This window comes from Microtus pennsylvanicus, chromosome 1, assembly GCF_037038515.1.
Source record: "Microtus pennsylvanicus isolate mMicPen1 chromosome 1, mMicPen1.hap1, whole genome shotgun sequence".
In the NCBI taxonomy this organism is placed as follows: Eukaryota; Metazoa; Chordata; class Mammalia; order Rodentia; family Cricetidae; genus Microtus; species Microtus pennsylvanicus.
Genome location: NC_134579.1, coordinates 200,455,277 through 200,599,455, shown reverse-complemented (window position 1 = coordinate 200,599,455; position 144,179 = coordinate 200,455,277). Strand labels below are relative to the sequence as shown.

Here is a 144,179-nt window from a genome sequence, read left to right as displayed (position 1 = left end):
TTTACTGGTGAACATGAAGTTTTTAAATTTGTAAAACTTAAGTTTTTTCAACTTCTTCAACATCTTCAAAGTGCTTTCATCCATCTTGTGTTAGGGGAAAGCTAGTTTCTGCCATGACTGTCTTAAGATATGTAATGGGAACCTCTTAAGCATGAAAAAGAAATGGTTGTGATATTGGCCTAGTAGGTTGTTGATTTCTGTCTTTGGTAGTTACCAAGATAAGGTCAAGTCTAGGAATGGAGGCCAATATCAAAGCTCACTTTTAGTCTCAGCCTCCTTCACCAGAGATTATACTCTTTGTCAGTTTTAGGCTGTTTCTGAGACCTCACAGTTTTCTTGGGGGTCAGAAGCAATAATCTGTGTTCGGGTATCCAGGTGATCCTGATACACATTAAGAGGCAATTTAATTTTTTTAACTTTTAAAATTAATGTCTTTTTCCCCTTTCCTTTTCCTCCCTCCAGCACCTTCCATGTACCCCTCTTGCTCAAATTCATGGGCTCTTTAAATGTGTGTTTGTGTGCATTCCTAAGTACATAAAGACAACATGCTAGTCCGTGAGTGTTATTTCAGGGCTGACCACTTGGTATTGGATAGCCAGCTGGGGCATTTTTCCCTCAGGAAGACTTCACCCCACTCTCAGTATTCTGTAGTTGACTAGCTTTTTATCTATGGTTGAGACCTCATAATCTTGGGCTTATCAGCTGTTTCTCCTCTGTAATCCAGGTGAGTGTGTAGGTGGGTATATATTTGAAATACTAAATGAAGAGCCATAATTTATTAAAACTGTTTAAATATGTGTGTATATGTTAATTTTCTAGTCATGTGATAAAAATACATTGGGTACTATGACTTGGATTTTTGTTAAAAAAACAAAGCAGTTTTTAAAAATTTTCCTAGTATCTTAAATGGTGTTGACTTTCTTTAAGGTAAATTACACTGCAAATTTTAGTTCATTATCAGTAACCTTTAGTCAAGCAGTCTTGTTCTCTTTAGTGACTGCAAAATCTGGTAAATGTCTAAGATTTTTAAAATAAGAAAAGTGTAGAAATAAAGAAATACTGGATTAAGTCCAATGAAGATATTTAATGGGAATCCCAGCAACATAACAGTGAGAAATACTAAGTGTAAATTTCTGATTTATCATGTATAGAATCTGTTTTTAGGTCTTTACACTATTTGCACACTTTAGTATTGTATTCTTACCTGTGTTTTCACATTGAATAGGAGAACCTTAGTAATATTGATAAGAATGGTGTTTTTAGCAAAGCTGTACACATTGAAGGTGTGGGAGTTTATGTTACTATATTGATAAGAGATTTTATTTGTAGAGATTTGACTATTGGATTTTGGTGTAAAACAGATTTTGTGTGTATGTTTCCATCCCCAACTAAAAGACATTGGGTTTATGTTTTAAATGTTGTGAGGAAAGGCTATTTAAACACTTTAAAGTTTTTTTCATAAGTAACATACTACATTGGAAGTAGATGTGATTGTTACCTGAAGAATTGTTTTAGTGAAAGCCAGGTGGTAGCGGTGGCATGCCTGTAATCCCAGCACTGGGTGGGGGGTGGGGGTTGGGAGGTGGGGGTAGGGGTCCAGCTGGGTAGAGGGGGGTAGAGAGTTCAAAGCGAGCTAGTTTCAGGACAGACACCAAAGCCACACAGAGAAACCCTGTCTCAAAAACAAAACAAAAAGAAATGAATAAGAGCAGTTAGGTCAAATCTCTGAACAAAACTTTTTGCATAGAAAGAATTTTTCCGACACTGTGCTTTTCTGGTTATCTAATGTTGGTGTAAATGGCTTTGCTTTCTTGATAACTATGAAGCAGAGTTTTGATTATGCCTTTAAAACAAACTCAGGACTAGCTCATCCCATTGTGCTTAAAATAATATGCCAGTAGGTTTTGTTAGTATTAATCTAAACTTGGTTTTCAGAAGGAAAAAAATGTTTTGTTACAGTGAAGCCTAAGTCTAGTGAAATCTAGAAAAAGAAGGCTGGTTCTTTTGAAGACACCTTTTTATGTAACTATTTCTTGTTATTTAGAAGATTGTTTGAAAGATAATAGTTGAGAATATTGAGGCATTCTGTCTAATAGAAATATGTCCTCACAAGGATCCCTCCTTCACTTCACAGATGCAGAAAGAGAAGGAACATTTAAATAAAGGAAAGTTATTGCCTGAATATTCACTTTTTATTGTTAGGGAGAAATTTTGTGTAATGTCAAAGGGAAATACACAAATGAATTGTGGTATGTTAATTTGGAAATTCCTGCCCAACTGAGACATTTTCCTAAAGGTGTGTGGGATTTTGTTACATCTGAAAAAATACATACATTTACCGCATATATGTAAATATCTGACATCTAATTTTGTAATTGATCATCTTGAAGTTTGTTACCTTAGAACATTTCAAAATTTCCTGGTTGTATTGATGTTACATTTATTAGGTGTAGGGTGACTTGACTTTAGTAAACTGCAGAGAAGTAAATTTGGGTTACAAACATGATTTGCTAACACATTATATAAATACAGTAAAAATTTGTTGTTACAGATATTTAATTTTCCAGCCCTTTGACATGCTGGATTAAAGTTTCCATTCTTAAATGAAAAAACATTTCACAACTGATTGACAAGGGAAATAAATTATTTCTTTTTCATTAATACTAATATAGTTTTTAGCATCTCCAAAATCATTTTATTTACATGTTTGCATGATTATATTAGATAATGGCTTTTCTATTGCTATTTCTAGTGATGGTAATATTTCATGTATGGAAAGTAGTAAGATTACATTTCAGTGAATTCTTGATATCAGATTCTTAGGTCCAATTACCCTTTGCCATTAGAGATAAAAGTCATTGGTTTTTGCCTTTTTAGCATAAATTATTTAAATTTTTCTGACAAAGGATATTAAGTAAATAAATTGGTATTTAATATTTGTCAAGAAAACTGATAAAAGTCAGACAGTTTTCTTCTGTTTCTAGTCAAAAGCAGACATTAATTGTTAGTTTGTTAATGTGACAGGATCAGTGAAAAGAGGAAATTCAAAGATTGAAAAGAGGGGGCCTGGGGTAATTGTTCAGTTGGGGTAAAGCACTTCCCGTGAGTTTAATTCCCAGAACACGTAAAGATGCCAGGCATGCTGGCACACACTTGTAACCCCAGAGCTGAGGAGGTAGAGACGAGTGGACACATTGGCCAGCCAGGTTAGCCCAATTGGTTAATTGGCCAAGAAGAGAAAAGAGATGTTCTTTAAAGAGGTGGGCAATACTTCCTAAGAGAGGGTGTCCTCGGGCTTCTACATGTGTAGAAGCCTCCACCTGTGCTTCAACAGAACACCCTGCTTTTTGATATCCCAGAATATTTTTTTCTGTTGAAAACTTTTTGTAAGTTTTTGTTTTGATGCTTATTTATTCTGTGGCTTAAATTCTAATAGGTGATCAAAATGCCTCGATTAATTATATGGAATTTTAAAAAGCCTGGTGTGCTAATCAAATTTATTGGATTTCGTCAACAGCTTTATTTAAATAATGTACTCAGCTCTTAAAAAAGTCTCTCCAGGTTCAACAGTAAACAGACTTGTAGTTTTGAAACATTTTAATTATGGCATTCAGGTTTAGCCATATTATTTTACCAAAATGGGCTATAGAAATCAAAATTAAACCACTATATGTTCAAGGATAAAAATACAGAAAGAGTAATTGTTAGTTGAATGTCTTTTGCTAATTACTTAAACTAATCACTTTTACCTATTTTACATAAGCAGAGGCAACAGTACTGATTTCTCACACCATTCCAGTAAACCCCCCCCCCCCCCATACCAAATTGCTTTGAGTGGCTAGTCTCAGTGAACATGACTTCTAAAAAGGTTAAAGCTGTATTGTTTGCCTCAATGAATTTACATTCAGAAAAGAAACTGCTCACTTATCTCACATGCTGTGTAACTTTCACTGTAACCTTTATTTTTTTATAAGTTACACTCATCACTGTCTTTTAAGTTCAAAATGATATGGTATTAACTGATTAAAAAAATGTATGATGCTAGGCACATGTAACTACATTTATATGTACTAGAATAAGTCAATCCAGAAAAACAAATCAAATTAGTGGTTACCAAGGGAAAAAGAGGATGTCTACTTAATGAGTACAGGGTTTTATTTTGGAGTAATGGCAGTCCTTTAGAACATGATAGTGGTGATGTTTGCAGTCTTGGGGATGTACTAATTGCCTCAAATAATATATTCTAAGATGATAAATTTATGTTCTTTGTGCTTTGCTACACTTGATTTCTGAGAAGGATGTGATATTTGAGGTCATTATTAAGTCTCCACAAAATAAGTTTTCCCAAGGCTTATGAAATGTTCAAGCTGGAGTTTGGAATTTAAAATAATGCAGCAAATGTATTAGGTTAAATTCTCAGGAAAATCAGTGAGTCCCATCTTAAACTTATACTGATGACAGCAGTATAAATGAAGCTAATTCCTCATAATTTCCTTATATTGAAGACAACTGTGACCTAGTAGTTTTCATCTGTTGATGTTTTTTACTTTTTGCATTTTGTTATGATCCCTGACTTAAAAATGCTTTGAAAAAAATGTATTTTCATTTTTTAAAATTTTATACTTTATGTTCCTTTTAAAGAACAAATACAATTTAATAAATTGAACTCTGCATTTTTTGAAAAATCCTTTTGTATTGTCTTGTGGAAAAGAAATAACTTGAATCTTGAGCTTTGTAAGCCTTTAATGACTATGTATTATTTGGTGATTGAAGTTGTTATTGTGTCCATTGCGCACTTACTGAACACACAGTCCAGTTCCCATGTAGGCTTGACTCCGGGAGACTTTTCACCTCTCAGGTTTACAGGTCATTTATTACTTTTCTATCCTTTACTATCCATTAATGATGCACAAATGGACAAATTCCAGTAAAGCAAAGGATTAAGGTTAAGATTCACTTAAAATGCTTATCCACATAATTCTCTAAATTCTTCCAAGAGGTGTTCTTTGGCATATTTATGTATACATGATTATCATAAGAAATCCATTTATTTCTCATGATTCTGGGAGGAGTTGACTTAAGTCATTTAAAGCTAACAACTGCACAGAGTGCAAAGATACCAACTTTGCAAAATCGCAGACTCAATGATTAAAAGTTAAATTGTTTTGCAAATAGCTGTACTTGTCGTCTAACTGGGAGTATTTATGCCAATTAAAGGGTATGTTCTCCGAGTGGAATGACAATAAGTATAATTAAATGAGATTAACAGAATGAGGATGCTGTGAACTAGATCATCAGGATAAAAAGACAAGAAGAGACTTGTACTACAGTAGCTCTACTGACGCAGGGCTAAACACCAGAGCTCAGCAAATAGCTACTTCGTGCTCTGACAGTTGATTGCTCCTTGTTACTCAATTGATTTCTTATTAATGGAAATTGTGTAGTGGAGGGACTAGGTCATTTAGCCCATATTTCATTTCCTGTTCAATTTTGCAGTCTACCTTTCCGATTCATTGTACTTTTTTCTCCAAAACTTTGTATCTTTTTATGTCACTGAACCTTTTCATCTATTTCCTTTGATAAAATGTTCTCCTTCAACTTGCCTTGTTCATTGGTGAAGATATAATTCTGATCACACTGTTTTTAGACTTTCTCATCGCCTTTTATTTTGATTTCTTTTTTTCTAATTATTTTCTAGTACTAATCCCACTGCAATGCCGTTTCTGTTTCCTAGTGTCTATAGCAAGGTTACCCGTGTCTGTGCCTGGGTGAGACCCTTACATAAGAAGACATTTATTAGATGTTTATTGGTGTGATTAGTGAATAATGATTAATTTTAGTGCCATTTAGTTAGTTTTTGCTGTGTAATATGCAACCCCAAATTGCTGGTGTTTAAGCAGCAGCCTAGCAAACTCATGCTACGTTAGCTAGACTGTTTCTGTTTGGCCTGACTTACCTGCTGCCTGGTTGGCTCACATGTCCACAGTCAGCTGACTGATGATTGAAGATCTTCTTACATGTCTGCCTGTTGGCAGGCCAGAGTAATGAGATGATTAGGTCACGTGTCTCTCATCATCCATTAGGCCATCCCAGACTTATTTATACAGCAATAACAAGAACAGCAAGCAAGTAGGTCCCAGTTGACAAATCATTTTCTTGCCACTGCTTGTTACATTTATTAATGTTCTGTTTTCCAAAGCAGCCCCATGGTCAATGAAATAGATTACCCATTGATTGGGAGAGCAACACAATCATGATAAAAATGTGTAACATACAGGAATGGGGAGAATTATCCAAGTAAGCCTTAAAAGTATAATATCACTAATTTCCATCATCCTCAAACCCTCCTCAACATTGTAACAAAGATCCTAAAAAGATACAAAAAAGTAAGACAAATTGAAACCTTAGAATCTATCCCAGAAGTTATCTTCAATTGACAACAGCTCATGAAGGAAAAAAATAGTTGAGTTCAATGGATCACACTAAGCGTGCACAACAGGAGGCCTGCTGCCCAGTGGCAGATGGCCCACAAAACAAACACAATGGTGTTACTGGAGATCTTTTGCCTCATCATGCTTTCTTGGAGCATTTTTTGCCTTGCCTTTTGCTTACCTGTTATGGTTTCCAATTTTGTGTTTTATGGTGTGTGTGCCTGTGTGTGTATCTGTTTATTGTGCTTTGTTCCCTTTGTCTGCTCTGTTTTATCCTGGCTTGTTTATTGGCCTGTTTTTTGTTTTTGTTTTTTTCTAAAGAAAGCAGGAAAGGTAGAAGGTTTGGAGTTGGGGGAAGGGGAGGATCTGGGAGGGGCAACTATGATCAGAATATACTGCATGAAAATTATTTTCAAGAAATAAATTTAAAGAAGTTATATATTGAACATTAAAAGAATTTAATGTCAAAGAAAACAGAAGCTTCTTGGCTAGTATTTCAAACCAAATTTTATATATCTCTTTATATGTATATATAGATACCATCTCATTATATGTGATATTTTGAACTTTGTAATGATACTTTACCAATTATTAGAATTATATAATACATTTTATGGCTTCTGCTTTCTGAGACTTCAGGAGTCACCATCATTAGTGATTTATGAAATAATTTTAACCAAATATTCAAATCTTAAGTTACTACTTCATGGAGCCATTTTATGAAAAAAATATCGGAATCTTTCAACAGCTTTTCTTGCAAAGATAATTAGCTTCATCATTGCTTCTTTTGGTTCAGTAAGGTCTGATTTGGGAAAGTACCTCTGCCGTGAACTAATGAGCATCTGGAGACTGATCATTAATTATCTCTACTGCTCTTATACTTTACATCCTGGGAACAATTCATGACAATACATTTGCATCTAATGGTAAAACAAATTCCACGGGAACAGAATATGTGGAAATGCATTCTATAGCTCCTGTATGCATAAAGGGGGAGGATTTTAGGAGAAGTTGTTTGCTTGTTTAAGAGGCTGATAAGTCTCACCATGGGCCACCTGTACACTGGAGGTCAAGAACGCCCATAGCATGGCTTAGTCCAATCCAAAGATCTTAGAACCAAGGAATACCTTCATTTTCATCATTTAGGGAAGAGGTATTTTAAAGTGCTTATAAAACTTCTTTTTCTGTGTTCTAAGGAGACAGCTTTACAAAGTTATTAATACACATCAGTGTTTAAAGTAGCTATTCCTGCCATCTAATTGAGTGTGTCTGTGACAAGGGATATGTATACTCCAAGTTTACAAGTATAATTCAGGAAACTTAGTAGAATGAAACTCTCTGGACAAGCAAGGGGTAGACAAGGAGCAATTTGCAATACAGTCATAGCTTTATTTGCTCAGTACAGGAGTGTCCAAAGTCACAGAAAATGTGAGGAAGATAAGTAATTGCAATAATTCATGCTCTAATTCTCTACTCTGATTTTTACTTTAATGGTTCTGAAAAGCCCATGGTATGTTCCTCTCTTCCTAAGGTTAGGAACCCAAGAACCAAGGGGATGACTTGTGGGTATTCTAACACCCCAAAACCAGAAAACCTGCTCTGATATCCAAGGGTAGAGGAAAGGCATCCCAGCTCCTAAATCTGCCTTGCTGGATCTAAGCCCTCGCTGATCTAATGGTGCAGGCCCACGTTAATTGTAGCTTCTTCCTGTGATAGATGGATCTAAGACAGCCCAGGCATTCTAATGAAATTAGTTTCCATCTGGTTTCCTTTTCAGTAGACAAGCTCTGGGCCTACTGAAGTACCTTTCTAGCTAACTGGGTAACTCTTAGTGTAGTTAAATTTGACACCAAAATCATTTATTACAGCTCTGCTCCTTGACAATATGACACCCGTATGCGTGTCTTTAAACCACACTTAATCTTTAAGACAATAAAAAGGTTACAGTTCTACCTGTAGTTCAACAACTATCTTGTACACACCTGAAAATTTACCAATCTCTTCCGAGTAGACAAAGTTCTTGAGCAATGTTTTCTCCTCTCCTAAGAGCCTATAACTTACTATGATGCAAATTTAACAGCACTTAAATACTGATGTAAATTTAACACCCATGGTGAATCAGAGGAGACATACAAATGTATCTAAATACACATACACATACAAATGTATCTAAATAAAAAGAAAGTAAGGCAGTTACAGTCAGTGTTGTGTAACTCGTCACATTGTGATTTTTTCCACCGCTCATTCTGCATTACCTTTGCTGGCATCAAGTGTCTCACCTGGTTATCATTCTTTACATGACAGTGACTCAAACCTTCCTTTCTGAAGACTCTCAGACATTCTTACTACTCCCTGGACTGGATTGTTGTACTTTTTCATGCACAGTAAGTATAGGTATGATTGCAGGAAGGATTGTTGTATTCCAGATATTTCCTGTCTGCCTTGTGATGCCCAGTTCAAGTTCCCCTGGTTGCTCTGGGTCAGTCATCCTAGCTACTTTTACTGCCCTCAGACTACTGACTCATGAGGAGTCCAGAGTGGTCAGGTAGCAGCCTTAACCTCTACTTCGATGAAATTGTGTCTCCAGGTAGAATCATTGCTCCTTCAGACTCTATGGCCTTCAAAGCAGCAGAGCTTAGTGTTTGGCATGAGGAGGTGAAATTTTGCCTGTGGGATACCAGTGTTAAGGGTAACTTACGCCACTCTTGTTGCTGTTCCTTCGTTTCTGGCTCATGAGCCCAGTCTGTGAAGGAAATAGCATATGTTGGGTGCTGATACATGTACAGCCTGCATGGACAACCTTCTAGAAAGCCTTGCCTCAGCTTTGCAGCGTTGTCCCTTAGCTAACACTGCATGGTTATTCCATCATCTGTCAAGTGAGCTGCTTTTGGATGATGGGAACATCGCCAGACCAGGGAACTCCAGGATTGTCAATGCATGGCTGCACTTCCTTCACTGTCAGATGTAGTTCTGTGGAAATGCTGTGTTAGTGTAAAAGGTTCTGTAAGTATACAGAGGGTAGTTTTGGTTGAATTATTACATACAGGAACATCAAATCCATACCCAGAAGAGCTGTCTGTCCTAGTAAGGACAAAAGACTACCCTTCCCCTGATGGAATCAAGCTGCCACCAGTAGTTGGCTGATCCTCCCAGGGAATGGTATCATTGGGATTCAGTACTGGCCTTTACCATATTTCTTTGCTAGTTTTCTATTCATGTTCCAAGTTTCTGACCAGACAAGGCTCTGGCTACTGTCCATGAATTAGTATACTACCACACATCTGGTATACTATGCAAAGCATAAGTCTTGGTATGCTGCCTGAAACTTGACTGGCTGGGAAGATTCTCTGTTGCTGTCCTTCAGAGATACCCCAATGCTGTGCTGCTTCAGCTGTCCACCTTGTAGTCATCATGCTCATACATTGGGTAGGAACACTGTAAGCCATGCCCAGGTCTTCTTATGTCAATTGGAGGAACTCCCCAGACTTAGCTAGTGCAACGATGGGAACCATGGCATTTGGACCACTTTTCCATGTAACTTAACTGTATCTTCAACCTGCTCATGCTTATCACATACACACCACTTCTGTTGGGTGACCAAGTGCCTAACTTTATCCTGCTTGACCAGATAACATCCAGTTCATAATAGGCCGTTCAGGTCACAAGAGTAGCTTGGCAGCCTGTGATGAAGCTTCCAGTTTCTCCTAAAGCCAAGCAGCAGGCCAAAAACCTGTCTCTCAAAAGAGAGTAGTTATCTTCAGAGAATGGCAGGGCCATGCTCCAACTTTCAAAAGGTCTACACTGCAGTCTTCCTATTAGGGTCTGCCAAAGGCTCCAGAGAGCTTCCTTATCTGAGGTGTACAAGGTAATCATGCAGAGTAGGGAAAGGCTTTGGAAAGGTTAGGCCTCAGAATGGAAGGAAAGAACTGGCAAGGAGAGAAAGGACTCTGAAAACTATTGGCATAGCTTTATGAAAGCTTTCTGTGTTCCCTGGGAGATAGAGTTTGGAATTCTTGCCTGCTTTTTAAAATGCAGCTCCTGGTAGGGACCAAGCCACACAGAAGAGTTACAGTCTGTTTACAAGACTGGGAAAATAGCCTTGTTTTAGTTACAGTTTACATAGCTTATTGTTAGAAAGCTTCAGAAACAGGTAACGAAACAGAATTTCATAGCTAAAATTCATGCGTGGAGCTAAATCTCAATGTGGTGCAGGCAATGGGAATTTTATTGCAAGGGGCTACTTATGTAGTTGCCAAAAAAAAAAAAAATCGGGTACATTCTGCATATAAAGTACAGCAGGGAAGGAGAGAGGACCTTCCCAGTCAAAGGATGGAAGAGATGTAATGGGTTGGCAGGAGATGAGATGAGGATAAGAAAGGCAGTTACCTGTATGGGGCAGAGTAAGGGGAAATGCCTCCTTTGTCTTTTAAGTAAGCTGTACACACGAAAATATCTGACAATTCTTTTTCAAATAAAAGAAACAGTGCACTTTTGGCTTATGCTCAGACTTTTTCTTTGAACGTGACAGTACAAATCCAACACAAAGCTGTCCACACAGGCACACCATATTCATGAAGAAATTACTTTGTAATTGGGTTACCAGGTTGTGTAGCATACTGTTCTGGTTAGAGACCCTTCAGTGAAAATGGATTAGTAGAGAAAGCTTGAGTGTCCACTATTGGAGCAAAAGAAGCCAGGCACACAGAGTATACACACCTTGTTCACTTACATGAAATTAGAACAGGAGGAAACTTCAGGAACAAGAAGTCAGCAGGTGGCTTTGGGGGGGAGGGGGTCCGCAGGGAGTGACCGAGCTGCCTGAGGAGCCAGCCCCCAGCTTTGCTAGCTTCCTGTTAGCGCTTGCTCTGCCCTTGTTTGCGCCTCTTTGACCTCCACCTTCTAGTCTTGTGTCTTACCTTGTCAGAAGGACACATTCCTAAAGGATTAGACCAGTCACACCTAGTTAAGGGTAATTAAATCTTAACAGCTGTGTCAATGGAAATCTTACTTCTAAATAAGGACCACATTTTGGTTGGAAAGTACCATATTTCAACTAGTAAAAAGTGATAGATCCTGGCAAACAAAAACTAGTAAACCACACAGACTTTTTGGTGTGACATGTGCTTGTCAGTAGAGAGGAAATAAAGTCCACAAAATTAAGTGGTTCTGTCACCTTAGTGAAATTTCTATGCTCCAATTGTCTGGGACATGTCCATATTCCCCATCCAAGGTGAAGTTGCTTTATAGTGCCTCCCAAACACCAAGAGAGATCCACAACACTTACTGGGCACCTTTGGATTTTGGAGGTAGCATGTACCTTATCTATTGCACCTTTTTTTTTCTACTGCATCTTTCAAGTGGTATCAATTTTTGTTGTCGCCAGAGCAGGAACACATTCTATAACACCTAGGATGCCATGCACACTACAGTGTCATTTGGACCACACAGCCCAGTGATGTTTAAAGGGCCAGAGGTGGGCAGGGATGGTGCACAGAGCTGCAGCTAATAGCTAACCACAGTGCTTGGCTACGCATTATACTACATCTTTTCGTTCTTTGCATTTTCTTGCTTTCTTAAATTGTGTCTACTTCCATCCACCTTAAATGGAAAATATTCATCTTATCGTTAAATTTGGTGTTAGCAGTAGGCTTCACTTACTGTTTGAATGAGAATGGCCTCCACATGTTTGAGTTGTGGAACTGCTTGGGAGGATTAGGAGATCGGGCCTTGTTGGAGAAAGTGTGTCATTGGGGTGGGCTCTTGAGGGTTCAAAGTACACACAAGGGCCAGTCTCACTCACTCTCCAATTTAGGGATCAGGATGTAAACTCTTAACCACCGCTTCAGTACCATGCCTGCCTGTTTGCTGCCGTACGCCCCATCATGATGATCATGGACTACTAACTCTGAAACGGTAGGCTAGCCCCCAGTTAAATGCTTTTCTAAAAGAAGTTTCCATGGTCCTGGTGTCCTCACAGCAGTAGAAAAGTAACTAACCTTTTGTTAAACTCGGGAAGTTCTTTTCTAATTTTCTGGAAGATTTCAATATTTTAAATCATGAATGGGTGCTGAGTTGTATCAAATGCCTTTTCTATATCTGGCAAGATGATGCTTCAGTGTTTCTACTTTGTCATCATTACAATAAATTGCATTGAATTCTTAAAGACTTCCAGAAAACCTTGCCTTTCTGAGATAAACCCTGCTCCATCATTGTGTATTGCTATTGTTATATCTATTGATTGATTTCATTGGTGAAGAACTTTTCAAGGTATATTATGAAAGATTGTGTCTTTTGTGTTTTTGTCAAAATTTGGCCTAGGGATTGTGTTGATTTGTAAAAAGAAATCTTTCTTCTACAGTTTTAAAGTTTGTCTGGATGAGTATTGTTTATTTATAGTATGCTTGATATAATTTACCAGTGCCTATTTGGGTTTAGCATTTTCTGTATATAAAACTTTGTTTTCTAGTTGGGAATTAAATTACTTAGTAAATATAGGAATTCATTGGGTTTGATTTATTCAGTGAGTTTTAATAAATTGAACATCTCATTTATCTACTTTAAAATGTCCATTATTATGTTGTTCACAACTTCCTAATACTTTGTTCCTACTTTTCTTGCATACATATGTGTGGTGTGTGTGCATATATGTAAGCATGTTCGCATATGTGTGTGTATATGTGTGTGAAGGCCTGAAACTGTTGTTAGGAATCTTTCTCTATTGCTCTTCTGCTTTGTTGTTTAGAAGCAGGGTTTCTAGATCAAACCCAGAGCCTCCCGATAAGGCTAGTCAAGCCAGGCAGCTTGCTCCGGGGATTCCATTTATCCACCTTCTGAGGCTGTAATTACAGGCAGGACTCCTTGCCCATCCAGCATTTACATGGATGCTAGTATGGCAAATGCTGTAACTTCTTAGCCATCTTCTCAGAAAGCCTAATACTTTTAATATATACAAGATCTGCTTCATAGCCATCTCTCATTGCCACTACTAGAAATTTCTGGTTTTGTTTTGCTCATTCAATCCAATATGGGGCATTTAGACATAAGTCATTTTTAAAAGGAATCAAGATGGTTTTGTTAATGTTCTTCCAGCCATTCTCATTCACCTTATGTTCAATTTGATCTTTGTTCACTGTTTTCTTTTAGTGGAAACAAACAGTTAATTTTAAGTGTTTCTTCTTTTCATGTAGACATTTTAACATATAAAATTTTCTCTTAACTGCTGTCTCAGCATCATCTTCAAATCTTTCATATATGTATTCTATTATAAAGTATTCAAATATTTCTTTTATGCTTGTCTTTATATATTTATTTGGAAGTATTTTTATTACATTTCCAATTTGAGGGTTTTATCAGTAATAGTTGTTATAGGTTTCTAATTCTATTTTGCAAAGACAATATCATCTGTATGGTTGCTAACTTTTTTTCTGATTTAATATGATATTTATGTTATGGCCAATGTTAATAAAAGCCAGTATTCACTTGGACAGAATGTGTATCTATAGTACAGGCTGTAACATTTAGTAATTGCCATTTAAACATAAAACCTTGATGAGGGCCGGGCACTGGTGGCGCATGCCTTTAATCCCAGCACTCTGGAGGCAGAGGCAGGCGGATCTCTGGAAGTTCAAGACCAGCCTGGTCTACAGAGCTAGTTCCAGGACAGGCTCCAAAGCCACAGAGAAACCCTGTCTCGAAAAACCAAAAACAACAACAACAAAAAAAATCTTGATGATTCCTCTTGCACTCACACTACCAATGATTTAGAAAAGATGCCTTGGACTGCAGAGATGGCTCAGCCATTAAAGGTTAGGCTCACAACCAAAAATAGAAAAGAAGCATTATTTCCTTATTATGATTGTAAATGTTTAGGAATGCAACTCAGCGGTAGAGTGTTTGATTAACATGTACAAGGCCCTGGATTCAGTGTCCAACATCATATATACACACACAAACACACACACTCACACACACACACAAAGAAAAAAGATCAATTATGATTTGGGATTTTTTTTTCTTCTGTCAGTATTTACTTGAGAAACTTTGAAACTTGCATTAGTTGTAGACTCCTTTAGAATTATTATCTTCTTAATTGCTGAAACCATGGGTTCAATTCCCAGCACTGTACAAACCAGATGTGGAGGCGTGTGTGTGTGTGTGTGTGTGTGTGTGTGTGTATTTTCATCACTTGGGAAGTGGAGGCAGGAGAATCGGAAGTTCAAGGTCATCTTGACTATGCAGCAATTTTGAGGCCAGCCAGGGATATGTGAACACTTGTCTATGTTATACAAATAGTCTAAGTTGTGCCTCAGTTTTCAAAGATGCTATCTGTGACGTTTAGCGTTAGGTTCAGGTAATGTTATTAGCTTAGTTTTTGTGTTTTCGCCTGTGCTTTATTTTACGAGCTCCTTATTTGATTTTCAACAGCATGTGCTACACTCAAACAAGAACACTTAGATTAGTATCATTCGTATATTGCAAATAAGATCTACTTCTCAAAATGTCTTCATTTATCATTTCTTCCTTTTGCATCAATAATTCAAAATAAAAGGAAAATTATTATGACTTCACAGTTCTTAAGCACTTTAAATAATGCAACAGTAAATGGTGCCACTGTGATAATTATTAATATGTTTGTCTCAGAAAAAAATGGGTGTTTGATTATTTATCATTCTCTTCATATTGACTTTCACTTCTTTTTGTTCTTGTTCTACCAGATATTTCTGGAAATGCTAATAGCAAATTGATTATGTGACACCAGAATGAGAGCTTGAAGATGATCTAGTCTTAAATTACTGAAATATTAACTTCTTCTAATAGTTCACAACATCCTTACTGCATTACTTCATTTATAGTGTCTCTTCCTGTCATTTTATCAGCTCTGATCCTGTTGTAGTGAGTGATTTCTTGGAGCAGTTTTCTCCTTGCGAGCTATCCTGGGTACCCCAAGTATTCATGATGTCAGGGCTACGCAGGGACTTTTTTCCTTATGTTTTCCTTGAGTGCCAGCTATGTGCCAAACAAGTATCTTCTAGACAAAACAGTGAAGAAAATGTACAATTCCTCAGTTGGTCTCCAAAACAAGTGCGCCTCTAAAAGGACAGAAAGCAGAGGTGCCTCTGAAACACGCATCATTGTCCAGCCAGTGAATTCATCTCCACTTCCCTTTCCTGCTTTCTCCTTTAGATAGTTACTCCTCCTCAGTTCCAAATGCAATCCTTTTGCCAGCACTTGCATTCTCTCTCTCTCTCTCTCTCTCTCTCTCTCTCTCTCTCTCTCTCTCTCTCTCTCTCTCTCTCCCCCCCCCCCTACATTCAGGAGACCTTCTCCACGAAGTAGCATTTCTTGCTCTGTGCATACAAGTCCTATATGTGCATCTCTGCCTGAACTTTTCCTGCTGTATAAATTAACTTTGCTTTCATCACAGAAATGGAGATGCCGTGGCCATCCTCGGTTCATCCCATCCCATCCCATCTCCTACTTCTTCTTTTCAAGTTTTTCGGAAGAGTGGTTTATGCTCTTTTTTTCAAAGGTTATTAGTTATTTATTTTTAAATTAGCATACAAAGTATGATATAGGACTTTTCCATATGGGACTTGGATTCTTCTTACTTTTTATGAGTTTGAGTCTTATTCACCAACCACCTTGAACAATCTGATTTCCTTTACAAGACCCCCAAAGAAAACATTTAAAAAGCCTTCCGTGTCCATGGGATATTTTTTTGTCCTTATCCTACTCAAAATCTCTGACTGAAGACTTTCGATTGCCAAACTTCCCTCTACGTTATCCCCTCTTACTTTACTATTTACTTATCTATTTGTGCCGCTTCCCAGCTGGACTTCTTAAGGGTGTGGCCTCAGCTCTTCTTATTCAAAGTAATTTCTCACTCTTATTACTAAGGTCAGTGCATCACATAGACGCACAAATTATTGCTCTTTCTCAGTCCTGGAAGTGTTTTAATGTGTTCACCAGGGCCGGAAATTGAACTCAGGACCTTTGGAAGATCAGCCAGTGCTCTTAACCACTGAGCTATCTCTCCAACCCCTTGAATAATACTTTTAAAAGTATGAAGCAATGGCTTCTGTTCACTGTACTGAGTCCCCAAACCCTAGCTCATTTTAATTGATGTTTTTGTAATGTCACATCCTTGTTTTGATACTATCTTTGCCGTCCAGACAAATTTAATGTCATTTGAACTGTAGCATCTTTTATATTAGCAAATGAAATTACAGATTCTAAATACTTTTTTAAAAATGACCTTTCAGGAATTAGTCTGAAGTTTCCAATGTCAATTTAGCTACTTAATTACCAGGAAAAGAGAACAAACTTAGGTAGCCATTTGAGCTTGTTTTTCTCAATCAAGTTTGACCTTCATTTTCTAGTTCACATAATTGTTAAGGAGATTTTATTTGGTAGCATAGGCAAAGGATGAGGCTCAGTAATGGCCACAAGGTAGTTCTCAGTTAATGCTCCAACTGTTATTGCCAAACTGCTTGAGAAAAATCAAGCTTCTCCAAGGCTAGACTTTTCCCCAAACTTCTTTTTATTCAGATGTTTTGCTTATCTAAGTGATGGTGTACGTGATAGACTGCTCCATAAAAACAAATGCCCTGCAAAACTTCTGTGTGCCTAAAATAGCTTTGTTTTTGCATATTTCTGCTTGTAGAAAAATGTCACACTTACAATTTCCCAAGTACAAATTGTTAAACAAGTCTTACGTAAATGTGAAGTTTTCTGAAGTCAGTAAATATGAGAAAGAAATGAACATTTCTCCCTATTTCACCTTGGTTTTCCACAGTTACTTGGCAACCAACTGATGTTTTACAAAAACTTCCTGTGAATATTAAATTACCATTGGGACTTAATGTTTGTTTAATTGAGGATCAAATACACAGTCACAAGGTCCTTGAAGGACACAGTTTAAACCTAACTAACATTATCTCATTGTCACAAATGGCCTATGTTTTGCCCTTTTTGTTCAGTAATATTATCATGTGTTGTTCCTTGTGCATGATAAATTCATAGTAAAATCTCTGGACCCGGCATTAAAAGTAAGGGCATGTCGTGTGTTAGCCACCCTTCTCAATGTCTCCTGTGAGCCGGTCCTCCATGAGCTTTCTTTACCTGCTTTGCAAGCATACATACATGTCCTGTGGGTAAGATGACCGTGCATCTGGGTATGCTTGGGATGGATCTAGTTTCTATCCACCACTCTCCATTGCTTTGGCAGTTCTCTTCCCTGGAGCCTGTTTTCAGCAATAGCTAGCAAGGCCATGCTAGATTTGAAAAAATCAGAGTCACACAGAATACAATGGGAGTGACTAGAGCACCGGAGCCAGCCATCACAAAAGTTTACTTGCGAAAGAAAAGAGAGGAGTTAGAGGTTATACTCTTTGAGGAACACATAGAGGAAGAGGGTGCTATAAAAAAAGAACCACACCTCTGTCATCCCTCCTGCTGCAGGGGAATGTCTGATGCATAGTACCAGGTTTCATCCACGGGAAGTATGCTATGCAAAATCTAAAGATTAGGAGGACTTGGGACACAGTGCAGAGTAATCCTCGGAAGGATGACTTTTCACCATTTGAATATTCTTTCAGGAACAGACAGAAGAGAATACATGCTATGACGTAGCAGTTCTATGCTAAAGAATATACTGTAAAGAATAGTTCGCTCAAATGCGCAAGATGAACCCAGCAGGGTTTGTTAGCTCCATCGCTCCATGCTGAATGTAACTCATCTACCCAATAATAGAACGATTTATAAAATATGGATCATTCAAACAATGGACTATGCCACACATCAAATCAAGTAATTTAATCATATCTATATGTTTTATAATATGTGAACTTCAGAAACATACGTTGAGCCCCAAACAAGAATTATAATAGGATACAAAGCAGAATAATTTCATCTATAAAAAAGAGTTGATGAAAATTTTTAGTATGAGTGTTCCCTGAAGCAGACCCTCCAAAAAGATTTCAGGCTCACGTGTTAAGGTAAAACTTGAAATTAAAGATCTGTACCCATTTTTGACCTATGAAAAATGTCAAATATGGTTTAATCAAGTAGTTTATTTAGTAAGGGAAGAAAAATAGCACAGTGATGTAGTAAGGAGGGAAAGAGAAAACCAGTGTTTGCTTGCAAGCCAGCTCTCGCAGTATCTCGATTTTAATCTCATCGGAGGAGCACTGGGAGTCCATGGAAAATATGGAGAACAAATCTATTTTAGGGGTAAAGAAGTGGATATATTTCAACATTGTTTTGTCTGTTTTTGTTGGAAGGCTGCTCTGGAGTTTACCAAGTCTCACACAGCCTCCCAGTCTCACGCTAACATCTCAAGCATGAGGGAATTAGCTTAGGAACACGTTCTGGAAGATGTCATGAGTCCACAGGCTGAGATGCCACTTAACCATTTCTCTTTCTGGGCACAGCAGCAACTGGCAGTCTTCTAGTTTATCCAGTGATAAATACTTTCAGATGTGGTACATGTTTCTCCAAATATAAAGAGGTTGGCCTACGGTTTTGCTCCAATCTCAGTTGAAATGTGAAATACTTGTTCTTCACTTCCACAGAGATGTATTGGTTGCTGCTGTGACATTGAAAATTCCTTGTTGAGGAACCAGAACTTCCCTTCAATAAACAATGTGGCACTAGGCAGAGGCACTTTCTTCCTCAAAACCTTATCATTCCTATTTGATAACAGGAACTCAGTTCCACAGTGGTCTTTCCTGAGCTCTGACTGGAAAGAAGAGTTGTCACAGTGGCTTACCTGACAGTTGCGTTCCCCTCAGTAGTGCATGTCTGTTGCTGGTCTAGCAAAATGAGAGCCCTTCCCTGCGTCAGTGTTCAGCTTCTCTGGTTCTGAGTACACTCTCTTGTGCTCACCCCCATAAGACTTTCCTTTCCTTCATACTCTGAAGTAGTCATAGCTTCCTTCACAACCTGTCATAAAACAATTTCCACATCTTATCATCTCTCCCCTGCCACTATATTTTAGGGAACCATTCCAGTAATGTAGTAGAGACTGGCTTCGGTAGTCCTTGCTAAAACATTATTCACTGAGTCTCAGGAAAGTGCCCTAAAGTTAAAAAGCATATATTTTTCCATTTTATATTCTAGGTCCTGTTTCAGACAAGTCTTCCAGTTCCTGTCTGTATATAATAGCCAGGTCCTATGACACATTAGATAATTTGTTTCCTATTGGGGGTGAACTGTTCTCCATTAGGCCCAAATTGGGCATAATTCTCATAATGTCTGTATAAACCATGACAAATAGGGATAAAGTCTTAAAGATTTAGATAGACATGCTCCTTTCCTTCTATATAGAATTACTGGAGTAAATGAACACACATTCCCCTTAGGTGAAAAATCATGAAAAAACTTCTAGTCCTTGGCTTCCCCTTCAGTTGCTGGGGAGTAGTTATGAGAACTGACGTAGGTTTGGAAATTGGGTGAGGAATCAATGTTTTTCCATTGTGACAGATGTTTGTCCTCTGCTCTGGTCTTGAAGTTATGATTTTGTTGTTGATGTTTTTGCTGTTTTGGGGAAGAATCTGTCTGTTGTCCTAGAACTCACTATGTAGACCAGGCTGGCCTTGAACTCACAGAAATCCACCTGTCTCTATTGACAGCATTCCAGTTAGAACAAGTTGGTAATATACAAGTCTGAAAACAAGCCTCGTGCTCCCCATTCTGACTTACTGTCTTCCATCTTCAAGCAGGACCAGGCATCTGTACTTCAGCTGGAGGAGTTGAGCTTTTACACAATTCAGGGCGCCCAGATCACCTGCTTCACAATCTGTAGGCCCAGGAGCTGGAGAATGGCTCAGTGGCTGAGTTATCAAATAGGAATGATAATAATAATATCTCCTCTGGTTGCTCTTCCGGAGGACCTGGATTGGTTTCCCAGCACCCACATGGCCGATCACAACTGTCTGTAACTTCCATTCTAGAAATTCTGGCATGACTTTCCGGCCATTGTGAGCACCAGGCACTCAGGTGGCACAAAGACATATATGCAGACGAAGCACTCATACACACAGAGAAAATTAAAGTAAAAACTTTAAGCCAATTTCTGTAGGGCCAGAAATTGGGTTATTCCTGTCCTAGGTCTCGGGGTCCCACTCCTTTATCAGGACTTTGGTTTAACCTAGGATATTTGCTGGTACTTCTAATTCAGCATTGGAACTCACAATTAGAACCTGTGTTTGCTTTCTTAATAGTCTATTCTATAGCCAAAGATAAAGAAGCAGAGCGTCCCCTTTTAGAATAACCACTGTCTTTCACATCCTGTAGTGAGTTGAACTGTGTCCCTAAAAATATATGTTGACATTCCAATCCTTAGTGTTGGTAACTGTGGCCTTATTTGGAATTTGGCAGTTTTGGAGTTTTTGCAGATCTAATCAAGTTAAGATGCAGTCATGCTAGATTAGAGCTGGCTGCACATCAGAGCCTACCACTTTTATGAGAAAGGAAAAGGAGATTTTGAGATAAAGAGACAAACATGCAGAAGGAAGAATGCCATGTGGTGATGGGGGCAGAGACTAGACTGACTCACACGGAAAGGCCAGGACCTTGGAGGATTGCTGGCCCCACCCAAAGTTAGGAAGCACCAACGGAGGACTTTCCCTGGAGCTTTCCTGGGATCATGACTCTGCCTGCAGCACTGACTTCTGGCCTCTGGAACTATGAGAGAATGTGTTTCCAGTCTGTATTGGTTATGGAAGCCCTAGGAAACCAATATAATTAGTGTTATCAAACACATATCTACCGATCTTGTGAACATGCTCCAAATTTAGCATTGCTATGAAGCCTTGGGATGAGCTTCTTTATGTTTTTTTTAATTCTTTTTATTTGATAAAATTTTCACACATATAAATTTCATTCATTAAATTAAAAAATAATCATTTTAATACGGTCTTAGGGATTGGATCCAGGACTCTGCTCAAGCTAGGTAAGTGCTCTACCACTGAGATTTGTCCCCAGCCTTGAAAATGCATTTATTTTGAGACAGGCCAGGTTAAATTGTTCAGGCTAGCTTTGAACTCCCTCTGTATTTTAGAAATGGCCTTGAATCAGTGATTCTCCTGCCTCAGTCCCTGGCATCCACCCCAGCACCCCTGGCCTGGAGTTGCATTAGAAAAAAATCCTAAAACGGGCGGTTCCACCAGCACAAAGAAATTCAGTTAGGTCAGATCAAACCGAGTTAAAATGCTCGCTCTTGGGTGGCCAAGCGCAGGCGCATGGCGGGGAGACAGGAAAGCGGGCAGCCCAGGCAAACCCGGAACCACATGTTTCTCCTCTGGGAGCCCACTTAAATACCCTGTGGGAGCGGTCCTGACTGTGGCATGCTGGAATTTGGAGTCCAAACTAATGCAACACCCAGGCTAGGGGGAGGAAGGGTGGGATGGATACCAGGGTCTGGGGCTGTGCTCCAGACTTAACAGGCACTGGGCAAATTACTGTCATCAACCACCTTCAGTGACTTCCTTTGTTTATTTGTTGGCCTGTGTGTGCGTGCGCGCATGTGTGCACATGCTCTTTTTGTGTTGGGAATCTAAGCTCAGTCCTTAAGCTTGCAGAGACAGCACTCTACCCGCCGAGCCGTCTCCCCAGTCCAATCCTTTTACATCTTTGTTAGATCTCTGCTTCTGCCTTCAGTGAGGTTTCTTTGGGCATGTGTCTTAGTTATTTTTCTATTGCTATAAAGAGACACTGTGACCAAGGCAACTTATAAAATAACGAATTTAATTTGAGGGCTTGTTTACAGTTTCAGAGGGTCAATCTATGACCATCATGGTGGCGAGTGTGGCGGCAGACAGGAAGGATTGGCACTGGAGCAGTATCTGAGTGCTTACATCTGATCTGGAAGTTGGAGGCAAGGAGGCAGGGTGGGCAATGGTATGGACTTTTGAAACCTGAAAGCCCCCACTCCCCTTAACACAGTTCCTAAAAGGTCACGCCTCCTAGTTCTTCCCAACAGTTCGACAAGTGGAAACCAAATATTCAACTATATTAGCCTATGGGGGTCATTCTTATTCAAAGCACCACAATATGAGACCTCTTAGGCCATACACGCTCTCCATCTGTCTGTCTGTCTGTCTGTCTGTCTCTTTCTCCCTCCATTCCACAGTACTATGTGAAGTGTAATGTATGAGTTAATTTTAGTGATTAAGATTGCTAATAGCCACACTATCAAGAAAAATAGGATTACTGGTAAATTGTAGTCAATGAAACTACTGTTGCTTGTGAACTTAATTTTAGCCCAATAAATTTTAATATTGTGGAGAGATACAAGCATATTAATTCTTGTTTCTGACAGCACATTCATGATACCCAGCAATCATGAACAATGCATATTGGATATATAACCCTCACCTTCCTTCTAATTTTCTCTCACTTTACCTATGTGTTAATTATATTTATATTGAATGAATATCTGCCTATGTTTATGGACATAGTAGGTATAATTTATAAACATAAACATATGATTATGATAGTTTATGAAACATGTGATCTGTTAATGTCATGTTCATGTTAAATATTAAGTTAATATTATATACACATGTTTATGATTTTAAAGTAATCTAAGAAGAGTTATTCTAAATTTTTTAGTGATAGTTTCCCAATAGGAAAAGGCTATGTGAATATTGTATAATCATTAAATTAAGAAACGTAACATAAATACAGTTATCGGTGTAGTCCTTTTACACTTTTGCTGGTAGGTCTAGTAATGTCCTTTGTGCATCTTTTTTCCAGGCTCAGGGTCCAATTTAGGATCATGAATTTCATATTTGCCAGACTTTTGTCACCTTCAAGCTGGAGGACTCATCTGGCTTTTGTCTGTCACGGTACTGCGCTTCTGAACAGTGTAGATCAATTTATTATAAAATAAGTCTCAGTTTGCCTCTGTGCATGCTAATGAAAACGCCAGCTCAATTTAGGTAGAAACAGTACATAGAAATAGTATATAAAGTTTTATCGCATTACGCTGCAGTCCCTCTCTAGCCCCAGGTCTGTGTAGTAGTTACTGTTCTTTGAGGAAGTGTGACTTGGCCTATTAGAGAGTGTGGTTGAGGGCTCTGTGAGGGTAATTAGACTGATTATAGCAGAGAAACCAACCAGATACATATTTTCCATGCCTCTGAATGAGTGACAGTCGAGAGAAAGTTGGGCACAGGAAGAGCAAAGGGAGGCACAGGAGAGAATTGCTGAGTCATGCTCAGTGGCAGAGCACCAGAGATCAAAGGTGGCCAGCTTTCAGCATGCAGCTCTTAGAGTTGCTGGGACACCAGCACCACACTTATCTCCAGTAGACCATGCTTTGGCTGTGTGCAAGTCTGGCTGTGTGGCTGTCTGTCTGTTTTATATGGAACTCTAATTAACCAAGGAAACCTAGTTGGGCTTCTCTTCCTTCTACACCGAGACTCAAGATGAGCTAAATGATGCAGGGTATGGCTTGTAGTGAAAAAAACCAAAGTTCCTCCATTTTTACCTCTGCCTCCATTTTGTGTCTTGTGTAAACTATTCCCCATAAAACATTCCAGTCCTCAGAAATGGTTAGGGGCAAAAGTAATAGGGTAGCCATCTGCAAAGTACAGATTTAACAGTAGAACATCCCCACCCGAAGGTCAGTCGATAAGAAAAGTTGATAAGCAACAGGCAAGGTTTGAAAATAAAATTTGTGAAATATACGAGACAATCAGGATTGAACCCATCACCCCACACTCTGCTAATGTAACGTTTCTGGGTTTTGCCTTTAAATAATGCTCTCTAGAAGGGCAGGGTACCTCCTCCCCCTGCTGCACTAACGAGATCCCTGCCGGCTTTGTAATCAGGACTTAATGAGTCTTGCTTTCGGAGTTCGGTGAGTCGGTCTCCCTGGTGGTCTTTTGGGGTCTCACAGACTGGGCATAACAGTAGGATGCTATAAACAAGCAGAACAATACCTGCTGACTACTAGGGCTAAAGGAGACAGTGTCCCTAAAAGAGAAAGTAATGCACAAGCAAGGAAACTCACTGCTGAGCATATGGATTTGTGCTTCAGCTAAATGTGCCAGCGCGGCTCTTCCCGTCTTAGACGGATGTAAATGGGAAGACAGTAGTCTCAAGACTTACAGTAACATCCCAGCACAAATACTGCTTCCTGGAATGTCCTTTAAAACAGAGTGGGGCTTAAAATGCTGTTTAAATACAAAACTGTTGCCTTCAAAGAGAAGTAGAAAATAATACAGGCAAAGCACTCTATGGCTATGTTGTTGGTGAAAACAAAATGCCCTTTTTCCTTCTTTCCTTTCTTTTTTCCTTCCTTCCTTCCTTCCTTCCTTCCTTCCTTCCTTCCTTCCTTCCTTCCTTCCCTTGTTTCTTTCCTTCCCACTTCCTACTTTTGATACAGACTCTTGTGTAACTCAGGCGTGCCTTGAACACAGTATGCATTGCCATGGATAGCCTGAATTTTCTCTAGTACCAGATTACAGGAATTCCCAATCATACTCAGTTCCCATGGTGCCGGGGCAGGAATCCAGAGCTTCATGCATGTTAGGTAAGCGCTCTTCCAGCTGAGCTCCATCCTCAGCAGACTCTATTTTCTTGAGTCTTCTCAGTCACCAACTGTAAATGTTACTACCTTAGCTGTTTCAGGAATGCTTGATGTTGACATGTAGTACTTCAGTTAAGGAGAAAAATCATTCATGTTGAAGAGGCTGTATAGTATGAATTTTAATTGTTCATAATAATAAAAACCCTGAGTCAGATATTAGGGGGTGAAAGCTGAGCGATCAGAGAAGCAGTGCAGCCAGCCACTGGAAAGACCTTTTACCTCTGCCAATGCTCAGACCAAAGGGGCAATCGTGTCCTTAGACTGCATCCTTGGACTGCAACTGTCTCACCAAGCCTCAGACTGCATCAGAGCTCCTGTCTCCTCCCACCTTATATTCCTCTCTCCACCTAGCCTTATCATTTCCTGTCTTCACCTCCCTAGTGCTGTGATTAAAGGAATGTGATCCCAAGTGCTGGGATTATATGTGTGAGTCACCACTGCCTGGCTTCTAATGGCTTAGGTCTGCACTCTGATCTTCAGGCAAGCTTTATTTGTTAAAACACAAACAAAATATCACTACAGGGCTGTATGTCTGTTAATCAGTTTCAGGAATCTTAGTTTATAGACGAAAACAAATAAATAATAAGCTTCCATATGAGTCTATTTTCTAATATCAGGCAATGTAGCCGAAATGTATACCTCTTATAGCCTGTAGTTCAAAGCATAACACATCTGTCTTTGACTGTTCACTCATAAAACTAAGTAGATTAATTGACTATTAAAGGGATTGATATGTTGGAGTGAAATTGTGTTTTTATTTATCGTGTGAAAATATTTCTAGGCACAATTATAGAACCAATTACCACCCCACCTGGAACATGTAAAGTCAATCTGTGGGCTGTTTTATTCAAGTGCTTTTAGTGGCTCCGAAGTGACTGTTTCAGAACTGGACATTTAACTGAAAGTTAAAAATTTTTGAAATGAATCAATCAACTCTTCAGAGTGAGAGTAAATTATATTTTGTAAAAAGAAAATATGCTTGAATTACAAAGATACTTCCTTGCAAAAAGCAATTTTATGTACTTAACACTAAACAAGTTTGGTAACTTAAAGGAGATGGTTAACCGTGTATTAGTCTTTCCATGACTGATAATATTTGCATGAACACATATTCACTTCTGAAGATAATGAGCAAGTAGATGGTCAGAGCCAACACTGTGCACATCTCTGCCACCAGGAGGAATGAGACCACACCGACTCAGGTCTCTTATTAAACAGGGGATGTGGAATGGCTTATCACTTGATTTTAACAAGACTCATGTTCCCTCTGTTCACATTCAAAGATTCAAAATACTGTATTTTCTCTTACCTGTTTTCCTCTTTATAGAACTTCTATGCCTCTCTCCTCATCTATTGTCTATATTACAAATTTTGAAATGGGAAACATATAAGCTAAAGTGTATAATTAGTCTAAACAGTGATTGAGAAAGGCAAAATATGTTTGCCATATAATTATCTTAACATACAATTTATGAGATTCTGAATTCATTACTCTGAAATTACATGCTTGAAATGTTCTGCCCCTCTGCTTTTGTCGATACTGGTCCCTGGCTTAGCAAGCAGCTTCCTTCTCCGCAGGGAGAGCCCCCTTTTTTTCTTTCCTGATGCTCCAGGCTTTAGAGGCAAGTGCTCTGTGATGACATCTCAGAGCTGCCCAGGCCCATCCAGCTGCAGCCTTATCTGGCCCACAACAGACTAAGGGCTGGATTAGACATTCCTCCATCACAAGCAATTTAGTGTCATTAAAATGTAAAGACTGTGCTTTTATAGTCCACAGCTACGCTGAGCTCGGTCAGAGCAAGGGACACATCTTGGGTATATTTGTATGCTCCATGTAATCTAACTAAATGACAAATTTCTCAAAAGAATTTGTCATGGAGTGTTTTATAAATAGATATGAATAAATTAAAAAAATTATTGTTATCACCTCCTACTACAAAGTGCAAATCAGTACCCTGTTGTAGGCTAGAGCAAGCACATCTGCTTTTCTAAATTCTGAGTAATGAGGTTTTGGGGCACTATCCACTGAAAGTTGGTAGACTAGGCAATCTGAATGCTTGAGATGTTGAAGCAGGAGGACCAATGTGAGTCTCAGGCTAGCCTGGGCTACATACCAGACTCTGTCTCAAAAATTAGGGATTCAAAACTCAAATAACTTGAAAAGACCAGACAGAATAATTTAGTAAAATAAATAAATGTTATCTATTTTAAAAATAATTATATTATTACCTATTTTATATGTATGGGTGTTTTGTCTGCATATATGTATGTGTATCATGCAGTGAGTGACCATGGAGGCCAGAAGTAGGTGTCAGATCCCCTGGGATGGGAGTTACAAACAATTGTGAATCTCCATGTGGGTGTTGGGAATTAAATCCAGTCCTCTGGAAAAGCAGCCAGTGCTTTCTATCGACTGAGCCATCTCTCTACCCTCCCAAGTTATCTATTTAAATATCTATTATTGTTGTAAGGAGGTCACTTGTTGGTTCCCAGCTGCCCGGCTAGATTAGACCCGAAAAATCACACAGAAACTGTACTAATTAAATCACTGCTAGGCCTAATAGCTCTAGCTTCTTATTGGCTAGCTCTTATATCTGAATTTAACCCATTTCTATTAATTTATGTATGGCCATGTGGCTGTGACTTACCAGCTAAAGTTCCCAGTGTCTATCTCCGGCGGCTCCATGGCTTCCCTCTATTCCGCCTTCCTTCTCCCAGCATTCAGTTTAGTTTTCCCTGCCTGCCTAAGTTCTGCCCTATCAATAGGCTAAGGCAGTATATTTATTCATCGATGGTATTCACAGTATACAGAGGGAAATCCTACATCACATTATCTATTCATAGTGCTCGGTAACTGTCACTAAAATTAATGTGAAGTCATTTTTTATCAACTCTCCAAAGAACCCTAAATTCTTTAGTAGTTGTTTCCTATTTTCTTTACTCTCATGTCCAATCCTTGGCAACACAAAACTTACTTCCTACCTCTGCAGATGTGCTTGGTCTGCTCCTTTCACATACATGGAACCATACTATCCACGGTGCTTTGTGGTTTGTAAGTAGCATCATGTTTTCAGGCTCATCTGTGTTGTGACAAGCATCAGTAGCTCATTGCTTTCATTCCAACCCATCACATGACTTCACAGTTGTTGATCTACTTAGTTGGTAAATGTTTGGGTTGTCTCTGGTTAGGATTAGTCTGAGTGATGTTCCCAACAGAATTCACGCAAACACTTGAGTGATGTGTGGAAAGGAAGTGTTGTATAGCAACTGTATGCTTAACTTTTTGAGGAATTGTCAAAATGATTTCACTATTTTACAATCTAATGAACATTAGATGAAGTCCCAAAAACTCAGTATTCATGCTATATTAAAAAATGCTATCGGCTGAAGATGGTGACAGAGTGGACCCTTCAAGTAGAAGAATAAATAACAGCTTGGATTTAGCTTGTGGAAAACAGTTTGAGTAGTAGATACTGGAATGTCGGGCAGTCAAGCCCACCTGACCCAGACTGGCCTTGAATTTGCTCCCCTCTTACCTCAGCCACCTCACTAGTGGGATTTGCCACTAGTTGTTTGCTACAAATTTGCTACAAATTATTTCATTATTCATAAGATTTCAATGCCTTGATTTATTTCATTATTTATTATTAAGGCCAAATAGCAATGTCTATTATGTTAAATATTGTACATATTCATCTATTAACAGTGCGGGCATGTTCTCTCTAATATATAGATCAACTGAAAATGCAGCTTAATAGCCCAGTAGAAAGTTAATCTGCTTTTGTACTGTAACTTAGTCACCTTTCTCAAGGTTTCTTTCAGTGTTTTTTGAATTCTCTTGTTGGTTCACCAGCCTGTCCATTCTCTCATTTTATTTACAGAAGAGTTACTTTGGAAAAGTATACTTAGCCTGTCTCGTGATTACATGCTCAGATAAATATTTATCATGGAATATATGGTTGGTTCCACTAATTAAATATGAGTACATTACCTCTAGCTATTACACAGGTTCTTTAGAGGAACAAAAGCAATAGTGCCTGCATGTGTCTGCACACACATGTGCACTCCTGTACACATGATAAATGGGGATCGATTAGATCATTTACATGATAGGTCTCAGTTCAACAGTGGAATATACATGCTGGAGAGGTTTGAGAAGCTGTTCAGACCACGAAGCTGGGTACTTTAGCAGTCCCAATCCAGCACAGGAGGCCTGGAAGATCCCTTGAGAGACTCTGGTGTTCAGTCCACACTGGGAAGCTGAAGCTGGAGTCCCATGGCAACAGAGGATAGAGCTGACAAGGTAGGGGCACTGGCTCAGGAAGAAACAGAAGCAGACAGGTAACACTGCCTTTTCCTTAGACCTCTTCATAGCTGAGCCATCTTTCTGGAGGTGGCTTTCACTTTGATGGTGAAACTCCCCAACAAGTTCCCAATACCCTCTTCTGGCTTCCACAGTACACCTGCAGTCACATGGATATATACACATAAACACACATGATAAAAATTCCTAAAAACAATGGCTTCAAACTTACCTTCTTCTTGAACCCAATCTGCATCTTGTCTAAAACATCTTTTCCCCTCTATTGGATGTGAGATTTATTGGTAAGTGTGACTGACAGAGTGTGGTATTCAGCATGTAGGAGGGCAAGGCCCATTGTGTGCCAGAGGACTGTGATTAGGGACATTTGTCATCAGGGATGAGCAACTTCTTGATGTGGGATTCCTCTCTGTATGCTGTGAATACCATTGGTTAATAAAGAAGCTGTCTTGGGCCTATTGCAGGGCAGAATAGAGCTAAGCAGAGAAAACTAAGCTGAATGCTGGGAGAAAGTAGGCAGAGTCAGAGAGAAGCCATGTAGCTGCTGGAGGAGACAGACACACCCTGGAACCTTGCCAGTAGACCACAACCTTGTGGTGATGCATAGATTAATAGAGATGGGTTAATTTAGGATAAAAGAGCTAGCTAGCAATATGCCTAAGTGATTGGTCAAGCAGTGTTTTAATTAATATAGTTTCTGTGATTATTTCAGATCTGGGTGGCTGGAAAATGAACAAGCAGCCTCCGACTACAACTTTTCAGCTACCACATCTTCAAATTCGCCTGCTTTAAACTTAGTGGAGCTCCCCACCCACTTCTCTGAGATGTGGCTCTTTTGGTTTCCAGGGAACTTGGTCATGTCTCTTTACAGGACCTCCAGCACATGTTCCTTGTTCTACAGCTTGGTATGAAAGGACATGATGGCCTTACCAGTGTGAATCTCGGCCACTGTGCCCTGGAACCTCTGAATAGCACACTGTGTAATGGTCTGAAGCATTGACATGGGACAGTATGTCTGACTATCCACCAGATATGTCTCCACAGATCCTCACGGAAACCCATGCAAGTATTAGGCACCATACACTACTCCCTGAGACTTGTGTGCAGCCAGTACTCAGCAGACCCCCATGAGGAAAGGAACCTTGTCCACTTAACTTGAAATACTTTTATCCAGTGAATGTAGTGGTGCATGCCTTTAATCCCAGCACTCGGGAGGGTGTGAGCGAGTTTGAGACCAGCCTTGTCTATACAGGGAGTTGAGACCATGTTTCAAAGAATAGAACAAAAATTTATGTTTATGCTTATTATAACACACACAATGATTAGACAAAAAATAAGCAAACAGTGAATTACAGAAAGCTCAGATTGTTAAAAACGTCTTTTTGCCAGCTTTGTCCCACTCATGGTTCCTTTCACCAACCTTCGTTCTTGTTTCTCTAATCTTTCTAATTGCCCGTAAGAATATCCTTTCTAGCGACCACTCAGCGTTTTAAAGAAAAGAAAGGCATTAGTCAGCTGTCAATACAACAGAGTTGGGATCTTTTTTATACCCAAGGGAGGCCTTCAACCGGAGTCTCTAACCTCGAAGTCTATAACTGCCTTGGTCCTCACTCTGTCCTGGCAGAATCCGTTTAGGTCACAGCCTGCAGGGGTTCTCAGTTGAGGGAGGAGGTGTGGCTTCACAATAATGAGGGCAGATGGGATGGGCAGGGAGGTGCATGCTGCACTGTAATTGCACACTGGGGATCTTTCTGTTTGTAATTATGCATATGCATGTGTGTCTGTGTGGAGGTATGCAGGTGAGCAGCTATCTGGACAGGCAGGAAGAGAACACGGAATCTTCTAGCGCTGGAGTTATAGGCAGTTGTGGGTGCTGGGTACTGAACTCCAATCTCATGCACAGGCGGGATATGCTCTTAACCAATGAACCATCTCTCCAGCCCCTTGGGGATAGCTTGTTTTAAAAAAAAAATTTTATTGAAAAAAAAATTTCCGCCTCCTCCCAGCCTCCCATTTCCCTCCCCCTGCTCCCGCATCTCTCCCTCCCCCCACTCCTCTCCCCCTCCCTCTCCAGTCCTAAGAGCAGTACGGATTCCCTGTCCTATGGAAAGTCCAAGGTCCTCCCCACTCCATCCAGGTCTAGGAAGGTGAATATCCAAACTGGCTAGGCTCCCACAAAGCCAGAACATGAAGTAGGATCAAAACCCTGTGCCATTGTCCTTGGCTTCTCATCAGCCCTCATTGTCCACCATGTTCAGAGAGTTCGGTTTAATCCCCTGCTTTTTCAGTCACAGTCAAGCTGGCCTTGGTGAGCTCCCAATAGATCAGCCCCACTGTCTCAGTGGGTGGGTGCACCTCTCGTGGTCTTCCTTGCTCATGTTCTCCCTCCTTCTGCTCCTCATTGGGACCTTGGGAGCTCAGTCAGGTGCGCCAGTGTGGGTCTCTATCTCCATCCATCGCCAGATGAAGGTTCTATGGTAATATGCAAGATATTCGTCAGTATTGCTATAGGATAGGGTCCCTATCCTCAGCTGCCCAAGGAACTAACTGGGGACATTGCCCTGGGCACTTGGGAGCCACTCTAGGTTCAAGTCTCTTGCCAACCCTAAGGTGGCTCCCTTAACTAAGAATTATACTTCCGTGCTCCCCTATCCAACCTTCCTTTATCCCCAATCATCGCATTTCCCCAAGTTTCCCCCATCCTCCCCTTCTCACTTTTCTCTCCCCATCTCCCCTTACCCCCATCCCACCCCCAAGATCCCAATTTTTTTGCCCGGCAATCTTGTCTACTTCCCATAGCCAGGAGGATAACTATGTGTTTTTCTTTGAGTTCACCTTCTTATTTAGCTTCTTTAGGATCACAAATTATAGACTCGGTGACCTTTATTTATGTCTAGAAACCAATTATGAGTGAGTATATCCCATATTCATCTTTTTGAGTCTGGGTTACCTCACTCAGGATAGTGTTTTCTAGTTCCATCCATTTGCATGCAAAATTCGAGAAGTCATTGTTTTTTACTGCAGAGTAGTACTCTAATGTGTAGATATTCCACACTTTCTTCATCCATTCTTCCATTGAAGGACATCTAGGTTGTTTCCAGATTCTGGCTATTACAAACAATGCTGCTATGAACATAGTTGAACAAATGCTTTTGTCATATGATCAGGCATCTCTTGGGTATATTCCCAAGAGTGGTATTGCTGGGTCAAGGGGAAGATTGATCCTGAATTTCCTGAGAAACCCCCACACTGATTTCCAAAGTGGTTGCACAAGTTTGCATTCCCACCAGCAATGGATGAGGGTACCCCTTCCTCCACAACCTCTCCAGCAAAGGTGCAGATAGCTTTGAAATAAACATTTTTTGTAGCATAAATGAAGAATATAAACATAAATAAGGAATACAGCATTAATAAGGGAAAAGGAACATGACAAAGGGGCTGGTGCTGATACACTAAGGAAGGAAGAAGGCCTCCTCTGTTGTCCCACATTGCAGAGGGGTTTAAATGGCCTAACAGAATGTCTCCAATCCAGAAAAAAATAGCTATGATTAACACTTCTTGATAATGCTGTTTCAAACTTTCTCTGGGTTTTGCTCTTTAAGGCACAACAGCAGGAAAGCCTCTGTGTCACATTTAACTTTCAGATACCTTCTGTGAGGTGATGAACTAATACTTACATAAACTTTGACTTCGATATGCGAGCGTGCATCGATACATACAGGCTAGCTCCTTGATTGGTGGAACACACAGTCAGAATCATAAATCGCAACGGAACCAGACGATGGCTGTCCCCAAGGCCACTTTGAAAGAATGCATACTTAAATTGGATCCTAAAACTCATAGGTTTGAATGTATTACCCATTCTTCAAGAAATATTATAGTTATATATAAGATAGCATTACAGAAATGGAATTCGATGACAACAAATTGGTTGGTCTTTTAAAAATGATGACCAGAGATACGTTACTCCACGGAGCTCAGTCTTTGCTCTAAATTCAGCATGTCACTGAAGCATTTAAGTCTGGCTGCAAATGGATTTATACATAATTTCTTTGAATAAATACCAACATTCTCTGAAATGTAAAGGAAGATTTGACAAAGAAAATCCAAGAAAGAAAAAGATCTGGGTATAATGCAGTTTAATCACTGGATACTCTATCGCGGCTGCTTAAGTCTGGGTTTCTATTATTGACAGAACAAACGCACAAGCTGGGTGTGGTAGTTCCAGCCTGCCATCCCAGGACGTGGGAGGATGGCACAAAAGGATCGGGAATTGAAGGGCAATTTGGGTCACATATTGAGTTTGAGGCCAGGCTGGGCTATATGAGATCTGGCTCAACAAAGAAAACAAACAAACAAACAAAAAAAAACCAAACATAAAACAGGATATAAGACCATAAAGCCTTAATTTCCTGTGATTTAATGTCAAACCCTCCCTAAACATCAAAATACTTGTACAGATTCATTGAATACTTTAAACTTTTATCGGGAGTTCATCGATGCTATTATTCTTAGGGATGAAATTAATTATAGGAAATTATGAGACATCAATACCTTATTAAAAGATATAAGAGTAATATTTGAATATGTCTGGAGAACTGGTGAGATTCCACAGTGGGTAAAAGTGCATGTTGCCAAGCTTCACGACCTGACTTTGATCCCTGGAACCCGTGAACATTGTACTCGACACACACAATCACACACACACACAATCACACACATATGAAAGAGAGAGGATAAATAAACGTAATAAAATCGAAAAAAAATACACACAGATTTAGATGCATTCTATATAAAAATTTCCGACCAAAATAACTTTCCATACACCTGTCTTTACATATTTAGCTGTTAACAAAATGGATTTTTTTTTAAGCATGTGACTTTTTCCTCCACTTTCAGTGGACTGACCCCTCCTGTACCTCCGTTTGCTTACATCTAAAAATGGAGATAACATTGTAGTTACCTCGTAGGAATGTTGAGAGAGTCAAATGAGATCATCTAAGAAGAAAAACTGTGCCTAGCTCATAATGAGTCTCAGTGGCTATTACTGTGGCCGACTGACAGTCAAAATTTGAGGCCTTGACATACATTGCTTAATCTATATTTGGTATTCTGTTTTCCACTTGCACTTACTTGGTACACAGTGTAACTATCAAATTCTCACCATGTTTAGATTCGTGCTTAAGTAAACGATCACGTATTTTGATTAAAAATGTTTAGTATCTTTATGATGAGAGAGAAGAAAAAGTCAAAGTCCTTTGGACCAACATATTGTTTTCTTCCTGCCATTTTTTCACTTCTGAGAGGGAAGGGCTCACTCTGGAGGCCTGGCAGGAGGAATTCTACATGAAAAAACGAAGACACCAGGGCAGGCAGCACCAAGCCCAACAGTGCAGAAGACCCAGAGTCAACTTCCGTAAGAAACAAACCACAGAAGTCTGGATTCCAAAATAGACAAGCAGGGCTCTTTGCAGGGCCAAATGACCATTATCTTCCTAAAATTACTCCAAGAATGTTTTGTAAGACAGACTTAAATAAACTGACCCGTTGGCCACTCTCAGCTCACTTCTGTTTTGCTTCTGAATACGTCAAGTTTGGCCAGCCTTCCTGGCTTGCATTTTCATGTTTATCCTTAAACACAGCAACCACACAAACTCTGAGTGGAATGCCTCTGTTTAAGAGTAACATGCTGAATTTGTCTACTAACTGCTCTGCAAACTGAGTTTTGTGTATATTGTATTTTTTTTTCTACTCCTCCAGATTTTCTGCATGTATAAAATTCTGGTCTTCTTCTACACCAGCTTCCAACTATGTTTCTTGTGATTTTAACTCACTTAAAGGATGCATATCATGTTAAATGTTGGTAAGTATATGAAGAATATCAAAGTAATAGTACAAAGCAATTAAGAACAGTGAATGTAAACAGAACTCTTCTTTATTCATATCAGTAACAAACGGAACTGTCCTCCTTGCCTCCTGGCAAAATGTAGATTTTTTTTTTTTGGCAAAATAATGACAGTTGTTTCTTGATCCAAAGATGTTTTACAATGAAAAAACAGTGCTAATATTTACAAGAAGCAACATTTAAATGGCAGGTTTTAAATAACAGACACACAGACACACACAGACACCCCCCACGCACACAGGTAGCCGGACTCAGGGCCTGTAATCATAGAAAAGACAGAGGTAGAAGTATCTCAAAGGTTTGAGGCCAGTCTGGTCTCCACTTTGAGGCCTTGTTTCCAAACTTACAGGTTTATCATCTCACAATCAAGGTATTGTAATCTTGAGAGGGCCATTTTCCATAGGCTACAAACAGGAGGTGTTTTTCTTTGCTCTTCCTAGGCAAGGGTAAAGTATTCTCTGTGTGTTTGACCAACTCTGGATTTTGCGTTTGGAAAGCTGTTATCCATCTACATTATTCCCACTTTATAAACAGAAGTCACAGACTAAATGTTGGCCTGAGAGGGAAGTCCTGGATCTTTGCACAGCTTCACTGGGGGTACGGTGGGGGCTCAGCCAGGATACTATTTCCTCCTTCGTGACTTAGTAAAGGTACTTTCCACTCTCCAGGAAGGTGACCGAACAAGGTCGAGTGCCACTTTCCTCTCCCGTAGCCCCACGGGGGGTCCCGAACGCCCGTTTCCAGTGGCTCAGCTCCCGGGTGCACCGGGAACCCACAGCCGCGGCCGCGTGACCCGACCACAAACGCGCGGCACCGCACGTGTCCGCGCGGCCCCGGGGCTCGCGCCGCCGCTCGCCAAGTCGCCCAGGACGGGCGGCGATCGGGGCCCTCGCCATGCTGTTCCGCTTCGGCGTGGTGGTGCCGCCCTCGGTGGCCGGCGCGCGACTCGAGCTGCTGCTCGTCGGGTCGCGGCCCGAGCTGGGGCGCTGGGAGCCGCGCGGAGCCGTGCGTCTCAGGCCCGCGGGCACCGCCGCGCTGGCGCTGCAGGAGCCCGGCCTGTGGCTCGCCGAGGTGGAGCTGGCGCCCGACAACGAGGCGGCGGCGGCGGCCGGGGAGGACACGGGCCGCGTCGACACGTTCTGGTACAAGTTCCTGCAGCGCGAGCCCGGAGGCGAGCTGCGCTGGGAAGGTACTGCCCACCCGGGCCTCGGGGCGCGCACCCCGCGGCTTCCCCGTGCACCCTGCCGCAGACTCGGGGGCCCCGTAATCCTCAGCTCTCCCGTGCAGCGCGGCCGCTGTCTCAGGCGCGCACCCCGCAGCTCGCGCGCTCCCGAGCACACCCCACAGTCGGTCACCGCTCGCCCCCTAGACCTGCCCACTTACTTGACCCCACCTCGCTGCACCCGTTCTTGCCCTAGGCCTGACTGAGCCTCGGCTTGTTGCATCTCGGTGTGTTTTATCCTTTCAGTGAAAAAAATACTGTGCATCTGTCACTGTGCGTTCAGGTTCTTTTTACTTTTAGAGATTTTTGGACTGGAGTCCAAGTGCAGAGTTTTCTTCCCAGCATTTGGGAGTATTTCTCTACAACAGATTCAGAGAAGCCAATGTGTGGCCACTTAACATTTCAGTAAGGAATGCCCCGAAGAAGCGGTACCAGCGTGTTTACCCACGACACAGGGTGAATTGACACAGCCTTTTCTTTGAAGGAAATGACCAGGGTGGAAAATTGAGATTATATGTGCGTGGTGGTTTGAAAGAAAATGGTCTCCAAAAGAAGCGACAATATTAGGAGGTGTGGCCTTGTTGGAGGAAGTATGCCACAGTGGAGGTGGGCTTTGAGAGCTTGTATATGCTCAGGCCATGCCCAGTGTCTCAGACCACTTCCTGTTGTTTGCCTAACAAGGTGTAGAACTCTTAAGTTCTGGATCATGTCTGCCTGCACACCACCACGTGGCACCATGATGCTAATGGACTAAACCTCTGAAAATGCCACCCCGATTAAATTAAAGAGTTACTGTGGTGATGTCTCTTCATATCAACCCTAACTGAGACACCGTGGTTCAGTGGTTGTTTAAATGCCATGGAAGGAATGCTTCTTGAGACATTCATAAGGGCAGAAAAACAGGCCATTAGCCAGGAAAGATGTAGAAGCCAAGAATCCAGAAATTAAACAAAACAAATAACAGCAACAACAGCAGAAGAATACGGTTTACTGGCATGTGTTTATTACTTTTGCTGTTCCTTCTGGCCACTCCTGGGTTTGATGGTCAGCTAGCATTACTGTCTTTCACTATCCTAGAAGCTAGAGGTGCTGGCCTCTTTTTGTCCTTTCTTTGAAGGGCTTTTCTGCCAATATTACTATGGACTTCTCCACCATAAAATAACTTCTCATAATTTTAAAAACAGTGTAAGGTATACTAGAGTTTCCATTTTCAGGTTCTCTCATTTATTACCTTTTCTGACATCACCTAAGACGCCCAATAATTTGCTTCATTGCTATTTCTTAGAGCAGTCTCTTTAGCTTGTGTGCTTTCAGTTATTCTGAGGGTTACCACATACATTATTATTAATTTGTAAAAATTCGTATCTATTGATACCTGCTATAAATGCATGAAATTAACAGCTGCACTTGCTATAAAATATGAAGAATTTAGTCCATGCTCATTGCTTCTTTCTTCCCTATTGATTTTATAGCCTCATTTTAAATTATAGACTTTTAATTATATTGACTTTTATTTTATAGAGGGTTCGTTATTACTCTATTAAAATTGCTCTTTAAACAATTTTTAAAAATAATGCACACACCCCTCTCCTTTCCCTTACCCTGTCTTTGTTTCTACATTAACTTTCATGTGTTCATGTTCTGTTTTTTCACTGTTAGCAGTGCCCTCATGTGGATGGGTTGGTTGGTGCTGAGAATTAGAAATTAACGAGAAGATTTGTCATGCCCTGTGTTTAAGAGCAAGGATCGTTGGACTGTCACTGCCTTACCCAGGAATATGGTTTTGTTAGACTAGCACAGATTGATGCCAAGTGATTGTTTGGTAGGATCGAAGGCTCTCACTCACTGCGTGTGCACGTATTAAGTGTTTGGTAGGGTTGAAGGCTCTCTCTCGCTCACTGTGTGTGCATGTATTGTTTGGTAGGGTTGAAGGCTTGTGCTTACTGTGTGTAGCCCAGGCTAGGCTGCAGCTGGTGGCAATCACTCCATCCTCAGCCTCCAGGGTGCTGGGATAACGGGAGTAAACCATCCTTCTTAATTTTAAGATTGTCACTATAAACCAAGTGGTGCCAGGATGGTGGTACAGGCCTTTGTTCCCATCACTCAGGAGGCAGGTGCATCTCTGAATTTAGAAGTCAGACTGGTGTATGAAGTGAGTTCCAAAACAGCCAGAGGTATACAATAGAGAGACCCTGTCTCAAAAACACCAAAATAAATATTTTTTTTTAAAAAAAATAAAATGAGGGGCTGGAGAGATGGCTCAGCGGTTAAGAGCATTGCCTGCTCTTCCAAAGGTCCTGAGTTCAATTCCCAGCAACCCACATGGTGGCTCACAACCATCTGTAATGAGGTCTGCTGCCCTCTTCTGGCCTTCAGGCATACCCACAGAAAGAATATTGAATACATACATAATAAATAAAAAAAAAAATGAATTCTCAGAGGCAGAGACTATCCCTGGATGGGTAAAGTCCCTTTCTTTCACAATAATGCCCACCTTGCTCAAATTTTGCTTAAAACGGTTTCAGAATTTGTTTTTACTGTATTTTCATATTGAAAATTTCTTCTACAACTTAATTTCAAATTTCTTCTTTCTATTTTAACAGAAGAATCACACTAGCCCTCAAGATTTCTTGCTTACTCACAGGATTTAATGATTGAAATTTTGCTTATTTCGTGAAAACACCTTTTCTTGCACATCTGGGATTCCTGCTGCAGTTACCACTTATAGGAAGCTCCCCCAGTGCCTGTGGGAGACTTTAACAACAAGCACCCACGTTTTCTGCCTTGCTTTGGATCTCACATTGTCTTTCTAGAGCAACTTAATCATTGTTTGTTGTGTTCTCTAATATGGGACACCCAGTGTCTGAGCCCCCAAGTCCAGGTTGGTCATTTGGTAGAGCATTCTGATCTCAAAGCCTTTTGCTCTTTGCCACCTTTGTCTCAAGACCTTTGAGCATCATCAGCTTTGGTGGAATATTCTAATGTCAAACTCAGTTTATTTTTTTCCCTTTGGTGGAGGTGATCCATTTGGTTTTCCTTTGAAACTTTAATTTTTAAAATAAATTGTGTCAGGATGTGTCTCACTATGTTTAGTGTTACTTGACACTTGATTGCTTTCTTTAATACTAAGAATTATTTTCTTCAATTGATGTAAATATTTGACTATTTTCTTATCTATATTCTTGTCTTCTTTTCCATTTGAAATGTGATAGCCACATATGTTCTGCTTATGCACGAAGCATCTCTAAAACCTTTTTCTCTCTTTTTTATCTTTTATGTATAAATATATTTCTTGTGTTTCTGACCTTACCACTTGATCTTCTAAAATCATCCATTCCATAATTTTGTCAGTGTACTGAAATTTTCACTTTTGGTGGTCATTATTTTTCATTTTTTATTGTATGTGGATGTTTTGCTGGCATTTATTTCTTGGTACCTTGTGCTTGTAGTGCCTTCCAGGCCAGAAGAGGGCCGTACAGATGATTGTGAGTCATCATGTGGGTGATGGGAATTGAACCCTCATCCTCTGGAAGAGCAGCAGTGGCATCTTAACCACTGAGCCCTCTCCCTGACTCCAACAGTCACATTTTCTTTTGTTCTCTTCCGATGTCATTTCCCCCCCAGAGTTGGTTGTTGTTAATGTATTATGATTCAAAGGATGTTGAATGAGTTGATTAAAGTTGATTTTGTCTTTCATTAGTTTAACCAATTTGTCAGCAATTTTTCCCCCTGATGGCTTCATTCATGCTGTAGATTTTCCTTACATATTGGGTAACCTTTGGATAGCTGCTCCCTGGACAGAGGATATGCTGCTGAGGTTGGTTCTGTTTATCTAAAGCTTCCTCTGAACAGGTGGGGGGTGGGCAGCAACGCTGGTCGAAAGCCAGAGCTGAGGGTTGCCAGTGACAGTAAGAGACTTGAGGGAATTTTGTCAAAAGCCTCTCTGGTTCACTGACCAATGGATCATGTTACTAATATTTCCTGAAACAATCTAAAAGACAACAAACAATTTATTATACAGTTATTATTATGAGACAGATAGAGATCAGTGAGTGGAGGAGAGGTAAGGACCAGAGGAGACATACTGGGAATCTGCATTGAAATTGGCCCATGGAGGTCCAGGTTTATAAGCCAATGCCAGGTTCTCTAGCAGATAGGGCTGAGGCAGAGACAGTCCCACCAATTTCTCTCTGGGGCTGAGCAAGATGGTGAGTGTGGACGACCCAGACCTCCCCCTGGCCACCAAAAAGAAGCACACACTGAGCCGGAGTCTGTCAAAAAAGGATCTCACTTTCTTGCATCAGGGCAGAAACTTATATAGGGCTGAGGTAGTGGGTGGGAGTCTTGGGATAGGGTGAGGTAGAGTAAGGAATAAGAGTCAATAATATCCTACCACATCAGCAGTGGCTGGGCAGAGGCGGGCCTAGGTCAGGCTGTGCTAAGTCACTCCTCTCCAAACTCAAGTTAGGCTCAGGAAGTAACACGGGGCCTCACTAAACTCAAGTTAGGCACAGTAAGTGACACTGGGCCTCATGAGGTCCAACAGCCAGTTTATCAACATATTTTTTTTCTTTTTTTTAATATTTATTTATTATGTATACAATATTCTGTCTCTGTGCATGTCTGCAGGCCAGAAGAGGGCACCAGACCTCCTTCCAGAAGGTTGTGATCCACCATGTGGTTGCCAGGAATTGAACTCAGGACCTTTGGAAGAGCAGGCAATGCTCTTAACCACTGAGCCATCTCTCCAGCCCCCTATCAACATATTTTTTATTGAATAAGAAACAATTGCCTCCCTTTTTGGCAGCCAGCACATCAAGGACCCTCCATTTGCGTAGGATCATTGAGGTTAGGGAGTTAAGTTTGTTCTGGAGCAGTTGTAAGGTTGAGGTTGACTCCTGGTTGGTGTCTGCCAACTGGACAGAGATCTGGGAAGGTACATGTAAACTATGACCCAATCGCCCCCACCCTAATGACCCCACACCCTGAGCGACACCTGTAGCAGCCACTGAGGCTGCCAAACTCATCCTAGTTATTACTGGGAGAGCTGCAGTTCACCTGTTTCTGTATGAGACTTTGAAGGTGTAAAGTTCTCCCTTCATATGTAGGGCGAGTTGAAAAAGCAATAGAGTGGGGGAAGCGGGACCGCATGGAGGTAACTGTATGAGAGAAACGCAATGACTAATATATGACCTGGATTAATGACATACTAGTTATCATTGTGGAATGTGAAGGTGTATGTTCTTCCACTTCATTAAAAACTTTAAGATATATTTAAAATATAAGTACAAAAGAAAAACTTCACCAAATGTACAACTTTTAACTCTGCCAGACAAAATTAGGAGTATTCAATCCATTATCTCAGATAAATCAAAGTTCTTAGGTATTAATTACTTCCTGATGTTGAAATGTCAAAAAAGGGATATACTTAAAAATAGAAACATCCGGTAGTATACCTTTGTCCTAAAACCTTTCTGAAAACAAGACCTAGAAGGGGCAAAAGGCTTTTCCTCATGACCATGAGACAAAAATGCATTAGGGAGTTAGTTCTGTTCCTGGTAAAGTGTTTCTTCAAAGACAACTTTTTCTAGACTGAGGCTGATAGGTTGCCTTAGGATTTCTATTGCTGTGCAGAGAGTATGACCACAAGAACTCTTATAAAGGAAAGCATTTAATTGTGGTGGCAACTTACAGTTCAGAGGTTTAGTCCATTGTCATGGTAGTGAGCAAGGCAGCTTGCAGGCAGACATGGTGCCAGAGAAGGAGCTGAGAGCTCATGCATCTTGACTCACAGATAACAGGAAGTGGTCTGAGATACTGGGTATAGTTTGAGCAGATATGAGACCTAAAAGCCACCGCCAGAGTGACACATTTCCTCCAACAAGGCCATACCTACTCCCACAAAGCCACACCTTCTAATAGTGCCACTCCCTTTGGGGGCCATTTTCTTTCAAACCACCATGTATATTCAAAAATATAAACATTTTCCCCCCTTTGGTTTACCTAAAAACAAACTCTTAAAGTATATTTCAGATGACTGAAAATGTAGCAAAATGTGTCTCAATACAGCATAAAAGGCAATGAAATCTAGACAGATCTATCAATTATAAACTATGGTTTATCTTAAAGGAAGGAGATGAATGAAAGAAATCTTTGTGCTGTATGTACATATTCACAGAGCAAAACATTTTAAGTTTAAAGTACTTATTTGTTTATAATATCTTTGGTAGCTCAACTATGTCTACTTTGGTCCTTACTAGACTTTTATTTTACCCATTTGTCCTAAACCCTGAAAACAAAGTGTGCTTTTTCATTCTAAACAAAAACCAAACCAAGCAACTCCTCTGCTAGGCTCTCAGGTCTATAAAAACTACAATGAGTTTGGAGTGCGGTGGGTGCATCTCATAATGTAATGCTATGTTTTTCATCTCTGATCTGTCCAAGTGAAAGTCACTGTCAATACTAAGAATTATTCTACTGAACAGCACCAATGATGAAGTTTGTCTCTTTAAAAAGAAAATCAAGTTGTAAACCTTGATCAGATGGAACACTAAAATGCTTTTATCTGTCAAAGCACCACTGTGTGTTGTTGTTTTGTTCTTTGTTTTTTTTTGTTTTATCTTCAAACAGGACTGGAATAATTTAGCTACTTAATATAAAATATGAAAATATGCTTAATTTATATTTAAAAGAAATCTGAATTGGACGGGATTGTCCTCGGACTAGGAAGATTCTGGAAGGAGTTGGAGGAGTTGGATGGAAGAAAAGTATAGTTTAGCTATAATATCCTTGCCCAATAATGGAGTTGGGCAGCTAGGCATAAAGAGGAAGAAGTGAGCTATTAGATGGCCCCAGAGTAGAAGACCTGTAGCCCTAGGCTGTAGGGCCACCAGCAACCACAGAGGTCTGAGAAGGGTAAGTTTTACCAAAGTACGAAGTGTGAATCAAGTGGCACCTACATTAACTGAAAATGACAGAAGACCTTACTGGCTCTCTGGAGATTACCCCGTGTGCCACTGTGGTAACTTTGATGGTGTTGTTGAGTGCTGAGGTCCCAGGGCACTGTCAGTCTGCAGCCTTGAGGCCCAGAAGATCCAAGAGGTTTTCCTGTGGAGGAGGAACTTGAGGACTGACCTACCCTGAGAACATAGAGAAGAACAGTTTACTTCCACAGTTCAGACAGGGTTCTGGGGGCAGGCAAGGCATGAAAGCAGTTCTTTGCTCAGTAGCCAAGCCAATGTTGCTACACTTGAAGTAAGCTCCAGGTGGGGTCCATTGGTGATCCATTTTATTTGAAGTTGGCTTCAGGGATGCGGCCAGAAGCTGGTATTTCTGTCTATCATAGGGGGTCTTTTGGTTCTTTCTTATACCTCTTTCCTTTAAATGACATAGTCAACACCTTTTTCTAATGGATTTGAGGGTCACCATTTAGCCTTTTAATTCTCCCTGCCAAATACTCATTTTCTTAAACAAGTTAAATATATGGCATGTACAGCATTTTAAAATTACTTATACAGAGGTTAAGATTACATCCATAGAGTTTTAACTCTCAATCCTTTTTTGCAAGTTTTAAGATAACCTATTTTGCCAGGACATTTTACCCCATTGATTAATTATAGATCCTGAGATAAGGAACATTTCAGCAAAAGCTTTAAAGATATCCAAGGCCTTGAATGGGTGAACATTTTATTTTTTTTATTTTTTATTTATTTATTTTATTGAGAAAAGGAAGAAAAAAAAAACAAGTTTCCACCTCCTTCCAGCCTCCCATTTCCCTCCCCCTCCTCCCACCCTTCTCCCCCTCCTCCCACCCTTCTCCACCTCCTCCCACTCCTCTCCCCCTCCCTCTCCAGTCCAAAGAGCAGTCAGGGTTCTCTGCCTTGTGGTAAGTCCTACGTCCTCCCCCCTCTGTCCATATCTAGGAAGGTGAACATCCAAACTGGCTAGGCTCCCACAAAGCCAGCACATTAAGTAGGATCAAAACCCCATGCCATTGTCCTTGGCTTCTCATCAGCCCTCATTGTTCGCCATGTTCAGAGAGTCCAGTTTTAACCCATGCTTTTTCAGTCACAGTCCAGCTGGCCTTGGTGAGCTCCCAGTAGATCAGCTCCACTGTCTCAGTGGGTGGGTGCACCCCTCGTGGTCCCGACTTCTTTGCTCATGTTCTCCCTCCTTCTGCTCCTCATTGGGACCTTGGGAGCTCAGTCCAGTGCTCCAGTGTGGGTCTCTTTCTCTATCTCCATCCATCACCAGATGAAAGTTCTATGATGATATGCAAGATATTCGTCAGTATTGCTATAGGCTAGGGTCATTTCAGGTTCCCTATCCTCAGCTGCCCAAGGAACTAACTGGGGACCTCGGCTTGGGCTCCTGGGAGCCACTCTAGGTTCAAGTCTCTTGCCAACCCTAAGGTGGCTCCCTTAACTAAGAATTGTGCTTCCATGCTCCCCTATCCAACCTTCCTTTATCCCAATCCTCCTTTTTCCCCTAGTTCCCCCCATCCTCCCCTTCTCCCTTTTCTCTACCTGTCTCCCCTTACCCCCATCCCACCCCACCCCCAAGATCCCAATTTTCTCCCCGGCAATTTTGTCTACTTCCCATAGCCAAGGGGATAACTATATGTTTTTCCTTTGGTTCACCTTCTTACTTAGCTTCTTTAGGATCACCAATTGTAGACTCCGTGACCCTTATTTATGGCTAGAAACCAATTATGAGTGAGTACATCTCAAAATCATCTTTTTGGGTCTGGGTTACCTCACTCAGAATAGTGTTTTCTATTTCCATCCATTTGTATGCAAAATTCGAGAAGTCATTGTTTTTTACCGCAGGGTAGTACTCTAATGTGTAGATATTCCACACTTTCTTCATCCATTCTTCCATTAAGGGGCATCTAGGTTGTTTCCAGGTTCTGACTATTACAAATAATACTGCTATGAACATGGTTGAACAAATGCTCTTGTCATATGATAGGGCATCTCTTGGGTATATTCCCAGGAGTGGTATTGCTGGGTCCAGGGGTAGGTTGATCCCGAATTTTCTGAGAAACCGAAACACTGATTTCCAAAGTGGTTGCACAAGATTGCATTCCCACCAGCAATGGATGAGGGTACCCCTTCCTCCACAGCCTCTCCAGCAAAGGCTATCATTGGAGTTTTTTATTTTAGCCATTCTGACAGGTGTAAGATGATATCTCAAAGTTGTTTTGATTTGCATTTCCCTGATCGCTAAGGAGGTTGAGCATGACCTTAAGTGTCTTTTGGCCATTTGAACTTCCTCTGCTTGGATTGGTAGGATCAACATAGTAAAAATTGCAATTCTACCAAAGGCAATTTATAGATTCAATGCAATCCCCATCAAGGTCCCATCAAAATTCTTCACAGATCTTGAGAGGACAATAATCAACTTTATATGGAAAAACAAAAAACCAAGGATAGCCAAAACAATCCTATACAATAAAGGATTGTCTGGAGGCATTACCATCCCTGACTTCAAACTCTATTACAGAGCTACAGTGATGAAAACAGTGTGGTACTGGCATAAAAACAGAGAAGTCGACCAATGGAATCGTATAGAAGACCCGAATTTTAACCCACAAACCTATGAACACCTCATTTTTGATAAAGGAGCCAAAAGTATACAATGGAAGAAAGAAAGCATCTTCAACAAATGGTGCTGGCATAACTGGATGTCAACCTGTAGAAGAATGAAAATAGACCCATATCTATCACCGTGCACAAAACTCAAGTCCAAATGGATTAAAGACCTCAATATCAGCCCGAAAACACTGAACCTGATAGAAGAGAAAGTGGGAAATACCCTACAACAGATGGGCACAGGTGATCGCTTCTTAGGTATAACCCCAGAAGCACAGGCATTAAGGGCAACATTGAATAAATGGGACCTACTAAAACTGAGAAGCTTCTGTAAAGCAAAGGACACTGTCACCAAGACAAAAAGGCAACCTACTGACTGGGAGAAGATCTTCACCAACCCTGCAACAGACAAAGGTCTGATCTCCAAAATATATAGAGAACTCAGGAAACTAGACTTTAAAATGCTAATTAACCCAATTAAAAAATGGGGCACTGAACTGAACAGAGAATTCTCAGCAGAGGAAGTTCAAATGGGTGAACATTTTAGTAATTAAAATCAAGAACGGGGAGTGGGGAACTTAGAGAGTCAAACATTTGCGATCATATTTAAATTTTTCTTGATTAAAATTTTATATACCATGAGATAAATGATAGTAGCCACATTGGAAATAGTTTAGCTTTTAGCTGTTTTCAAGCACATACTATCTTTTCCTGGGGTGTTTTGTTACTAGAGTCAGGAGGCCAGCCTGACCCAGAACAGAGGCCTTCGAAGAAAGTTTTAGGTAAACATGCTTGGGTCTAAAGTGGGCAGGGCAAAGTCTATCCCCAGAACCAGATTTTAATAGGGTAAAACAGCATGTGACAATTTAAAAAAATATTTTCTATGCCCAAAGACATTTGTATCTTTGTAATACTGAATCCAGTGCTCTACATAGCCATACTAATTTTTGTGTATCTATATAAATGGAGACAGACAACCTGAAAAAGTTATCGAGTATTTTTCTCTCTTATAAAGACATATCTGGGCTTGGTGGGCTAACCAAGGGAAATGCCAGTGGTTTACACTGGGGAGGCACCTCTGGGGGAGCCATGTCCTCTATACCAAAGTCTAAAGAAGAGGAGACTGAGGGTTCTGTGTTCTAATTGGGTGTAGAAGGAAACTAGGCTTTTGTCAGGAGAATCTGTCAGGAGGCACAGAGGGAGGAATGAGAGCAGAGAGGAAAGAAAACTTGGATCTCTGAGAATTTGGAAGTTGAATGTGTCATTTTTCTGGCCATTGAGGCTGTTTATTAAGTTTGTATTGAAGCCAAACTGAATTATAGTAAAAGAAATAAATAAGGAAGTGAGGCTTAATGATATCTCTGAGTCCAAGGCAGTGAAAATGACTTATGGATACAGACAAGAGGAGTTGAAGAGCCCTGTTTTGAATGAGAAGAATTAGAGGGAGGACATAAAATGTCCTTGAAGAAAGGGTAGCAGTAAGGGAATTCCAGGATTAGAGCTAAGTCGAGATAGAGAAGAGTCAGGAAAGGCATTTCTCTCTAGGTCTCTCAGGAGCAGAAGAAAGGGAGGTCAGCATAAGAGAGAATGAACAAGTGGGGACCTGGACAGCAGCAAGCAGACATGGACACATCTGCATGGAGAGGGAATGGGGGATGTGAGTGGCAAAAGTTAAGTGCTGTTGGATGGACTCTTGATCCAGAGGGCATCCCCAGATGGATTGTGGTTCGTCAAGAGAATGTCCAGATCACGAGGGACGGGTGTCCTGACCAGGTGATGGATGCTGAGGAGGTCGTAGGGAGACTATCCAATGTGCCAGTATGATTCTACAGAGAAGGAAGTGTTGAACAGGCAATTCTGGGAGAAAGAAGCCTTACCTGAGTAGATGAGGAGAGGCAAGTAGGCAGGTAGAAGAAAGATACGGTGGAAGGAAGAAACAAAATTTGGAGTGGAATGTGATGGATGATGGCAGTCAGCAGAGATGAATGAGTGTAGGCACCAAATGTAAGCATGCATAGCAAAAACCACTGAACAAGACACTTGAGGGAAATGAAGCAGTTGATTGGGGCAACAAACTGCCAGCCTGTCTCTCTAGAGAGAGAACAGGAACACAGCTATAGGGAGCAAGATGATTTTATAAAGGCTTAAGGGAAGGTCTTTTCCCACCAGGAGAATTTTTCTTGAGTAAAACAGAGGCTCTAGGCTAGGTGTGTGTGTGTGTGTGTGTGTGTGTGTGTGTGTGTGTGTGTGTGTGTGTGTATGCGCATGCACGTGTGAGTGAGTGTGAAGTCATCAGGCCAGTTCCATGAGTGACAAATGTCTCCTTGCCTGTGAGGGCTGGGGGAAACAAGGAAACTGTGGTTACCCAATAAACAGAGACTCCAGATAACAAGATTACTGAACAATGTTTTTAGGTTTCTGATCCTAAGGGAAGTCTGTCTGGGCTAACCTTGGATAGCCATCATAGGGCATGAGCAGCTGTGCCTCCATCTTAAGTTAGCCTATCTTAATGACCTGACTGTGGGATGCTTGTTCCTGAGCAGAGTTCCTTTTTCCTTTACCGCAGGGCTGTTGGGCAGGACCCCAGATATCTGTGCTAGGGCAGATCTCCAAGTCTCCTCACACATTTCCCAGGAAACCTTTACCCCTGCATTTGCAGCACATTCTTCATGGCTGCCATTTGATGGTACAGAGGATGCAGATGTGAATGCTTTCCTGCAGTGCTTTTCTAGGCTGGCATGTGCTTGTTTGTTAGGTCTCCTGCTTTTCTGTTTTCCTAGAAACTTCTGTAACATATTTTTTGAAAAGATTTATTTTCATGTGTGTGTTTGTGCCTACATGCGATTATATATACCAGTAAATGTGCAAAGGCCCGTGAAGGCCAGAAGACGGAGGCATATCTCTTGCACCTGGAGCTACAGGCAGTTTTGAGCTGCTGGTGTGGGTGCTAGGAACTGACATGGTTTCTCTGGAAGTGCTCTTAACTGCTGAGTCATCTTTTTGAGCCCACCTAATGTCTTTTTGTTCTATTTATGTTTTTCCTCATACCTCATAGTACAACTTATTATAATGTACAGTTACACTGGCCATGTATTAGTGACTTTCCTTGTTTCTGTGACAAAATACAGAACAAAAGCAACTTAAGGAAGGACAGGTTTATCTTGGCTCATAGTTTGAGGGTACAGTCCATCACGGCTGGGAAGGCATGGCGGCAGGGGCATGAAACAGCCTGTTGCATTGCATCCACAGTCCGGAAGCAGAGAGAGAAGAATGTTGGGGTTTAAGTTTGTTCTTTTTATGAAATATAGGAGACCAGACCATGGAATGATGATGTTTTCCCATTCAGTGAACCCAATCTTGAAGCATTAATCTAATTAATCTTAATCAATAAAATCCCAGAGTCAGATATTGGGGTGAAAACATGGACGATCAGAGAACTAAGAGCAGCCACCAGTTGCTTCCTTCCTCTCTCACTTCTCAGTCTAAAAGGCTGTGATCCTGTCTACACTCCAGCCTCCCAAGTGCTGGTATTAAAGGTGTGCACCACCAACTACTGCCTGGACTGTATGATTAATGATTGGCTAGCTCCACCCTCTGATCTCCAGGCAACATTTATTTGTCAGAACATAAACAAAATATCATACAACACAATCTAGAATTCCTACGCAGGTTTGTTTGTCTACATAGAAGTTTGTCTCCTGGGTGATTCTAGAGCCTATCAAATTGTCAGTCAAAGTTAGCCATCACTGATGATATTATATTGGACCCTGGAGCAGCAAGTACTGGGACCTCAATGTGAATGAACCTAAAACAAAGCAAGCAAGCAAGCAAATAAACAAAAACTGTAGCCAAACCAAAAGAAACTTGCCATACAGCTACTTCCTCCTCAGTTGCTTTCTCAATATTCTCCTTGGATTTACTTTGCCCAGACTGTCCCATTTTCTGAATCTAACCCACCCAGAGGAGTTCATATATTTAAGTTTAGAGGAAAGAAAAATGTCAAGTGAGAAGTCACACTGCAATTTCTTGGCTTTTCCCATAAGATGGTGGTCATGACTCTAGTCACCAGAGCTGTCTTCTTTGGAATTAAAGAGAAGACAGAAATATGGAAAAGTCTGCCTCAGGAATCCCCTTTGTCTTGAAAGCGAAAAGAGTACTAAACTATCCCCCTCCCTCCTACTTCTTTTGTGTTTAGACTTGGCCAGCACTGTCATGCTTGACTATCTATATCAGTAACTTTCTGTTGTCATGGTGAAACATTACAACCAAGAGCGACTTAAGGAAGTGTTTATTTTGGCCTGTGAACCCAGAGGGATAGAGTCCTTCATGGTGGGGAAGGCATGACATGGCGGACGGAGCAGCAAACTGGTTGATGGCATTTTGTGGCTACACAGGAAACAGAGAAAAAGAACCGGAAGTGGGGTGAAGCTCTAAACTCTCAAGGAGGGTCCTGTGCCATACATCCTCCAGTATGGTTGTGCCTCCTAGAGGTTCCCTAATCATATCACTGCTGACTAGGGACAAAAGTTCAAATCCACGAGTCTATAGGGGCAGTTTCTCCTCACACTATCATGTTTCTGCTATAGAATTCGACCCAACTCTTTGCTGCTCTCCTGAAGAAAGTTGTGGTTTTGGTTACCAAGGAGAGTAAGGGGAGTAGGTTCTGTGTATGTGACACTGTCCTCTGCATTTTTTAAAACAGAAGAGATCAAGTGCAGTGTTTGTTGGTGTAAGATAGACCTTCCTACCAGGGTAGGGGGTTCGGTTTTTATTTCACATCTCACTGCTGTAGTGGGTACCACAGCAGCTGCTCAGTAACTATTGGATGAGGGGATGGAGCACAGGGTCGACGAGATAGGAATTGTTATCGAGTGTCTACCAGGTAGTAGGGATGTCCTCAGTGTTTTCCTTAAGTCCCTCTTGGTCCTCAGATCATCACTTTCTTCATTGCACAAATGAGATCAATGAGACTTTCTGCAGAATTCGGTCTGCTGTCAATCACAGGCAGTGGGCATTTCCTGTGAAATTCTCTATTTTCAGCCCTTGCAGTTTCACCTACACTTTTTTGTGTATTTCCTTTCTCTTTTACTTAGTTCTGGTTCCTGTGAGGGTGTCATATTTACGTGTTGTTTCTAATATATTTTCTGACATTATGGGAAATAATCCCTTTTTCTGTGTAACATATCTGGACTTCAGTTGTGGATTTTTTTAAAAAAAACTAATTTTGGTTATATTGCATATATTTTCACAATATATTAGTATAGTTTTAAATGTACAGGAAAATTGCAGGGTCAATACAGAGCACCATATGTTATGTGCCTTGGTTAATTCTTCTATATTGCTAACAGTTAATATTGATTTGCCACACTTGTAAAAACTGCAAGAACTGGTATTTATTATGCATTATTAATAAGAGTACAAACTTATTAAAGTTTTCAATTGTCAATCTAATATACTTTTTCTTACTTAGAATCTCATTTTTGAGGTTATCATGGAGCACACCTTTAATCCCAGCACTTAGGAGGCAGAAGCAGGCAGATCTCTATGAGTTTGAGGTCAGCTTGGGAGAGAAGAAGAATCTTAATTATATTACCACAGTGTACTAACTACTTCAGGCAAACTTTTTTGTTTCCAAGATGACCTTGATAGTTAGGAAGAGTTCTGATTGGGTGCTCTGAAAATATTCTCAGGGTCTTTCTTACAATTAGGATGTGTGTGGCTTTAGGGAGGAAGACCTGTGAGGTAGAGCGCTGACTGTAGTGTTTCTTACAGAGTAAAGTGGAGGAATATCTTAAAGGGTCAGAGTGGACAGTGGTTGAAGGGACAATAGCGGAGAAAAACGCTGTCAGGGTGAGAGCAGATAGTGGCCAGAAAGTCCACTTTTGGGAGGTCAGAGTCAGCAATGGTTGAGGAGACAACTACAGAGGAAAATACTCTTGAGGGTTGGAAGACCATTGTGCTGATCTACATGTTTTGTTGGTTTCATAGTATTTTCTAAGATCTCTGGACAGCTGGATTTCTGTGGTGGTATTTTCCTGTTCAGGTGAGCACCAGGAAGGACAGTGGTTGCTTTTGTTCTTTACTAGAAAAATTCATGCTCAACAGTGATTTATTATCTTTTGGGTAGTTTAGAATGCCCCATCAAGAGCTGAAGACATGCCTCAGATCTTGTTCTTTTGATCAGGAACTGATGTCCTATGGTTTTAGTGCCTGGTTTTGCAGGCTGTTTGTTATGAGGGTCGGTCTGTCCTAGCTGGACACCTGATGCCCAGACTCTCTCCTACATGAAAGACAGGATTTAGAAGTTACACTGTTGGCTGTGCCATCTTAGAAGTTTTGTAAATGTCACCCGTTGAATACTAAGAGAGAGGTAATTCTGAAGAATGTGTAGAAGACATTGATTTAACTCGAGTTCAGAATAATCATGAGGGATAGTTGAGTTAATGCTTGTGAATAATCTTTATCAAGATAAGTATTTATTTTGTATAAAACACCGATTATGCTGTTGTCGTTTATGTTTGTTGCTCTTCTGTGATCTCTAACTTTTGCTCAGTAGTCAAGGCAGATTGGATGAGGAGGATTTTCCTATTGAAAGTGCTCTATACAAAAGCTGAGTGTGTGTGAGCGTGTGCATGTGTGTGTGTGTGTGTGCGTGTGCATGTGCAATAGCCTTCAGTTTTACTCCTTATAAATTTGGGAATGAGATTTTTCACTCGAGGTGATTCTATTTGGACTGTGAATAAAGAGGTTCTGTTGTCATTAAAAGATACCATGCACAGGTTGACTTAGTTGGAAGTAATGATGGAGAAAGACATCATTCAAACTACATTTTTGAAAGAAAGGAAACTAGATATTCTGGGGTTGCGAAGAAAAAAAATGCTGTACAATGAAAGTCGGTTAATTTCACTAAATTCCACATTTTAATATCACATAGACCTTTGAACTAGAAACTGCTTCTGTAGAAAAACACCAGCACCCACGAGGTCACTAAAAACCTGGAATCTCTGTCTTCATTCTTTGTCTCCTTCTGTTCGGGCCACCTGCTTATGTCTGCAGTGTGATATGTTATTCTCTCAGAGCTCTGTCTAACTGTGTCATCCAAGACTGAAGGAATATGGGTAAATCGTTACTCCCAAACTGCAGTTACCTTGGGATCCGGGAAGACTAAACGTTCCTGGGCAAACCCATCCTCCTACCCCTGGATAGTTAACTATCCAAGAAGGCAAGACGGCATCTTACAACATAAGTGGTCATCTTGTAGAAAGCAGGTTGAACTCTTCAAATTGTGACAGATAAGGAATTCTCCAGACCCCATGCAGAAACAGAACTGAAACAGTGACTAAGCAGAACACTGAGCTTCTTGCGCAGGCCTCTAATTCACTAGCTGTTTCTTTACTCAGACCTTAAGCTCATGTCTATAGTTGGGAGATGGACTTGGGCCAGTGGGTCCCTTTATCTGTCCCTCTTCCCAGTGTGGCCACACCTCTTCTCTAGGGTTTGTACTATTAGTCATCTCTTTAATTGGCCTATGGGAACAAATGGCTTGTTGAGGCTTCTAGATCTCAATTTCTTTACCTAAAAATATCCACTGCACCCCAAATTTGATTTTAGTCATTGAGAAAATATTACCATTACTTTCCCTTCCCAAGTTAAAGGAAAGAAAAAGAAAACCTGGGTTTGGTGGTATATGTCTGTAGTCCTATTATGTAGGAAGGAGGGAGGAGATTCAAGAGCCTGGGGCAAGCCTAAGCTGTAGGAGACCATGCCTCACAAATCTAGACATAAGCACACTTTCCCAACATAAATTTTGTAAATGAGAATCATTATTTTATTCATTTATTAACGTTAACACCTTTGCGACTATGTCATATGCCTGGATTTGTGGTGTTGCTGTAGAAAGATAAACTTCCACAGTGCTTGACTTTTGACTAGTTTTGTAATACAGACACACACCAATAAGAACTGTTCACAAGTTTGAGCATCTATGATACTTAGAGATGTGGAAGAAGGTCTTCTTTTTAGGAGTTTGGCAAAGAGGGAGGGGTTTAGAAAGGCTTTGTAGAAGATGTAGTATTCTGAGTTTGTTATCTAATGAAAACTAGAGCGCATCTAATTTATCATCTCTGTAGTTATATAAATGAATATAATAAGATTATTTTTAAAAATTGTGTCCTTTGAGTGGATGAGATGGCTCAGCAGCCACACAAGCCATAGAAACTGAGTTGGATTCCTGGAACCCACAAAAGATGGATGTAGTGGCTCACATCTGTAATACCAGTGCTCCTATAGTGAAATGGGAGGCAGAGATAGGGGAAGGTCAGTCAGCTTGGAGTACGCATACAATGAGAGAGAGTCTACACAAGGTGGAAAAAGAGAAGTGTATTTCCAAAGTCATCTTCCTGTCTCCACATTCTCACTGTCATACAAATACACAGTCTTTCCCTCCCTCCCTCCCTCCCTCCCTCCCTCCCTCCCTCCCTCCCTCCCTCCCTCCCTCCCTCCCTCCCTCCCTCCCTCTCTCTCTCTCTCTCTCTCTCTCTCTCTCTCTCTCTCTCTCTCACACACACACACACACACACACAGAGAGAGAGAGAGATACAGAGAGAGAGAGAGAGAGAGAGAGAGAGAGAGAGAGAGAGAGAGAAAGAAATATATGTCCGTTTTGAGTACAAGAAGAAACCAGGATGGTGGGGTGAAACAAAGTGTATGAATGCACTTTTGAGTTTTGTGTTTCCCAACACAAGGGCGGGGAAGAGACTAGTATGGCAACCAATCTCCTAACATTGGCTTGGCAATGCATGCACTGGTTTTATGGCATTCTTTACTTTTTTGTTAATAAGTAAGACAGGAGTGTTGAATGCTCACGGAATGGAGTTATATCCGGGGTACGTCTGCCCTTCCCCTGTCAACCCCTATCCCCTCTTTCTGAGCACTGAAGGATGAGTGCTCTTTCCTCTTTCTTCTTCAGATCTCTTATTTCATCTATGTTCTTTCTCTGGAAGCCATCCATCCTCAAGTCTTACGGCAGCATGTTTCTAGTTCAGAGAGTTCTTCTGGGCTCCGTGTTCACACGTTCAGTTTCTACCAGGCTTTTACACCTGGAATTCATGTGACTATGTAAAAGTCAGTATATCTGAGCCATACTTCTTTTTTATTGATTCCTTATAGGTTTCACATCATGCATCCTGACCCCACGAACCATAATTCTTTATAAACCCTCGCTGAGCTCTTTTCTGTGTTCCTGTTTTAAACATCCTGCATCTTAGTCACTTAAGCCTCTGAGGTATAAAAAAAAATATAGGTTGGGCTGCCTGCCTTGTAAGATCCTGGGTGTAATAAGTATTTCTTTGACCACATTCTTAGAGATCTTAATTTAGTAGTTCTGGTACTGATTGCAGCATGAAAAACATTACAGTTATCCAGGCACTGCTGATGAAGAACTCGTGTGAATGCTGCTGTTAGACTCTGCTAGTAGAATGCACTGTGCATCCATCCCAGACGTTTAGTTTTCATCCCAATGCTTATGCTATAGATGTCTGGATTGTTCCCTGTCATTTCAGTGGCCTCCCACATGCTGGCACTCTTGCATTTCTTTTCTGTCCAATCCTCACATTTCTATAAAGAATTACCTTCCTAAAGTTAGACGGGATGTCACATGCTATCAAGATAATTTCATGGACTTTAGAAAATAAAACATGCAAATGTAATACAGCCTTTCTAATTCCTCACAGTCCAGTGATTACATACCGTTGACCACCTTGTCCTCCCATTTCCTGAAGTCAGTCTGCTAGTACTTTAATTTCTCACCAGCATCCTATATCTCTTTCTCAGTGCCACGCCCATTTCTTGGATTTCTGTTTCGACTATGACAGTCTCAGTTTTACAAAGAACTGTGTTATCTTCAATCCATCGGTCTACGAAAAACATTAGAGGTAATGTCATGGTCTATTTGCCTCACTATCACAAAAATACTATAGTGTAGGTCATTTATAAATGAAGGAAATTTGTTTCTCATAGATCTAGAGGCTATGAAGCCCAAGGTCCAGCTGGCAGAGGTTGGGTATCAGAGAGGGACTTGCTGTCTGTTTTCAAAATGATGACTTCTCCATCCTATTATCGAATAGAAGATGAAGGCTGCATTCTCACATGGTGGAAGGAGAAGCCTCTACATTTTTATTTTTATTTTATGTGTATGAGTGCTTGCATATATGCATGTGTTCCATCTGTGTGCAGTGTCTGATTCCCTGGGACTCGAGTTATAGATGGTTGTGAGCCGCTATATTGGTGCTGGGGAACCAACCTTGGGTCCTCTGTAAGAGCAGCAACTGCTTTTAGTCACTAAGCCATCTCTCCAGCCCCCTCAAACCATTTTATAAGAACACTAATCCCATTCATGAGGGTTTCACCTCTGGTTTAATTATTTCCCTGAAGGTCCCATCCCTTGATAACCATTGCTTTGGTTTCAGCGTGAATTTTGGAAGCATATCAATAGTCAAGCTGTAGCAGCTAGCTTATTTAACATGTATTTATTACACAGTTTTTAAACATAATTATGCATTATAAAATTAACAAATATTGAAAACATTTACATTAGTGCATAATACTCACACATGCTTATACTTGTTACTTTGGATTAGGGGTACAAGGCTATATTATTTCAATGTCTAGTGTATCTGCCATGGTCTGTACAGGCTTTTTCTTTTCTGGGCTACCAACCAACTCCCAAATCATGTCACGGAGACTTCTTATTAGTCACAGATGCTTAGCGTAGCTTAGGCTCATTTCTGGCTAGCTCTTTTAGCTTAAATTAACCTATTCCAATTTATCTACTTTTTGCCTTCGGCTTTTTACCTTTCTTCCTTCTGTATATCTTACTTTTGCTGCTTCTTCTGTCTGTCTGTCTGGTGGCTTTTAGTCTTGAGCGTCTTCTTCATTCTCTCCTCTCTTATTTCTCTCATTCTTTTCTCTGAAGCCTAGATTTCTCCTTCTGCTTATTCTCTGTCTGCCAGTCCCACCTATCCCTCTCCTGCATTGCTATTGGCCCATTCCGCTGTTTACTAGATCAATCAGGTGCCTTAGGCAGGCGAGGCGAAATAAATGCAACACATCTTTTTGTACATAAATACATGCAGTATAAACAAAACAACACACCTTTACACAGTTAAAGTAATATTCCACACTGTAAACAAATGTGACACATCCTTAATAATTAAAGTCATTTCCACAACAATGATCCATCAGTGGCCCTCTAGGAATGGTGTTCCTTTCACCTCTGCTGCCTGGCCAGTGCTGACAGGATTCTGTATGAAGGCTTTCATTAAAGCCTCTGGTGTGAGACATAACCTTCACCGTTAACATAAAGAAGGAGCACCATGCCCCCTTCTGATGAGGAAGCTTTGTTAACCAATTATCTTCAAGAGGTGGGACCAAGTTAGGGTGTGGTTTTCAGGGACCCAGAGAAAAATGGCTGCATGTCCCAGTGCTTTCTCTCTCTGGTTTCCACACAGCACAGCTGAGCTTGGACTTCTGGTTCCTGTTTTGTGAGTTCAATTGTATTTGTTATTTCTATCGACTGCTTGGAAATAGTTTGCAACTATACTATACAGTAATCTTAAACTTAACCATCACTTTACTTTTGCAGGATCATATAAAGAGACTATCATCCTTATGACAGCTGGAAGCAATTCTAGAGAACAATGTTCCCTCTCCCAACAAAGTTTGTCCTCAGGGTTGGGAACACCCTTTAGGGGTTGTTGATTACTACTTGTATAAGGTAGAGGTTGGAAACTGTGTAGGTTCAGAGATTTTTAAAAAATAATAATCGTGGGTAATAGAATGAATACTTGTAAGCTATTATTTCTGGATAATTTACATTGGTATAGTTTTTTGTATATTGATACAAGTTCAAATTATATTTGTTATTTCTGTTTACAATATTTGTACACCTATGCAAAGTTATTCTGTTATATTACATACATCCATGTTTCTATCTCGGTTTATGACCTTTTGTATATTGATACAACTCTTAGGATATATTTTTGTATTGCATTATATATTATTCTTACCTCTGATCAAGATACTTATACACTGCCTACATTTTGTGGTCATTGTCTTTATTTGCTGCACATTTGTTTACAGATTATTTAATATTTTCACATGAAGTCTTAGCTCTTAAGTTATACAGGTATTAAATATGATCAATAGTTATTCATGTTCATTATTCATATAGTCAGATTAATTAGGTTCTTCAGATACATAGAGATTGTATTCTGCCTAGATAGGTAATCTTTAACCACTTCAAGGATCTGTAGAACATGGCATTTAAATAACTTAGAGTTCTGTTGACATGAGACATGATTGCTCCTGACAGCACCATTTGAGAATGTTGAACACAGAAGACACTCCACTCGGAGTTTGTTTTCTTCTTGGCACAATTGGCCTTTGGGCAAGGAACTGCCCATGCCTCAACCACTGACAAAGGACATGGTATTCTGAGTGGATAAACAGGACACAAGGAAAAGGACTGTCAAACCTTGCCAAGACAGGGTAAGACAGTTCTGAAAAATCTCCTGGTTCTGAAAATGGTCTGTCAGTTAAGCTAGGCCTTAGCCAAAGTTGGTTGGACTTTGGGTGATTGCTTAGGTAGCTGATTGTCTCTCTCATATACTGCTCACTTTGGAAGCTGCTTGATTGCACTTCCTGCCTACTTAAGTAATACTATCTCCATTCTCAGGCCTTCGATGAAGTTGAAGATTAGATAGTCATAGTTACCTTCGTCTTATGATTTAGCCAAGCCTATTTCCATTTCAAGACTTAGTCTCTTTGGAATAGAATGTTTATTAAAATATTTCTCATGTGTTCGTTGCTTAATATTGTTTATGTTGTTTGTAATTTTATACTTGATATCTGTTCCTATCATATATAGGTTTTTGTTGTTGTTTTTGTTTTTCGAGACAGGGTTTCTCTGCAGCTTTGGAGCCTGTCCTGGCACTAGCTCTTGTAGACCAGGCTGGCCTAGAACTCACAGAGATCTGCCTGCCTCTGCCTCCCGAGTGCTGGGATTAAAGGCGTGCGCCACCACTGCCCGGCTCATATATAGTTTTGTATTGGGTTTGGATTGCCTTTGTTTAGACAAAAGGGGGGGAGGTGATGGGAAGCTTTGTTAACAAAGTATCTTCAAGAGTTGAGACCAAGTTAGGGTGTGGCTTTCTGGGACCCAGAGAAAAATGGGCGCACAGCTCAGGTGCTCTCTCTCTCTCTGTGGTTCCCATGCAGCACAGCTGAGCTTGGACTTATCATTCCTGCTTTGTGAGTTTTCCCTTATAATAAATAAAAATATACTTGTGTTATCTTTTAGCTAGCCTTGTTATTTCCTGAATTGATCTAACTTCTACACCCTTCCAATGTTACTGAGCTGGGACGCCAGTGGGCATTGTGTGGAGTTCACATGTCTCCCTGTATATATGACTTGTATACTTCCTGTTTCTGCTGACATCACTCTACTCTTTATTGACTTGGAATTCTATTAGTTAACTAATATACCAATTTTAGATATCACTTGCACACAGAGCCCCTGATTTTCTCACCAAACTAGGTATATGTACAGTAAGCCACTGTGCTATGATATAGACCCAGGTGGTTCTGATGGATGTGTGGTGATATAGTGATGAGTGCAGAACTGGATCTTAGAGCCGGGTTCCATACAGCATTCTAAAGACCGGAGTGCTTGTCTATTATGTATCAGTCTGTCACATCTACGTAAGTATTCTAAAATAATTACCCTTCCACCATGTGGGAACACATGTTGTTATCCCAGCATGTCTTAAACCATAGAACAGTGCTTGGTACTTTCAGTAGGCACTATCTGAATGAATTAACTGGTGGAAGTCACTCTCCAGGATCTCAAACGGAAGTATCCACATCCGCCACCTTCTCTTCTTTAATGCCGTCATGTGCCAGTGACCGCGTTTGTGATACTGAATAAAGATGTAACACTATCCACAACTCCATTTTTAAAAAGAGACATTTGAAAACAGAAAACATTCAAAAATTTGGGTAGATACACTCATCCTTGAAATAGAACCAAATCTTACAAGTTTTAAAAGGAAGTAATAGAAGTCTTCCAAAGAATTTTCATGTCAGTGACTTTCCCTCTCAGGCTGTTGTTTTATGGAGATGCTTTGGGAATGCATGGAACCTTTGTGGTCTCTGGATCTCAGTCTCACCCTCTCTGGAGGTCAGAGTTTGGACGGGAGCAGGACTCACAGGCCCTTAGGAGTGGCCCTGTGGGTGAACAGGGGTGTCTGGGAGCCAGGAGCCCTAGGCTTTCCTACTCCATAAATACGGAATCCATTATTAGACTCAAGGAAAGATGTAACAACCCTTCTGCTATATGTACAGTTGGATATTTTGACGTATCACACATTTGGAAGGCTAATTTCTATTATTCCAACTGAAAAGTGCCATGAAATTTTTGCAATCTTTTAAAGGCTATTATCTGTCTGATTCCACTGGGTGGCAGTGTTCCACTGGTAGTCTGATGTACAGTTTGTGTTCAACATAAACTGTCTTCTTCTTTGTCCCTCTTCCTCTTTCCACTTCCTCTTTCCTCCTCTTTTGAGACAGGGTCTCACTGTGTACCTCTGGCTGGCCTGAACGTCAAGATTAAAGTCAATATGCAGACCATCCTTGCCTTGAACTCACAGAGACCCACCTGCCTCTGCCCCCCAAGATCTGGGGTGAAAGGTGGTGCCCCACCACATCCAGCTTCTTTTTAAAATGAGTTCCTTATTCTCTCTCAATCCTCTCTTTCTCCCTATTTCTACATACCCACTTCATCCGAAGAAATTCTGAAAAGAATTTCCCATTCAGTTAAAAAGGAGAGTTTCATAAGATTTCACACTTCCGAAATTATTTCATGTTGGAAGAAGTAAAGCATTAGTTTTATGTTGCTCCAAAATTGTATACATTACCTTGATATAGTAATTAAGATTAGTTAAAATATCCTACAAATATCCTGGTATTTGTCCTTTCTCTATACTTTAGCAGCTACATTTAAAATGAACTCAGCTTGTACACATGCTTGCTATAGTATCTTTGGGGGTTCTGTGATGATGTGTGTGCATATACGTGTGTGTGAGCATGGACACAAATGTAGAGGTCAGAGGGCAACCTTGGCTGTTGATCTTAGCCTTCCACCCGACTTAAGTTAGTGTCTCTTGTTTGCTGCTGTGAATGTCAGACTGGCTGGCCTCTGAGCATATATGCAGTCTCCTTTTATCTCTGGGAGGTTAGCATTGGGGTGACAGAGGTGTGCTAGAGTAGTCATCTTTAAAGGGGTGCTGAGGGTTCAAATCCAGTTCCTCACGCTTGTGAGGCAAGTACTCTGTCTACAGAGCCATTTCCTGAGCCCTGATGCAGATGCTTCTGACGACGCTGGCTGTGCTCATTAGATCAGATCAGATCAGATCATCCCGCTATTGTTGCACCCGTGCCTTTGATATTTATGACATGTGTGAGAAATGCTTTATCGTGGCTTCATATCGGATCGCTCTGTGTCAGAATTTCCTGGAGAATTAATTCAGCGAGATGAATTGCATGAGGGAAGTGTCTTGTGAACTGCGATAAGTGATTCTTTGCTGACATCTGTGGTCATTAGAGCTTCACTACGAGTGAACATATGTGTGTTATCCTCCACAAAGAAAAACGTAGAGTTATTCAGCAGTGTGTAATGACTGTTGGTGTCCACTCAGGCAGGGGCAATTTTGATACCACCATAGTACTGTATTTTATTCAAGAGACTGTAGCTGCTTTCAAAAATGAGGTTGTTTAAAGTTGTTTGTAAAATTTGATCCAAATAGAGGTTATCTTGCTTTTAAACAGCTGAACCATTATATAAAATTTTAATTGCCTTTTGCCAAATATATTCTTTGCTGTTTTCAAGCAGGAAAATGTTTATTATTTTACTATAAATATCTTGAGTATGCTCCTGAAACATGTTCCTCATCTCCTCACTTACTCTTTTTTTTTTTTTTGAGACTTGGCCCCATGTAGCTTAGGCTAACCTCAAACTCACTAAGTACAGGAGAATGACCTTGGCTTTTGACTCTACCAACTCCACTTCTAAACCCTTTAGGGTTACAGGTGTGTGTTGTCAGACCAGCTTTCCCTTCTATCTCTTAGGCCAACGTTGTGAACTGCATTCTTGTCCTATAGCGAGCCCTGGGGACTTGTGGACACTATGTGGATAAGTCGTTAAACAGGTTTCTGATGAGGTTACTTCATAATTCTGTACTGATTTATAAAGGAAATTGTAAACCACACAAAGTCAAAACCTCTTTACTTTCATCATCATGATGCATTTTTGATGTTTTAAAAATCACCTTTGAGTTTATTTTTGATAGAACAGCAGTTCCTGTTTGTGCGAGAGGTACAATGTGTCAGGTATGGTGGCTTTCATTTTCAGAAAAGAATTTCAGAGACCCCACATGATTTTTGTCTATAAATTTAAAAATGGAGGTGCTTGCCAATGAGTTAGTTAAGTAGATTCATGGAAGATGTACAAGTGGGTTCTCCCGGACTTTGATTAATATACAGTGTATATTAATCAGAGTAGCCCTGAACGGGTCCTTTCCTGCTCAGCTGCTCGTCAGGAAGCATGTTTGTCAAATTTCCTGGCAAGAGAAAATAGGGAAAGTTGGTAATTTGTTTTAAGGAATTAGTATTTAAATATGATTTTTCCCAAATAGGAATAAACCAATAAGAAGAAATCAGTAGCAATGAACTGTTATATTTGCATTATTTTATAAGAATAGAAAATAAGAAGATTGTTTACTTTTAATATAATCAAGAGGAAAGATTTTGGAGTTTTAATTACATTCAGTTTTCAGGAGCAGTTTCCAAGGTTTGGGCAGAAATTTTTGTAAACTAGATAAATTACTGGAAAAAAAAATCACGAGTCCATATGGAGTTGCCGTTATTATGATCTTGTCTCAAAACACAGTCTGCACAAAGCTGTCGTTCAGATCATCTGAACATGTTTCAGCAGTGCTCTGCAAATCAGTGTGCAGAGTCTCATGCAAGCTGGAAGGACTGGGGTTTGCTAGGGAAGAATCATAGTCACGAGCTGTTACTGAGTTGCAGAACACCAACTGTGTTAGTTCCTGTGTTAAATCCTTTTAATGGACTATCTAATTGATTCCCTCGTAGCAACCCCATGAGGTTGTTAGGACTATTTGTCCTTTTTTTCTGCAAATGAGAAGACACAAGCACAGGTTGCCTAAATGATTTTCTCATTAACTGACTGTGTACAAACAGTAAACAAGACACTCAGCCTTTTGTATTGTTAGATTCCACATCTGGAGTCTTCCAGCCAACCCTGCATCAACAGTATCTGAAAAACTATATCTACACTGAACATGTACAGACTTTTCTCTTGTTACTAGTTTTGTTTTGTTTTTTTGAGACAGGGTTTCTCTGTGGCTTTGGGGCCTGTGCTGGAACTCGCTCTGTAGATCAGGCTGGTCTCGAACTTTCATAAATCCACCTGCCTCTGCTTCCCAAGTGCTGGGATTAAAGGCGTGTGTGACCATCACCCTGGCCCTTGTTACTAGTCCTTAAATGATAAATGATTTTTTTGGTCATCTTAAAGTCGTATTAGGTAGCATAAGAAACCCAGAGATAACTTGAAGTATACTGAGGATGTGCATATGTTATGTGTAAATGCTGTACCACTTTATGTAACAGCAAGGACACTCCTGGATCCAGAGGCATGGTCGTATGACTTGCAATGAAGTCTGAGTCTAAATCGTGAGTCCAAACCTGAGGTCTTCCAGGATAGCAGCGTGATGAATGTGTAGAGGAGGACTTTACCAGATGATGTCATGGTTTTGAGGATCGCAGGCAGGTAAAGAAAGATTTAAAATTAATGTGGCAGTTAGGAGGGGATTTCATTTAAAGTCTTCAGTGGAGTACCGAGGACAAATGCCACATTATGGTGTACCGAATGGAGTGTTGCGGTGAAGCAGGCTAGTCGTAGGAAAGATAGTTTAAAAGAAATGACGGGATAGCTGGCACTGGTGATGTAGGCTGACATTACCAGGTACTCAGGGGCCTGTTGCAGGAGGATCATAAACTCAGGGCTTATCTGGGTTACTGAAGGAATTCAAGGCCAGTTTGGGCAATTTAATAAAATCCTGTTTGTAAATAAAATAGTAAACTAGGGATAGAGATCAGTGATAAATAGATAGACCTTAGCATGCTTGAGGCCCTGGGTTCAATCTGTAGGCGGTGGAGACAGTGGGAAAACTAAGAGTATGAATTTAGGGAGTAGCTTAAGGCACAGATTTAGAGGAGAATCCTGTGTTATAGCAAAGAGTTTGTAAAAGTAAACATAGTTAAGAATCAGAAAAATATTGTTTGTATATAAGTACCCTCAGTTTTATTAAGTATATTTAAATGATGTTATTTTACTATTGATTTACTTAGCTAGTTATATGTACCTAACAGTGTAACATATGGGGGGAGGGCAACAGAGATGGCTCACCAAGTAAAAGCTCTAGCCATGAAGCTGACAACCAGAGTTTGACCCTTGGATCCCATGGAGGAAGAAAAGACTGGCTCCTGAGAGGTTTCAGCTCTCCTCTCATGTGTGTAACATGAGGGCACACGGTTCATACACCATATGCACACACGTACATAGCAGGAATAATAAACAAAGCTTTTGATTTATGTCAGGTTGTCCTAGAGATATCTCTATGGTAAAAGATGATGTGCTTACCATGAGGAGCATTGACTTCTCCCCATTTTCCACAGCTAATTGGATTTTCGTCTTGCTCCCACATTTAGCCATTGACCTATAGATGCCCGTGCCATTAATTGTAGGCAATGAGATTAAAATCTTTTGGACTAAGTTGCCATGAAAGTGTCAACTCTTCTCTTAAAAGGGGACATCCAACTAATTGGTATATGCTTCACTTCAGAGTTTCAGATATGAAGCTGAGGGGAGGTCACTCTCTATAGATTTGTTGAAATATGTAACCACAGAGTCTGTGTATTCAGGTTGACCAAGCTTTGAATTTTATAAGGAACTTAGTATTGACTGGTTCTGGACTGTCTAGTCCAGAATCATCCTCATTCTGTGGCACAAGCTTCTGTTTGTTTAAGTCACCACCGTTAATAAATTTTTTAAAGATGTAGTCCTAAATCTGTGTTATTTGCAATGATGACAAATTTTAAGAAACAGTCCCATAATGTTTATCTACAGAGATATGTTCTAGAAACGTGTTGTTAGGCAACTTCGTCATTGTACAAACATCAAGAGTATACTACAGAAACCAAGATGTAGCAACCTCAGTAGTGTTGTAATTTTATGGGATCATCCCCATAAATGCAATGTATCATGGGATAAAATTCTTTGTATAACTTGAACTCCCTAGTTAAGTAGACACTCTTGTATATAACATCTCGCTGAAAGGTTTTTAAAACAAAGTGGTTTATCATTTTTTCAAGAGCAATTTAGTGTTTAAAAATTACATTTGAAAGCTCACTTCTCTATCACAATTAGCTTTGCATTTCTAGTTTCTTGCCAGGAACCAGCTCAGGGTCCTTGTGATGCTCATTGTAGTTGCATGCCCATAACACTCGTGAAGTATATTCTGTGGGAAAAATTGAAGCATAAAACAGTTTTGACAGCAGAGCTAGATCAACTGAAGGGGATGTTTTATTAAATTAGTTAATCTACATTATAAAAACTTAATTGAAGAGCTATTTCATGCCAAAATACTTACTGTGAAACTGCTAAAATGAATGTTTGCCAGGCTGTGTTAGGGTAGAGTTGAAAGCATGGTAGTACTCCATGTTCTGAGGAATTCCCAGGATCAGTATGATGACTCTATGTTTTCTACATCCAGATATTGGATGTACCCAGGAGGATATTGGCTTGTGGCTCAGTGTTGTTAGTGTAACTGTTTATACAAAGAGGTGATACAGAAACTTTCTGATAGGCTTCTAGGTATGTCAAATGAAGCAAAATAAAGTTTGGAGCATTTGATTTATTTTTTAAAATTAACTGGTTTTTTTCTGTGTTTCCATGTGTATGTATGTGAGCACTCCTGTGCCATAGCACATGTATGGAGGTGAGCATATAATGTTCAGGAATTGGTTCTCTCTTTCCATCAGCTAAATCTCAGCAATGGAACTCGGATTGTCAGGCTTGGTAGTGAGTGCTCTTACCTGCTGTATGATAGCTTGCTTTATTTAGTAAGACTAATACTAGTATATTAGTCTTAGATTTGTGTTCATGTGTTGAAACACAGTGAAATCTCTAGTCAATTCTGGGAGAGCTATGGAGAGAGAAAAAGAATGACTTCTCAGTCTGACCACAATAACGAAAGTCTAGACATGACTATAAATTTGCTTTAGTGGCAGTAGAAACACCACCATTAAAATGTATTAGACCAGTAAAATAAAAATGTATTAAGCTCATTAACAAAATCTCTGTGTTTAACATAAACAGTACATGTAGAGTCCTGAAAATATCTCCAGTCATTCAGCATGGATCATGTCAGCAAACTGGCCTTCTTTGTTTCATCCCTTGAACAACAGTACAATCAGCTGCCAAATGATTTGGCCTTTTCACAATAAGTGTCCAAATCTTTTGTTTTTTTGCTAAGTTAAAGTTCTACTGAATATGAAATTAATACTTTAGTCTTGATGCTTTGAGCCAAACTATTAAGAAGATTTTAAGTTTCTGACTTTCTCTAGAAGTTATACAAAAAGAACTTGGCTGTTGTGTTAATTTTAAATGGAAGTGTAACTGAAGGGTGAAAGTATTATTTGCTGACTATTTCCCATAGCTTGGCTTGGTCCATTAAAACATTAGTCCCCAGGGTGGCCCTATTGGAAGGTGCTTTTAGGAAACCCTTAGGTTACTGGGGATTTCCTTTTCATGGAGTAATATGACTGTGGTTCCCTCCTTTTGCTCTTGCTTCTTCATTCCTAGCTTATGAGGTGAGCAGTTTGGTTTATCATAGCCTCTCCAGCATTACCATATGGTACTCCTTCCAGAGGTCAGAGCACTGAATGAGCTGGCTCATTCTTGGACAGGAGCTTCCTGAGCCATGGAACAAAGTTAACCTTTTCTCTCTCCAAGTTAAATATCTTAGCTGTTTAATTATAGTGAAAGAACTCATGAGTATACCTTCTTAATGATTAAAGGTGGATATTAGTCAGTTCTCTCCTTACTCTAGCCATGAAATACAGTTGCATGATAGCCCATTGCTTTGGTAAGTAATGGTGAATGCTCAGCCTGTTGCTCTCTGTACCCATTGGATTAATATGGTCTCATCATTGTCTGCTTGAGTTGTTCTCATCCATACATTATTGTGCTCTTCATCAAATGTGTCAGTCATAGCCTAAGACCCATCTCTCTATCATAAACCCTAGGTTCTGGCTCTCACTGCTGCATCCTTCTCCAGTGTGTTCCATGTTCAACCTTCTCCACGGATGGAAGACTATCATAATTTTCTTTCTAATGAGCTAGTGCTTTGAAGAATCAGTTTCAACACTATGTTGGCGTCATCACCCTTGGAAAATTCCATTGCGTCATAGCTTCTCTACAATCTCTGAATATTCTGTGTGTCATTTAGAAAATCTACAATTTCATAATACACGGAATTTAAATAATAGTTGCCTTGTAAAAATTTTGTAAAATTAACAGGTCCATTCTTGGTAACAGTCATAAACTTCATAGGTTGCTCAACTATCTGGAGTGGATAAAAAAAATCAGCTTTCAATAACATTTACTCTTAGTTGGATTAAACTCTGGAGTATTTTTGTGTATATAAGCAGTGTACTAGGGCTGCAGTAAGCAAGGAGCACAGACTGTGTGGCTCAAATAACAGAAATTCATTTCCCAGCTGTTCTAATGGTGACAAGTCTTCTGTTAGATGTTGGCAGAATTGGCTTTTGATGACCCATGCCAGCTTGCACATGGCTATATTCTCAATGCTTGTATGAGGCGGGGGAGAGAAGGGTTAAGGTTTCTTGTCTCTTACTTTTCTTTTAGGGACTTCAGACAGGTTAGCTCATGGCCTGCCCCTCCTATTTTACCTTGCCTTCATTATTTCCTATTTCCATTTATGGGCTTATGGAGTTAGGGCTAAATTCCATGTGGAATTTGGAGAGACACAAGTCAGTCCATGTCCATGAGATATTAAATAATTAGCAAATATCTTTTGGAAAGAAGTCATCTCCTAGCCCCATCGAGGTCTACCTCCTTCATCATATTTGATTTAGGTAGGAAAAAAAGCTTCCATTATCTCCATTTTACTAATCATGGAGATTTTCCCTTCTGATGTTGTCTGACCTGTTTGACAGGTGTTTAAAATGAAGCATTTCATTCAAATACTGAGCTGAACCGACCTAGACCCTTTGGGAGTTTTCCTCTGGAGAGCTTTTCTGGAGGCAGGGCAGTAAGTCCAAGCCTGAGCCATGTTAATAATGCCTCCTGTTCTTTTCTGTAAGCCTCAGGCTTACCTTAGAGAGGACCAAACAAAGCACTGCAGCAGGTTTCTAAACGACTGTCTCAGGGACTTGGTTATTTTCTCAAAGAATCCAGAGTGGTTGCTAATGAGAACAAATGAGGCCAGACCAATTCTGTACAGAGCTGTTAGTCCACTAACTTGTAATTCTATCAGATAATTGCTTTAAGGCTGTGTGGCTCATTTGCAACTAAAAGGGCTAGACAAGTTTTCATGTACAGATACAAAGAAAGGCTGTTGATTATGTATTCTGCATTCATTGTACTATTCCCCATAAAACTGCAGCATCTTCAACAGCAAATTTTCTACCTTGAAACACACACACAGAGCATTATACCAAATGTTTATTGCTGTGATGACTCTATTATGCTTGATTCCCCCACCCCCTCTACTTGAAAGTCTAGCTTTGTTAAAATAATGTTTTCATGTGTTTTATTATTAATATTTTAAATGAATAATTATTAGCCATGTACATTTATGTAACACAATGTGATATTTTAAGTTATGTGCATGAATGACTTGATGAATCAAGTTAATTAAGACACCATATATCATTTACTATTTTTTGTGGAGAAGCTTTTGATGCTTACTTAGTAATTTTGAAATACAAATATTTTACTATTTTATATATATATATGTATATATATTTTAAAAAGAGACAGCCCCATCATCTGAAATGATGTCCACGAGCCTGTAATACCTTATTCTAAGCAGAATAGACAGGGGCCGAAAACAACTCAAGATCATATGCACACAGGGAATCTAAACAGTCTGTACTCATAGGAATGAAAAGTAGAAAAGTGTTAACAGAGGCTGGATGATGCATCCTCCTGTGTAGTAGATCTCAGAAACTCATTGCTTTTGTCTAAATGAATCTGCACACTTTGAACAAAATCTCATTATTCCTCCTGACCCCTCCGGCCTCTGTTAACACGTTCCTACTTTTCATTTCTATTAGTACAGATTGTTTAGATTCCTTGTGTGAGTATGACATTGAGTTGTCTTTTGGTGCTTGTCTATTCTGCTTAGAATAAGGTATGCAGGCTCAAGGAGGTCATTTCAGATGTTGGGGTTGTCTCTTTTTTAATGTTGGATAGAATCCCTATGTATATGAACCAGATTTCTTATTTGTGCTGACAGGCACTCAGGCTAACGATATGGTGAACAGTTATGATGACGTGTCTTGGTTATCATGAACGATGTTGTAGGGGATTTAGGAGTTTAGATATTTCTTTTGTGTATTAATTTCGATTGCTTTGACTAGATCTATCTAGATGTGGGTTGCTTGCCCTTGTGATTTCTATACTTAGCTTTTTGTGGTATCTCTTTGCCATGATGACAGTACTAATTTGAGTGTCCACCAACAATGTTGTGAACTTTGCTTCCCTCACTAATGCAGGCCGTCTTTTAGCTGCTGTAATAGCTGCTCTGACAGGTGTAAAGTGAGGACATCGCCTTACTTTAAATTTGTATTTCCCAGATGATTAGTAGTGTTGAGTATTTTTTATGGACTTCTTGGACATTTTAAACTCTCCTTTTGAAAAATTTCTCATTTAAAAATTAATTTTTAGGTTAGTATACAAAGTCATGAGTTTCTTTGTTTTGCCATTATACATTGTTCTCATTCATCACCCTCCCCCACTGCCCTCTCCTAGAACCACCCCTATTCCAGCTGTTCCCTTTCTCCCTCTAGTTGATCCGGCATTCTGTTTTCTTATGCTCATTAAATTAACCTCTGTATCCCCACCTCTGAGATCTTTTTCTTTCCTCTCGATCTACTTCTTAGTTTTGTGACTTACAAACACACGCTATATAATTTTGAATCTGAGAATTCTATATGTAAGAAAAAAAATATGTTTTAGGGGCAAGTCTGGCTTATTTCACCCAATGAATGATTTCTGGTTGCATCCATTTTCCTACATATGTCATGGTTTCATTTTCTTTACAGCTGCTGAAAATCCCATTGTGTATCATAACATCCCTTTCTTATCTATTCATCAGGCGATAGGGACCTAGCTAGATCAGTTCCGTTTCCTGGCTGTTGTGTATAATATGAGTGTTGTGTATTATGTATATTACAGCTCTAACATGCATGTCTGAGTATCTCTGTGGCATGCTGACTTAGAGTCCTTGAGGTGTATTCAAGAGTGCTGTGTCTGTACTATATGGTAATACCACTTTTGGTTTTGTAAGGAGCCGCTGCATTGGTTTTTATAGACGCTGCATGAGTTTACATTCCCACAGGCTGTGACTATAGAGTTCCTTTCCCACATTTCACTAGACTTGTCATTTATTTTCTCGGTGTGTGCACCTGTGTGTGGGCCTGTGCCTTCCTCTCTCCCTCCCCTCTCTCTGTATGCCTGTGTAGACCAGACCGGAGGACAGTTTTGGGGATCTTCCTCAGTTTTTCTTTTTTCATTTTTCCCTTAGAGACAGAACCTGAAGTTCAGTGATTCCGCTAGGTAGTCTGGCCAGTGCTATCAGGAATCTGTGGATATCTGCTCCTTCAGTGATGAAGTTACAAAAGGGAGCTTCTGTGCCAGGCTTTTGTGTGGGTGCTGGTGATCTGAACTGAGATCCTCACACTTGTGTGGCAAGCACTGTCCAGCGAGGCATCTCCCTGGTTCTTCATTGTTTGCTGGATGAAAGCCATTTTGACTGAGGTGAAATGGTGTTTCATGGTAGTTCTAATTTGCATTAACTAGATGGCTGGGGCTATTGAATACTTGCCAATATTTATTGGCCATTTGTATTTTTCTTTTATGAACTGTCCATTCAGTCCATTAACTCATTTATTGATTGGATGACTTGGGTTTACGTGTTTAATTTTTACAGCTTTTATGTAGCCTGTGTATTAATCCCTTGCCCAAAATTCCATCTATGCATCTATCTCTACTAAAGACTTATTTTTGAATTAATTGTGTGTGTGTGTGTGAATTTGAGCATGTGAGTAAAGGTGCCTGGGAAGACCAAGAGATGTACTCTGAACCGCTAGAGCTGGAGTAATAGGTGTCTGTGAGCCACCCAACATAAATGCCGAGAAACAAATTTGGGTCCTTTGGGAGTAAGGAGCAACTCTTAACTGCTGACCCACTGATCCAGCCCCCTGTCCTTGTATCATGTTTTCCTATAACAGTTTGAAATTTTGAGATCTTACATGAAGCCTTTTGATCCATTTTGGATTGGTTTTTATGAAAGGTGAGGGCTAGGAATTCAGTTTCATTCTCCTCCATGTAGGAATCCAGTTTCCCGGCACTGTTTGCCAGTTTTTTTTATTTTTTATTTTTTTCTCTAAGGGATGCCTTTGAGAGCCTGGCAAGAAGTAGATTGCTGCGGCACACTTGGTTTTCTCCGTCTTGTATTATTCTAGAATTCTAATGTCTGTTTTCATGTCAGGACCATGCTGCTTTTGTTTCTATGGCTCCGGAATATACTCTGAGACCTAGCATGTGATATGTTCAGTGTTGTTTTAGCTCAGGCCTTTCGTGTTTTCATATGACTCTTGGGATTGTCTTTTCTAGTTCTGTGAAGACGGTCATTAGGATTTAGATGGGGATGCGGTTAATCTGTTGTTGCTTTTAGTCATGTAACTATTTTCCCTATGCAGTCTTATTCTTTTGCATGTGAATTTCTGATTTTTTTCCTATTTGTTGGAGAGATTGTCCTTTCCCCGTTTTGTGTTGTTCTGGGTACCTTTGTTGAAATCACCTTCCTGTATGTACATATTTCATTTTAGCTTTTATTCTAAGATTCTAATCATAGTATTCTATATCAATGTAATCCTCTAATTATTTCAATATGTAATTGTCATAAGTGAGCTGGACTTTTCAAAATTTTATATCTACCAGTACATAACTTCCTTTATTTTCTAATGGGTCTTCATATTGCTAATTTTTATCAGTTTCTTTTTTGTCATTAACACTGCATGTTGTCCACTTTAATTTTGCATTTAATTTGTATGTCATAGTGATTGAGTAATTTAATGAGATAAAAATCTTGTAAGTAAAAATGTTCTATGGAAGTCGTACTTGTAATTTTCTACTGTGATTGCTGTTTTTCTCAGCACTTCATTTCATCTGTTTGTGAGGCTTTGGAAACGTGTAAAGCACTCCATCAACGCTTATCTTTGAATGCTAGCCTTCCTTCCTACAATATGTAAAGATAATCTGCTCTCTGATCCTACCGGAGAGGTAGGATGGCAACCCTCTCCGGATGCCTGCATAGTGAGAAGGGTTTATATCCTCAGAGCCCTCCTTGGCTTTATTATTTTGATACTGCTCAGTCTGGCAAATATGATTTCTTGTAGCTTTGCCTATAGAAAGTCAACATAAGCAAAAATTTCAGTTATTAAATAAATTATCGTCAGTGTAACCCTCTATTTTCTCTTTACATCTGAATTCTGTGTGGAAACATAATGGGTTACTATGAATTTTAGAGAGGATAATTACAAGCGCAGATAACATTGAATTAAATACTACCATGCTTGTCCTGCACTGTTTATTTTTGGTAGCCTCACAGCCAGAGTGTCTGGTGTCCCCTTCTACCTTAGGCACTTTGCTAACTGGATTTCTGCTTCTTTCTTTTGGTTCTAACATATTCTTCTTTTTGACCTCTGCATAGCTTTCTCTGTTTTTTCCTTTACTTTCACCTCAGCCCCTTATCCTATTATGTGGGACAGGCCAGCTCTCTCCATCACTGCAACCAAAGTCAACTGCTTTCTATTGTCACAGTTTACTGCGGTCTGCTGCAGCCTGACCCACCCTTTCCAAGAGCAAGCAGTTGGCAAACTCATCTCAAATGTTTGTTTTCTGCATTTTTTTTGCCATTAGAACAATATTGCAAAGTCAAAGAGTTTGTAAGTCTCCCCTGTGTTTTGCCATTCACTAATAGTTTCCGAAGTAGGGACAGATGGGGTGAATTAACAGCTAAAATTAGAGATTAGTGTGTTTGGTTCAGGATTTATGTTCATATGTTGGAAGAGAAAACTGTAAGTAATTAAATTCCAAGGAGGATATATTTAAACAAATAGCATGAATAATAAATAGGTTTTATTTTGCTAAGGAAGTCTACATTTACCAAATACATAATGCTTATCCAACATAATTTCCGTTTACAAAAACTAAACTTACTTTAACTTGAGTCTTCAGGCTTCTAAAATAATGAGTTTATTCTGGGCTTTCTTCTTCCTGCGTTTGGGATCAGTCCCCACTTTCTTTAGAATCACCTGACTTGGCTTAATCAACAAAAACAGTGATGGCCAAATACATTCTGAGGAAGTAGGTGCTTCATTAGTTTAACTATTCCTTTTCTATATTTTAAGCAGCAATACAGATTGGTTTGTCTTTATTTCAACCTTATGAACTGTTTGCATGTTTATTTATTTTAAATGAATGATAATAAATTAATAAATACTTGACATTGACCAGTCCAGCCTGAACAGGTAACATGCCCAGATGTATGTATGTATGTATGTATGTATGTATGTATGTATGTATGTATGTATGTATCTATCTATCTATCTATCTATCTATCTATCTATCTATCTATCTATCTATCTATCTATCTATCTAAAGCCAGGGTCTCACTGTGTAGTTTTGGTCGGCCTGGAATTCACCATATAGATAGACCTATAGACCAGGCTAGCCTTGAACTCATAGAAATCTACGTGCAACTGCCTGCTGAGTGCTGGTATTAAAGGCTCTCACCACCACACCTTGCCTTTTCCTGATCCTCTATTTGTCAGTTTTAAAAGTAGTTCAACTAGCAAGAAAATTTCTTAGATTTACTTCATTGGTCATTGTTTTGATATTTTTTCTTTGTTTCTGGAGAATGGATTTCTTGAACAGGAGATTTCTGGTGAATAGTTTTCTTTCAGCACTTGAAACATGTTATATCTTTTGGCCTGTGGGGCTTCTAATGGTAAATTTGCTGACATTGGAGCATCTTTTTCCTTCCTCTCTCTCTTATTTCCTGTCTCTTGTAGCAAGGATGACTTTGAGTTCTTCCTGCCTCCACATCCTAGTCCAAACTTCTGAGATATAGGCTAGCATACACCCCATGCCAGAACTGCTTTTATTATTGTTCTCTGGCTACTTTTAAAATTGTCTGTTGCTAATTTTCAGACGTTACAATGTGCCTTAGGTATTTCTTTTGATTACTCTGGTTAGGCTTCTTAAATCTGTGTTTGTTTCTTGACAAATTTCACAAGTTTTGAGGTATTATCTATTCAAGTGTTTTGCTCAATGTCATTTTTTTCTTTATCTTGTATGAATGTTAAATATTTTGTAATAGTAGTAAACATCTTTTTATTTATTTTTTTTGGTTCATGCAAACATTTATTGAGCAGCTAAAGGATATAAAGGCATTAAAACATGGTCAGAGATGAGGCATAAGCCCAAGTGTAGAAAGCAGTAAAGTGCTCTCTGGTCCACAAGAGTTGAAAGAAAAATGCTTTAGGAAAATAAGAGAATGTTTCCAGCGTGCAAGGGGGAATGGTCGGCCAATCAGAAAAGGGGACTGAGAATAGACTGGAAGTCTCCAGTCTGGATTATTGACGATACTCAAAATGAACTGTATTTGTTTCTTCTTTTTCTCTTTGGGCTTAATTCACCAGTAGTGCCTCGGACTCTATGATGCCCCTTTTCTATATTTGCTTGCATTTTCACGCTAATGTCTTCTCTAGAACTAGGACTTTTAGGTGTTTTAGGAGCTTTTTCCTGTCTTTTTTTTTTTTTTTTTTTTTTTTGTTTCAGGACTCTTGACCTGTTGATCTCGGTGTTAATGTTTTAAGTCTTTTCCATTTTGGTTTGATTTTTGTGCATTTCTGTCTGGAATATCTCAGACAGATTTCTTCATGAACTTTTTCTTCAGCTTCCTCATCATCAAAATCATCCTCATCATCTTCATCAAGTTTTACTTTTTTTCCTGTGCAACCTGTTACCCCCTCCAGGAGCAGATCCCTTTCAAGACATACTTAAGAGTTTTACATCCCCCTTATCTTGGTCTTCAGTCTCTGCATCTTCTACAGCTACTAGGCGCTGTCTTCTACTGTGCACTTCAGCCTTTAGACCACAGGTGGTGTCAGTTCAAAGCCCCCAAGGGAAACTGTTGGCTGTGGTGTCTCTTTAATTGGACCGCCTTCATAGTTTGTTGCTTTTGCCTCTAGGATGTGTGATTCATCTTTTGCACCTGCCCCTAAGCTAACAGTTCTTTGTGATTACTGGTACTCATTCTCATTATTACCCACCTTAAAGTGATGATCTTTGCCAGCCTGTAGTCCACAACTGAAGAGGTGGTTCTGAGGCCTAAGAGGGCTCCTGTCCACATCAACTGAGTCTTCCGTGCAGTGGAGGCATGCACTTCAGTGTGAGAGCAGTCAGACGGAGAGAACTGCCTATTGCTCCTCGGAATAGACACGCAGGACAGAGTCAGGCCAGGGAAGTAGTAAACTTCTTTAAGGATTGTTTATCTGTTTTTATTCCTTTGTTTTTCCTGGAAGAGTATTTTCTATAATTCTCTTGAAGTTAGCTAATTCTTTCTTCTTGCCATTTTATTCTTAAATTTACCCACTGAATTGTGTTTTTATCTCTATTATTTTTTCAGTCATAAAGTTTCCATTTTGCTTTTCATTATCATTTGCCTTTGCTGGGACTTCATGATTTTTGCTTTGGAATTGGTAAGAAGAGACAGTTTAGTCTTTGTAATCTGTCATCTTGGTGTCAGAATCTACCACACATCTTCCCTAAGAAATAAATCTGAGGTTGTTGTGGTTCTGGATATAGTGGGTTGTTTATGCTTGGAAACTGAACATGTGGGGTAATACCTAATGATACTCTGGGATTTTGACTTGGCTCCTCTGATACTGTTTCAGTAGGAGTGGGAAGGTTTTGTATGGTTACTGAGGCTCCTCATTTGGTCTCCAATGGCAATCAAGGGATGGAGCTACATTATTGCTCAATGATTGTGTGTTCACAGGATCTCCATAAGCATCCACGGATACCCCTTTCACCCAGAAACATGAAAATGTCTTGTTCCTGTTCCCTCTTTCATCTTCATGCTGATGGTGAGGAGGAGGTGACAATCCTGACTCTCTGCTAGGTTTACTCAGTGGTGAAGGATGAGATATTTACTTAAGACTAAACGAAGGTAGAAGTTTACATTCTACCTGTTACCCACAGACACTGCCAGGAAAGTTGTTGGAAGTCTAAATCTTCTATTGGCCTCCTCTAGTACTACCCTAGTGAGTGGCTTGAGGTGCTTCATTCCAGCCTGGTGACGGTGAATCACACATGGCTGTTGCTTGTGTGGTTGGGTGTAGGTTTATTCTTTATCAGTGGTGTGTGACATGTGACTGACGCAAAGCAGGGGTGGAGAGTTGTCACAGTGGTTAAAGTACTTGCTGAGCAAGCATGAGAAGGTAAATTCAGTCCCCATTGCTTGTCTAAAATCCAGTGCTGAGAGTCAGGTGGGGAAATACCAGAGGTTTGCTGGCTAGCTTATTCAAAATGGCAAGCTGTAAGTTTAGTGAGAGATCTTTCCTTACCCACAAAGGCAAACTCACCTGTACACTCATGTGCCTAGTCATAAATATATGAACATATATACAAACATATAACACATAAGAACACTCACAACCAACACACATGTAGATAAACACACAACACAAACGAATATGTAACATACACATGAACACATATGCAAACATACAACAAACATATAACAAGCACCCAGTGTACATGCACATACATTTCCACAATGCAACATACATGGGAATGAACACAATGCACACATACATACATAAACAAACATATAACATGCACATGTAAACATACAATACACATATACACACATATAAACACAATATATTTACAACACACATAAACATATGCAAACCTGCAGCACATATGTACAAACACAGTTCATGTATACAAACATAACAACTCATGAATGTAGACTAACGTACAACACGCTTAACTCAGACTTGTGTGCACACATACAAGAAAGAAGCCCGTGTTTCTTAGCCCTCCCTCTGCTTTTCTTGCTGCAGTTCTGCTGTTGTATTCCTCTTGCCTGTACCTGTTGGTGCTAGCAGTCACTGCCTTTTCAGACCCAAGCCTGGGGTATGAAAACCAAAGAATGCAAAACAGAAGCCAAGAATGTGCTGTTCCTTATGCTCCAGAGTCTCACGGTGGTTTCTTCTGCTCCTTGTTCTTCTAAGTTATCTTATGTTGGTGTGCATTAAACGCCCAGTTCTGGAAGGAAAAAGAACAAATAAAATCTGCTCTGTAATCCTGAATGTAGAAATTCCACCAAATAAAATTTGTCACTAGTGTTTGGCATTTCCTTGGCCAAATTAAAAAAAAAACAATGACTCTATTCTAAATGATGCTCTAATTACTGTAATCTAATTTTTATAGCATAGGTTGTGAGGTATAAAAATCTGCTGTAAAATTGTCTAAAACATATATACATAAAAATGTTTATGCCAAAAACAAATTTTAGCAGTGAAAATTCTTTTGAAGGTAATAGCTAGAATTTCTATTGAACATTATAATTTATCTATATTTTAGTTTCTCAATAATTGTGTATCTAAGAAGTATTGTTTAAGTCCTCATAAGTTTATTATTGTCATCAGTTGGAAATATATATTCTTTTATTAAGATAATAGAATGTTGGATGCTTCTAAGAATGAGTTATTCATTAATTTTATTTTTTTTTTTTAGATTTTCAAAAAATACCAATCCAAGTTTCCATTCCCTCCCCTCCTCCCATTCCCTCCACACACGTCCCACCCCACCCCCATCCAGTCCTCAGGGAGGGTAAGGCACATTGCTTTGGGGAAGGTACAATGCCCTCCTTACTATATCTAGGCTGAGCAAGGTATCCATCCAAAGAGAATAGGTTTCCAAAAAACCAGTACATGCACTAGGGATAAATCCTGGTGTCATTGCCAGTGGCCCCTCAGTCTGCCTTAGCCATACAACTGTCAGCCACATTCAGAGGGACAAATTTGGTCCTTTGCTTGTTCCTTCCCAGTCCAGCTGTGGTTGGTGAGCTCCCATTAGCTCAGGTAAGCTGTTTCAGTTAGTGTCCCCATCAAGGTCTTGACCTCTTTGCTCATATTCTCATTCCTGCCACTCTTCAGCTGGACTTTGGGAGCTCAGTCCAGTGCTCCGATGTGGGTCTCTGCCTCTCTTTCCATCAGTTGCTGGATGAAGGTTCTATGGTAATATTTAAGATATTCATCAGCTTGACTACAGCGTAAGTCAAGATTGGGCCCCCTCTATTGCTTAGGATCTTAGCTGGGGTCATCTTTGTGGATCCTGGGATTTCTCTAGAGCCAGGTTTCTGCTAACCCTATAATGGCTTTCTCAATCAAAATAACTCTTTTCTTGCTCTCATCTCTGTCCTTCATCCATCTCAACTATCCCATTCCTTCAAGTTCTCTTTAACCCTCCCCTTTACCCCTTCTCTTCCCCTTCCACCCTCCCTTCTCCCCCCACCCACACACAATGCCAATTTTGTCAGGTGATCTTTTCTGTTTCCTTCTAATGTTTTCTGTAGGGCTGGGTTTGTGGATATGTATTGTTTAAATCTTTTTTTTTTTTTTGTCATGGAATATCTTTTTTTCCTCCATCGATGGTGATTGAACGTTTTGCTGGATATAATAGGCTGGGCTTACATCCGGGTCTCTTAGTGTCTGCAGCACATCTATCCAGGACCTTCTGGATTGAGAAGTGGGGTGTAATTCTAACAGGTTTACCTTTATATGTTACTTGTCCTTTTTCCTTTGCAGCTCTTCATATTCTTTAGGATAATTTCCCCCATCGAGTTTTCCTTCCCAGGAAAACTGTTAACACCACACTTGGCTTTAGTCTACTGTGGTCTACATTTTATTTTAACTCAGGCTGTTCCTCCTCAATTTCTCCCACTTCTTCCCTCCAGTCTCTCTTCCTATGCCCCTGTAAGGTCCTTTTCCTTACCCAGCCATCAAATGAGCGAATGTATTATTTCTCCCGGTGACACATCTATATGCCTAAATGTCATTCTTCCAAAATGACTGCTTGCTATTTTTAGTCCATGTCCTCAGTCAGGGTGTCAAATCCTTTCTCCAGCTCTATTTGGTATTCTCCTTTGTATACCTGAGTAGCACTCGTAATTCATTATTCTCTAGCTGTTCTCTTCCAGATCTTCCCTCTCAGTACGTGGTACTATTCTGTGTTCACTGAAAGTTTAAGGTCTTCACTGATCCCCGCCTTCTTCTCTGTCCATGTCTGATTATTTAAAAGTCTAGTAGTTTTTATCTTCTGAGTCTACCCAATCTTTTTTGTTTCTACCAGTCATATTCTCTCATCATCTCTAATCTAATAATGCAGGCTTTTCTAAATGAACTCACTACTTTGTGTGCATACGCTTGTGTGTGTGTACACATGTGAGTATATGTTCAGATATTCATTTGTGGGAGCAAATGCACATGTATGTGTATGTGTGTAGAAACCAAAAAACAACTTCAGATGTCATTCTTCGGGCACAATACACCTCATTTTTGAGACTGGGTCTCTCATTTGCCTGGAGTTCACCAAACAGGCTACGTGTGGGCCCCAAGGACCCACCCGTCTCTGTCTCCCCAGCTTTGAGATTACATCATGCGCTGCTGTGCCAGCTCTTTATATGAGCTCTCAGGAGCAAACTCAGCTTCTCATGCTTGACAAAGTAGGTACTTTACTAACTGAGCCATTGACCAAGCTCCTGGACTCTCAACTTCGTTGTTCCAGAACTAATTTCTCACTATATTCAGAGAGTCATTTCAGAATAAAAGTGTGGTCTTATCATATGGCTCATAAAACTAGAAAATTTTAATTGCTCTTAAGTTAAATATCTAAGTCCTTACTATGGCTTTGTACAGTACCTACCTAAAATATTTATTGACGGAGTAAACATATCATTGCAGCACTTGCTGTTAAGATAGTACTGCTATGTGCACTTCTCTGTTGGATATACCTGTCGAAGTTGAGTTGCTGGTCTATTTGAATATTATCTACCAAATATCAAGGTACTCAGTGGACAGATGGTGTAGTGCTTTTTAGTCATCAAGAGAAAAGAGCAGAGTCTTGTCTAGGAAGATCAGTAATGATTTATTAAGTGAGTAATTCTGTCTCTTAACTGAAAGGAGGCAGTTATAATCTAGAGAGTCAGCTACTAGTTAAGGAGTGTTTTCCAGTTTTATGCTAAGCAACTTTCAGCTGAAAAGTAGCAAGTGATTCAACATTTTTATATGCATAACATGTATAATTTATTCCTACACATCACAGACATTTGTTTTATTGATAATATATAATAGGTCGGATAAGAAAGGAGATAATTTGAAAGAAGATGAGCATGTAAGTTCTAATTATTATATAGTATGAATTTTAATCTTCATAGGAATAAAGGATTCAGTTCTTATTTGCCCCACTGTAATAAATTCCATAGTCTGAGAGATTTGATTAAACCAGAAATATATTTCTCAGCATTCTGAGGGTAGGGAAAAGCAGGATGAAGGGATAGTCAGCATCTGGTGAAGGCTTGCTTTTTTTTTTGTTTGTTTTTTGCTTTTTAAAAAAATGATTTATTTATTTTTACTGTCTGTGCATTGGTATTTTGCGAGGGTGTCAGATCCCCTGGAGGTAGAGTTACCAGCAGTTGTAAGCTGCCATGTAGTTGTTGGGAAGTGAACCCAGGTCCTCTGGAAGAACCACCAGAGCTCTTAACCCCTGAGCCATCTCTCCAGCCCCAAAGGCTGGCTTTTCGGTTCACAGATAGCATCCACTTGCTGTGATCTTATATGGAGAAGGAATGGGGGAGCTTCAACATGGGACTCCAGGGGTGACAGAGGCGTTCAGGTCGTAGTGTGGCTGATATTGGAAAAAACAGCAACGTAAGCAAATGGTGCTTTTAGAGACATGTTTTTCTGTTTCTCCTTTGCCCTATGACATTGGGAAGGAGGAGCTTGTGTCTTTTGTGCATATGAAGGGGGCATGGATTAGCAGGAGGGCATCAGCCCCTAAAAGAGAGGGTCCAGTGGGAGTCAGTTTAATAATCCACAAGTTTAGAAGTTCAGCAGGCTTAGGTAAGCTAATTAACCTCTGCGAGACTTAGTTTCCTCATCTATAGGAAACACTAATCCACATTTTGCCTGTGAATTAAATTGCCTGTGATCATTTATTTTACTATTTATTTATGTGTTCACTTCTGTATTTACTATTTGCATTGGCACTAAGATACTTTATTTCTGACCTGGATAGTTCATTTGCATACCATAAAGATAACAAGGAATTCAGGCATATTAATGACTATTAAACCGTTTCAAATAGTTATTGGGCTATAAAATGAGCCACAGCTTGTTGTAGGGCACTGTGTGGGTCAATGGAGTCTGAAAGAGTTAGTAAGCAGCTTTTTATTAAAACTCATGTACTCAGAGGGAACACAGACACTAAGATTTTCATAAGGCATTTTACAAGTGCCCACTTTGACTCTAGTCTGTTTCGTTTTGCAACTAAACTACTTTATGTTTATTTTTGTCTTACGATTAATTTTGTCCCAGTCATTTCAAGGTTGCCTAAGCAAAGCACTGACTTAATTGCTGTGTGTTACTTCTTGTTCTAGGAAACGGACCTCACCATGACCGTTGCTGTACATATAATGAAAACAACTTGGTGGACGGTGTTTACTGTCTCCCAGTAGGACATTGGATTGAGGCCACCGGGCACACCAACGAAATCAAGCACACAACAGACTTCTATTTTAATATCGCAGGCCACCAAGCCATGCATTATTCAAGGTAAAAATAGTGCCATGTTTATAAACTTCAAAGTAGGACGAGAGGTAGTGTTAGGACAATGGAAATATTTACTGAGTTCAAAACTGCAGTGCTTCGGCCAGATAAATTACAGTGTGTCAGTACACGAGCTCTTTAGTTCTCCGTGTGAAAGATTGCTATAGAATTCTTTATTTCATGTCTGTGCAGCTCTCAGCATATTTAGACAGAATAGTGGTTAACCGATTTACTGATTCAATGGCTTGAATACAAAGATTGCTCTACTATACCCCAGGTCACTTTGTATCCTTTATATTACTTTATACAGGAGGGAGACAAATGTTTGTGGTCTCCTTATATAAATTTTCTCAAATATAACATATAAATAGATTGTTATTTGCTTATCATTCATTAATTTTTTATGTGTTTGTTCACTTAAATTTTGTAATAGCAATGCATTCCGTGACAACAATGCAGCCATCAAAGAGGCTGGTCAATGGCTCATTACATTTTCCTTCATTGTCACTCATCAGGTGATTATGTTAAACCACTCTATGCATAGCCTTTATTTGTTAATGTATTTATTTTCTTCTGTTGCAAGTGTGAATTTTAACCATCATTGTTCCTGTCCCTTACTCTAATCTCTATCACACAGATTTAAAACATTCTGCTTTTTACCTTCATCAAAATTGTATTCTGTGATCTATCAGTTCTTGCCTATGCTTTGTCATTTCCTACGTTATGAGAGCATATTAGGTTTTGGGCCTTTATTTTTTCCAAATCTGCTTCCTGTGATTCACTGTAATTATTTTTGCATTTTAACACATATATAGAACCTATATTTAACATAGCAAATATGTCTTTCATATTTTAATTGCTTATAATGTAAAATCAATCTTCAAATCTTGTATATTGTTTACTTTTGAATGTGCAATGCTTATACCAATAGACAGGAGGCATCAGTGTGTTCTTTTAAAAAATTTTCAAAGTTATACTTTATGTGTATGAGTGTTTAGCTTGCATGTGTACATGGGTACTGCATGTGTGCACATGCCTGAGGAGGCCAGAAAAGAGAATTGCATTTCTGGACTGGAGTTACAGACAGTTGTGAGTTGCCATGTGGGTGCTGAGAATCAAACTTGGGTCTACTGGAAGAGCATCCAGTCCTCTTAACCATGGGGCCATCTTTCCAGTTTATTTCAGTGTGTTCTTCATAAGTGTATTGCTTTTGATAAGAGCTCTTGAGAGAAAGGAACTAGGCAAAGATGGCAAATTCTTCAAAATGTGAGAATATATTCTTTTTAAACATTGTAGCATTAATTTTAATTGTTTTTTAATAAAAACCTGGAGTCAGATATTAGGGGGCAAAAACTGAGAAATTAGAGAAGCAGTACAGCCAGCCAATGCTTAGATGGAAGGGGCAATCCTGTCCTCAGGCTGTCTCCACTGATTGCTCCTCAGATTGAGGGTTTCCTTAGATTCCATGTGAACTCCTGTCTCCTCCCACCTGATATTCCTGTCTCCACTCAGCCCCTTCACTCCTGTTTCCACCGCCCTAGTGCTGGGATTAAAGGCAAGGGATCCCAAGGGCTAGGATCACCTTTTGTGTGTGCTCTGTTCCTCTTTTAGACTGGATCAATTTCTTGTAGCCAAGGGTAGCCTTGAAGTAGCAGAGATCCCTCTGCCTCTGTCTCCTAAATCCTGGGATTAAGGGTGTGTGCCACCACTGCCTGGCCTCCAGTGGTTTAGCTCTGTCCTCTGATCTTCAGGCAAGCTTTATTTGTTAAAACACAAACAAAATATCACCAGGAAACATACCAAATCCTTCCAAATTCACATGTCCATACATCGTAGACATCAGGGAAAGCAGGCAGCACAGCGAGGGTGAGAAGCAGCGTGTGTTGTGCTGATCTAAGCCCTCGTGAGGATGTGTTTGTGGGTCATCTCTCATCTGTCCTGAACAAAACTCCCTAAGCCCTCCAAAGGGCCATGCCCTGGGCTTGAGAGACTTCCTTCTTCGACGTGATTACCTCACCACCCTTACTGCCTTTGATGGCTGTCACCAAAGAGTCTTCCTAGGTGCACCTTGCAGCCATTCGATTCACATTCCATTCTTAAATCCCATAGTCATCACCTGTTGGTTTTATTGCTTTATATTCTGGAAACTTTCTCAGTATTTCCCCCCCAAATAAAAGATATAATATTTGTTCTTAATTTGGGGAATTTTAATCTTACTGTGACTTTTGTTTGTTCTAGTTTATGAATAGATGTATTCATGAATCTTTTTTACAGTACTTACAATACTGTAAAAAGTTCTTCTTTCAAGATGATCTCGTTCCCCACCAGTTAATTTTTCTTTTTATTTAAATATTTCTCTTTCATAGTTTAGAAATGGCTAGTGATTCTTACTTGCTCATTTTTATTACATGGAACTCGGTTGGTTATCACGTGTAGTTGATATGAGCTTCTACAACGATTGGCTTTTGTATCTGAGAGTGTTGGCCGAATGCCCGACATGAGCAGGATTTGTTTCTCTCCACCCAAGTGTGTCTCTTGTTCTTTGAGTCTTCACTCTTCTGAGATTATCACCCTTCTTCAGCTCCACAGACAGTAACCAAGCTGTACATGAGGTGGGGAGAAAGGATGGTTCATGTATTCAACGTTAGATGAAAGGTAGAATTTATCTTCCTTAAGGCAACTTGGGTTTACACCCAAATCTATCTTACTGAATTCTTAGGTGATTAATCTGCTGTTACACGTCATAACCTGTAAAAATGCATTTATAGTTTGTATTATCCTCCAGTGTTTTTCATTGTTAAGTGTCAAAACCAAACTAAGTTGAATATCGGGTGTGATTGTTTTTGTTTTTCAAATGTGGGGCTTGTGAGGTGGCTCATTGGATAAAGACATCTGCTGTCAATCCTAGCAACTTATGTTTAATTCCCAGGACCCACATGTGGAAGGAAAAAAAACAGATCCTGAAAATTCTGACCTTTCTACATGGGTTCCAATGGGTACTACGTGTGCAATGTGCATGTGTTTGTGTGTGTACACACATATATGAATACACAAAAAAGAGAATAATTAACAAAATGTGAAGGCAAAGAAATATGTATTTAACTATCAGCATTCTATTTCCATATATATATGTATGTATGTGTATACATGCATATTTATATACACACATATATCTGTGTGTATATGTATATAAACATGTGCATATGTATATATCTATATATGTCTGTATGTATATATCTGTGCATATGTATATGTATACATCTTTGTATATATATGTATATCTGTATATATCTGTGTGTATATGTATATACATATATCTGTGCATATATTCTCTCTGTATATATATCTGTATGTATATGTATACATCTGTATATATGTATATATCTGTGTGTCGACATATGAGTATATGCATATATACATATATTTATATATCTGTATGTGCACATATAAACATATATGTATATATCTGTATGTATATGCATATATCTGTGTATATGTATATATATCTGTGTGTATATGTATATATTCCTTCAAGTCCTGAGCACTTTCAATTGACTCATTGCCACATACTTATTATACACACAGTATTTGAAAGCGACTGTAACTTCCCAAAAGAGGCAACAATTTTGAATGAAGGAGAAATATTTTCAAATATGTTCATATATTTTAGTTTAATTGACATTGGATATTCCAAATACAACATATCTTCATTTTAAACTAGAAAGATAAAAACATGCATTTAGTTTAAATGAAATGTTATTTATGTTTCCTTATTAATTTGAAAACACCTGATTGATATGTTTGTCACATTCATCTGAGTATAATGTGTAAATTTATTTTAGCTTTTAAAGCAGATCTACTCATTATAGGTAATATTCTTGATCACATATAATAATATACACCTTAAAACTTATTTAAGAGGATACACACAGATTATTATATTGAATATGGGAAGAGAGTTATGCTCAGAATTCCTTTACGATTAAAGTAAATTATATTAAAATGAGGTGTCAGAATCTATTACAGGATTAGTGTTCCAAGAATACAAACACCTAACCCTTAAACTATATGTCATAGGGTATATGGAAAGTGTGTTTATTTAGTCAGAGCTCCGACATAGCCCGTGCTGAATGCTAGGCTGTCAGAGGCCTCTGCTCTGGACTCGTTATATCCTCAAAGAAGACAGACATATACATATCTATAATGTAGAGGAATTATCATTGAAATGAAATTTAATGTGTAGCTTAGCGAAATTTTAGTTCAAAGAAAGCTCTGTGAGGAAGATGTAAGTGGGAATATAGGGGGTGATTTTTTTCCCCAGGGGGCATCTGGAGAATATAGGTCCAGTTACGGAGAGTGGCCAGTGTGGGTGAACAGAGAAATGACGGCAGAATTGAAATGACCAAAGAGTTTTGTAAATCCAAGTTGCTTTGGAGGGCAAAAGAGGGATGTTTACTACTTAGCCTGGATAACAAGTATAAAATTGCACTGTGCCAGTAACAATGGGAAACAAGGCAGCTGTTAGGCATTTTCCTTAGAAAAGAACCTCCTGGCCCCTCTGTCTTCAAGAGTCAGAGATTTTTAATTATCAATATTATATTTCTATGTTCAGGCTATATATGGGAAGCTACACCTCCCTCAAGAGTAAGAGATTTTTAATTATTAGTATTATATTTCCATGTTCAGGCTATACAAGGGAAACTACACCTCCCTCTTCAATAGAACTTTTTTCATGCATTAAAGACACAGATAACTAACTTAATGAAACATTAGTGGTAAAGGGCTATAATTTCTGTTTCTTGAAAAGGTTTATTGCTAATTGAACACACTTCAAGAGACATAAATTAGGCTTAATGAACACAACACTTTAGACTCTTGACATGTTACAATTTAGAAAATGAATTGTAAAAGCCTTCTTATACTTTACAGACTTTGCTTCATAAAAGAAAAAATGCGTAGTTATTTATAAGACAGTTATTTTTAAACAGCACAGCACAGTGACTTTGTATACTTTAAGATACCGTGTTATTTGGCATTTTTTTAAATGATGAGATTAATTATTCTGTGGAGGAAGTAAAGATCAACTTGCATTCTGCTCTTAGTTTTCTGTTTTCACCTGGGTAGCCTCGGGACAATCCTTGTAGGAGCTCTGCTAGCATCACTTTCCCAATGTGCAAAGTGAGATGTGGATCTGTATGACTGCTAAAGGCAGCTCTAGAAATGGATTAACGTTAACGATGTAAGAGGGAAGGCCTACGTAACATTTTGTCAACCTGTTATGCTCACCTAAAGTGTCACGTCAGCTTTTCCAGTTTCAGATCCAGGGACCAAATGCTCCAACTCCAAATGATACTTTTTTTCACTTGTGTGACCCTAGGCACCCATTCAGTTCAAGTCTATAGAAGCCATGTTTATAAATACACATCTTAAAGCCAGCATATAGTTGTCTTTAGTAATTATGTAAGTACATATAACATTTTTTATATTACTCATGTTTATAATTAAACTTTGGTAAGAATTTGTTTTTGGGGATAAATAGAAATGATCCACAAAATTATGTTTCACTAGCAGCTTGCATTGCCCTTAATCTGTATTTCAAAAGCAAAATATTATTGGTTAAAGGAGGACAACCAGTTTCAACTGGTATTTATATCACGTCAAATGATTTGAGATTCTTTAAACCTTAAAATGAGATTACAGTTGTCCATAGTTGAAGGAAGGGGAAACAGCCTGCTTCCTCGGACTAGGGAAGGGTTTCTACTGAGTTTTAACTAGGTGTGTGGGACTCCTTTGAGGATTTCCTTTTGCTGTTCATGGTGCTGTCCATATTTTATATGGCCAGTTATTGACAGTTGTCCTTTCAGGTTTGAGACTATATTTTATGTAAGTAAGATGTTTCACACTACAAAGGCAGCTATGCTGGGATGACATATTTACACCATCATACGAAAGAAGACATATTAATGATATAAGGCCCCAGATTGGAGTCACCTATCACTCAAGTGTGTGAAGACGTCAGTTTTTGCTGATAGAGCTGATGAGGCCCCAGTGTGGTTATAAAAGAGGCAGCTGGATTCGGTGCTGTCTTCTACATTATCCACAACACTGGCATTTAAATTATGATTTCGTATTGTCTTCAAATGTCTCTATCAGTGGTGAATGCAAGGAGACTGAATGGAAACGCGTGGCTGTCAGGTCTGAGGTCATGGCTATAAGAACGATAGTGAGTAGAGGATTCTTTTATAATAATGGAGCAAGGTTCATGTGGTTCACGAGGCACTTGGGTAAAGTGTGGGAGTCTGGCTGTCACCTGTGAACTTTATCACAAAAGAGGGAGCAGCGAGATGAGGGTATATGCAGCAAGAGAAGATGGCCCCAAATGATCTATTGTAGAACAACTTCGTGCTAATGAAAATGATCCTATAGGATGGGATAAAAGTGATTAACTGGAGAAAGGGGATGAGAAACAGATGTAGCGACAGTGGATAGGCTCCAGAAGATCAGAGGATTTCTCTGTGATCATAGAGGGAGTTTGGGCGTGGATGCAGTAGGTTGCTGTAGTAGTGAGAACATGTAGAAGTTCATGTTTTGATCACTTCCTACTTTCTCAGTGAAACCTGAAGCACAGTTGGAGTGAGAGAAGTGGAGAAGAGAAGAGAAGGGGTGAGAAGAGACCTTAGGTGAACATATATAGACCAAGGACCAATGGAAGGTACACGAATGATTCCTGAATTTAAGTTTTACAAGATTCTTCCAATTTCAATATCACAGTGTCTATGACAACCAAGGAAGTATTATTTTCTCCAATTAAATGAGCGCAGAAGGCAGAGTGAATATTTTTGATGAGCTGAGCTAGCCTTTGTTCTAGAATTTTCTGTGTGACTCCAGATAGATCACAAAGAAATCTCAGTAACATCTCATAATGCTGTGGTAAGGTAGGAACTTTGTAGTATTTTGTTGTTGTTTTTAACAGGATAGAGTTAAATTGTGTTGTGTTGACCATGGCAGGTTCACTTCAGAAAGCCAAGTGATCTCTGCTTATGTTAGGAAAGAACAAGTCGGATAATGTTTTGATCTTGTTTTTATAGGATTGGTTTATTTAAATCACTTTGACAGTTATTGAAAATAGCCATTTAAACTGGTTTAAAATAACTGATTTCCTGCTTCCAGTCTTCTCTGGGTGAACAGAATGGGAAGATTATCAAATTAATGGAGATTAATAAAAGACAACAAACATATTTGCACTTCTTTCTTCATGTGAGATTGGCTTGTCCTGGCTATTTAGGTATCACAAATGCCTTGTTGCAACTTTTTACTTCACTGATAGTTAATTTTGAAAAGATAAATTTTTGTTTTTATATTTTTATGTTATAAAATATTTATCCATCCTTTTCTCAAGATCTTAAAGCTTTTCTCTTTAAATGACATATAGACTTCTTGATAAATGAATTAATTGTGATAGAAATATTAGCTTAATTGATCAGCAGGTATGGAAATTTGTAGCTACAAATATTCTCCATTCCGCTGGTCCCCCTGGAGAGGTTTCTCTCTGTTCACCAGGTTCTGCTCCCTAGCTCTTGTAGCCACTTGTGAATAGCCACTCATGAAGTAGCCACTCAGAGGCTTAATATTAATTACATATTCTTTGGTCTATTAGTTTAGGCTTCTTATTAACTAACTCTTAATCTTAAATTAACCCATTTCCATTATTTTGTATTTTACCATGAGGCTCATAATGTGTTACCTCTTGCTTTTTTTGGGAAGCTCCATGGCGTCTTGAGTAGATTAGGGGGTACAATGTTTTGGGAGGAAAAGGCAGAGCAAATCTGCAAAGGGATGGAGACGTTAGGCCAGAGGGTACCGCCAAGAAATTACCTGAAGGCAAATAACCAATGGCATCAATAACTCCCATGATCCTCGTCATTCCCTGAGCTCCTGCTCCAGGCTGTGGGCCAAACTGTCTCCAGAAATCAGCTGAAGAGCTTCTTGCTCTGTCTGACATGACATGTTCCAGTCAGTAGAGTTCCCAGTAGGCATTGCCAATCTGGACACTAACCTGGCCAACGTGGTCGGAGATGCAGTCACACATGGTAGCTATGGGTTAGAACATGAGGGTGACAGTTGCTAGTGAGTGAGACCCAGTGAGTAGAAAGAAACTGGTCCATGAGGACCAGTGAAATGGAGAATATTTGTAGCTTCAGATATTGCTGAAAGTATGAATATTACCAAAAATATGTTTTATATATATATACACAGATACATGTATGCTCTTACACACACACACACATACACACACACACACACACAGTATCTATTTATCTGGAGTCTTAACTGCGTAAGTATTGTTTTCTGCCTAAATACACATACATGAAACAGAGGAGTTGGGGTAGGGCCCTGCAATCCAGACTGAAAGTAGAGGGTCCTTCTTTGGCAGAGGCCGCTTGTTTGTTCCCAGCTGCCCAGACTTGAAATAACTCAGAAACTATATTATTTAAATCTCTGCTTGGCCAATCTCTTTAAGCACATTGCTAGCTAGCTCTTATATTTTTAGTTAACCCATTTCTATTAATCTGTGTATCGCCATGTGGCTGTGGCTTACTGGCAAGGTTCCATCCGGTGTCTGTCTCTGGTGGTACTACACGGCTTCTCGTGACTCCTCTATCTTTCTCTCAGCATTCAGTTTAGTTTTCCCGGCCTAGCTCTACTCTGCCCTATTACCAGCCAATGTAGCTTCTTTATTCGTTAACCAATAAAAGCAACACATATACAGAAGGACTTCCCAAATCAGTCCTGATTAGATGTTGTAAAAGGACTGCATTGGGCAAGTTAAACTATATTAATATTTATAACTATTTACTGTGTGTGTGTAGAACAAGGAGAGAGAGAGAGAGAGAGAGAGAGAGAGAGAGAGAGAGAGAGAGAGAGAGAGAGAGAGAGAGAGTCTTTAGAGTTCTCCTAGGTTACAGGATGAGAACTGAGGCTTCTCTGAACCTTCTTGTGGGTGAGAACAGCTGCTAAGCAGTGAAGAGCCCCCTCCTAGATCTGCTTCTTTCTGCCTCCTCATCCTTTTATACTCAGGAGGTGGAGCTTCCATTTTCTTGTTCCATATCCATATCCTTCTGACAGTTTCTCATCAAACCACAAGTACTGACAAATAACTGGTAGAGAGATTCTATTTATAGTGATTAACTCATTCAGTCATAACATTGACTTCTTAACATTCATTTCTTTTCAAGAAAACAAAGACAGGGGTGCCGTGGACGTGTGAGAAGCACTCTGATAGAGAGCAGGGTTCACGTGCGTGCATCCATGCTCCTCAGCCACAGCAATGGCTGCTTACAGTTGGGGAGGTTTCTAGCTTCAGCTGCTAACCCAGTGGAATCAAGTCAGAGGCTGCCAATTAATGATGAGAGATTAAATGGCTGTATACAGTGGTATCATAAAATTGAAAATTGTGAGCCGGCCTGCAGTAGTGCACTTGGACATCAGAACATCAGCTTTCAAAATGCTCCTTTGTGAGTTTGTCTATTATTATTCCCCACTTTAAAAAGAGGGAATCTGAATTTTAAAGCATAGTTTTGATTATATATCACATGTATATTGTGTTAGGAATTATAAATGCTCCAGCTTAACAATATCATTATATTTAGATGGCAGCAATGGTGCTTTTTGTTCTATGTAAAAATTCCCTTATATTAGGCAAGTAAATACTCTCAGAGTGGTAGAATCTCCCCTCACCTAAGTGAGAAGTAGCTGAGGGATGTTTTGGGGTCCTTTACTGCTGTATGATTTGAAAAAAAAAGAGAGAAGCACCCTCCGGACTGTGAACTGTGTTTAACTAGTTAGTTCACATCTCACTCAGCAACGAGTAGTGGGAAGTTTGAGCAGCCGGTGGACTGCGGGATGTGGATCTGTATTTAAAAAATAAACAAACTATGCAGCTTGGTTCGTGCTACTTCATCTCCCCTTTCATTTCCATTCCTCTGCCCTTCTCTCTATTTCCCTACTGCAGTCTCTCTGGCTGGGACTCATCTTTGTTTTCTCCCTTTCCACCACTGCCACCTCTCATCTCTCTTGTCCTCAGCTGTTCTTTTCCTGACTTCTCGTTTTCTATCATATTCTGGTCTGCTTAAATTGTCAACTCCGCCTAGACTCTAGAGTCATTGAGAAGAGAATCTTGGTTCAAGGACTGCCTAGATCGGATGGCCCAAGGGGGGTTATCATGATAGGTAATTGAGGTAGGGGGCTCATTTTACTGTGGACAGTGCTCTGCCTTGGGCAGCTGGCCCTGGTTTGAGGATGAGCCTACAAGCTAACCAGTGAGCAGTGTTCCTCCATGGTTTCTGCTTCAAGCTCCTGCTTGAGTTCCTGTCCTGGCTTTGCTCAGTGCTGAACTGTGACCTGAAAGTATACTTCACATCCCTCCTTTTCTCCCCTGAGTCACCTTTGTTCAAACTGTTTAATCACAACAGCAGAAAGAAAACAAAAACCCATTCTTACATTGTCTCCTTGATTCTTCATTAGTAAGACAGTATGGAACTGAGCTTCATATCTGAACACATCTTTAAAAGACTTTGTACTTTCTGGTCTTGTTGTGGTAATTAGGTGACTTGGGACCATTTTAATTTCATCCAGTCAGTCTTTGGATAGTTTTTGAATGCCTACTTTCCCCCCAGAAGTTAGGTTTGAGAGGTATCTGTTTTGTCTCATAAGCTAATGGTCTCATGGTAGAGGCACATGAAATATACATGTCTATGAAAATATTAATGCAGCTAAGTTACTTTTTATGTCTTTGTGAATCTTTTCTGAGTTTATTTTCTTTAAGTGGCCCAACCACATCAAGGGCGTAGAGTCCTGTTTAAATCTTACTACATTGCAATGTGACTTTGCTCTCAAAAATATATTTAATATTTAATAGGTAGGAGTAATTTTTTAAAAAATGGAGATATTTTGTTAATTAAATTTTTATAAAATAAGGAACTTCATAAAAATTTAATTTACCTCGCATTCTTATTCTCTCTTCCTAATAAAGTATTTTTAGTAATAGTTATAATATTGAAGAACAGAAAAGAATGTTTTACATAATATAAAACACTATATTCTACATAAATATAATGCTAAAAAATTATGTCTTAGACTTTTTTGTTAAAAAATAAAATTTAATACATTGTTGAGAATCAGACTTTGCTTCACACAACACCAGAGTATATGGTTTATACAATAGTTCATGTGAATTTTTCCATTTTACCCCATCTTCTCTGTGTTGTATAAAATCTTCTTTGCTCTATGTGAAAAGATTGCTTGGACAATTATTTTGGTTACCATACATCAATCCAATACAACTCTTAGGAGGGTTAATAGTTTTTCATAGTATATATATTATATGTATCATGTATATATATTATTATTATTTGTTACTATGTCTCATATATGAACTTCTAAGAAATTACCAATGTTAATTTACTTGGGTCTGCCACATCTCCACTGAAAGTATTTGAGTTAGTTAAGGTCTCTCGTGTTGGTAGTTTTTAAGCTTACCCAACAGTCTAACAAGCTGTCTGGGAGTTTGTATGGTAAACCAAGTCCAAGAGAAGTATCTCTAAACATAGTAGAAAATAGAACCTGTGATGGTCAATGTTAACTGCCAACCCGAAAGGCTCTAAAATAACATAGAAAGAAACATAGAAGTATATGTAGGTGACCCACCCTCCCTGTAGGTGATACTATCACATGGACTGGGGATCTAGACTATAGAAAAGAGAAGTCAAGCAGAGCGTAGACATTTGTCTTCCTCTGTTTCCTGATTGTGGGTAAAACATGAGCAGCTGCTTTATGATCCCGCTGCTGTGCTTTGCTAGCACAAGGGGTTGCGCTCTTATCCTCAGACTGTGAGCCAAAACAAGCCCCTCCTATGTTACATGTGTCTGATCATTGAGATAGATAACCAATGATCTCAAGTTCACTGGCAAGATCAATAACTGCCATCGTGTTTCTATTGAGACAATCACTTGGGTGTTGCGATGCTCAGGTGGTATGTTTAGTCTTTTTTGAAGCATATGTTCTCAAGGTAGAATATTACTTAGCCACAAAAGAAAAAACATTCTATCATTTGCAACAAAACAGATCCATTTCAGAGGAGATAATATTAAGTGAAATAAGTCACGTGCAGAAAGATAAATTCTGTGTGTTTCTCCTTATAATGAGTTTTTTTTTTTTTAAAGCGACTGAACTGTATAAAAGAGATTACCGTAGGTTGGGAAGTGTGTGGGAGGCCAACTAGCCCAAACTAAACACTGATATAAGGAGTAAGTTCCAGTGGTTCAGACCATTCTAATGAATGACAAGAAGACAAAGGCTCCAAACACAAAGTGGAAATACTGATGTTAATTACTCTGACGTTATTAGTTCATATTGTATATTCATATTGAAATATCACACTGTGTTTCATAAAGGGGCATTTTATGTGTTAACAGATTAAAAATATATAAATGGAAATATTAACTGTTTCCTCATTCCACTGTAAATGTGTAACATGAAATTATCACACTCTACTCCATGAATTTATATAGATGAAATAAATTTTAAAACCTCAATTGACATTAATTCAATTACACATAAAAATAATTTATTATTTGAAATTAGAAAGTGCTTACCATTTTCCATTACTTGAATAACAAAGGCATAATAGAATTTTCTATGTATTTAGCTAGCAAAATAGCATAAGGAGTATGTTTTCCTAGAGAGTAGATTTTATATTGCTTAATTATGAATTGAATTTTAATGAAAACAGCACAATGTTCATCTGAAATACTACTATGGAATAAGACCAAAATAAGACTTTTTGTTTATATCTTAAATGAAAAAAATAAGAAGGGCATCTGTCAGGGCTTTTGTTTTTAGAGATGAGTGAAATCAACCAACTGTATGACTGGAAATGGTGTGCAGAGTAATAGCAACGAGGAGAGATGAGCTTAGGAGAAAAAGCCATCTATTGTGTTATAAGTGGCAAATCCAAGCACATATCCTCATTAAAAATAAGAAGGCCATAAATTTAAAAACTGCTCTAGAGTGCAGATCAGGTCAGTCATTTAATGGAACATATCTATAATTAAAATGCAAACTAAAGAGAAGGCAAAATGCGGCTGGAGGCTTGGGCAGATGCAGACAGAATTTACTACCCAACTTTGGTTTGAAGTATTTTGTCTTATTCACTGTAATAATTTCTTTAACATATTTAAGATATTTGTCTTGGGCTGGCTTCTTGCTAATGCAAATGGATTTTTTGTGGGGGAAGGGGGATCAGATAGTAAATACAGACACATGCAAATAGCTAGTGTACATAGAAAAAAAATTCAGGAAACGAATTTTTTCCAAACCCTCAAAGAAAAAAAAATAATGTTATGTGCTAAGCTGATGGGAATCATTTCTATCACTGTAGGACAAGGTTGAAGGTCAGTCAAAGAGATGTATTGCATGAGTACCCGCTATATTTGAGCACAGCAGACCTGGGGGCGAAGGTTGTAAACCTACAGTTTTAGGAACAAAATGACAGTGTCCCGATTAAAACATGGAATTGGCCCTCAATATGAACTTGAAGATTTTAAACAGAAGATTGTACTGCCTTCCTAAAGTTCTAATGCAGATCTGCCCAGTGATAGCCTCGGACCCCAACTCACTGACCAGGGTGCTGCAGGAGTGCCATGGATACTGAAGTCAGATGTGTTATTAGGGATGGCATCATTAGGAGAGGCTACACTTGGAAAGGGGACACAGAGAATATCAACAGAAGCAAGCAAAGCCCAGGAAGAGAAGCTAAATAAGTCTTGGAAGGGGGGGGGGAATAAATCCTGGGAAAAGGCTCAGACAGAACAGTCTCCCCTACAGGAAAATGACCATCCTGTTGGTTGGTTTGTTCTCTTTTCTTTTTAAGCTAACTAGTCTATTCTGAACTTGGTGAAATTCTCTAAAATGAATCCTGCCTTACTAGTGGACTTGGAAAAAAACCCTAGCTTTCCTAAACAGTAAGCTCTCAAATGTAAGAGCCCCGCGGATATTTTATCTTAAATACTACAATGTCCAGGTATGCTCACTTTTATTCACAAGACTGGGAAAATTCCATGTTGCAGTGCCATCTAGAAAATCTTAGAAGATCTTATAAATTGGAGATGTTTTGAGACTTCAAATAAGGTACATGAATTCTAATAGTAAGGACATAAAAGAGGGCTTATTAATAGCATTACAGACATGGCCACAGCATGTCTTCTGCTTGCCAGGATTTCACATTATGTGTGGCCAACCTTGTAGCACCTGCCTTGGTAATGAGTGTTGAGACTTTGTCTCATTCTCAATTGCTTGCCTAGCCCCACCACCTGCACTTAGCTTATCTGATGTGAAAGTATCAGTGATTCCTTTCAACTTTCCCATGAGAGGGCTTTGTACTGTTTCAGCGCACAGCTCAGGTCTGAATTGAGTTTCCTCACTAGTCATTGCTGTCGATGTATCGGTCATCTATACATAGACCGAGTGGTGAAATTTGTGAAGTCTCATGACTCACTATCATTCCACCCTGGGATGTGCTCAGAGCTTTGGAACTCACTAGTAAGCCCTGTGTGTGGGGGAGAAGGTGAAGTAGAGGAGATGACAACCAAATCACCACAGAGCTGGAGAGTAGCCACAAGCAGGTGCAATGACCTCCTCCATTTTACTCTTCTTGGCTGATGGAGTCTGACCCTGCACTAATGGCAGCAAGGAGTGGAGTTTCAGAAAAAAACCAATTATTTTCAGTACTAATTTTAGTGGCTTTGATGACTCCATGGATAAAGGTGCTTGCTGCCAAGCCTGAAGACTTGAGTTCTATCCCCAGGACCCATGTGGGAGAAGGAGGGAACTTTGTCAAGTTGTCCTTTGACTGTTACAGACATTTAGTGTCATGGCTGTACCCACACATATGTGTACACATACCCACATAATTAAGTGAATCAGTGTAATTAAAACAAAATAATTTTCGGGGGCTACTTTTGGCAGTTTAGGGAAATTTATTACAAGAATATTAGGTCTATCATTGTAAACCTTCCCAGAGTTAATCGTCTTCAGTCATAAAGGCAAATGAGGCAGCAGGCAGTTGAGTGCCTCTGATTCACCATTCAGATAAAACTACAGCAGTCCAGAGGCTGCTTTTAGAAAAGCCTGAAGGCATGCTTGCCCCTTTGTTGGACTCAAAAATATGGCTGGCGAGAGTTCACTGTTGAGGGATAGGAGCGGCGGGGCTGCGTCCCCGGCACCTGGCTGCCCGCATGGCTAGCTTATGCCCCGAAATAATTACACGGAACTGTATTCTTTTAAACACTGCCTGGCCCATCAGTTCCAGCCTCTTATTGGCTAGCTCTTACATATTGATCTAACCCATTTCTAATATTCTGTGTAGCACCACGAGCTGGCTTACCAGGAAAGATCTTAACCTGTGACTGCCTGACTCGGCTTCTTTCTCCCAGCATTCTGTTCTGTCTATCCGCCTACCTAATTTTCTGTCCTATTAAAGGGCTAAGGCAGTTTCTTTATTTAACCAATGAAATCAACACAAAACAGAAGACTCCCACATCAGTTCACCCCATTGGCATTAAATAACAAAGCCAAACCAAAATCTTTTTCTATTCAAACATAGTTCACTATAACTAAAAACACAAAATGTGTTGATTTTTATTATCCATTTTCAGTGTGTGTGTGTGTGTGTGCGTGTGCATGCACATATGCGAAAATGTATGTGGATGCCTGAAGTTGATTCAGGAATCATCCTTCATTGCTATTCTATGCCCAGTTTGCATTTATGTAGATTTTAGGGATCTGAGCTTAGGTCCTCATGTTTGTACAGCAATAGCTTTATAATCACCGTGTTGTTTTCCCAGCCAGAACGTGTTTCTGTTTGACACCTGTTTCCATTTTGGGGAATTTGTTATGTACCAGGCAGAGGGCAGCCATCTCTCAGTATCCAGTAAGAACTCCCTGGAGGCTCTTTGGTAGACAACACTTCTCATATGATGCCCTAGCTCTTTGCTGGAGGAGTTAAGTGTGTCCTTGGCAGTCCATTATGGAGAAGACCCTTGGATGTTTGCACCTGGTTTCCTCCAGACCCCTATTCATGCCCTATTCTTCTTTGATAATTTCACTTTGTGTCTCTTCAACATACTCAGTGAAGTCAGCTGTGAGAACAAAGGGTCATGGGCGATCTAGAAAACTGCAGAAACCAGATGTCTGCTTATTCAGGTTGACCTAATGAAATGTCATTAAATGTCTAGAGTATGAAGAACAGAAACCTGTTTCTCCATTATGGAGGCTGAGAAGTCTAAGATCAAGGAGCAAATGGCTTCAGTGTCTGGTGGGGACCCAGTTTCTGATTCATACACTGCCCCTTCCAGCCATGGAAACCTCAAGGGAACTTTATCAATTTGTTGTTTTATAAATGCACTAATCCTATTGATAAAGTCTCTGCTTTTATGATGTAATCATGTCCCACAGTTTCTACATTTTAACGTTACCACCATGGAGTTCATGATTTCAAGACATGAATTTTGAGGACTCAAGCACCCATTCCATAAAAATAGGCGTGAGCTTGGGGAATCCTGACACACTCACTTTCTAGCAGCCCAGCGGATGTTCTGAGCCCATCCTAGTGAGGACTGACACATGGACAGAAAGTTCATGGACGCTTGTCAGTAGCTTAGCTACTGCGGTAGCCTGTGCCCGGTCACCTTATATGAATCCTGAATGTGTGTGGGCATATGCTCATTTTGTTTTCTAGTTCATTTCTAATGCTGTTATTAAAAATCCTGGCTCTGAGTTAGATTGCCTGGTTTGGATCTCTGCTTTACTTTAGCAGTAGGATTTGGTTAAGTTAGTTAGCTATTGCGTACCATTATTAGGGAACGATAACAGTAAAATTTGCTAAGTTGATGCCCAGATTAAAAGTGATAAAATTGTAACACTTCTCTATTTGTTTTACAGATTTCCAAATTACTTTCTTTTTAGATTGCATTTTATATTTAAAGGCATTGTTTCATTGACATGCTTAATTATTATCATAACAGGTATTAAAAACAAGCACAAAAGTTATTTTATCTTCCAGAATTCACTATGGAAGTTTCTTCATTGTCTCTGTAAAATGTTTAAACAGGCTAACAACAAAACCACATACTCTTCCAACAAAGAGAACCTTAACTTTCTAAACAGAAAGCCCATTGTTATGGAATGCTCATGAGCTTTAAGTTCAATATAAACTGTTTTATAATTTTTGCATTGAATTCAGCTTTCATGTTATTAAATTTAAAGCCTTAACAGTTTGTTCTGAGCCCATTCTGGTGAGGCATGGTAATTTTGAGCAATAGAGTGAGATAACTTTTACAAACAAACAAGCAAACATTCCAAGCCTTAATTTATTTTTTAAAGACTTATTTATGAGTCTGCACTTGTGTATGCCTGTTTGAATAAGTGAGAGTAGGTGCCCTTGGGGATCAGGGTTCAGGATGTTCCATTGGACTGCCTGTCAAAGGCAGTAGTGAGCTGGGAACTGAACTCACATCCTCTGCAAGAGCAGTGCATGCTCTTAACTGCTGAGCATCTCCATCTCCAGTGCAGCTTAATTTATTTTTATAACAGTAATTTAATAGCAAACAAGTAATAAAAAGATAACATCTTCCTAGACGTTTGGGGGGACATTTCCAAATTACTTTCTTTTTAGTATGCATTTTATATTGAAAGGCTTCACTTTATAATAATCTAGTGATTTTATGTTTATTAATAATTTTGGGGACGGTATATACAGCCTATTGATATACAGTGCTATAAACACCCAGTTTAACTACAGCATTTAACTTCTAATTTTTTATTATACTACTTTCTAAGTTTTCCTCTGTTTTATAAATTATCATCTTTCTGATAAATTGGGAGGCATGCAGAATGGGTCTATATAATCTTTCTTTTTCTACTAAAGGTTATCTGCCAATGTCAGCATACTGTTGCTTCAAAGACCGTAGATAACATTACACAAACAACTCCTCCCTTTGGCAGTGATCTCAATTCTTTTGTTCTTTTTAGCTGGTGTTTTCTCTGTACCTTCTAATCATCTATTTTTATTTTTAAACTGCATATAATTTTATTTTGATGACGCATTGTTTTGAAATTTTAATCAATTGTTTAAACTTGATTATTTATTTAAATTAATTGCTTGCTATTAGTGAGTCTTTCATATGATAATGACATTATTTATTTCAGCTCGCTTTTATTTTTAAACCATAATTGGCTGGGCTGCGAATTTGGCTTGGGTCGTTAAAACAGTCGCTGTGTAAGCATGAGGACCTGAGTTTGCATCGCTAGCACTGAAAGCTGGATGCAGGGGTGCAAGTCTAATGCCAGTGTGGGGCAGGGTAAAATAGCCCCACTGGTCAGCCTTGCTACCAGGCAGTGCTAACACACCTTTAATCGCAATAGCCACACTAGTTGCCATAGAAACCAGGCAGTGCATGCCTTTAATCCCATTGGTGCTCGCTATTTCAGACTGAGGTCAAGGTGGGAGCCAGAGTCTAGCTGCTTTGCTTTTGGGGTCTTCAGGTTGAACCCCAACTTGTCTCTCTGAGTTTTTATAAATCGTGCTCCAGTTCTCATCTACTACAATAGGAAGGTTCTCTGATGATAGCTGAGACACTGAACTATGATTATGGAAGACTGTTAGGAGTCATCTTATTGCTATACTCCCTTAGTGGAGCAGTAAGTAGTATTTGGTTTTCCCATAGGTCTGTGGCCTATTTAGTGTCAGGTTCTTGGCAAACTGAGCAGTGTCAGGCATGAATTCTGTCTCAAGGGGTCGACCTTAAATCCAAACAGATAGCTGTTGGTTGCACCACACATTTGTGCCACTATTGCACCAGTGTATCTTGCAGGCAGGTTATTTTTGTAAATCATAGGGTTTGTAGCTGGGTTGGTATTTACATCTCTTCTTTGGTAGTGTAAACAGTACCTTCCAGTACCATGCACACTACTCAGTAAGGGTGAAGGTCCTGGAAAGGCACCGGCTCAACTTCTCTGTGTTTAATGAGATATGTAAGTAATGTTTTCAGCACTAGGGCCTTGCTATCAGTTTGTGGAGAGCAACCAATAACCTTGGCAATTGCCTGGGTTATTTGGGGTTTTACATGAGGAGCCCTTTGGCCAATGACTCAGCTAAATATATAACCCATTGCTGGCACTGGAGGTCTCATTAATGATGCAGGATATATAGTTGAGGCATTCTCTCCATATTATTTGGTGATTCCATTTATATTTCTTTCATATATATATATGAAATATTAAGTATATATATATATGAAAACATATATTAAGAAACTTACAGTAGTAGGTTTCCATATGGCCCCCAAATGACTGTTAGTGTTAGATATCCCTCCTGATATCCACTCTCTTGCTCCTTATTCATTCTCTTCCCCATTTAATTCTTTATTCCATAGTGGAGTTTCTACTCCAGAGCTTCTACTCTGTCTCTTCATAATTATATATTGTATTTTGCCTTCCTTGGCGGGTCCTCTGCACCCTTCCCATCAAGTAATACCTTACTTGATGCCAAATCTCTGTGGTTTATATGGATTGTCCTACACTGATTGAAGGCTTAAATAAATAAACATTCACATATAAGAGAAAAACATATAATATTTGTCTTTTGGGGTCTGGATTAACTTATTCAGTAATTTTTTTCTAGCTCCATCCATTTACCTGTGATATTTATAATTTCATTTTCACAGTTAAATAATAATTCATTGTGTAAATGCACCACATTTTAATATGCCTATTCGCTATTTAATGAACATATATCCGGTATCCAGTTCCTGGCTGTTTTGAATAGGGCAGCAATAAACACTGGTAAGCAAGCAAGTATCTCTGTAGTAAGATGAAGAGTTTGAGTATGTTCCCAATAGTGCTATATTTGGACCCTGAGGCAGATCTACTTCCAGATTTCTGAGAAACTGCCACATTAATTTCCATAGTGGCTTTACTCAAAGAGTCTTCATAGTTTGACCATCTCTTGAAGTTAGTAGCATACGGTTATATCTGCATTCATTGTCATATATTTTTGGTGTATATTTTGTTTGTGAAGGAAGCTTTGTAAGTCTAGGTAGCACAACAGTGCAGATGTTTTCCAGGAAATGATCTTACTTTAAGATGTTAAAATCTATTATTCTAAATAGATGAGACCAAGTGTTTTGCAGGTGGTGGGAATAGAATTCTTAGCCTTTAACACCTGAGCTAACTTCCTACACAAACATTATTTTAAATAGAAATGTAAGATGCTGATATTCTTTTCAATTTGGAGTATTGAACACAAGGTCTTCTGTGTAGCGGGCAGAGCTCTACCACTGAGCCTCATCTCTAGTCCTCAAGATAACATAAGAATTTAATATTTATAATATTTATGATGTTTGTACTTACAGTAATGCCAAAATGATGCTCAGTAAGTTACATAGATTTTTTTTGAATACTGTAAAAAAGCATGAGAGTAGGGATGATAGCATGAATTTATTACTGATACTTGAAACATAATCCTCTGTCTTTTAAACACATTTGAATTGATTTCTACATGAACAAAAATATTTTAATACAGAAACCATTTTTCTAACAGTGCAATGGATGCTATCTAATAGCTCGATTTTATTGCACCTCTTTGGTTTATGTTTATTTGATCAGATGTCATGCAGAAAAATAAGCTGAGTATAAACTTCATGAAAGTAGGCAGATGTTATTTTGTGCTACAAAAACTCAATGTGTGGTGACATTTTACAGGTAAATCTTCAGGAAATTTTATTCAACTATTGTATAAAATCACTAATCACACATGTAAGCTAAATGTTTTTAAATACAGTAATTTAGCTCTGTTGATATATTACTCTGAGCTGATAATAACAATCACTTCCTTGACCACTTAAATAGGTGAACTTCATATAATTTGTGAAACATTAAACAATGTAAGATAAGCATTTTTAAGTAGTCTTTTATTGCTTATATATTTTTCTTAGCTCATAAAAGCAAAATATAAGCTACTTGAAAGTAGTAGAAGACAATACCCACATTATTAATAAGAAGGGAAATAAAATTTTGTTGAATGTTTACTAACAGTTAAGTGGTGAGTCAGACAATTCCTTGCATTTCCCCTTGATTCTTCCAACATTTAGTGCCCTCCTTTTAATGACAAGGAAGCTCAGCAATAATGAGCTAAATCCATTAAGAATACTTTTTTAACCAGGGAGGGGATTCAATCCCAGGACTGTCTGATTTCAAAGAGATTCATCTGTGTGTCTTACTGTCTCCTAAAATGTAATTAAAAGTCACACTAATTTTCAGAAATGAAAATGAATAGGCAGGGCTGAAGACTTTTATTCACTGGATACCCTCCCTTCTTTTTTTTTCCTACAAAAATCTTGACGAGCGCTGATATATATTTGGCCAGGAGAGTCTGTTGATGTTTTTGTGTCTCTTCTCTGTCATCATCCGTAGACTTTTGAAAACCAAGCCTTGAGCTTGAATTCTCTCTCCTTCGAAGTGTTACCGAACTTTGGTTTGCTCTGAACATTTTCATTTCAGAGGTAGCAGTAAAGATGGACCCTAGTTTAATGCTCAGACTGTAGTTTTGAATAAACATATATTTTCAGATAGCAACTCTCAGCTCTAAGAACCAAACTTCTTTCTTGATTTATGATATATATAATGTTGGTTCCATAAATTAACTATAAGACATTTGTTTTGAATTAGTAAATACCAAGACTTTCCCTTTTGTTTTCAACTCAGTATAACTTTGGCCTTGCAAAGGATAATTTTAATAAAACCACTAACCAAAAGTTTTTTTTTTTAATTTCATTTTGTTTTGTTTTGCCAGTTCTCCAAGAAATTCTCCTTCAAATCATTCAGGAGAAGCAACACCCTCATAAAAGAACACAAGTTACTCGAACATTTGAGCCCTTTGGATATTCAATAATGATGTTATTGTGAAGTTACTTCTGCTTTGTAGATTTAAACACAGATTGTGACCTCTGCCTCTCAAGTACTATGTTAAGGACTGATGTCATTGTTGAGGAGGCTTTCTGAAGTTAGGGGCTGATCTTATTTTTCTGTGAATCTGCCTGGGAGAAGAGTTCATGTCCCACAGTCACCAATAGTTCTTTTGCGTTCTCCTTCTGTTCATAGATTCTACACAGGAGTAAAGTTGTCATGCTTAATAGTTTGCACTACCCTAGCTCCTTGGATAGTATCCTAATCGTACAGTAATAGACATCCAAGTACTTAAGCAGATATGATATACTGTCATGGCAGAAATCACTGGGGAAGACAGTTCTGCTGCCTTTTTAATTATAAAACATTGCTATTTGAATGCATGCTTCCTGCTGCTTCTAAAACTGAAGTTCTGCTCCATTGTTGGCCAGTTGGCAAGTGTGGGGCATTGGCTTTTGCACACGCTTCTGCCAGCATGCATGAACACATGCTTTCCACCCAAGCCACACTGGAGAAAACAGAATAAGTTTGAGGAACAAAGAAACAATTCATGAGAATGCACTGTAAAGTTACCCTCAAGGGGTTGACAGTACATAACAGGAAAATGACTTGTGTACAGATGCTGTTTATCACTGAGAAAATTGTTCAATTTTCCAAAAGTGCAGTTTTATACACAGGAACCCTGGAAATTTGGGAATATTAGTGGAACTATCAAGGTTCCACAGGAGGAAGCCGCTTGTTTTTTTCCCCTGGCTGCCCAGACTCCTGAAATAACCACACAGAAACTGTATTAATTAAATCACTGCTTGGCCCATTAGTTCTAGCTTCTTATTGGCTAGCTCTTACATCTTAATTTAACCCATCTCCATTAATCTGTGCATCACCACGAGGTTGTGGCCTACCAGCAAAGTTTCAGCATGTCTGTCTCTGGTGGCAGCTCCATGGCTTCTCCCTGACTCTGCCTCATTTTCCCCAGGATTCAGTTTAGTTTTTCCCTTGCCTATCTCCATTCCCCTATAGCTCTGCTATAGGCCCAAAGCAATTCCCTTATTCATTAATGGTAATCACAGCTTATAGAGGGGAATCCCACATCAAGATTCTAAGAAAAAAAAAAAGTAAATTTGTTGGAATTTAAGACTCAAGCATAAATTAATTTTTAGTTTACATTATCTAGCAACTTGGTAGTCATTTATCAAATTCTCTGTACAAGCCAATTTCTGCTTTGTTTTTCTTCCCCGGGAAGTGATGTTAGTGAGTAGATTTCTCTTACCTCCCTGTGCTTCGGAGATAACAAGTGTTGCATGTGGGTGTAGGCCAGATATCAAAAACCTAAAATGTCATAAACATAAAATAGCCTTTGGCTTCTACTGGGGATTCCTCTTGAGCTCTCAATGCGGCACATCAAAACATTATTTTTTTAAAAAATATTTTATTTTTTTTCTTTTTTTTAAATTTATTTATTTATTAAAGATTTCTGTCTCTTCCCCCCCACCGCCTCCCATTTCCCTCCCCCTCCCCCAGTTAGGTCCCCCCCCCATCAGCCCGAAGAGCAATCAGGGTTCCCTGCCCTGTGGGAAGTCCAAGGAACCCCCACCTCCATCCAGGTCTAGTAAGTTGAGCCTCCAAACTGCCTAGGCTCCCACAAAGCCAGTGCGTGCAGTAGGATCAGAAACCCATTGCCATTGTTCTTGAGTTCTCAGTAGTCCTTCTTGTCCGCTATATTCAGAGAGTCCGGTTTTTTTCCCAGGCTTTTTCAGCCCCAGGCCAGCTGGCCTTGGTGAGTTCCCAATAGAACATCCCCATGGCCTCGGTGAGTGGGTGCACCCCTTGCGGTCCTGAGTTCCCTGCTCGTGCTCTCTCTCCTTCTGCTCCTGATTTGGACCTTGAGATTTATGTCCGGTGCTCCAATGTGGGTCTCTGTCTCTGTCTCCTTTCATCGCCTGATGAAGGTTAATATTCAGGAGGATGCCTATATGTTTGTCTTTGGATTCACCTTCTTATTTAGCTTCTCCAGGACAGCGAATTATAAGCTCAATGTCCTTTATTTATGGCTAGAAACCAAATATGAGTGAGTACATCCCATGTTCCTCTTTTTGGGTCTGGCTTACCTCACTCAGGATAGTGTTTTCTGTTTCCATCCATTTGTATGCAAAATTCAAGAAGTCCAACTTATCCCTGGACCCAGCAATACCACTCTTGGGAATATACCCAAGAGATGCCCTATCATACAACAAAAGTATATGCTCAACTATGTTCATAGCAGCATTGTTTGTAATAGCCAGAACCTGGAAACAACCTAGATGCCCTTCAATGGAAGAATGGATGAAGAAAGTATGGAATATATACATATTAGAGTATTACTCAGCAGTAAAAAATATTTTATTATTGTCATCATTTGTGCAGGTGACGGCAGACACACGAAGAGAATGTCAGATTCCTTGGGGCTGAGTTACAGGTGGTTAAATGCCATCTGACATGGGTTCTGGAAACTAAACTCCAGACCTCTGAAAGGCCATCGAGTCATCTCTCCAGACCCCCAAACAATTTTTGCACTGTCTATATTCAAGAAAAATATGCAATATAGAATGTTAAATTATTGTTTGGACCCTGATCCCCTGATCCTAATATTATTTTCCACTTGTCTGTGCTTTCAAACAGTGTTCGGATTCCATAGTCTGTGTGTCAATAAATGTAAAACTGATAAAGAATACACCATCTAGCTCACCATGTTTAGCACAGTCCAGGATCAAGGAAGTTCAAGAAAATCTACTTACACTGGAGCTTATGATTCATTGCCGACCTTGTGCGTATGTGTGTGCATTCTTTTTCTCTAGAGAATCTGATTCACACAGAACGATGACACTTGAGTGCTGTGGCCTGAGCAGGGAAAATTACTTGAAAGCATCTATTGCCTCCCTTTCCAGTGCTTAATCTTCTCTCCTTGATGGGGAAGGGGCTGCTATAGGTTTGGTTGGGGGAAATAGTAAAGAGCATCTACTACACATAGGCTCTGAAGGAGAGCGTCCTTTTACTCTTAGGTTTGATGCAGTTAGAAGTTATGTTAATGTGCAAAAGAGGATTTTAGAGGCCAAGGCAGCTCTGTGGATGCTCATTGCACGGAGTCCTGAGTGTGTTCTTTAAGAGTTTCATGGCATTGTACAACTTATACCAGGTCTCTGCCTCTGTCTGTGCTGGCAGATGAAAGATGTGATGGAAGTTCCTCAACATGGAAGCAAAGCCAGTCTGTGCTGTTGAAAGTCGGCGTTGTCATGATGCCTTTTTAATATTAGAAATCGACGTGAGTGGAACCTTCCTGGAGCTCAAAATCGTTCTGTCATTCTGTTTTGGGATCTGGGTGTTGCTATACAAATGTATCCAGTTTTTAAAGAAAGAGTAATTGAACAGTATGCTCATGGGCACATTCAGTTTACGCTACGTTTCTCTAAAGGATTTTTATAGCACTATACTTAGTTATATAAATGCATTAAAAACTGGTAGAATGTGGATATAAGGGTAAATAAACCAAAATAATTTGTTGTAGTTTCTTCCTACAGTAGTTTCTGTCAGAATGCTAGTTTCCCATTAATGACAAAAAGAGATGGTAAATATAAGCAAAGGAGAACAAACTTTTCCATCCACTAATGGATTGAGCAGAGCTGCTGAAAAACAGCCTTTAGATCCTTGGTACTGTGGCTGCTTATGTGTATCTCAAGAACTCAGAGGGTCCAACAGTCTTATTTATGAAAGTACTCTTTGGTATTGTTAGAACCTAGTGGAGACACTATGTAATAATGCAACCATTCTACAAGTTATAAAAGGACAAATCATCTTTTTAAAAGTATATTTGATGCTTTGCAAGTTCTAGTTAGAAATGGAATAATTGAGTGCTCTAATAAACATGGGTACCACCTTCCCTTTGTGAGCCACACATGCCATGGCAATTACCTGTGTTTTCATGCCATTGAAAAGAGGAGGGATAGAATTTTCACACAGAGAATCTTCATCGCAGACAATGAAATATGCAATTCCTGCTGATCTCCCTGGAGTAATTTAAAATATCAGAATCTTAATATATGAGGTTTTGTTAAGAGTTCCCAGGTGGATGAGGGGCATTACTCTTGAGGCTGTGTTGGTCACTAGGGCTGGGTGTCAGTTTAATCTCAGTTTTCTTTTTTGGTATCTCACATTCCTGACCATCCTTTTTTTTTCCCTCTCTTATGCAAATACAAATCAGTATTCCCTGCTGTTCCTGATTTCTTTGAAATGAAAATCGTTGCTAGGAAGGCAGCTCACGGAAACATCACTCCATATTTCAGGTTGCACAATGCTAGCAGAGAAGCAGGCTCTCAGGAGAAGCTCCCTTGGCAGTGATTGAAGCAGGTGTTCCCTCTATGTCGTCGAGGCAGCTCCCTTTTGAGAATCTCAGATAAGTGGTCCAAATTGCATTTAAGAGGAAAACTCGCCAAAGCGTAATTACTTTTCATCAGGGTGCCACAAATAATGAAAGAGTAGGAACAGTGGAAATGCATTGTAGGCTACTTAATCACCATCATTTGAAAAAGCTGATGTAGAATTCGTTACTTCAAGACAAATTGTATAGCTTCAGTAGTAAATTAGACATATTTTCTAAACACAAAATTATATTTCTTCTCATTTACACTTGCCCGAGAAAAGCTGACTGGCAGCGAAGCACAAGAGACATGCTTGCACCTGCTGTTTTCAGTCAGGGTGGCTTTTGTTTTTCAGCAGCTTCCTGTGTTTCCATTCATACAGAGTGCATCCCCTACTTTCTCTTTCCTGGTGAGATCAATGTCATGAAGAGTTGCTGTCTGCACAAGATGCTGTCAAACTCCTCACTCTAACTTGCCTTTCCATTCTCCACCCTGTCACCAAGATCTGAACTTCCTGAGAACAGTAGGTCAGCATGGATAGAGACCAGAAAGCTTTGCCCTGTGATGAACCATTGTTTAGCACAACGTGAGAGATCCTGGTTGTCAGAACATTATGTAACGTTTTTCTCTACTTAAGAGTTTAGCAGCAGATTCTAAAATGGTTTCAATAGGCCCTATGGAAACCCCAAGATGCTTAAAATGAAGTTGTCCACAAGTTCAACCACTGCTAACATGCATGGCAGAATGTGCTTAGAAGAACATGCCTTGGTTTATTCATTAGGGCAATAGCTGCTGTGCTGTAAGAATCAAAGAGCATAAACGTCTTTCCTGAATGTGTACTTACTAATAAATGAATAAAATATTTTTGGGACAGTCCATATAAACCACTGCAAAGAAAGGGCCCAACAAGCTAGAACATTTTAGCGGATAACTTTTATTTATTCTTTGACAGTCTCATACATGTCTACCATGTATCTTGATCTTACCCATCCCAGTCCCCTCTAGACTCCCCCAAATACCTACTCCCTCCTTCACACATCTGAAAAATCATTCACTGTGACCAAGTAGACTTCATTCCAGAGATGCAGGGTTGGTTCAACATACTAAAATCTGTCAATGTAGTCTACCATATAAATAAACTAAAAGAAAAAAAAACATGATCATCTCATTAGATGCTGAAAAAGCCTTCAAGAAAATTCAATACCCCTTCATGATAAAAGTCTTTGATAGAGCATGTTTACAAGGAACATATGTACCTAAGCCTAATAAAGGCAATATATAGCAAGCCAAAAGTCAATGTCAAACTAAATGGACAGAAACTCAAAGCAATCCCACTAAAATCAGTAACAAGACAAAGTTGTCTACTCTCTTCACATCTATTCTATATAGTAGTTTAGGTTCTAGCTAAAGTAATGATAATAAAATGAAATCAAGAGGATACAAATTGGAAAAGAAGCCAAACTCTAACTATTTGCTGATGATGATTGTTTATATAAGCAACCCCAATTCTACCAAAGAATTCCTGCAACTCATAAACACCTTCAGTAATGTATCAGGATACAAGATTAACTAAAAAGTAAATCAGGAGCCCTCATTTATATAGATGATTAATGTGCTGAGAAAAAAAACCAGAGAATTTCTTATTTTATTTTATTTATTTATTAAAGATTTCTGCCTCCTCCCCTCCACCGCCTCCCATATCCCTCCCCCTCCCCCAATCAAGTCCCTCTCCCTCATCAGCCCTAAGAGCAGTTTCGGTTCCCTGCCTTGTGGGAAGTCCAAGGACCTCCCACCTCTTTCCAGGTCTAGTAAGGTGAGCATCCAAACTGCCTAGGCTCCTACAAAGCAAGTACGTGCAGTAGGATCAGAAACCCATTGCCATTGTTCTTGAGTTCTCAGTAGTCCTCATTGTCCGCTATGTTCAGCGAGTCCGGTTTTATCCCATGCTTTTTCAGACCCAGTCCAGCTGGCCTTGTTGAGTTCCCAATAGATCATCCCCAATGTCTCAGTATGTGGGTGCACCCCTCGCAGTCCTGAGTTCCTTGCTCGTGCTCTCTCTCCTTCTGCTCCTGATATGGACCTTGGGATTTCAGTCTGGTGTTCCAATTTGGGTCTCTGTCTCTGTCTTCTTTCATCGCCCGATGAAAGTTAATCTCCAGGAGGATGACTCTATGTCTTTCTTTGGGTTCACCATCTTATTTAGCTTCTCTAGGATCACGAATTATAGGCTCAATGTCCTTTATTTATGTCTACAACACATGTGCAGAGGAGATCGCTTCCTATGTATAACCCCAGCAGCACAGGCATTAAGGGCAACATTGAATAAATGGGACCTACTGAAACTGAGAAGCTTCTGTAAAGCAAAGGACACTGTCACTAAGACAAAAAGGCAACCCACTGACTGGAAGAAGATCTTCACCAACCCTGCAACTGACAAAGGTCTGATTTCCAAAACATATAAAGAACCTAAGAAACTAGACTGTAAAAAACTAATCAACTCAATTATAAAATGGGGCACTGAGCTGAACAGAAAATTCTCAACAGAAGAAGTTCAAATGGCCAAAAGACACTTAAGGTCATGCTCAACTTCCTTAGCGATCAGGGAAATGCAAATCAAGACAACTTTAAGATACCATCTTACACCTGCCAGAATGGCTAAAATCAAAAACACCAATGATAGCCTTCTCTGGAGAGGTTGTGGAGTAAGGGGTACACTCATTCATTGCTGGTGGGAATGCAAACTTGTGCAACCACTTTGGAAATCAGTGTTGCGGTTTCTCAGGAAATTCGGGATCAACCTACCCCTGGACCCAGCAATACCACTCTTGGGAATATACCCAAGAGATGGCCTATCATACAACAAAAGTATATGCTCAACTATGTTCATAGCAGCATTGTTTGTAATAGCCAGAACCTGGAAATAACCTAGATCCCCTTCAATGGAAGAATGGATGAAGAAAGTATGGAATATATACATATTAGAGTATTACTCAGCAGTAAAAAACAATGACTTCTTGAATTTTGCATGCAAATGGACGGAAATAGAAAACACTATCCTGAGTGAGTTAAGCCAGACCCAAAAAGAGGAACATGGGATGCACTCACTCATATTTGGTTTCTAGCCATAAATAAAGGACATTGAGCCTATAATTCGTGATCCTAGAGAAACTAAATGAGAATTCCTTATTTTAAATATATTTTTTTGGTAGCTAATTTCACTTAAGTTTGATATTTCACAATAGGTGGAGTTATTTTTATTTTTGACATCTTGAGAGGCAAGCACTCTCTAAGTGAGGCAGTGTATTCTCAAAGAGAAGCTGAAATATGTTTCCCTCCACCACTGACCTCCACTGGCTCTACATCTGTAACTCTGGAGCCCCAGGGTATATAAGAACCATTTGGGAGTGATTGGAATAAAGGATGCTGAGTGCTTGCTCACTGGCTCAGAGATTAATTTAATTGAGGATCTGACAGAACCATGACAACGGAACCTTCAGGAGTATCTAGACTACAGCCCAGGCTGTGAATACTACCCCAGAATCTCAATTACTTTTGCGATCTGAAATGTCCACATGCATTAACAGCTTGAATTTAAAATACCATATGGCATGAATTAAAACTGCACTTAGCTGTGCATGGGTTATAGTAATAAAGATAGGACCACGTTCTATGTAGGAATGGAACTTTATTTTCACAGATGAACTGTATTGAAGACTGTAATATTAAAATCAGTTCTGTGTGATGGGTAAGTTTGGACTGACATGCATAGCTGGATTACTAACTGACCAAGGCTTGGGGATTCTGATGGTGGCTGTGGGTGGCTATGGGTCTTTGTGGCTCTGCTAGAGTCAGTTTTCTACCTTTCTGTCACTGTCTTACTGGGAGGGACTTCGAGGGGGAAGGAACAAATTTTTTCAGAGGATTAGATCTTGCCACCATTTTCTACCTACCTACAAATATATAATTACTTACAACAGAAGACTTCAGAAGAGCAATTGTAGGGAGTGCAAGAATTTAGGATAGAAATAGATTATCTAGGAGAATAAGTAGAATGCAAATTACTAAGGACTCCAGACAGTGTAATTACTACTATTAAATTTGAAATTTAAGTTTTCTGGAAGTGAGAGAAAGAAGAGAAACATGTTGGGTTATATTGTTTCATACTCTGGGTAAAACCAGCTTTCACATTTGTCTGCAGAGAAAATTGTTATTTTGAGCAAAGCTCAACCAATAATTTAGCACATACATTCTTGAGATAATACGGTTGAAACGGTCTTCACTACAGCTCTATAAAAGTTGTAGAAGTGCTGTGGTATTGACTTGAATGAATCATCAGCTGATTATTAATTTTCTTATTTCTTCATTACCTTTGCTTTTAAGGTGAATAAAATGGTTTCAATGTTAATCTCTGGTGATACGGCAATAACTATATTACTTATTCTTGAGGAGTTTACCATACAAAAGAGGAAACACAATAATTCAGAGTTGAGGGGCAGGAGTCCAAACCAAAGATGTGCAATCATTTGTACCTATTTTTAATAAAAGAATAAATGAGATACTGTGGGATATCAGAAGAAATACTGATAATGGTGATGATGATGATGATGGTGGTGGTGGTGGTGTGTGTGTGTGTGTGTGTGTGTGTGTGTGTGTGTGTGATTGAATAAGTGAAATCAAACACATGAGCACTGTAATTGCAATACAAGAAGAACATTAGCAGAAGAGGTTAGGGAAAGAGGGGTATGGCAATTGGCAAAATTATTCTACTAATTTGGGTGGAAGACTCCAATGGTGTAGCATGGGATCATGGGATCAAAGAAATCTGTAGGAGTTAGATTTGAAAATGTTAGATCCAACAATTATGATGTCATATGAAAGCAATGATTGGTCACCTTAGTGTTTTTGGCCAGGGACTTCCATGGTTTGTGTTAGAAAGAGTGTGGAAGGAAGTATGTTAGGTCGTCATCTAGGAGGCCATGGATATAATTCTTTTTTTAAATGCTGTGGATCTGAATGAAAGCTGTGACAATGAATATTGGCTGGGACTGCAACTACAGAGGAGAATAATGTGTGGCTCTGGTTTAATGATTACAGGAAAATAAATTGGAATGGACTGAATAAAGTTTCCTTTCTTAAGTGTCTGGGTGATAGGCACAATTCATATTGAAAAACAGGCGATTGTAGATAGAGAACAATCTGTATAAGTTGGTGAAGGTGAGCTCAGTTAATGCTTCAGGTTATCTAGTAGACATTTTTTTAGGGTTGTGATCTAAATTGAAGGTAATAGATTTGAATTTTTCATAATTTAGATGGCAGCTAAAACATGCCAGTGAGATATCTAGATATCAAGAAACTGATGAAAAAATCAGAGGTTTGAACCCTGAGAAAGCTTCACTCTTAGAAGGTATGTAGAGAATAGAGGAGAAAAAAGTGTGATAAAAATAAGCAAAGAATACAGAGTAATAGAAGTGACCAGTGGGACATGTGTCAATACCTAGTGATAAAATTTGGACAGAGAAAGTTAGCATAAAACTTTCTCTGTGACATAGCATCTGTGACAGGTGGGACTTGGTAGACACTGGGACTCTCTTGAGTTTTCTTTTGAAATGCCTTTGATAGTTTATATTGTTTGTTGATGTGGGATTCTCCTCTGTATGCTGTGAATATGTTTTGTTACCATTAGCTAATAAAGAACCTGCTTTGTCCTGTCGCAGGGCAGAATATAGCAAGGCAGAAATTTCAAGCAGAGATAGAGGAGGAAAAAAAAAACAAAGTCAGAGAGATGCAATGTAGATGCTGAAAGACAAGGATGCTAGAACCTTACCACTGGTAAATCTTAGCCTGGTGGCAACACACAGTTTAGTAGAAATGGGTTAACTTAAGATGTAAAAGTTATCTAGGAATATGCCTAAGCTATTATCCAAGCAGTGTCATAATTGATATAGTTTTTGTTTGATTATTTGGGTTGGGGCAGCTGGGAATAAACAAGTAATCTCCTATTACAGAATGGTGCTCATGATCTGGAGCATGGACCCACATAAGACCTAAAAAAAGCTTAATAAAAAAAAAGAGGTCTTCTAAACCCACAAAACATTGAGACCAATGGTTCTTATTTATAAATCACTTCACATATAGAAATGAACTACTCAGCAGAATGAATGATTTCAAAGAAAACTGTCCTGAAGGCCTTGCTAGGATGTGTTTAATAGAATCGGGAACACTGTGTTAGTAGAAGGTAAATTATAGCACCACAGTGATTTTGCCACTGTAATCTCCCTTTTCAGTCATTACATATGGTTACTGTTGAGGTTCCAAGGCTGATTTTGCTGGCATCCATCTTGATCCACAATAACTATATCCTAAGCCATCCCATCCCATCCCAAGGCTTTTCCTTTTCTCTACTTTAGACTGTACTTCAACTCATTTTCCACCAGTAGCCATTGAAATCTAAGTCCACATCACTCTTCTATTTAAAAGTTCTTTGTTGACTCTTCATTACCTTATATTACTTTAGTGACTTATAAATACCAATAAACTACCACACTATGCTCCCAGCATGTACTATCATGCTCACTATGTCTCTAGAGTTTTCAGTTCTCAAAGTGTACCTTGTCATTCACTGTAAGAGCTTTGCCTGTTGTGTTTATTTTCCTATATTAATTCTAATGTTCTATTCCTATATCTTTTTTCTTTTCCTATATCAGTTCTAAATGAGTCCTTCCTGTATATCCTGTGGTCTGGCTTTCAGAAAACTGACCTCAGAGAAGAGTGAGTTGAAGCACAAACGTACAGTCCCTCAGTCTCAGTTGAAAGTTAGGCTCACCAGTTCCCGACAGTATTCAGTCCAACTGCTTGAACTTCTTATTTTGTGAGCACGTCCCCCTTAGATTTGACTTGTGTGCTATTCCTACTCATTGCAGCTGTAAAGAAGACAACTGTTTTTGGCTTTTAAACTCAACCACAGAGAGCCCCATATACCCGCTTCATGAGACTGGTTTTTCACTTTATTGGATGATAAAAGTCCACGGCATTGATTTGTTTTGAGGGCCGTGAAAGAGTACTTGCCAAGCCCCTCTTCCTGGCTCATAGGAAGTCATCTTCTCTGTCATCACACTCTTCTCTTAGTGTCTGTGTGTTTGTACTTCCGTCTTATGAGAACACCAGTCATACTGCATCAGTGTTTCCAGGGGTGACCTCAGTTTAACATGATTCCCTCTGCAGAGAATTTACCTCCAATAAGGTGACAATTTCAGAAACTGAGTCAAGAATTCAGCCTAGGGAAGAGTATTATTCTAGTTTCATCATACTGCTGTGGCAAAATACTCTGAGCCAAAGCAACTTGAGGAGGACAGGGAGTATGTGGCTTCTACATTCCGGTCACGCATTCCACCACTGGGAATGTCAGGGCAGGAACGCCAAGCAGAACTCATAGAGCTGTGGTTCTCAACCTTTCCAGTGCTGCGACTCTTGCAGTACAGTTCTCCATGTTACAGACTCCCTGCCCCCAACCACAAATTATTTTCATTGCTTCTTCATAATTCTAATTTTGCTACTGTTATGAATTGTAATATAAATATCTGATATGCAGGCTATCTGATGTGCGACCCCTGTGAAAGGTTGAGAATCCCTGCTCGAGAGGAACCAGGCTAGCTGCCTTACTTTCTGACTTGTTCATAGGTTCTTTCTCATCAGGCTTCTGACATAGCCCAGGTCCACGTGCCTAGGAATGGCACTTCCCTCAGTTGGCTGAGATCCCTATATTAGACATATTTTAAGACAACTCCTTACAGACTTAGCCACAGGTCCATCTGATCTTTGCAGTCCCTCAGTTGATACTCTGTTAGATGATTTTCAGCTGTACCAAGTTGACAGCTGAAGCCAATTAGTACAAGTGTCTGTCAATAATAGGGCTCCATAATTGATTTAATAATATGGTACTTAGTACCAGAAAATGAAAGAATAATGGGAGAAATTATTTCTTTCAAATATTATCTGTTTTAGTTACTTCTCTGTTGCCGTGATAACACACTGACCAAGGCAACTTATAAAAAACTGTAATATGTTGGCTTATGTGACCAGAGAGTTAGGGTCTGTGGTGGCAGGGATAGCTTGGCAGCAGGCAGCTGGCATGATGTCGGGGGAGGAAGTAGAGCAAATTTGAAGTATGTGAAGCGTTTCACTCTTCGAGCCCACCTTCAGTAACATACTTCCTCCAGCTAGGCTCTGCCTCCTCACCTTCCCTAACGTGTCATCAGCTGGGGGCCAAGTGCTCAAATGCCTGAAGCTGCGGATGATATTTTTTGTTTGATCCAGCCCAGTCTATAAACTGTGTAGCACATTTAAACAGAAAGGAAACTAGCTGTGCCTCTCTGAATCACCGTGTACTGCATTTAGACTGTTGTCTGTGTTCTGTAGCAGTTCTTTTCTTTGGGAGGCCAGCTCACAGATAATGACACAGAGACATTATTAATCATGAAAACCTTAGCTTAGATTTGTTCTCAATTAGCTCTTATAACTTAAATTAACCTGTTTATATTAATTTAAGTTTCGTGGTTTGTTACCTCATCTCCATATGGCCCATCCTCCAAGTGTGGCCGGTAACTCTGCCTTTCTTCTTCACAGAGTTCTCTCTCTGCCCGGAAGTCCTGCCTAGACCTCCAACCTAGCTATTGGCCATTCAACTTTATATTATATTTTTATTACTCCAATCACAGCAATACATTTTCATACCGTGTACAAACATTCCACAACAGTGACCCATGGCAAACTATAACAGAACTTTGTTTTAGCTAAGAAACTAATTAGTACCACTCTCCAGACTGGAAATTGTCTTCAAGAAGTTTCTAGTGATATTTTGTTTGCAATTTAACAAATAAAGCTTGCCTGAAGATTAGAATGCAGAACTAAGCCACTAGTTAGTCTTAGAGGCGAGGCAGTGGTGGCACACACCTTCAATTCCAGCACTCAGGAGACAGAGGTAGACGAGTCTTTGAGAGTTCAAGGCCAAACTGGGCTACACAAAATCGATCCAGTACAAAAAAAAAATAAAGCCAAGCAGTGGTGGCTCACATCTTTAATCTCAGTATTTGAGAGTCACATGCCTTCAATCCCAGCACTAGGGAGGTAGAGCCAGGAAGAGAAATGGCTGGGCGGAGAGAGGAATATAATACAGGAGACAGGATACACAGTGTGCAGTCTGAGCATCAGTGCGGTCTACAAGGCAGAGTCTGCACCAGTCAGTCTGAGGATGTCAGAGGACACAGTCTGAGGATGCAGTCAGAGGTCACAGTCTGGGGATGCAGTCAGAGGTCACAGTCTGAGGATGCAGTCAGAGGTCACAGTCTGGGGATGCAGTCAGAGGTCACAGTCTGAGGATGCAGTCAGAGGTCACAGTCTGGGGATGCAGTCAGAGGTCACAGTCTGAGGATGCAGTCAGAGGTCACAGTCTGGGGATACAGTCAGAGGACACAGTCTGGGGATGCAGTCAGAGGTCACAGTCTGAGGATGCAGTCAGAGGTCACAGTCTGAGGATGCAGTCAGAGGTCACAGTCTGAGGATGCAGTCAGAAGTCACAGTCTGGGGATGCAGTCAGAAGTCACAGTCTGGGGATGCAGTCAGAGGTCACAGTCTGGGGATGCAGTCAGAAGTCACAGTCTGAGGATGCAGTCAGAGGTCACAGTCTGAGGATGCAGTCAGAAGTCACAGTCTGAGGATGCAGTCAGAAGTCACAGTCTGAGGATGCAGTCAGAGGACACAGTCTGAGGATGCAGTCAGAAGTCACAGTCTGAGGATGCAGTCAGAAGTCACAGTCTGAGGATGCAGTCAGAGGACACAGTCTGAGGATGCAGTCAGAAGTCACACTCTGGGGATGCAGTCAGAAGTCACAGTCTGAGGATGCAGTCAGAAGTCACAGTCTGAGGATGCAGTCAGAAGTCACAGTCTGAGGATGCAGTCAGAGGTCACAGTCTGGGGATGCAGTCAGAGGACACAGTCTGAGGATGCAGTCAGAAGTCACAGTCTGAGGATGCAGTCAGAGGTCACAGTCTGAGGATGCAGTCAGAGGTCACAGTCTGAGGATGCAGTCAGAGGTCACAGTCTGGGGATGCAGTCAGAGGTCACAGTCTGGGGATGCAGTCAGAGGTCACAGTCTGGGAATGCAGTCAGAGGTCACAGTCTGAGGATGCAGTCAGAGGTCACAGTCTGAGGATGCAGTCAGAGGTCACAGTCTGGGGATGCAGTCAGAAGTCACAGTCTGAGGATGCAGTCAGAAGTCACAGTCTGAGGATGCAGTCAGAAGTCACAGTCTGGGGATGCAGTCAGAGGTCACAGTCTGGGGATGCAGTCAGAGGTCACAATCTGGGGATGCAGTCAGAGGTCACAATCTGGGGATGCAGTCAGAGGTCACAGTCTGGGGATGCAGTCAGAAGTCACAGTCTCAGGATGCAGTCAGAGGACACAGTCTGGGGATGCAGTCAGAGGACAGTCTCGGGAGGCAGACTGAGGACAAGATCTCCTTTCCGGTCCGAGGATTCGGTAGAGGTTAAAGGTCTCTCTAGTGGCACTGCTTCTCTGATCGCTCAGCTTTCACCCTCTCGTATCTGACTCCAGGTTTTATGAAGAACAATTAGAATTCATGCTACAGAAATTATTCAGCATTAACTGGCATGTGTTACAAGCACCCCATGAGGGCAGAAGTTTGACACCACTAGAGGACAAACCAGCAGTGCAAGCTGTATGCTCAGAAATCCAGGAATATATTAGAGACAAATTTTAATATTTCTCTTGTTTTTATATAATCTAGATAAAAATTACAGGACTGATAGAATTTTCTTTTTTACTAATTATTTAATAGCCAGGTCACATTTTAATTTCATATTGGGTTGGCTATACAATATAAAATAATCCAAACAGAACACAATTATTCAACTTGGAATTTTTCTGCACACAGAGACACGTACATTTTTTATTCTCTCTCAGATTTTCAGCCGAATTTGAGGTTTTGAACAGAGTCTCAGCAAAATCTTTTCTGTTCTTGGAATATACTTACCTGGTATGTTTATCAAGTTAGTATTTTTTTTTTGTGTGTGTATGTGTGTGATAAGTAAACAAAAACGCATGCTCATACAACCATTCCACTATTTCTGTGGTTTCCTAGTCTTTTTATTGTCTGAGGCCAGAAAATCATGCTAATTTTCCCTTTTAGGAGAAGGCTAGTCCTGTCTAATGGCCATGTTCACTGCTGTCCATATAATGCACTTGCTGCTTCCGTTCCAGCATCTCCTGTCGGTCCCCCGAGGCGGACTTTCGCAGAGTGCTTGGATGCTCATTCTGCCTGATGTCCTCATTATTACCAGTGAGGTCTGCTTTGACTGACAACTGATGCACAACCAGCAGCCCCCATCCTATGCCTCAGTAGCTCCTGTACCACAGGTGCCAGCCTGTCAGGTGAAGCCAGCAGCAGTGTTTCCATGTGACTGCCTGGTACCACAAAGCCACGTTCACTCAGGTGAATTAACCTGGTTTTGATTTGTAATAAGAAATCAAGATTGCAGAGTGTTAGTGGTGGCAACTATTTCCCTTGGTCTTAAATTGTGACATTATTAGGCTGGATTTTATTGAACTTGAGGTTGGTTGAATCATAAAAGAAGCAGTACTAATCCACATTGGTAATTTTCTTCTACAGTTTTTTGATTCTTTAAGAAAATTGTTTAATCTTTGAAAGTTTTACACACACACACAACATACTTGATTATAGCTTACCTCCTCCCCCACTCGCTAGTGTCCCCTAGGACTTCTTAGCTCATCTCTTTCTCCACTTCATGGCCTTCTTTTATAAAGTTCATTTATTTATTACTTATTCCAATGAATTACACTAGTGCTACCCATATGCACACATGCATGGGGTCATTCACCAGGAATGGGAACCCTTCTAGTGGCCACAGTTCTAAAGAAAAGTGACCCTCTTCTCCCAGTAGACATTAACTGCCAGTCACTTATCCAGGAGTGGGCTCTCAGGAGCTCCAGCCCCTGCTCTGGGCTTGATCTTGTGTTGATTGAGTTCCTGTGAGCCACAGTACTGTCATGTGCAGAAGACAGTGCTTCACATCACATCTCCACAACATTCCATCCTTCTGTCAGTTTTTAAAATTATGTGCATATGTCTCTGCGCGGATTTATGCACATGAGTTCAGTGCTCACAGAATCTAGAAGAGGGCATTGATTCCCCTGGAGCTGTTGTTACAAGCTGTTATGAATGACCTGATGTAGGTACTGGGTGCCGAGTGTGGGTCCTCTGGAAGAGCAGTTAATTTCTTAACCACTGAGCCATCTCTCCTGCTTCAACACTAGGTTGTGTTCTCATAAAAATATTTTTTAAAGATTTATTTTATTTTATATGTATGAGTGTTTTATATGCATTTATGTATATGTATCATGTTTGTGCCCGGTGCCCATGGAGACCAGAAGAGGGCATCAGGTCCCCTGGGACTGGAGTTATGGATGGTTGTGAACCAACCATCATGTGGATGCTAGGAATTGAAACTGGGTTTCAATTTTGTAAGAGCAATAGTTGCTTTAAATCACCGAGCAATCTCTCCAGTCCCCAGCAATCCATTCCTTTTTCCCTTTCCCACTCCCTCCCCTCCTCCCACTCCCATCACACACCCTCCCACCTCACCGCCTCCAATCCTAAGATTGGGCAAGGCACCCTGCCCCGTGGAAAGTCCAAGGCCTTCCCTACTGCACCTACTACATCTAAGTTGAGCAAGGTATACATCCAAAGAGAATAGGATTCCAAATGTCAGTACATGCAGCAGAGGCAAATCCCAGTGCCACTGTCTGCCCCAACTGTCAACCACATTCAGAGGAACTAGTTTGATCCCATGCTCATTCACTCTCAGTTCAGTTGGAGTTGGTGAGCTCCCATTAGCTCAGGCAGATGGGTGAACCCCTCATGATCTTGACTTCCTTGCTCATACTCTCATTCCTTCCACTTTTCTTTCTTTCTTTCTTTCTTTCTTTCTTTCTTTCTTTCTTTCTTTCTTTCTTTCTTTCTTTCTTTTTCTTCTTCTTCTTCTTCTTCTTCTTCTTCTTCTTCTTCTTCTTCTTCTTCTTCTTCTTCTTCTTCTTCTTTTTTTTTTTTGGATTTTTCAAGACACTTTTCAACTGGACTTTGGGAACTCAGTTCGGAGCTCCGATGTGGGTCGCAGTCTCTGTTTCCATCTGTGTTGGATGAAGGTTCTGTGGTGATATTTAAGATAATCATCAGTCTGACTACAGGGCAAGACCATTTCAGGCACCCTCTCCTCTATTGCTTAGGGTCTTAGCTGGGGTCACCCTTGTGGAACCTGGGAATTTTTCTAGAGCCAGGTTTCTTGCTAACCCCATAATGGCACCCTCAATCAAGATATCTCTTTTCTTGCTCTCATATCTGTCCTTCCTCCATCTCGTCTATCCCATTCCCTCAAGTTCTCCTTAATCCTCCCCTTCATCCCTTCCTTCTACCCCCTGCCCCCACCAGGAGGCATTCTATTCTTAATGCATATAACTTTATTGACTATTTCTCAGGTTACATGAGCGAGTTTATTTTGGATGTTTTTGAGAACAGCGTGCATCTTAATATGGGCACACCTCCTCTCTTAGCTCCTGTGTCATGAACAATTTCCAGTGTCTCGTTCTGTCTAGGAATCATTTGGAGAGGGGCGAGGACTTGAATTTAGGAGTGCGCCTATAGAGCTGAGTCAGCCCCTCTTGTTTTATCTTCAAATATTTACTCCTTTAAAAGGAACTAAAGCTTATACGGTATGTTTCTGCCACCACTTGCTGATGAGCCAGGCCGGTGGGTCTGAAGTAAAGTTCCACAGGTAAGTGGGTAATTTCTACGAACACAGAAAAGGCAAACAGAATCCTGGTGAACAGACGCCTTTAGAAAGGGACTTTCTGTTCTACGAAGTGAACTGGCTTGGGAACTTCATTCTGGTTTGACTGAGTATTAATATTAATTCGGCACAGTGGCTTCCATCTGACCTTTCTAAATAATCTATAATGCTGCAGCCAAAAATCTCTATCATAACTTAAAAATCTATGGTAAATTATTCATAAATATTTCTCTGGGGGCTTATAATTTATAATATAACCGCAAGCCATAACATTTGTTCCTTAATTATAGACTTCAATTTATCTAGAGGAGATTTTTATTCTGTAAATTTCATATTTCAATAATTACTTTTACCTTAAAATCCTTCATATTAAAAACTCTTTAAACTACCACTGACACCAAAAGAAGATTAGCACAAGGTGAGATGCATAAAAATGAATTTTTAATGGTGTCCAATTATCTTTTCGAGTGAGCTAAAAGCTGAATTACAGTTTAGAAAGTACACTGTGCACCTCATCACTTCCAGTGTGTCATGTAAGTCGGACCGCATGGCCTGCTGTGAGAATGAGTGGAGACAAGATGGCTGCCTTGTTAGCACTGATGTGTGTGTTTCTAGTCAGCCCTAGCCTTTATCCCCACAACCCATGAAGGACCCAGTTTGATTCTGTTTATAACGCCTTCTCTATCTTCTAGTACATGCTTGCTGCAAAGTTTATCTTCAGTTATCTGTGTGCTAGGTTCACAGCATCTTGTTTAAAACAATAAGGCATCATTTAATATTCCTTTCTTAACTATAGAACTTGCCTCATCATATTACTAGAGAGAGAGTCATATCAGTTATAGAAATGTAGGAAATATTTAACGTAGAACATGGTATTTATTTGTGATGCAGGCATGTGGCTGTTAATTTATTTTCATCAGATATAATGTCAGATATATATAATAGGTAGATATATCCAGCTCTATAATGTTAACCTTGGGTTTAATATTTGCTTTGATTTTCTCTATTGTTTAAAAATCCCTTTAAGAGCGGAGCTGAATGGGATGACATCACCACCCCAGGGCCTCTCTTAGCCACACTGTGGTTCTGGATGCAGACTCTGGTAGGGATTCTGGGTCTGTTTTGTTTTGTTTTTCCCAGTGCTCAAGGCAATTTACCTTTTGCATATCTTTGTGAACTGGTTTTCAGCTTTTATGCAAATTGCAAATCCTTTGTGAGAAGTCAGTCTGCCACTTTATTTTTGCATGTATTGACTAGGTAAATATCAAATGTCCCCCACTCAAAGAGAACAGAATTTAAGAGAATTCTGAGTAACATTGAAATTCAAATTTTATGTCATCAATACCCATTTTGACATTTTGCCAGTCCGCTTAAATTTTTTTTCCCAGAAAAACATACATTACTGTTCAATACGTTATGTTACTTAATTATATAAATGAGGTTTCTGCTTCCCTTTCCCACAGCATGGTATAACTTAGTGTGCTCAGTTCAGCTCCAAAGTATACCCGGGGAAACTCCACACTACCACTCCACAGGCAGTCTGCAGGGTCCTGGAGAAGGAGTCTAATCTCCAAGGCATAATAGAAGGCTGGATGTGTCTCTAGATGGAGCCTGGTCCTGTTCCCATTCCTCAGCAGAGGGAAGAGACGGTTACACAATGTGAAGATTTCACACTTCTGTGAACACTAAGTACTTAGTCACATCATCCTGCCCATCACCGATCTAGACTGTGCATGTGCCATGCTTGTGATCTTTCCCTTAGTCTACTGTGCCCAGTGAACTATCTCAGAATTCTTTGGGGTCAAGAAAACTCATGCTCATCTTTCCAGTACCATTATGATTTCCTTGGCTCTTTTTACTTTATTACCGTAATTTCACCTCCTAATATATTAAGAAGGATTTCCATAAGGGCATGGCTATAGCTTTTTAGATAAAAACCTAACTAGAAAGAAAATAACCTTTCCTATCTGGTAAATAGGGCTTAGAAAGATGGTTAGGTCCTTTGAGATGTTTCTACTGAGGATCAGAAATACCTGCATTTGAAGTGAGGGGATTGTTTTCATGTTCACATGAGCAACAGCAAGAATTGCCACAAGAAAGCAAAAAGTGAACACACAGAAGAAAGGACAAAAGGGTAAAAAGCCAACATAGATTTCATATTAAAAAATAAGTGACCATTCTGTACCTTGCAGCATTCAAGTGAAGAAAATAGTCTCTGTGGCCATTGCACATACAAGGTACAGAAGCAAGACACCATATATATAAAATAAGAATAAATAAATCCTTAAATATTCATATGTGTAAATATAAGAAGGAGCTAGAGCAAAATAGGAGCTCCATATTAGATGTCTGAAAAGCACTCTAATGTTTTCAGCTACAGTGGAAATGGTGCTACCTATAGCCAAAGAGACCGAGTTCAAATGTCAGTACTAGTACTTAGTAACAGTCATATGACTTTAGGCCAAGTTATTTACCATCTCTAAGCTTCTGATGTGCTCACTTTTGGAATAGGTCTAAAACTAACTAAATCACAAAATAAGTACAACTAAGTACTACTTAGACCTATTCCAAAAGTGTACAATGGCCACAGAGACCTACAGAGGATGTCAGAAGCCCTAAAGCTGGAATTACAGATAGCCGTTATTCTGTGTGGGTGCTGGGAACTGAACATGAGTCTTCTGCAAGAGCAGTAAGGGTTCTTACCCACTGGGGCATCTCTCCAGCTCCATATGCATGCATTTTAAAACACAATGTTAGCTTTCTGTTGTCAGAACAGAATGAACTATTAGCCCTGCAATCCCTGGTGAGATATAGTGAGCTTACACCTATTTCGTGTTGCCTTCCTCTCTTCGAAGAGTACAGAGTTCGGTGCCATTTTTGTTTTTATAAGCCAAGTTTTTTTCATGTTTGTGTTGTTAACATTTAGAACTAGATGCTTCTTTGTTGTGGCCCCTGCCTTCTGTATTGTAGATACTCAGCAACACTACTGATCTTAACCTGCCAGGTGCATATACCACCACCCAGTATGAAAATCCAAAATATCTCATTAATATTGCCAAAGCTGACTGACCCAGTAGTCCACCACTGTTTTGATGTAGTTATCTAATTATTCTCTACCAATAAAAAGTCAGGAGTCAGATATCCGGATAAGAATCTGAGTGATCAGAGACACAGTAGAGAAGTACCCAGAAACCCTGTCTCTTCTGTTCCTCCGACCAAAAGGACTGATGGTGCGGGACAATTGTCTATATTCTGTCAATTATGTTTTAAATAAATGCTGATTGGCCAGTAGCCAGGCAGGAAGTATAGGTGGGACAACAAGACAGGAAGTAGAGGTGGGTCAATGAGAACAGGAGAATTCTGGGATGAGGGAATCTCCCTCTGTAGTCCTGTGCAGACACAGAAGAAGCAAGATATGACTACACTGCTGAAAAAGAGACTGAGCCATGTGGCTAACATAGATAAGAATAATGGGCTAATGTAAGCTATAAGAGTTAATAAGAAGCCTGAGCTAATGGGCCGATCGGTTAATAGTTAATGTACACCTCTGTGTGATTTCGTTGGGACTGTGGAAACCATGCAGGACAGAAACCTCTGACAACAGGCTGAGATTCTCTTTTTGCCCTGCCTTATTACTTCCTGTCCCTCTATCTGCACTCAGCCCTCCAAAATATCTATGGTTAATAACCCTATTGTCATAATGTCATCAAAATATCACACAACACTGCTCTAAAGGCAACGTGAATGGATCTTACCGCAAATGCAGCCCCTCGTGCAGTTTCTATCTTGAATGTTAGAGGTTTCAAGCCACTAAAGACTTAGATGTTGTCTTACCAAAACAAGACATGTGCATTGCTGAGGTAACAAGCAAGTCCTAACTGGATCCACTGAGCAAACTCTTAGCTCTCTCGGACAGCTGTTCTCCTGACTGTAGCTTAGCATTCTAGAAACTCATTCACGTACATGTGCAGCCACTGCAGCAGGGAAAGAGAGCAGAGAGAATCACACACGCAGTTTTAAATATACCCAATGGGAGGTGGCACTTGTTACTAGCTCAGCTCATTTATTAACAAAAGCAAGTTGTGTGGGACACATCTAACTTTGAAGCAGAGGGAGGATTGGTGGTCCTCCATGTTCTAAGCGAATACAGGGAGATACTGGTGAATGTGTAGTGTTCACCACTAACCTCAGTTAAGCCCTATATAATATGATTCAGGTAATTTGAAATACAGTATCTATCCCATAGTTCTGGAGAGAATGTATATGTGTGGAATAAGCTTATACATGAATTAGATTATATATACAATACATGATAAATCATGATAAATTCATTATGCTTGCTGGTTTGTAAAATATTTACATTTTGGTAACTTTTACATGTAAGATAATAGATTTTTCAAATAATTGCTATGATAAGATTGATTTTGTTTGTACTTTTCATGTCTTTGAATAAACTTTCATTATCCTTTTGGGTTAAATGTATTTCTCATTGTCCTAGAGTTTGTTTTTATTTTTTACACAACAATTATTTTCTTTCTGTTTCTTTTATTCTTGTCTGTTGCAAGTACAAACAAAACTACTCGTGTTTTCCTCACCTACACATCTTAATCTGAATGATTTAAGTACATCACATATTTTGTATCATTGAGTCTCTAGGGAAGCGTTTTCTCAAGATTTAGTATTTGAATAAGAAACATCACCTGGGAATTGTTGGGTATTGGAAGCTCTCAACTCAAGACCTATGGAGTGAGAAACTAAGCTTGCGGCTCAACCTTGAGCAATTTTAGATGTAGAGTCATATCTGATAAAATAATGACAATATTCCCTCTCTGCCTCTGTCTTTCTCTCTCCTCTCTCTTAATAGTTGGTACTTTAAAGGAAAACTGATGCTGCCCTTTTCTTTTAGGTCGTCTGTTTTAGTGTTCTGTTGTAAAGAGACACCATGACCACACAACTCTTACAAAGGAAAACATGTAATTGGGATTAAAGGCATGTGCCACCATACCCAGTGCTAAGCTTTTCTTTAATTCTCTTACAGAATATTATTTTAAAATGTGTTACATTTGTTTATGCTGTTGAACATTTGTTTAATGATGCAAGAATGTGTTGCATTCCTTTATGCTGCAATTGTTTAACTCTCTGAAGCTGTGTTACTTTGCCTGTCTTAAACATCTGACTGCTCTACTAAAGAGCTGAACGGCCAATAACAAGGCAGGAGAAAGGATAGATTGGGCTGGCGGGCAGAAAGAATAAATAGGACAAACCTGGGAGGAGAGATGGAGGAGCAAGGGAACAAGGAGAAGAGGATGCTATGGACCAGCCACACAGCCAACCACAGAGTAAGAGTGAAAGAAAGATATATAGAAGAAAAGGAAAATGCCCAGAGGCAAAAGGCAGATGGGGTAATTTAAGTTACGGAAAGCTGGCTAGAAATAAACCAAGCTAAAGCCAGGCATTTGTAAGTAATAATAAGCCTCTATGTGTGATTTATTTGGGAGCTGGGTGGTGGGCCCCAAAAGAACAAAGAACAAAGAGCATAGAATATAATGTAAAAATCAACCACATAATTCCTTTTCACAAGTTGGAAACTTAGCTGGGTGGGAGCTTACCCTGAGTCATCACTTCTTTATCCTGTTTCTTAATCTTTTACCTCCCGAACACAGGACTTAGTTCTATTCCACTTCCTGGTGCTCCCCTTTCCCTCAAATTGCACATTTTGTATTTTTCCTTGCTCATCTTGCCCGTTTTTCATTATATATCTTCATTACAGATAACGTTAATAACCACAGGACAGAGTCCACACTAGACTATTTTGAGATTTCCTCTGCTGAGGGAATTCATCCAAATTTATTCACCATAGTCTCACGCAGACTTTTTGCACTAGGGCAAAAAGCAGCCACACTTTTCACCAAAATGGCACAAGAATGATCTCTAGGCAACCCACTAAAATTCTTCCCCTCTGAAACCTCTCGAGTCAGCCCCCACATTTCAGATAGCCATGTTCCTACTACCATAAGCAGTGCTAAAGCATTCCACTGCTTTCCCAAGCCAAAGTGCCAAAGTCCAAATTCTCCAAACAAAAACATGGTTAGGCCTATCACAGCAATACCCGAGTCCCTGGTACCAACTTCTGTCTTACTTAGGGTTTCTGTTGCTGTGAAGAGACACCATGACTATGACAACTCTTAGAAAGGGAAATATTTAATTAATGTGGTTTACAGTTTTAGAGGTTTAGTTCATCATCATCATGACAGGACATGGTGGCGGGCAGGCAGGCAGGCATGGTGCTGGAGAAGGAACTGAGAGTTTTACATCCTGGTCCACAGGCAACAGAAGACTGTGAACTAAAATGGACATAGCCTGTGCGTATGAGATCTCAATGCATATCCCCCCTCCCGTGACATACTTCCTCTAACAAGGCCCTACCTACTTCAACAAAGCCACACCACCTAATAGTGTCACTCCCTAGGGGCTATGGGGGCCAACTACCTTCTAACTACCACATCACCTTTTATAAACCTGTAGAGAAGTGTTTGGGGGCTAATGGACTATTTTGGTTTTGATTTTATTTAACCCAAGTCCACTGTTTCTGAGTTTGGCCTGTTTCAAAAAATCTTAGACTGTTAGAAAAAGTTTACATAGTGCTAAACAAGAATGATGGCTGTATTTTAGTTATGTGTATTTTTTAAATTCGAGGTGATTGTATGTGTTTCACATTTAATTTGTTAGCGTTTGAAATGAATTAATGGGTTTTGTGCAGCATTCATACAGTAAGACAGCCTGAGGAGTTTGTTTCAATGTTGCCAGATTTAGTTTCTAAGGTCCATCTTCTGGGGTGCTTGTTGATTGCCTGATGTGTTTTCCTAAAACTGTAATGCGGATAGTTTTGAAAAATAGTATCGTTTCTTATTTTTTAAAAATCCAGCATTTCCTCATCAGAGCAAAAGTTAACTGTATATGTTTTATGCAGTTAGTAGTCATTGTTGTTCCCATTTGCTCTCTCCAGAATTTTACCAAATATCTGGCTGGGTAGCTGCCCTCGCCAGCTGGAACATGTGACCATCAAACTGAAGCATGAATTGGGGATTACAGCTGTCATGAATTTCCAGACCGAATGGGATATCATCCAGAATTCGTCAGGCTGTAACCGCTACCCTGAACCCATGACTCCAGACACTATGATGAAGCTGTACAAGGAAGAAGGCTTGGCCTACATCTGGATGCCCACACCAGACATGAGCACTGAGGGTAAGTGTCAGACAAAGAAGAAGGCTTGGCCTAACATCTGGATGCCCACACCAAACATGAGCACTGAGGGTAAGTGTCAGGCAAAGAAGAAGGCTTGGCCTAACATCTGGATGCCCACACCAGACATGATCACTGAGGGTAAGAGTCAGACAAGGAAGAAGGGTTGGTCTAACATCTGGATGCCTACACCAGACATGGGCATAGAGGATAAGAGTCAGACAAGGAAGAAGGCTTGGCCTAACATCTGCATGCCCACACCAGACATGAGCACTGAGGGTAAGTGTCAGACAAGGAAGAAGGCTTGGCCTAACATCTGCATGCCCACACCAGACATGGGCACAGAGGGTAAAGGTCAGAAGAAGCATTCTTGTTCTTTTATAGCTTGTTTCAGAGATACACATATTGTCTTTCAGTCATCATAATTGAATATCTTAAATATTAATTATAAAAATGAAATTAAGGATTTAGATTTAATATGTCTTTAGATACTTTGACAGGATTCTGTTGAACACAGCTTCTTTAATTTTTATACTATGTACACTAAATATATATTTCATAATATATACATATAATTTATGTACTTACTATGCATTTATTGTGATCTACTGTGTGTGTGGTATTATGTTGTGCCTGGGAACATGGAGTGTGTAGTTCCCAAAGGATGGCAAGTATTAATAGAATGAACAAAAATAGGAATTTGGAAGCATAATGGGTTAGTTTTGAAAAATCACAGCTATTCTGCAGAGCTTGGGTAGATAATCTAGAAATGCTTTTGAGGAAGTGGTGTTTGAGCTAACGCCTGAGCAGTGGCTGGAGCAAGGGCAAGCTCGGAGAGGATGGAAGAAGGAACCATTTAGAAGAACCCTTATGCCAGTAGAGGAGGTGGCTTGTTATAGGGACGGAAGGACCATTGTGGCTGGAGGAATGAGGATGTGGAAGTCCCCCCAGACCTGGGCTACAGTAAGAATGTCACACTGTAGGGTGCAGCTGCGGCAGGAAAGGATGAGAAGCTGGGAAATGCCGAGGTTCTTTCTCTCTTAGTGTTCTCACCACAAGTCTGCTTCCGTTGCAGCCTGGACAGCTTGGAACTGGTCTGAGAATCCAGGGAGGAGGGTGCAGTGAGATGGGTCCTGTGGGGAGGACGGTAGAGTCTGCACTGACTGGGAGAATTCTAGAGTCGTCTTTTTGAATGGGTTACCATGGTTGGTGCTGCTGGGGAAACAGAGACAAATAAGTCATAGTCGTGGCCTAAGTAAGATGCAGAAAGGCAAGTTAAAACCAATTACAGTTCAGGAGGACAATGAATGACGTGATGTGCTCGGGGCTGACGGATTCCTTCTAAGGAGGGCACATAGGCAGGCTGCATGGATTCCATGACATTTGAAATGGTACTGTTTTGGGCAGAGAGATGCAGGCAAAGGGAGCACGATGTGTGTGCAGTAAGGTAGACTAAGGCACAGGAGGCTTAGAGTTCTAGAAAGAGCCCTATATAGGGATGATAGATGATTGCTGAGAAGTAGGGTAACTGTTTTCAGGTAAGAGGACCACATCCCAACTACAGTATTAGCAGTATGTCAGCAGGGAGCAGCAGAGAGCTGCAGAGAGTACACGGGTTTGTGGAGTTGGGTGATTCGCTCTTCTGGGCGAAGAATGGCAGTGAGGCCTAGCCAAGAAGCCAGAAAACATTTCTCCCCTCAGCGTTCCCTGTGCAAGGTTTGCTGCGCATGCGCATCCAACCCACTCCTGATTGACATGTCTGAACTCACCAAGTCCTCAGAAAGTTCTAGGTAGACATTGTAGTCACCTCCGTTCTACAAAGGAAGAGACAGGTATGAAAAGGTTGAGTGGTGGGACCAGGTCTTCAGACTGCAAAGAGTCACGGCACAGACTTTGAGGGTCTGATTCTCAGCAGTGCCCAAGCCAGGCTGTGCGACAGCAACTACGTGTTTCTTCATATACCTCAGGCAGTCTGCAAACCGACGTAATTTCCGTTCTTTGCGTTCATGCTTAGCTGTGAACTGAGGGGGCATAGCTTATCTCCCCAACCACCAGTGGCCTGTGAATCAGAACACCTCGAGGACCACAGGAAACCAGTGTCACTGGCCACCTTTGGCACTTCAAAGACCTCAGGTCATCTTCCTGGCCAGACAGGACCCCTCTGTAGATTTGAACTATATAAGGAGAGGTATATTTTATGTTTTTTGAGGGGGATAGAGATTGACACTCTGGCTATTTCCCTTGGTCACCCGCCTTTTCTTGAGGCTGTACCCCAAACCAAACAGAATTCGCATCAACTGAAAGCGTGATGGTTTTGTGCTGCGCAGATGGTCTCGCCGGTTTTAAAACAGTCTCAGGCTTGTTAGGACGCTTGTGGCCACACAGAGACTTTGATTTGGCTTCTGCGCTTCTAATTTCACAGCATTGTTGCCCACCGGTGTACATAAGAGGGAAACAGGCAGGGAGCAGTTGAGCTATTAATTCTACCTGCTGCTCGCCCCACTGCATCCCGTGTTCTGCTAAATATATATCTGCTGACAAATAGGCAGTCTGTTTAGAAGTTTGGAGTCTGTCTGTTCACTAGGACCCGTTGTAGTCGTATTCACACATTTGGGGGTGTCACTGGGTCACCAGGTTAGTACATCTAAAGCCAGCTCCCATGTAGAGCTAGCACAGCTGGAGGATGAGAGCAAAGAAGCACCCTCCCACACCCCCACCTGCAGCAGGACAAACTGACGCTGGAGAAAGGATTCCTTTGGCTCAGGTGGACCTGGAGAAGTGATTAAAGAGTTAACTCTTCCTGAGTGGAAGGGTGACTGTTTGCCAACAGATTAATCTATGTAGCTTACAGTATAGACCAATGCATATATAGATTAACCCACCTGGATAGTTTTAGAACTCCGGGGAGGGGCGGGGCGGGCGGTGGGATCCGTCTGGAAGCCTTCCCAGCTGCTGTGAAAGGCTGTCAGGTCAAGTCTGCAAAGGATGGTCTGTTAGACTCAATTGTCACAGACGTGCTACAATCAATAGGACACTATTGATTGTCCTCATTGCACATTTTGTCATATATGGTTTAGACATCTTCTTCTTTTCATTTCCTTTTGTAAAATGGGGTTTGTCTCTTTCACCTAGGAAATGAAAAATCTCCAAATTCCAGTAGTTCCCTGGATGAAATAAACCGTGTTTGCTCACTAAACTCCCTTCTCAGGGGAAGCCAAACTCGGGGTTCACCTCTGTTCCAGTACCAGCCTCCTTCCTCCCCAGTGAGCTTTAAGAATCTGGCTGTTGCTTTGTTCCCAGAGCCTCAGGCACTCTCTCATTCAGCAGACGGAGTTCACCTCTGTCTTTACACTAAGACACTGGAACCAGAAACTGGGGAACCTGGAGATTTGTAGGCACTGAGTAGCTTGGGAGGTAGGCAGGTTAATTCCAGCACTGGGCAGCTGGGGGTGGGAGTCTCTGCTAACTAGATTATAATAGACTGTAGGATTAGTCACAAGTTTTTTTAAACTTTATTAATTCTCTGAGAATTTAACAAATTATATTTTGATTAGACTTACCCTGATTTTTCCCTGTAATTCCTCCCAGATTCACTCCCAGTACCTTTGCCTTTCTATACCATTCCCACGCTATGTTTTCTTTTTGTTTCTTTTGTAAATAACTCATGGAGCCTGCTTGGTGCTGACCATATGGTGTGGGGGCATCCTCCGCAGCATGATCAACCTATAGGAGACACGCTTGTGAAGAAAATTGACCCTCTTTGCCCAGAAGCCATCAGGGATCCATAGTTCTTAGTTAGGGGTGGGAGTTCTTTAACTTTCTACCAAAGGATGTTACAGGTAAGATAGACCCTCATTTATACTATACCTCAAAGGAGGAAAACAAGACCATCCATGTAAAACAACAATGTGCACAGTTATATATTTTCCCAAGGGTGAGAAAGGAAAGAGGTGCATATATACTGTGGATTTCTTTCTTGGTCTTTTTTAGACAAAGCAAAGCATCCCTTTAGGGACTCTTGAGTGCCTTTATTTTGAGTCCTAAAGTGCCAGGTACTAAAAACCTCTTTGCTTTTTATAACCCTGGCTTGTTCAACACCTACTTCCCTTTCTGGAAGTATTTAGTCATCCTGTACTTAGATTAGCCGGTAGCAGGTTTGGAACACAGAACAGAGAAGGTAGAAGAGTCTAACAGTGTCTCAGAATAAACAAGCGGTATTGCTTCATTGTTCCTTGTTCAGTTTTTAGTGGAGGTATTTAATGATTGTTGAGCAAGCATCTACTTACACCCAATGCTTGTTTTAAATTCGAAAGGGAGAAACACAGATGGTGGAGTGTTTTGGTTGACCTACATAAGGTTTGTAATTTTTGCAGTTTAGTTAGCAACATTTAAAATCTGGAATATTTTCCATACCAAAAAAAAAATCTGGAACCTGGGGAGATTGCTTAGTGGATAAAAGCACTTGTTGCTCCTGCAGAGGAATCAAGCTTGGTCCCCAGTAGCCACATAGTAGCCCACAACAGTCTGTAACTCCAGTTTCAGGGGATCTGATACCCTCTTCTGGCTTCCACTGGTACAGGCATATATAGAGTATATGAATAGACCTGGAAGCAAATACTCATGCACACAAGATGACAATTAGCCTTCAGAAAAGGAATCTGGTTATTTTTTTGCCTTACTGTTTTAAGTCTGGAAAGTTTTATCAAATCAAGTTCCATGTGAAACATGCACCTGTGTGTGTACGCGCGCACACACGCACATACGCACACACATACGTAGATGAAATGTAACTTTGTGTGCTCTGGTTGATGCTGTCTCTCTTGTACAGGGAAGACCCTCTTTTCATTTCTTGGTGATTCGTGTGCTCTGCATTGGGACCTATCGATGCAGACATCAGAGAGGCAGGAAGACAGTGGAATCAGACAGGGTCACAGAAACATGAAGGGACTTTGAGAACACAGACTGAGACGAGAGGTGGAAAGTGCCAGCAACCAGGTGGATTAGGAAGGAAAACAGTGCAGGGATCAAGGCCAGAGGCTTTGCAGTCAGCCTGGCTGCATTTGAGTGGCCACTTAAGGATTTTATTGGGATAAATCTCTGCCTTGGCTCCTTCATGTAAATACTGAGGGTGGCAGACAGCACCTGCTATAAGATACCCTCAGATGTGCAAGACTCCATCCCTAACTCTTTAGCTGTGAACTCACTTTTTTATTTATTGAAAATAGACTTTTCTTTGGTACAATATATTTCATTATGGGCTCCCCCCACCTCTTTCTAAATCTTCCTTTCCTCCCCACCCACTCACCTGAACCTACAACCTTTCTTTCTCTCATTAGAAAACAAGCAGAAAGCTAAAAAAAATGAAATAAAGCCAAACCAGAATAGGACAAAAATAAACAAATAGATATAAAACATCCAAGAGAAAAAAACTGCTAGAAACACATAGACACAGAGAACCCAAAAAAGACAAAACCAGAAACTGTAATACTTAAGCAAAAGATGTGTAAGGTTAAAAATAAGAAAGTCCAGATGAAGCATTATCACGTTATCACACACCCTCCCAGATGCCATGCCACTGAGTTAGTTTGTTAGGGCTCCCTCCCCCATTTACTACTGAACATGAGGTCTATCCTTGTGTGCTTTGTTTCCCCAGAAGACTCCACTGGCGAAAATGAATTTTTCTCTTGGAACCGGTTATCAATCGGAGATTGTTTCTGAGTTAGGGTTGGGGCATGTGTCCATGCTTCCTGTCATCCCTGGGACGGTGTCTGAGTTAGACTTGTGGAGGCCCGATGCCATAGTCTCTGTGAGTTCACATGTGTGTCAGAGTTCTTGTTTTGTTTTGTTTTGTTTTTTTTGAGACAGGGTTTCTCTGTGGCTTTGGAGCCTGTCCTGGAACTAGCTCTGTAGACCAGGCTGGTCTCGAACTCACAGAGATCCACCTGCCTCTGCCTCCCTAGTGCTGGGATTAAAGGCGTGCGCCACCATCGCCCGGCGTCAGAGTTCTTTTGTGTCCAAAAGACATTGTTTCTTTGGTGTTCCCCACTCTTATTGACCCTTATAATCTTCCTACCTCTTTTCCCACAGAATTCCTTTAGTTCTGAAAGAGAGGATTTTTTTATGTTTTAATTAATTTATTTATTTATTAAAGATTTCTGCCTCCTCCCATTTTCCTCCCCCTCCCCCAATCAAGTCCCCCTCCTTCATCAGCCCAAAGAGCAGTGAGGGTTCCCTGCCCTGTGGGAAGTCCAAGGACCTCCCACCTCCTTCCAGGTCTAGTAAGGTGAGCATCCAAACTGCCTAGGCTCCCACAAAGCCAGTACGTGCAGTAGGATCAAAACCCAGTGCCATTGTTCTTGACTTCTCAGCAGTCCTGAAAGAGGGGATTTGATGGAGACATCCTGTTTTGGACTGAATGCTCCAAGATCTCCCATTCTCTGCACATTGTACAGTTACGGATCTCTGCATTTGTTCCCTTCTACTGCAGAAGGAAGCTTCTCTGATGGTGGCTGAAAAAGACACCGATCTATGAGGATGGGGGAATGGCAGTGGGAATCATTTTACTGCTACATCCTTTGGCAGAAGAATATTTTATTCCCCTAGGTCTGTGACCTATATAGTCTCAGGTTCTTGATCACCCATGTAGTGTTAGGCATGGGTCCCATGTCAAGCAGTAAGCCCTAAATCCAACCAGATAGCTATCGGTTACTCTCACAACTTTCTGTGCCACCAGCGTATCTTGCAGGCAGGGACACCATTGTAGACTGAAGGGTTCATAGCTGCGTTGGTGTTTACCTTTCTTCCCTGGTAGCGTGAAGAGTGCCTTCTAGTGCCGTGAACACTACTGAGTAGGGGTGAAGGCTCTAGGTAGGTGCCCCGTCGACTCCTCTGTGTTCAGTGAGTTGTGTGGGTGTTGTCTTCATCAACAGGGTCTTACCAGCAGTTTGTGGAGAGTAGCCAATAGCTTTGGTAGTAGGTTCGGTTGTTTCTGGGTTTCAGTGGCGCCGCTTTGGCCAGCAACTCAATTATATGTAACCCATTCCTGGCACTGGCAGTTCCGTTTGCCGTTGAGAAATAGCTAGCTGGGGCTTTATTTGATAATTCCATTTAGATATCCTTCAAATATGTGCATATTTTAAGAAGCTTCTACTTTAGTGTAGGTTTCCAAATGACCCCTCAAATGGCCTTTAGGTTTACCTCTCCATCCCTGAATTCCTTCCTTTATCCCCTTCCTTTCTCTCCCACCTCCCTGTTTGAACCTTCTGTTTAGTCTCCTCCCTATCCATACAGAGATAGCTATTCTATTTTCCCTTCCTAGGGCAATCTTTCCCTTCCTCCTAGGCTGTGTTCAGTAGCGGGCTATTATGAATAGAGCAGCAATGAGCACAATTGAGCAAGTACCTTTCTAGTAAGAGGTAGAGAACTTTGAGTATATGTCCAAGCATGATGTAGCTGGATCCTAGGTTAGATCTATTCCCAGCTTTCTGAGGAACCACCACACTGATTTCCATAGTGGCAGCAAAGTGTTCTTGCTTCTTGAATGACCTTTCTCCAGACAGAAAGAAAAGGGTAATTGTATTACATCACCTAGGCTATTGGGGCAGAGCTGCCCTTGGGGGACATCTGTCTACAGAGTCCATCTGGACTGGTTCTGTGGAAGACACAGTCCGGTAGATTGGTCAGCAGAGATTCGGAGCCTCACAGCTCCCTCGGCAAACAGCTACTCTAATCTTTGTGTAGATTTGACATTTGATTTCAAAAGTATATTTAAGACTTTCCTGTTTAATCCCTGCCATGGCAACCATTAGAAGGAGCTTGTCTGGGGAGACTCATGGTGGCGGAGCAGAAAGAAGCCATGATTCCTAGAATTATCAGGGGGATTCTTTTCATGCTAGAAACTGCTCACAGACATTACTGTGATGGAGCAGATCATACCCTCATAGCATAGTCACCCCCAACATAGCCTGCATGTTTGCCATATCTAATCCCTTGAGACAAATGAATCCAGCACACAGTACTGTTACTGAGATTGCCAGGAGGAACCCACTAGCCCCTGTGATGCTCTAGATATGGAGTGCCTGCAGGAGGGGCCCCTGTGTAACGGTATGGCAGGTTACTCAGATGAAACCAGGAGTGTGGATTGAGTTAAATCAACATTTGTGCCTCTGTTGGACATCGTGGGAGCTGGTGTGCACTAATGTGGATGCTTTTAGGGACTGCTATCAGAGAAGAGTGAGAGAGAGAGGGAAGGAAGGAGGGGGAGAGGTGGAGAGGGAGTCTATCAGTCTGAGAGGTTGCTCTTTGGGCCCACTTATACACATTTCCGTGAACACATTTCAAAACTGCTGGGTGGTGCCTGCAGTGTTACATCTCTTACCTAGAGGGACTGACAGAAGACAGCCAGGAAGACTGGAGTATTGGCATGACTGTGCTGCAGGTTGCTCTGTCTCAGAGCCTGATGGGCCTAAAGTGAGGTAGGTGACGGAAGGGACCTTGGGGCCACGGTGAGCTTCTATGAAAACTCCACCTCCGAAGGTCCTGGCTCCTGATTCCAAGGTACTGTATTGGTGATGTCAGGGCACTAGCACTTCTAAAGAGGACGCTGGAGGAGTGAAAGCTCCGGGGGAGGATTCCAGGCTTCAGTGAGGATCTGCAGGTCAGGGAGGGGCTGCTCATCTCTCAAGTCATCCAACAGGAGCCACAATATGGACACTAGATAGGTGTTCTCTGTAGTCCTGGGAGGTCCTCCTGGGGCTGTAGTGTCCTTCTCTATGATATGCAGAGAAACTAAAGAATGCCAAGTTGCAAGTGTTAAAATCTAATAATTCTGCCTGGTCGTCCTCTTTCATTCTTTTCTGAGGTAATTTGTATTGATGCTGTCCACCAAAATACTAGACAGATAAAAATACTTATCAAATATCACTAAGAAAAATGGTTATCTCAGAACTCAAAGGCTTGTTGATGGTTACGCTTCTGCCTGCCAGGATGCAGAAGCTGTTGGGACTCAGCAGGACACAGCATACTTCTTAGGATGAGGAGACATTTGATCATCAGAATAGCAGCCAGAGAACAGTAACAACTATGATCATAGCTTTCCAATAACAGAAAGAAATCAAATCCATATCAGTATTCACTGTATTGTGATGGCATGAATTATTGGTTATCCCATATGCATTGGCTATAAGTTAGCCACTCAATTACTTGAATGAAAACCAACATATTAAATTCTGTCTCAAACTGCATTTATCTAACCAGTGAGTATGATTGAATCGTTAACCAGTGTGAGCTAATTATGAGCTTACTGTTTGCCAGGAAGGACACTTAGGAGTGAGATTGAGGGGCACAGGACTTACCAAGTTTTCCTTGAAGCCTTCTAAAACCACTGCCAAATCTTTGCAACTGCTTCTAAGAAGATGTTAAAATCCTTTCTTCTGCCCTCTGCCCCTCAAACACATGTGGTATTTAACTTTGTAGAGAAATTTGGATCAATGGCAAACTGCTCAAAAAACAGTAACATCCCTGGAATAGTCGGGTTCAAGTTCAGGTTCAGAACTGAATGCTGCCTCTGGGATGTACTCTCTTCTTTGGTATTCCCAGGTATTAAATTTGTTTCACTTTTTTTATCAACTAAAACAATAAAAGAAGCAAACTGTCACACCTGTCTCCCCAGAGCTCAGGGTTCTGTCATGCACTGGTGGAATTTTGAGCTGTGATATGGTAGTATTTGTTAACACATGGTCTGTGCTTTCTCTAGGCCGAGTGCAGATGCTGCCGCAGGCTGTGTGCCTCCTGCATGCCCTTCTGGAGAACGGACACACTGTGTACGTCCACTGCAACGCTGGGGTGGGCCGCTCCACAGCTGCAGTGTGCGGCTGGCTCCACTATGTGATTGGCTGGAGTCTGCGGAAGGTGCAGTACTTCATCATGGCCAAGAGGCCTGCGGTCTACATTGATGAAGATGCCTTGGCCCGGGCACAGGAAGACTTTTTCCAGAAGTTTGGGAAGGTGCACTCTTCTATATGCAGCGTATAGGTGACCAACCTGCCAGTTGTGTGGTTAGTGGAAGACCTATAGACAACGACCGTATCAGAACTGAGGGGACTGTAACCTCAGGTCACCTGGAGATAGCTTCTGTTGCAGTGTGGTAGGGCTTTTTGAATCTTTCTCATGTGGCATGCAGTTTCTTTATAAAATATTTCAAAGGTGTCATCTGGGCAGTACATTGTATGCCCACAGTTGCTGCTGCAACAGGCCAGGGTCTTTGGTTACAGGCCCTGCATAGGTTGTTATGGATCTGTGATGTTTTGGCATGCATAAGACAAGAGAGGGGTTATGTGGATTTTATCACAACTGTGAGTGAAGTGCGCGCGCGCGCGCGCACACACACACACACACACACACACACACACACACACGGCATGTGCACATATGCACAAACACATGCAGTTTTTTTTTACTCATCTGAGATTGTAGTTATTTGCTGGTGGAAGGGGTAAATATATGAACCTTAGTATGACACAAAAAGAGCTCTCCATGGGCATAAAACAGTGGTTTTCTGTAATTTTCTTCATCCCATTTCAGAGCTGTTAGCATCTCCGAGACACCATCCTCCTTATTTTCCTGTCTTCCCCACAGGAGTAGTTAGCCCACTGTTTTTTCTTTAAGTATATATTTTTTATTTTATAGATATATTTTTTAGTATATAAGTATGCAGATGTACCAGGCTTTGGTTCCCCTGGAACTGGAGTCTCAAATGGTTGTGAAGCACCATGTGGGTGATGGGAACTGAACCCAGATTCCTGCAACAGCAATGGCTCTTAATCTCTGAGCCATCTCTCCAGCCCCCCTTTCTCTTGTCTTTTAATTGCTATTTCCCCCCTCAAGGCAGAGTTTGTAGTACTCAGTGTATCACAACACACAAAGGTTAGTCTTTAACTCATGGTAAACATTCTGCCTCAGTCTCCCAAGAACTGTGTATAGTCTCCCATATTTTTCAGTGTAGGTTTATTGAGCATAACTGGCGTGCTCCAGTCTCGTGGTGAATAGGAACGAGATGAAGCTTGTAATTCAACTTATTTGATTCAGTGTTCTTTTCACTGTGATTAGTTTTTCAGCAGACTGTCATGGATGTAGTTTCATCTCTCTCAGGGTAAAGTTGCTACCCCTGTGGTTGTTTCTACAGTGAGAAAAGGGGCAGTGTTCTGATCACCTGCCAGAGAATTTAGAAAAACCATTTTATTCTCCTTAGCCTCCGTTAAGCTATGGTGTGTGATCGCAAGGCCAATTTATATGAACCATAGTTCGTGAGTGGAAGGAGCCTGAGGAGACCATGCCCGCAGATTAGTGTTGTACAGCTAGGGGCTGACACTGGTTCAATACTCAATTCAGTATAACACTCATTGCTGTTCCTCTCAAACCTGTGGTTTATTCCACTACGTTTTATCAGAAGTGTGAATATCAGCAAAACTTTGTCTTTCAGTATATACAATCTAGAAACAAATCTGTCTTTCATCCTCTGGAAGACAGTCCCCAAGGACCACTGACATTTTAGGACACAGAAGGGGCCTTACCTCTAGTTGAGTGCCACTGTGTGCCGGTTGCTTTCCTATCTCTAATGCCATCACAGTTCACTCTGGGAAGGGTCATTGTCTCTGTTCAGATTGGGGAAGTGAGGCCCAGAGGGGTGAAGGAATGTGTCCATTGCCTTTGTCATTGGTGGAGGCCACAAGATGAGATGCAAAGCTAGGTTCATCTCTCAGATCGCACACTGTCGAGATGTGTTTCTTTCATTTCATAAGCATGTGTTCATAGATAGCAGATATGATGATTTGCGAGGCATTTTATAAGCATGTGCTCATAGGTAGCGAGGTGGTGATTTGGGAGGCAGAGGGGACAAGAAGGCCACAACCCGGGTTCCAGTTGTGCTCAGAACAGGGAGCGATGTCTCTGCATGATGGCACCCAGAGGAGGTAGCATAGGAAAGAGAGATGTTTCAACATGACAGCAAGACCCCCAGGGGAGGTGGCATTTGCTTTGGACAGAGCACTCTACAAGAAACTTTTCTCCTATAATTACAAAGTTGAGTCTATAAACCAGCATCGAGTGATGTTCAGTCTCTTCTACAAAATATAGTTAGATGTAGCTCTTTTGACTAAGAACCAATTTCTTATGTCATATGTATTATGTACAATTTCATTTTTAATGAAATATTTAAACTAATATAATAGTGTGTGTGTGTGTGTGTGTGTGTGTGTGTGTGTGTGTGTGTGTGTATGACTTCATGTCTTGAGAAACCCAGCTATACAAGTTCCACTGTCAATGTCCTTTTTCAGGTGGCTTTTTCTCTATGGGTCTGATAAAATTGTTGAGAACTACTGACGAACATTTTAGAATGACCCCATTTGCCCTCAGTGAGTGGGTTGTCTACTGTAGCTCAAACATCACCTGGGAGTTTTGCTAAATAAAAGCATAGAAAAGACCTTTGTGCCACAGAATTGTTTAATGCTGTCAACTTATTCTGAAATCTGAAAGAACACACTTTTGTATTTGTAAAAAGGGCACTCAGCTCAGCACAATCGCTTTTTCTTTGTTGTCCTTTCTCATTAGCCTATGAGAAAGGGTGCCTGGCAGAAGCCTGAGATGGCAGCATCACAAAGAGGTGAAGGTAAGACTCAAGAATGTTTGGGGGAGACCACAGAAGAGTGTCTCTGGTGACTATCATTAAACTCTTCCTTGGGTATGGTTATATGTGGAGTGCTGGGATGGAACCCAGGGCCTCACAAATCCTAAAGCACCCTTAACACTGAACTATACCTCCACACCAATGAAGCCTCACTCAAAGAATTCTCACAGGGTAGCCTTAGAAAATCTCATGCTTGGTTAAGGAACACCAAGGTACCAAAATACTGTGACTATTGTTTAGACTCTAAACATGTCTTTTTATTTTTGTGAGCCAAAATTGGTAAAAAGAAACAAAATTAACACACACACACACCATGCATATATATAAACACACATATACATACATACATACATACATACACACACATATGTATGTATTCTCTTTCTCTACTTGGCTTTTCTTAAAAAAATGTGAAGAAAAACTGTAGTTAAGAGTTTGGAATGAAATGGAAATAATGAAAGAAGAGACTCACAAGTGAACTAAATGGGAATTAGAACTCTCTGTACACTGTTGATGGAAGTGGGTCATCTGTCTATCTGCTGCTTTCGTTGGTTCATTAATAAAGAAACTGCTTGGCCTGATAAATCAGAACATAGGTGGGTGGAGTAGACAGAACAGAGTGCTGGGAAGAAGGGCAGTGAGGCAGACACCATAGCTCTCCTCTCCGAGATGGACGCAGGTTAAGATCTTTTCTGGTAAGCCACCACCTCGTGGTGTTATACAGATTACTAAATATGGGTTAAAGCAAGATGTGAGAATTAGCCAAGAAGAGGCTAGGTATAATGGGCCAGGCCGTGTTTAAAAGAATACAGTTTGTGTGTTCTTATTTCAGGTGTAAAGCTAGCCGTGCGCGAGCCTGGCGGGAACGCAGCCCACTGCTCTCACTACACACTGTACAACAGAGGCAAGGTGGAAAGTTAAAATCAAAATTCCCATTTATAGACAATCAAATGCAGTTCCTTTATTTTATAGAGGAGAAAGCAGAGCTGAAACACCGTATTATAATGAAAAGTGTTGTAACTGAGGGCCAGAGGAGATGGGTAAGTCAGGAGCACAGGTAAGGTGATTGCCATGGTGTGGAGGGGTAGAGAAGGCTTAGTGCAAATGAGAAAAAACAGTATGGACGGGGAAGACTGGATAAAAGGATCAATGAAAATTAGGGTAAACAGAAGGAAAGACAAAGTGAGTAAAAGCAAAGCTAGGTCATATTTCTGTCTTAGTTTCTCTTGCTGTGAAGAGAGCATGGCAAAGGCAATGGGTTCAGAAGATTAGGGTCCATGACCATCATGGTGGGAATCATGGCAGGTGGCCTGGTGCTGGAGTAGTGGCTGAGAGCTCACATCTGAAAGTTGGAGGTGGGAGGGGGGAAGAGAGAGAGAGAGAGAGAGAGAGAGAGAGAGAGAGAGAGAGAGAGAGAGAGAGAGAGAGAGAGAGAGAGAGAACTGTGAATGGCATGGGCTTTTGAAACTTCAAAACTCACTTCAGTTACACACTTCCTCCAACCTGCTAATCCTTCTCAAGAAGTTCTACTAACTGGGAA

The 144,179-nt window shown here is 40.2% G+C and overlaps 1 protein-coding gene, 1 non-coding gene and 1 pseudogene across 3 annotated transcripts; 1 reads left to right on the top strand and 2 right to left on the bottom strand.

Annotated features, from left to right (window-relative positions):
* Window positions 1-30,380: 30,380 nt before the first annotated feature.
* On the bottom strand, window positions 30,381-30,514 carry LOC142842818 (small nucleolar RNA SNORA70). The gene has a single exon (XR_012909479.1). It is a non-coding gene; the product is annotated as a small nucleolar RNA SNORA70 (small nucleolar RNA).
* Window positions 30,515-35,970: 5,456 nt separating this feature from the next.
* On the top strand, window positions 35,971-142,435 carry Epm2a (EPM2A glucan phosphatase, laforin). Of its 2 annotated transcripts, XM_075948923.1 has the most exons (4): window positions 35,984-36,444; window positions 82,256-82,430; window positions 129,719-129,960; window positions 139,712-142,435. In XM_075948923.1, the coding sequence occupies exons 1-4, from the start codon at window positions 36,150-36,152 to the stop codon at window positions 139,987-139,989; spliced, it is 990 nt and encodes a 329-aa protein (XP_075805038.1). In that variant the 5' UTR covers window positions 35,984-36,149; the 3' UTR covers window positions 139,990-142,435. The 2 variants fall into 2 exon arrangements, with proteins under 2 accessions (XP_075805048.1, XP_075805038.1); XM_075948933.1 differs by lacking the exon at window positions 129,719-129,960 and having other exon boundaries at window positions 35,971-36,444.
* LOC142837783 (uncharacterized) lies at window positions 63,062-79,774 on the bottom strand (annotated as a pseudogene).
* Window positions 142,436-144,179: the final 1,744 nt, after the last annotated feature.

Excerpts from the sequence above, each read along its gene's own strand:
- Epm2a (XM_075948923.1), top strand. The coding sequence starts at position 36,150 with ATGCTGTTCCGCTTCGGCGTGGTGGTGCCGCCCTCGGTGGCCGGCGCG. Across the intron at positions 82,431-129,718 it reads CAAGCCATGCATTATTCAAG|AATTTTACCAAATATCTGGC; the intron begins GTAAAAATAGTG and ends TGCTCTCTCCAG. Across the intron at positions 129,961-139,711 it reads ACCAGACATGAGCACTGAGG|GCCGAGTGCAGATGCTGCCG; the intron begins GTAAGTGTCAGA and ends TGCTTTCTCTAG.